The 111,951-nt window shown below is 40.5% G+C and overlaps 1 protein-coding gene, 1 long non-coding RNA gene and 1 other non-coding gene across 6 annotated transcripts; 1 reads left to right on the forward strand and 2 right to left on the reverse strand.

Annotated features, from left to right (window-relative positions):
• Nucleotides 1–4,528: 4,528 nt before the first annotated feature.
• LOC123465352 lies at nt 4,529–11,949 on the reverse strand. Its single transcript, XR_006640578.1, has 3 exons — nt 11,730–11,949; nt 6,405–6,426; nt 4,529–4,620 (listed from the first exon to the last, which is right to left on the reverse strand). It is a non-coding gene; the product is annotated as an uncharacterized LOC123465352 (long non-coding RNA).
• A 10,442-nt stretch (nt 11,950–22,391) lies between these two features.
• ACSM1 (acyl-CoA synthetase medium chain family member 1) lies at nt 22,392–101,065 on the reverse strand. Of its 4 annotated transcripts, none has more exons than XM_025275492.2 (14): nt 100,914–101,065; nt 78,329–78,532; nt 43,847–44,057; nt 40,792–40,999; nt 38,313–38,453; nt 37,401–37,560; nt 35,443–35,522; nt 33,117–33,240; nt 30,630–30,710; nt 29,987–30,088; nt 27,142–27,269; nt 26,125–26,224; nt 24,170–24,289; nt 22,392–22,731 (listed from the first exon to the last, which is right to left on the reverse strand). In XM_025275492.2, the coding sequence occupies exons 2-14, from the start codon at nt 78,518–78,520 to the stop codon at nt 22,645–22,647; spliced, it is 1,734 nt and encodes a 577-aa protein (XP_025131277.1). In that variant the 5' UTR covers nt 78,521–78,532; nt 100,914–101,065; the 3' UTR covers nt 22,392–22,644. The 4 variants fall into 4 exon arrangements, with proteins under 4 accessions (XP_025131277.1, XP_025131276.1, XP_025131278.1 ...); XM_025275491.2 differs by having other exon boundaries at nt 78,329–78,571; nt 100,914–101,064; XM_025275493.2 differs by having other exon boundaries at nt 78,329–78,567; nt 100,914–101,058.
• TRNAG-UCC lies at nt 26,654–26,726 on the forward strand. The gene has a single exon. It is a non-coding gene; the product is annotated as a tRNA-Gly (tRNA).
• Nucleotides 101,066–111,951: the final 10,886 nt, after the last annotated feature.

Consider the following 111,951-nt stretch of genomic DNA (forward strand, 5'->3'; position numbering starts at 1 on the left):
AAAAGACACTTACTCCTTGGAAGGAAAGTTATGACCAACCTAGATAGCATATTGAAAAGCAGAGACGTGTCTTTGACAACAAAGGTCTGTCTAGTCAAGGCTATGGTTTTTCCAGTGGTCATGTATGATGTGAGAGTTGGACTGTGAAGAAGGCTGAGTGCCGAAGAATTGATGCTTTTGAACAGTGGTGTTGGAGGAGACTCTTGAGTCCCTTGGACTGCAAGGACATCCAACCAGTCCATTCTAAAGGAGATCAGTCCTGGGTGTTCTTTGGAAGAACTGATGCTAAAACTGAAACTCCAGTACTTTGGCCACCTCATGCGAAGAGTTGACTCATTGGAAAAGAGTCTGATGCTGGGAGGGATTGGGGGCAGGATGAGAAGGGGACGACAGAGGATGAGATGGCTGGATGGCATCACCGACTTGATGGACATGAGTTTGGGTGAATTCTGGGAGTTGGTGATGGACAGGGAGGCCTGGCGTGCTGCAATTCATGGGGTTGCAAAGAGTTGGACATGACTGAGCGACTGAATTGACTGAACTGATGGAGACAAAACAATCGCATTCCAAAAACTGTAAGATGCTGATGAAAGAAATCAAAGCTGACAGAAACAAATGGAAAGTTATACCATGTTTTCATATTGGAAGAATCAATATTGTCAAAATGACCATACCACTCAAGAATCAATGCAATCCTTGTTCAAATTATTAATGGTATTTTTTTTTGAAGACCTGAGGAGAGAGCAGAGAGGAACTAAACAGCCTTTTGATGAAAGTGAAAGAAGAAAATGAAAAAGCTGGCTTAAAACTCAGCATTCAAAAATCAAAGATCATGCATCCAGTGCCATCACTTTTTGGCAACTATATGGGGAAATAATGGAAACAGTGACAGAATTTATTTTCTTGGTCTCCAGAATCACTGCAGATGGTGACTGCAGTCATGAAATTAAAAGACGATTGCTTCTTGGAAGAAAAGCTACAATAAACCTAGAAAGCATATTAAAAAGCAGAGACATTATTTTGCCAACAAAGGTCCGTCTAGTCAAAGTTATGGTCTTTCCAGTAGTTATGTATGGATGTGAGAGTTGGATGATAAAGAAAGCTTAGTGCCGAAGAATTGATGCTTTTGAACTGTGGTGTTGGAGAAGACTCTTGAGAGTTTCTTGGACTGCAAGGAAATCAAACCAGTCAATCCTAAAGGAAATCAGTCCTGAAAATTCACTGGAAGGACTGATGTTGAAGCTGATGCTCCAATACTCTGGCCACCTGTTGTGAAGAACTGACTTATTAGAAAAGATGCTGATGCTGGGAAAGATTGAAGGAAGGAGAAGGGGACAACAGAGGATGAGATGGTTGGATGGCATCACCGACTCAATGGATATGAGTTTGAGCAAGCTCCGGGAGTTGGTGATGGACAGGGAGGCCTGGCATGCTGCAGTCCATGGGGTCACAAAGAATCTGACACGACTGAGTGACTGAACTGAATTGAACTGACAGGGTCTAGTGAAATCCTACAACTCACAAGGAGAAACAAACAGCATTGTAAAAGTTAAACCAGAGCTGTCTTTTTGTATACAAACTGATGATGTTATTGTTTTGCTGCCTGGGATTATAAGCTGGAGCCCCCCAGACTGCAATTTGAAGTCTCACTCTTGGGGTGGAGCACCTCCCAGGATCATTTCCCAGTGGGGACTTCAGATTGTGGGGCTTCCCAGATGGTGCTAGTGGTAAAGAACCCACCTGCCAACAGTAAATGAGTGAAAGTCGCTCAGTCGTGTCTGACTCTTTGTGACCCCATGGACTATCCAGTCCATGGAATTCTCCAGGCCAGAATGCTGGAGTGGGTAGCCTTTCCCTTCTCCGGGGATCTTCCCAATCCAGGGATCAAACCTTTACAGCCAGGTCTCCCACACTGCAGGCAGATTCTTTACCAGCTGAATCACAAGGGGAGATGAAGACATGTGGGTTCTATCCCCGGGTTGAGAATCCCCTGGACAGAGGAGCCTGGAATCTCAAAGAGTCGGACATGACTGAAGCAGCTTAACATGCACACTCATACTTCAAATTGATATTAACAAAGGACTTTCCAATGTCGTTCAAGTCTGGATATAGGTCAGTCCAATTTGGTGATGTATCTGCTATTACTTTTCTCTGTTGTTTCTATTTACTATCTTTTAATGACTATATTGAAATTAGGTGAACTAATCTTCTATACAGAATCGAAACTTTATTTGTGTGTAATGAGTGGTTTATTTTGTTTGAATCCATTGAATTTAAAATGAAAGTAAAAACTTTTGGCAAAACATGCCATTTGCAGCAACATGGATGGACCTAGAGATTATCATACTAAATGTGGTAAGTCAGACAGAGAAAGACAAATATATGATATCACTTATATGTAGAATGTAAAAGAATGATACATATAAACTTATTTATAAGCCAGAAACAGATTCACAGACATAGAAAACAAACTTATGGTTACCAAAGAAGAATGGTAGGGGGATTAATTAGGAATTTAAGATTAAATATATACACACCAGTATATTTCAAATAGATAATGAGCAAGGATCTACTGCATAGCACCGGGAAATCTACTCAATATTCTCTAATAACCTATATGGGAAAAATCTGAAAAAAGGATACATGTATATGTATAACCAAATCATTTTGCTGTATATCTGGAACTAACACAACATTTTAAGTCAACTATATTCCAATATAGAATTTAAAATAATTGAAAAGGAAGTATCGATTTTTCAGTTTTCTGAATTAAACAGTCTATGGGAGTAAAACTTGTTACTTGATTCTTCTCAGTGTTGAGCTGAACATTCTGTTCATGCAGTTCTTCAGGTTTCACTTCCACTTCATTGACACAAGCTTCATTAAAGGCACTTTCACACTGAAGCAAAACATTCTCATCAATGACTTAATTCCCAAGAAAAACAATTCCAAGCAGATATCATTTTAATCTTCTAAGAAGTGAAAATCTGTTCTTTGTAAAAGCTAACTTATACAATGGAAATCCTGCAGCAAATATAGGTAGTTTACCTCTGAAATTCCAGAGGTGTTTGCTAAAATAGCATCTTTCATGTCCTCTGCAGAATTTTCTTTTTCCAGTATCTGCACATAGGATAGAAACAAGAAATATCCTGAGATGGACTGCATATCACTGAATGGACACACTCAGTGATATGCTGAAAAGTGGTAATATCAAACATAGAAACAAGAAATGTACTGAGATGGACTGTATATCACTGAATGGACACACTCATTGATATGCTGAAAAGTGGTAATATCAAACAAGCATATCCCAGGGTGATCCCTAAGTTTCATGTGATAGTAGATCCAGGGTGGGCCCAGGAAAAATGTCAAGCCCATAAAGAAATGCAGAACAAAGAAAGCCATGAAGGCACAAGTATTTCATAGCTTCATAAAATATCTTGCTCACTGAATAACAACAGAGATGACTGGATGACAAGGGTGGAAAATTGTCCATGTCAAACAGCTCATCAGTGGATGTTCTTGATGGAAAAGAAAGAAAACTTTCCCAAATTCACATTGAAAATTCTTTGTTCAGCAGAAAGAAGGGTAGGGCCCATACAACTTGGCTAGATATTTTCCTTCACCTCTCATATATTTCCTGGGATTGTCTATGCGAAGGCAGTGCCAAATAGTGAGAACACTCAGAAAATAAAAAGAAAAACAAAACTTCCTAGTCTCTGAAACTGGAAAAGTCACGGGGATATGAGTATGTGATATTCCAGATCATTGTTCAGAAGGAGGTTCAGCTCCCAAACACACACAATCTACGGTGGTGAATAGTAAGAGGAGATGGAGCCCTCAACTCACCCAATGCACAGAAAGCCTCAAAAGTTTAACTGTGATAAACTTAGCAGCCAAATTCTTACCAAGTTTGGTGTCTTGACATTCTGACCCCTCACAGATTGCAACCTAGCACAAGAACTTTGGAGGAGGTCATTCAGAGATTCAATCGTTTTGAATGTTATTCAAAACAATTGTTTTGATGTTATCTCAATTGTTTTGATGTTATCCTTTAACAAAACAAATTGAATCAGTAATAATTACTCATTACTTTTACTTCTGTTTTCAGAATGTAATCCCAGGTAGAGACGGGATTTTTAACTTAAATTTTAGTGCTTCATGAGAGAGCATCTTATTTTGTCTCCTAGTTTCTTGAAGATGTTTATTTGAGTCATTGATCTATGCAAATATGTGCAAAAGGAAATAAGCATCACAAATATTGATTACTGTGCCAGCCAAACCTATCTTTTGATTGTGAGTCCTTCTACAAATACAGAAAACAGTGCTTTACATCTATGGAGCTTGCTATGAACCTGGACTGTTTATGGAACATGAGAAATAGGATGGTAGGATGAAAGAAAACAAAGAAAAATAACTGAACTCTCAGAGGGGGAAGAAGCTGAAGGTAAAATCATGAAAAATAACAAAATAACAAAAAAAATAACAAAATAAACAAAATAACAAAAATAAAAAAATAACAAAATGATACCTTCTGTTCCATATTGGCTATATTTTCTGCAAGTTGTCTGTTGTCCTTCACAAAATTACTGATTTTCTCTGCTATCTGCTTCAAATTAACTAAAGAGAGATAAAACAATTTCTAAGATTTAGTAGAAAAACTCAGTTAAAATTGAATTATCTCAGTGTAAGCAGCAGACATATATTATCTTTTTCTTTTCTCTTTATATAACTTTTCTCTTTACTATCATGTCTAAAACAAGCAAATTTTAGCTAGCAGAATTTGAAACCTAAGAAACATTATTTCAATGAGATTCCTATGTAAAACACTTTCAAAGATGAATAAAAACATTAAATCGACTTCTAAATTCTCCTCCATCTATAAGTACCATTCTCAGAAAATTCAGTCACTTCAGCTAGCTGTGTCGTCACCAAAGATGAGTAGGAAAAAGAAAACATCCTGTCAACTTAAAATTCTTGCCTCCAATTACTAAGGTGAATATATATGTTGCTATAAGTAAAAGAAACTCCTTATTTCATCCAGCTTCAACCCACATCCAGGCCCTATTTGCAGTTCCACAGAAGGCAAGTTCGAAATGTTGACTGATAGGCTCTTGAAAGGCTTCCGATGTCTTCCTGATGCCCTGTAGATTGCCTTTCTCTTTGGAATTGAACACACTTGCATACAATGTGGGCTTCACTAAGTTGGTGCTAGAGGACCAGGATAACTCATAGTCCCTAAAAAATAGCATTTTCCTCCCAAGATGGAGATAATGTTAACATCAATTTTCAGGAAGACAGAATGCATAAAGCACCCAATCACAGGTGTATACACATGTATGAAGCCCCTGGTGGCTCAGACGGTAAAGAATCTGCCTGCAATGCAGGAGAGCCAGGTTCCATCCCTGGGTTGGGAAGATTCCCTGGAGAAGGGAATGGCAAGCCACTCCAGTATTCTTGCCTGGAAAATCCTATGGACAGAGAAGCCTGGGGGGTTAGAGTCCATGGGGTTGCTAAGAGTTGGACATAACTGAGTGACTAACACTTTCACTTTCACATGTATCAAGCTCAAGAACACAGCCTGCAGTTCCAGACTCCTCCAACAGACATTTAATTCCCTCATCGGATCACACAGTGCAAACTTATCTTCTGTTTGCCCATGGTGAAAGCTCAGATGCCGAGATCACTTTTATTACTGCCACCATTGCTGCATTCATTGTGATGAACACCAACATTTGAGGGCCTACCAAGTGCCAGCAGCCACCCTGCTCTCAACAGAAAGCCCACATAATCATCACTATCTATAAAGCACATACAGAATTCATTATCCCTATTTTGCATCATGTTCATTTCCACTCATTCTCCAGTGGCATGAATGTTTTCCTCCACTTCAGACTCATAACCCATGGCTTCATCCTTTGTTGTGACACACAATGCCTGGCAATATCTGCATTCTTCCTTAAACCTGAAGCTTCTTCACTATGGTTTTATCATCTTTACCTTTCACCAAAAACTGGGTCATGACAGGTACTCATTCCAAACTTCAGTCTCATCATCCCTTGCTTCCTAAACATTTATATGCAAAATTAAATTCATCCTATTCTCCCCACTCCCCACTCTTGTGATCTTTTCCTCATTCTTTTTTTTTTTTTTAATCTCAATGAATGGCAATTCACTCTACAATAGCATTAGACTTCAACTCAGGAGGAGGAAATTTTTCAAGAGTAGCCATCAAAATATAAAGTAATATCCTCTAATTAAAAACTAAAAATAAAAATTATACTTAAAAAGTCAATTAGACAAATACAAAAAGTCACTGTGTTTATTTCTAGCTGAATTAAAACTAACATCAAACACCAGTACTGAGAAAATATCACAAAGGAGTCTAAAGCTTAAACTCTTACCTTGAAATACTGGGGGCTTGACCTAGGGAAGGAAGAAACAAAATTAAATTTGATATCAAAACATATTATTTTAACAATCTATAGCTCCAGTAATTTGGCCACTTGATGCAAAGAGTCAACTCATTAGAAAAGACCCTGATGTTAGGAAAGATTGAAGGCTGGAGGAGAAGGGGGTGACAGAGTACAAGATGGTTGGATGGCATCACTCACTCAATGGACGTGAGTTTGAGCAAGAACCGGGAGATGGTGAACTACAGGGAAGCCTGGTGTGCTGCAGTCCATGGGGTTGCAAAGAGTTGGACAGGACTGAGTGACTGAACAGCAACAACAAATAGTTCCTGATAAAATATCAAAATAATAATCCCCAAAATTATAATAATTATTTTGATAGTGATAATGATTCATATGATTAAAAATAACAACAAAAAAGAATTTACTATTCAAGTCGGGCTACTTCCTACACAATTTCTGATAAGGAACACAATGGTAAATAACTTATTTTTGACCAAAAGGTCTTTTTCAGTGAGTAAGTGAGTGAAGTCACTCAGTCGTGTCCAACTCTTTGTGACCCCGTGGACTGTATCCCACCAGGCTTCTCCGTCCATGGGATTCTCCAGGCAAGAATACTGGAGTGGGTTACCATTTCCTTCTCCAGGGGATCTTCCCGACCCAGGGATTGAACCCACGTCTCCGACATTGGAGGCAGATGCTTTAACCTCTGAGCCACCAGGGAAGATAGGAATGGATAAAAGATCTTTTATATTCTACTAAATGAACACCTATCTATTTAATTTTGATAATGCCATGTATTTTGTTTTGATAATCTTTTATTTTTCATAACACAATGTTATAAATATACTAAAGCATTGTTATTTTCTTAAATGCAATATGTACATTGCAGTTCAGAACCTGGGATTATTTTAAAAGCTTCCAAAAGGAAAAGGCAAAATCTTTCTGCTGAGATATGCCTCTTATTTTTCTGAAATCTTTCAGGGAGTTGGCTGTTTGATGAATTGATATACACTGAAACATATCATGGTTTGAATTTTCCAGACCAATGAAAATAGAGGGTAATCTATGGGAAAGAAAGTGGGAGATGGCTAGAGGAAGAGCACAAGCAACAAAAGAAAGGACAATAACATTTCAAGAAAGGAGAAATGTGCTTCCCAGATATGAATTATAACCTAAGGAATTTTAGCTCAAGAAAATCCAGGCAGAGCTTCATTTTAATATTATGCAAAGATACATTTTCTTCACCTTAAAACATATTTCCTCATTCAAAATCATAAGCAATATTCAGATTGAGACTGAAAGCTTTCTGAGGCTAGCCCCAAGACTTGCCAAGATATTAGAATATCATTAACTTTACACACTGCACAGGAAAACAGTGAGCTTTACTGTCCTTTGTCACCTAATCCCCAGGCAGGGGCATGTGAAAAGAAGGATGGGGTCACCAAATACTTGATATTTATGTTTTCATCATGAAGAGAACGTTTTACAGATTGTCATTTTTCCACTGAGAATATAGTTCTTTGGCTCACTGAGTTCTTTAATAAAAAGATTAGAGTATTTTGCAAAGCATTTTCATTTCAAAGCTAATTTCTGTTAAAGTTTATACTCTAAAAGGAAATAAAGAGGAGAGTTGGACTCCTGGATTCTGGTCCAACTTGTAAGGAACTTGGAAATTGTCACTCATCCACAAACAAGACAAAAGCCAAAAGACTGGAAAAACACCAAAACTCCTTGTAGATCACTCAGAGAACTGAAGCCACAAGACAAATTCTTGCTAGAAAATTAGAGAAACTGACCTGCAGATACAGGTAATCATCACTGGAGCAGAGGCCCAAGGTCAGAATTCTCTACAGAACAGAACATCATGGGAGAGAAATCTATACTCTAATGGATGAAGTCCTGGGGGCTCTGTGTGGCCAAGTGCATGAAATTTAATAATGCCAGATTGCCCAGTGTTAGGGGATACCCTATGTTTCATCAGTTTTATCTTCGGGAATCCTAAAAGATATGTAAATATTGGGGGAAAATCTCCACATGCTGTTGACATGAGAGAGGGAAAAATAGTCATTTAAAAATAAACACTGTATTCTTTTCTATTTTTAAATGGACAAAATATCAAACAAAAAAGGAAATTATAGGCCAGTATTACTGAAGACAAACATGCAAAAATCCTCGACAACATATTCACAAACCAAATCCAACAGTATATTAAAAGGATCATACTCTGAGATATGGGACTGATTTCAGGGATGCAAGGATGGTTCAATATCCACAAATCAATCAATGTAATACAACATATTCACAAATTGAAGAATGAAATCCCTATGATCACATCAATAGATGGAGAAAAATTCAGCACATATTTTATATATATATATATATACAAAAATATACATAACTACCTCAGCATAATAAAGTCCATCCATGACAAACCCACAGCTAACATCATATTCAATAGTGAAACATTGAAAGAATTTCTTCTAAGATCAGGAACAAGACAAGGTCATCTACTCTTCACTTTTATTCAACATAGTTTTGGAAATCAGCAACAGCAATGAGAGAAGAAAAAGTAAAAAGCAATCCAAATTGGAAAGGAAGAAGTAAAACTGTCACTATTTGCAGATAACATGATACAGTATATAGAAAATCCTAAAGATGCCACACAAAAACAACTTGAGTTCATTAATAAATTTTGTAAATTTGAAGCGTGAAAAATTAATATACAAAAATCTGTTGGTTTTCTATATAATAACAATCAACTATCAAAAAAAGAAATTAAGGAAAAAATCTCATTTACACTTGCATTAAAAAAAAAAAATCTGTGTTCAGAAACCTATGAGTTTAAAAAAACCCCGTTCTCAGAAACCTATGAGACTGATGAAAGAAATCAAAGACATAGAAAGGTACACTGTGTCCATGGATTGGAAGAATTGATATTGTTAAAATGATCATACTACCCAAGGCAATCTATATAATCAATGCAATCCCTTATCAAAATAACAATGGCATTTCTCACGGAACACAGGAACCACCTGAAAGTGATCCCAATGTCCAAAGATGGAACTATTTGAGCAACAAAATGAAAGAGGATTGCATTATTCTAGAAAAATCAAAATACATTTCAAGAAATCCATATGGAAATATTTTCCTTAGAGGATGAATTCTGCATGATTAGGTAGATGCTCAGTTCTCCAAGATGTGAAATAGAACTCCCCACTCCTTGTGGTGTGCACACAGTAATTTCATCAGGGAGGATGTACACTGTGGCCAGGGGAGAAACATAAAAGGCACTGACTAAAGATCTTTTCTAATAATTTTAATAATACTTATAAATGGAGGAGTATACCATTTAAAAATTGTGAATCACTATGCTGTACACTTGCTGCTGCTGCTGCTGCTGCTGCTAAGTCGCTCAGTCGTGTCCGACTCTCAGTGACCCCATGGACTGCAGCCTACCAGGCTCCTCCACCCATGGGATTTTCCAGGCAAGAGTACTGGAGTGGGTTGCCATTGCCTTCTCCGAAACTTATATAATATTGTACATCAACTATACTTCAGTAAAGGAAGCCAAGCCCTCAAGAGAAACAATTTTACTAGAGTCTAAATAGGGTTTGGCCCAAAGACGAGGTGACATCGGCAAAGGGAAATGCCCAATTCCAACGCTCTCTCTCTCTCTCCTTCCTGTCTCATCTATGTTAAACTCAGCCTACCCTCTAGCCTGGTAATATAAAATCTTACATTAAAGGCCTATATATAATACCTCAGTTCCACCACAACAGGGCAAAATATGGAGCTAACAACAAATCCTTACAAGGCATACTAAAAGAAGAAATCACACAGTTTGAACTCAAAGTGCAAATATTTGAATCACACTTAATATGGAAGAGACAATCAGATCATTATCTCTGGGGATTTAAAACCTTAGAGAATGAAATCTGCATGATTATGTGATTAACATGGTAATGGATCCAATGGTAAAAAGTGGACAATATGCAAGAATAGATGAGGAAAAAGGATCCAAAGGAAAACGGAGGAATCAAGAACACTGTAACAGAAATGAGGAACATGTTTGATGGGTTTATTAACAAACTCAACATAGCTGAGAAAGAATCAATGAACTTAAAGAAACGTCAGTAGAAACTTAAACAGATGCAAAGAAAATAATAATAAAGCACAAATTACTCAAGACAGTGGGACAATTACAAAGGATCTAACCTAAACATAATAGCAATACCAGTAGAAAAAGCAAAAAAACTTTTGAAGCAATAATGACCAAGAAATTCTAAAATAATGATGATAATGATAATCACTGAGCCACAGATACAGGATGCTCACAGATTTCCAAGTGGGAATGAATACATACATATATATTTAGATGTTGTTTATATATTTATGTAACATATAAGAGAAAGAAAAACTTACGTAGAAGCCAGGTGTGGAGGGCATTGGAGTAATAATAACACCTTACCCAGGGAGCACAAAGATAGAAATACATCAGACTTCTATTCAGGAACCATGTAATCAAGAAGAAAGTGGAACGAAATATATTAAAAGTGTTAAAAGGAAAGAATCATCAACCCAGACTTCTGTAAACACTGAAATTAGCCTTCAAAGCACACTATGGAATAAAGAAAATTGTGAGAGATAATGAAGGGCATTACTTTAATGGTAAAGAGGTCAATTCTGCAAGAAGACATAACAATTCTTCATATGTATGTATTAGTAATAGTGTCAAGAATTGACAGAATTTCTAGGATAAATAGATGAACTCATTATTACAGTCAGAAATCAAAACATTTTATCAGTCATTGACAGATCCAAAATATAAAAATCTAATAAGAATATACTTGAACTGAACAACCAGCTGGGTCTAACGACATCTATAGAAGACTTCAACCAGTGACAGCAGAATACACATTCTTCTCAAACTCATACAGAGCATTCACTAGGACCATAATTCAGAGCCATAAAACACTTGACAAATTGAAAGTAATGGCATAGAAAGGATATTCTAAGACCACAATGGATCTGTAAGAAATCAGTAATAGAAAGATAACTGGAAAATCACATGAAAAATGGAAATTAAACAACATACTTCTAAAGAAAACATGGGTCAAGGAGGACATCTCAACAGAAATTTGAAAATATGTCAATCCAACTGAAAATAAATACATTAAAATTTGTGGGATGCAGTGAAAGCACTGCTTGGAGGGAAATTTGTAGAACTGAATGCAAATAAAATGTCTGTGACTATAAACTTTCCCATCATGGATAATTAAAAGTACATTTATAAGGTACTTTAGTAATACTCACAGCAAGGATAGTCCTCCAGAAGAAAATGACAAACTCAGAAATTCCCAAGGAGGCAGTAACCGTTGTAAGCCTGCAAAGAACTTCATAAGCCTCAGGCCCAAGATGGAAATGGTCAAGCAGAATATGGGCCAGCTGAAATAATATTTGAGATGATAAGGAAACTTGAAGACAATTGCAGTGTATCTATCACAAAGAATCAACTTTAGAAAACATAAACCAATCTCCAGGAGGCACCTACATCCCTCTTATATATCCTCATGGAGGAGAGAGGGGACAGAAGGATTCTAAAGGAGCAGGAGGAAACTTTTAGGAGTGTTGTGTTTACAATCTTAATGTAGTAATGGTTTCATTGCTGCACACACATGTCAAATATCAACAGACTGTACTCATTAAAGAGGTGCTTGCTATCATAGATAAATTATACCACACTTTAGCTGTAGAAAAAAAGTCTGATACACAAACTGTTAGAGATTTTATTTTGCTAACAAACACATTGCAAGTATTTTAAAAACAGTCAGCAGACATTAGCCTATGAATGTAGAAGACATCTTAAAATTGAAAAATAAGTGAATGCAAACAGAGTGGATGGGAAACCTATGCCTTCTGCTGTATCTTCATGAAGTACCTGGAAAAACTCCTACTGAACGTTTCCTAAAATAACTCCAAAATGTATAGAAGGATGGGGAAAATAACAAGAAAAAAGTATGTTAAAGATATAAATGAGAATAATAGAGAAATATTTATAGATATTGAAATAAGTGAGAAAGATTGGCAGCTTGTTATAATAAAACTGATTATTTTTTCAACCAAAATTAATTAAAAATTTCCATTTAGCCCAAGTTTCTAAAGACATTGAGGTTTTTTTTATGTGCACTTTGATTCTGAACCAGAGCACATAATGTCAGACTTCTGAAGTACATAATGATTTATACAATAGTATCATTTCATATATTATGATTAAAATTATAAGAATTCAATTTAGCTAAAAATACAATTCCAGTCAATAAAAAGAAGTCACTTTCAGTTTTCATAGCATTGCACCTAAACAATTAAGAGCAACCATGAAAATTAAATTATAAAAAAACCAAAGTTTCTGAATAATAAAAACAAGAAGAAAGCATATTTTCTTACAAAATCTAGCGATGTAAGTATTTTAGGAGGAAATAAACTCAATGTGATTCATACTAATCTACATACCAAGTTTCAGTTTTGTAAAAATAAAATCCCTCTACTCTAGAAAGTAGCTTCTGAAATGAACAGCATTTTCATCATCAACCCTCACAACTGAGGTCAGTAAAATGTGTGCTGTTAGGAATCATACACTGTCTTTGAGTAGACACTGTGAGAGATAAAAGGGGCTCTTAGCACAAAGGTTAAACACACAGATCGAATGCACAAAAAAAGACCAACCCCATCTGGTCAGTAACTGGTAAAACATCCTCAGGCGTGGGCACTCTTGTTCTGTATGGCAACTGCCTAAATGCTGACATCAGTAGCTGACTCCTACCTAGAATTGATCCAGTGGGGTCAATAAACTGAGGTTCTCAGAGTCAGTGGCCATGAGCAAGAGTGGAGGTGGCAAATGCAAGACAAGTTGCTTTATCTGAGTGCCCAAAGATGAGATAGGGGAAAGAGAACTTCACTAATCTATGAGAATACAGTCTCAATCCCTTTGAGGGAAAAAAAAAATTCCAACAAAGATTATCTAGACATTTCTTCCTTTGTAGGCTCAAAAGAAACAGGTGGAGGTATTCATGTCGCATGACTCTATCTCAATGCAAAGGTTGTCCCAGGTACTGGGCCTTTGCAGATCCTTCAACATCTGGTGCATGCCAAAGAGAACAAATCCATTTATCTCTTTGGGGTGTTCTCAGTTTTTATCTTTCTTTCCTGTGTGTGGAAGAACATTTTTATGGGGATGAAAACTTTCATAGTATGGTGAACCTGGCATTTCTTTATATTTGAACAATTCTAAGGACTTAAAGGACCTTTCTGTTTTGGGTAAATCAGCACTCTGTACATAGACACTTCATTAAAGAAAGGGCAATGACTCCTTCACCTTCAGGTTATGTCACTCCTAAGGAGTTCCCTGTTATAAGCATCCCAGCAGGGTGTAGCCACACTGACTGGGCTCTCAGGGCTCCCATCAATCTGGCTGGACAGAGTCCCTGAAGGCAATATTCAAAAACACAATGAAAGGGATGCCTCATAAGTTGATAAAAGTCAACAAACCAGAAAGCCCAGAGCACAAATGGCATGTCACTCTTTAGCAGACCAGTACCAACCCAGAGCTTAAATACCACAGTTTGCAGGACTGCCAAACTTCACAAATATGAAGGGTGTGCTTACAGGAAAACACACTCCACAGGGGAGGACCCTGAACTTGTGTAGCTTAAAGAGGGATCTTGACAAGCTTTCCAGGGGCCAGTCTAATTTTGAGCCCAGGACTCCTAATAAATAAGAGTTCCTTACTTAAAAAAAAAAAAAATAACACTATTGAGACATAATTCATATATCATACAATTCATTCATTTTTGACATACGACTCAACAGCTTTTAGTACATTTCCACTTCCTTCTTTGACCAAATAAGGTTACTATTTCAGGTTTCATCCTGTCAAGCCTGCTATGTTTTGATTCCCGCGGCAGCGACAGGGCCAGGACAATGATGAGAACAGCTGCGGCAAGAGCTGGTTCAGGCTGGTCAAGAAACATGCCCTGAGGACCTTGGTCTTCACGAAGGACTGAGTTCCCATTGAGGACACCAAGAAACATGCAGTTATTTAAGTTCAGTATGACAGAGCCCAATAAAAAGGAAGAAACCACTGGTGTTTGGTGTTTTCTTACATGCATGTTTGGGAAAAGTGGAGACCTGAGTAGGAAGAGACAGAAAAGCAGTATCTCCATCCCCATACGCTGCTCCTCCCAGGGGCTCCGAGGTTGCCAGCTAAGATGTAGGGTGGGGAGGGGAGGAGAGTGGTTGGATTTGGAGCTGGGGAAGGGATGGGGGGGTGCTGGTGTGGCAGGAAGTGGGTGTGGTTTCCTGGGAGGATTAGAAGGGGCTCCGGAAAAAGTACCAGGGGGTCAACCAAGTCCTAGAAAGGAGGAAGGAGTGTTCCGACACCTCAGTAGGCCAGCAGGTCAGCAGGTCAGGAGGCAACAAAAAACAGCTAAAGTGGAATCGCAGGAGCAGTTGGAGGGGACGACGGGGCTCCGTCTTCCTCCTAGTCTTCTCCTGTTTGGACGATGCCATAGCAACACGGATGCTTTCTACTTTCTCTCAGCCAATCACTTGCCTTAGCCTCTGATTCGTCATAGTGACATCCCTCGCGACCCCAGTTTTAGAATGCCCCTCCCCTTTCTGCTGATTCCTCAAGCGCCATTTCATCCTGGTCCTCTGGAACCTTTTCCGACCTTATGATTTCTCGTCCTCTTGAATCCAGGTTCCCTGTCCCCCACTTCTGGGTTTCCTTTGAGAACCCCCATGGGCAGTGCTAAAAACTGTATAAATCAGTTAATGACGGAAATATAAGAATGATCAAATATACAAGCAGACTGGGAGGTTTTCACACCCCTCCTCCAAAAAGTCATACAATGTGCACACAGGACATCTGTAAGGTGTAGAAGATCTATTAAGATCTTCTATTAAGTCAATCATTTTAATCATGATGGTTTCCCTGGTGGCTCAGTGGTAAAGAATCTGCCTGTCAATGCAGGAGACATAGGTTCCATCCCTGAGTTGGGAGGATCTCCTAGAGGAGGAAATGGCAACCCACTCCAATATTCCCACTCCAGTATTCTTGCTTGGGAAATCCCATGCACAGAGGAGCCTGGTGGGCTACAGTCCATGGGGTTGCATAAGAGTTGGATACGACTTAGCAACCAAACATTTTAATCATACAACTGTATCCATATATCCATCAGTATCATATAACAACTATAAAGGAAGCATTAGTTTTAGGCACATATAGCATATTTACAAAAACTAACACTTTATTTTGGCCACAAAGCAAATTTCAATGTATTTCAGAGGAGCAAATTCACACAGAGCATGTTTTTGGTAATGTAATTGTTCTAGAAGAGTCGAGAATGAAAGCTAACTAGTATTTCTCATGTTTGGGAATTCAGAAATACCCTTACAAATAAAATATGGGTAAAAAGCAATTTCAAAGGGAAAGATGCTACAGTTGAACTGAACTACACGGTCATGATAATATAGTAATAAAATCTTGTTTCCTTCTGGCCTGTGTATTCCACTTTGTGTGACAAGAGGGTATGGTCTGAAAATCATCCCTAAATAATTTAGACATTTTAATACCTGAAACAGGGGTAGATACATCCCCTGTTAGCATGGGCTTTAGGTTATGAACCTAAACAAGGGAAAAAAAGCCACTCTAAGTTCATCAATGTCTCTTCTGGGGGGATCTGAGGGCAACACCCAAACAGCTTGGCAATACCAGGAGTGCTGGGTGGGGAGAGCCAAGTAGGTGGGCAGGGGCCAAAGGACCCAGGTGGTTAGACAAACCCTACTGGTGATCATCTATTCTGGGCCATGCCCTGAGGTAAACTTCCTAAAGATACTTTTCTGCAGTGTTTTCCCAGTTCCTTCAGGCCCATGGCAGCTTTAAAATCGTTGTTTTAAATCTATAGCTTTTTATTATTATGGAAATTTATTGTAAACAGGAAGCATTCTATTAATGTTATAATGGAAAATCAATGCATTTTACTATAAATACAAAGAAATGATAAAGAAAAGCAAAACAAAAAACAGATCACAAAACAATAATGTTTAATCTTCTTTAGATGCATTAGCCTGCCTTCTAGGCTCCACAGTTGGGCTATCTAGTTATGAAAAGGCAGACTAGGCACAGAAGGGGGTGGGACTCAGACTAGACCAGAAGTGAATGGGAGGCCTATAAAGGACTGAGGATTCACCCTAGTTATAGCTCAAGCAAGGACGATAGAAAGAAGTGAACAGAGTTAAGGGGCCTGGAAACTGTGAGACCATTTGTGCAGCTGAGGAAGCATCTCCAAAGCCTGTTCAGCCTCTCATCCAGGAGAGCCCTCCATGGCCCCTGGAGACAGGGCCAGGAGCCTAGGGCTTGAGACCCAGCTGTGCTGCTTCCCTGTAGTGGGACCCTGGGTGGGTTTCCTTTCCTAAAATGGGAGTGTCCCCTCCTGCATCCAAAAACTGTCATGAAGATAAAGGGGGGCGATGTGCTGAGCACCTGTGCATGTTAGCATCATCGTCTCCCCAAGGGCAACTTGACAGCTTAGGAGGTGTGAAGCCTCTATAGGTCTCCCCTGTTACCAGCCTGTGCTAAGCACTGCACTTTGCAGGCATCTTTTTATGGTCCATACCATCTGTATCCTCATTGCACAGATACAAAATCAGAGTCAGAATGGTCAGGGAGATGCACTTTACCCAGGCTGAGAAAAGGGTCAGAGGGGACTTAAGTCTAGGAGGGAATGTTGGGAGAGGAGGAAGCTGAGGCTGGAGTCTCCAGAGAAAGAAGGGGCCAGAAAAAAGCTTTACCTGTAGTCCAACTTTGCTCAGGGTCAGCCTTGCTCTGAAGATGAAGCAAACCAGGTAGCCATGGTCATACCTGACTCTTCCACCTCGGGCTGATGGTCAGCCATTGCTGTGGTGATCATAATATTATTATACAATAGTCTTGATGATGTCTTTACTATTATTGTGTTTTTGTAGAAGAGCACAGCTCACTCTGACACATAGCAGAGGTTCTGGGGAAACTCCCTTCTTTCCCTCTCTTGACCTTGGGATCTGTTAAACCCCATGCAACACTCCCACTTCAAATGCACATTGTCCCCAGAGTATGTCCTGTTCCCAGAGCCACCCTATGCTGGCCACTCTTTGGCATCTCAGGACGTAGGCACAGTCCTCTGAAAGACCTTGCCATGGGACAGAAGCCTAGCACAGCATTTGAAGCTAGGAAAACACCTACTTCTGAGAGGGTAACAGGCAGGAAGGCTAGGGGTCCCCAAGTGCCAGACTTTTTTTTTAATCTCTCTCTTAAGTGGCAGGAGGAAACAAACTACAAGCGCCAGACTTTTTTTTCCCTTCTCTATACAAAATTAGAAAGTTTCTTTTAAAATTCTCTGCTGCCATGATGACATCTGGTTCTACCTGAACTTAACATTTCTCAAACCTTGAGCTAACCAATGTGTTTTTCTTATGGAAATATTTTTCTTAAGCTATATTAATGAACTATGTATTTGCTTGGAAATCTGCCTTTATTCAAGATTCATGTCAATTGCTTTATGGCCCAGGATGACTCACATTGTGCCAATGCTATCTGAAAAGACATGTTGTGGGTGAGGGGCCTGGTGACACTTTCTCAGTTTTGAGGCAATTCCTTTCCCAAATTAGCATCAATAAACTGTGGAAAATTCTGAAAGAGATGGGAATACCAGACTACCTGACCTGCCTCTTGAGAAACCTGTATAAAGGTCAGGAAGCAACAGTTAGAACTGGACATGGAACAACAGACTGGTTCCAAATAGGAAAAGGAGTATGTCAAGGCTGTATATTGTCAACCTACTTATTTAACTTCTATGCAGAGTACATCATGAGAAACGCCGGGCTGGTAGAAGCACAAGCAGGAATCAAGATTGCCAGGAGAAATATCAATAACCTCAGATATGCAGATGACATCACCCTTATGGCAGAAAGTGAAGAGGATCTAAAGAGCCTCTTGATGAAAGTGAAAGAGGAGAGTGAAAAAGCTGGCTTAAAGCTCAACATTCAGAAAACGAGGATCATGGCATCTGGTCCCATTACTTCATGGCAAATAGATGGGGGAACGGTGGAAACAGTGGCTGACTTTATTTTTCTGGGCTCCAAAATCACTGCAGATGGTGATTGCAGCCATGAAATTAAAAGATGCTTACTCCTTGGAAGGAAAATTATGACCAACCTAGACAGCATATTAAAAAGCAGAGATATTACTTTGTCCACAAAAGTCCATCTAGTCAAGGCTATTATTTTTCCAGTAGTCATGTACAGATATGAGAGTTGGACGATAAAGAAAGCTGAGCACAGCAGAATTGATGTTTTTGGACTGTGGTGTTGGAGAAGACTCTTGAGAGTCCCTTGGACAGCAAGGAGATCCAACCAGTCCATCCTAAAGGATATCAGTCCTGGGTGTTCATTGGAAGGACTGATGTTGAAGCTGAAACTCCAAAACTTTGGCCCCCTGATGCGAAGAATTGACTCAGTTGAAAAGACCCTGATGCTGGAAAAGATTGAGGACAGGTGGAAAAGGGGATAACAGAGGATTATATGGTTGGATGGTATCACTGTCTCAATGGACATGGGTTTGTGTAGACTGGCAGTTGGTGATGGACAGGGAGGCCTGGCGTGCTGTGGTTCATGGGGGTCACAAAGAGTTGGACACAACTGAGCCACTGAACTGAACTGAACTGATAGATAAATAACTTCTTGCTACAAACTAGCAAGGGGGCACTCTTTCTGCCCCCTTCGGAGGTCTATGTCAGAAGCTTTCTCTATCTCTTTCATGCTTTAATAAAACTTTATTACACAAAAGCTCTGCGCGATCAAGCCTCATCACTGACCCCGGATCGAATTCCTCACCTCTGGAGGCCAAGAATCCTAGCATTGTTCATGGCTTGTAGCCGCAACCTTTCCTTCCATGACAGTTTGGATGGGGCAGATCATGCTGATCTCCAGAGTGCAGTGGCTTGAAGTGGGATCTTAGTTTCTTGACCGGGAATCAAACCCAGGCTGTGGCTGTGAAAGCACTGAATCTTAACCACTAGACTATGAGGGCTATTGGGCTTGAAAAAGGAGTTCGGCCCTTGTCTTCTTTGTAGAAAAAATTAAGCAACTACAGAAGATAGTGAAGCAGCTACAGCTTATTAGGAGAAAAGTACATGTGGAAAGCTAGAGTCACGTTTTAAAAGTGGCTTAAATTGCTACATGGGGGCAGTTCTCCAAGTTCCCTCTAGCCAGTCATCTTGCTTTGTTGTGCTTTTTGCCCATATTTGGCCTGACTCAGGGTTCTCCTCAATGTGCCCACACATCTTTTAACAAAGATGGATTCCAGCATGAGTGTGACTGTTATATACGTCTGCATGGATGGACCTGTATGTCTGAGTTTCTGCATCTGTGAGTATATCGATTGTGACTGTGAATTTTCCATTGCACAACTATTATTGAGTGTCTCTCTGTTTTTCTCTCTATGTACTTGTGTGTTTGCATTTTTGTCACGAATTGAGTGTACATTGGTTGTGTAAATCTGTGTGTGTCTGTGACTCAGGCCTTACATATTAGATATGTGTGTATGTGTCTCAGGGCATATGTATCCTTGGAGTTGTGTTTGTATTTTATATGTATGGGAGTGTGTTGTATGTGAAGTTGCTGTTCCTTTGGATGCTCCTTTTTGTATCTGTCTGTCTTCTTCTTTGTATCTATTTGCATGTGTCTATGTTCTGTATTTGCATCTGTCTCTGCCTGCATGTCGGAGAAGGCAATGGCACCCCACTCCAGTACTCTTGTTTGGAAAATCCCATGGATGGAGGAATCTGGTAGGCTGCGGTCCATGGGGTCCCTAAGAGTCGGACACGACTGAGCGACTTCACTTTCACTTTTCACTTTCATGTATTGGAGAAGGAAATGGCAACCCACTCCAGTGTTCTTGCCTGGAGAATCCCAGGGACCGGGGAGCCTGGTGGGCTGCCGTCTATGGGGTCGCACAGAGTCGGACACGACTGATGGGACTTAGCAGCAGCAGCAGCTGCCGGCATGTTTGTTTTGTGCCTCCATAAAATATGTGTGGGTCTGTCCTATGAGATTATTTCCCATGGCCCTGAGTATGTGCACTTGTGTGTGTGTGCGTGTGTGTGTTCCCCTCAGAGTGTTGTTGCCTTTGTTGGTCTGCATGTAAGCCATACATGAGCCCACCACCTGAGTCCCCAGGGGAGGCTGGGGGGATTCTGTGCCTAGTGTCTCCATGTCTGTGGTGTCTGTGTATTTCCTTATGAGTCTGTATATCTGTGCACCTCAAAAGAGGGCAGCTGCAGAGGGGATCTGCCTATCGGTGACCCCCAGGAATGGGTGAGAAGGGTGACAGTGTGTGCTTTCCTCACTCCCAGATTCAACCTCTTCTTCCTCCATTCCTTCTGCCTCCCACTTGCTCCTTGAAAGAAAAGCTATGGCCAACCTACACAGCGTATTAAAAAGCAGAGACATCACTTTGCTGACAAAGGTCTCTCTTGTCAAAGCTATGGTTTTTCCAGGAGTCATGTATGGATATGAGAGTTGGACTATAAAGAAAGCTGTGTGTGAAGAATTGATGCTTTTGAACTGTGGTGTTAGAGAACTCTTGAGAGTCCTTTGGACTGAAAGGAGACCAAACCAGTCAACCCTAAAGGAAATCAGTCCTGAAGCTGATACTCCAGTACTTTGGCCATCTGATGTGAAGAGCTGACTCATTAGAAAAGACCCTGACTGGGAAAGATTGAAGGCAGGAGGAGAAGGGAATGACAGAGAATAAGATGGTCCACCAACTTGATGGACATGAGTATGAGCAAGCTCTGGGAGTTGGTGATGGACAGGGAAGCCTAGCGTGCTGTAGTCCATGGGGTTGCAAAGAGTTGGACATGACTGAGCGACTGAATTGAACTGCCTCAACTCCTTCCAGCCTCTTGGTGGTTCCGTCTCAGTCTGCATGGATGAATGGAGTGAAGGATTAGTTCACAGAATCACAGGCCAAGGGGATCAGAGGGCCCTGGATGGCATAATAAGGAGGGATGTCTGGGGAGGATTTTGGGCCCCTGGGAAGAGGCTGGGGAACAAAGCTCCTGGGTCCCTTGGAAGAGCTGGTGGAGTCCTGCAGGACTCCTGGGTCCCCAGAGGGTAGGACTCTCACTCACCTGTGCTGACCCCAGCTCAATCTGCAAGCACCAACATCAGCATTATCAGTCGGGGGAGAGGCAGCGGATCCACTGGATGGTGGCAGATGAGAAGTGTAGCCACCAAGCTGGGCTGCCCTCCCCTCTACTCCATTCCTTAGACACCACAAATGCCCTGCCTCCTGCCTCACTCTCTAGTTGGGCAGAGGCAAGCCAGACCCCTGGGGCCCCACAGATTGTCCTCCTAGACCTCCAGCTCCTGGTCATTGAATGAGTGTGAGGGGTCACCCAGAGTCTCTGGAACTAGGAGGGAGAATCAGGCCCTGGGGGCAATCTTTGATGGGGATTCTGGGAATTACAGAGGGCCAGCACTTAGCTATGGTGTTAGAGAAGACTCTTGTGAGTCCCTTGGACTGCAAGGAGATCAAACCTGTCAATCCTAAAGGAAATCAGTCCTGAATATTCATTGGAAGGACTGATGCTGAGGCTGAAGCCACCTGATGCAAAGAACTGACTCATTGAAAAAGACCCTGATGCTGGGAAAGATTGAAGGCAGGAGAAGAAGGGGATGACAGAGGATGAAATGGTTGGATGGCATCACTGACTTGATGGACATGAGTTTGAGCAAGCTCAGGGAGTTGGTGTTGGACAGGGGAGCCTGGCATGCTGCAGTCCATGGGTTGCATAGAGTGGGACATGAGTGAGTGACTGAACTGAACTGAGCATTTAGCACAAGATTTCTCAAAATAAACACACAACAGAGTCACTGTTGATGTTAACTCAAATATTTTATTTCCTTTCTGAGTGCTCACCTGGGAAATCTGAGAGGAACAGGGAACTTGAAGAAAGGATAGTGATTGATATTAATTTAAAAGTGCCAAAATGCTGGAATGTTGGCCTTCCTGGTTCTCTTTCAAGTCACCGCTCTCAACATTCCTCTCCTCATCCTCACCATCATGAGGAAACTGAGGCAGTTAGGAATTTGGCCAAGATCACAGGATGACTTCAGAGCTTATTGCCAACTACTTCTGACCAAACTCCTTCTTCCGAAGCTCACTTCTCTTTATCTTGCCAGTGATGGTTTTGGGCAGCTCTGAGACAAACTCCACCTGGATGAAGATAAAGCAAACCCATTCCAATTGAGTTCCCCTGACCCCCATCATTTTCTATCAGTTCCCAGCAGCTCTCCTCCTTTGCCCCTTCACAGACCCCCAGACAGGTGGACACCATGGGACAGTCTGGTTCCACCATTTTTGGGGTCCACCATTTTTGTCAAATTCTTCTCCTACCCTCTGAAGTTGGATGCAGCCCTTTGATGTACTTTGGCCAATGAAATATGAGTAGGAGTGAAGTATGCCACCTCTAATAAAAAAGTTGGGAATCATTGAGACAGGCCACCTTCTCTGTGCATCTCTTCTAGTACTCTGGCAGGTACCTACAAGGCAGTTGCTCCTTTATCCTGGTCCCAAGATGAGAAGATGTGGAACAAAGGCCCCAGGAAAGCCATGGTGGACAAGTGGCATGAGCAAGAAAGACATCCTCCTTGTTACAATCCACTACAAATTTGCGGCTGTTTGTTACCCACAGTAACATCTAACCCTTCTTAACTGCTGCTGCTGCTAAGTCGCTTCAGTCGTGTCCAACTCTGTGCGAACCCATAGACGGCAGCCCACCAGGTTCCCCCTTCCCTGGCATTCTCTGGGCAAGAACACTGGAGTGGGTTGCCGTTTCCTTCTCCAATGCATGAAAGTGAAAAGTGAAAATGAAGTTGTTCAGTCGTGTCCGACTCTTCATGACCCCATGGACTGCAGCCTACCAGGCTCCTCCGTCCATGGGATTTTCCAGGCAAGAGTACTGGAGTGGGTTGCCATTGCCTTCTCCAACAAATAGTATAGTATTATATATATTCTTTCATAGCCTGCATTTTTATCTCAATAATATATTGTCATGATATTTTTATGTTAAAAATAAAAATCACATTTTAAGTTGCAGAATAATATTAAATTTCTTGAATAATTTAATCCTTTCTCTATTGTTGAACATTTTTTGTATGTTGTTCATGGCATTTAAAACAAATGAAGTTGAATAAAAAGTATCAGAATGTATTACATGTTGTTAGGATAAATATCGTTTTGCTAATTTTTCTTTGTTATGTATGTATATGTATACTGGATTGCAATATAAAATGTATATTTCACTACAAATAATGTTTTTCAAAAGTTTGGAAGTTGCTGATTTGGATGTCTTTTTCAAATTTTGAAAGATTATAAATAATTTACGTGGATATCTTTGGACAATTGTCTAATATTTTTTCTTTAGGTTGACATGCCAGCAATGGATGAGTTTCTGACACAGGATAGAGGTTCTATCCAATTAAGTGGGCTCCCCCACACGCATAAACTGAAAAGCTTCTTCTGTAGGCAAAACTTTTAATTCTCTTGGGTGCTTATGCTTCACCCCAGCTACACTACATCCTATGAGACTGAGGCAGTGGAATCCCCAGAAGCGCTCAAAGGGACCAGACCCCATCCAGCTGCTCTCACTCACCTTCCTCGGGTACTTGTATGGGGCTGTCACTGACTTCACATGCTGCTGCAGCTCCTTGGTGAGCTCGTCTGGGTCACGGCACGAGAATTCCGAGTTCAGGACAATAAATGCCTTCACTACCTGTAGTAAAGAACCAGCGTGGAGACTCAGTTCAAAAAGTAAATGCTTGGCACTTCCAGGGGTTAAGACTCTCCTCTGCAGCAGAGGGCAGTGCTCCATCCCTGGTCAGGGAACTAAAATCCCACATACTATACCGCACTGCGTGGCCAAAAATAAAACAAAGGGTAAATGCTCATTGCATTAATGGAAAAACAAATGGACAGTTGAGCTTTTAGAAATCTGAATACTTCTGATTTCCACTTTTTGCCCTGGAAAAGTCACTTAACTTCTCTTAATCTCAATTTCCTTTCCTGTGAAATGGGGAGAGAAGAGGTTCATTCTTCATCAGGTTTATGTAAAGATCCCATGAGATAATGCATATAAAACATGAAGGTAGTTTAAATTTATCTGCATTCCTCTCATTGTTATCACCATTTTCACTAGGTAGGTAGAGTTCTATGGACATTTAATAATTGTTAAAACTTGGCACTTAATAAATGTTGGTAATCTACTAGTTTCATATTATTACTTATGTCTTCATTTAATTTCACAGGGATTGTACACAGAAGGTGTTCAATGAACACTTGCTGAATCAATGAATGTATCCTCTAGACCCAGAGTCCTCAATTTCCCTTTTGACTCTACCACTCATTAGCTGCGTAATCCAGACAAGTTATTTAACCTCTTCATGCCTCTGTTTCCTTCTCTGTAAAAAGGTATGACGAGTCCTTAATTCATTGTGCTCTGTGAGGGATAAATAAACTGGTGCATAGAAAGGGTACCATTTCATACCAGTCAGAATGACTGCGATCCAAAAGTCTACAAGTAATAAATGCTGGAGAGGGTGTGGAGAAAAGGGAACCCTCTTACACTGTTGGTGGGAATGCAAACTAGTACAGCCACTATGGAGAACAGTGTGGAGATTCCTTAAAAAACTGGAAATAGACCTGCATTATGATCCAGCAATCCCACTGCTGGGCATACACACTGAGGAAACCAGAAGGGAAAGAGACACGAGTACCCCAATGTTCATCGCAGCACTGTTTATAATAGCCAGGACATGGAAGCGACCTAGATGTCCATCAGCAGATGAATGGATAAGAAAGCTGTGGTACATATACACAATGGAGTATTATTCAGCCATTAAAAAGAATACATTTGAATCAGTTCTAATGAGGTGGATGAAACTGGAGCCTATTATACAGAGTGAAGTAAGCCAGAAAGAAAAACACCAATACAGTATACTAACGCATATATATGGAATTTATAAAGATGGTAACAATAATCCTGTGTACGAGACAGCAAAAGAGACACTGATGTATAGAACAGTCTTATGGACTCTGTGGGAGAGGGAGAGGGTGGGAAGATTTGGGAGAATGGCATTGAAACATATAAAATATCATGTATGAAATGAGTTGCCAGTCCAGGTTCGATGCACGATACTGGATGCTTGGGGCTGGTGCACTGGGACGACCTAGAGGGATGGAATGGGGAGGGAGGAGGGAGGAGGGTTCAGGATGGGGAACACATGTATACCTGTGGCGGATTCATTTTGATATTTGGCAAAACTAATACAGTTATGTAAAGTTTAAAAATAAAATTAAAAATATAAAAAAAAAAAAAAAAAAATGAAAGGGTTCATTAACTCCTAGATGGCATCAGCAGCTGCATTCCCTATCAGCATCATTTCAGTCACACATGAGGCCACAGTGCCCCCTGATGTCCACATAGTGTAAGTGCACATGTACACTGCCCTCCCTCCACCCAAGGCTGGGTAGGTATGGGCCTGGACCATGCATGGACATGTCTTCCCAGTCCCACACCCAGCCACGATGACCCCATGTCTTCCTCCTCACCTCCCCTCGAAACGGGTCCGGGCTGCTCACCACAGCAGACTCAGCCACCGCTGGGTGCTCTGCCAGGGCATTCTCTACTTCTGCGGGCCCAATGCGGTATCTGCAGGACCAATGGTTCCTTCTGAGCAAATTCCAGGGCTAGGGTGACCCAGGCCCTCAGGTCTCACCTTTTGGAGAGATACATCTTCCCCTGGCACAGAGGGGAACTATCACAGGGAGCCAGAGGCCTGTGCAAAGGCTGTGTCAGAGGACTGAAATGTGGATTCCTGAAGTCAAGCAGCTTCCTCTGGCATGAAAACTCTTTATCTTCAACATTTGTTGAAATTTTACATCCTGTTCCTAAACTATTAATGTGTCATTTTATTTCCTTTATAAATTATTTAAGACTTAGGAACAACAGAATTGGAGTCAGACCGTTTTAGTTTAAATCTGGGCTGCACCCTCTACTGTCTTGGAAACTTCAGGCAAGTTTTTTTCCACTGGTCACTGATTCAGTTTCCTCAAGTAAAATGAGCATAATCAAGGGAATTCCCTGGTGGTTCAGTGGTTAGGACTCTGTGCTTCCACTGCCAAGGGCATGGGTTCAATTCCCACTCAGGGAAATAAGATCCCTCATGCTGCACAGTGTGGGCCTCCTCCCCTAAAATTAAAAAAAAAAAAAAAAATAGAATGGGCATAGTCACATCTGCCTTCTGGCATTGAGAAGTGGATTGTATAAAACATTGCACAGAGCGCTGTCACATAATACATATTCCATAAAGGTGAATTTTATTATTGGTGTTGTTATGTTTTTTTTGTGGTGTGTGCTTCATCAGAGGAGCACACAGAATAAGCTCCCTCAGCAAAGAGGGACCAAAGTAAAGTTTTCCTTCCCAGTCCCTTTAAATTGCATGATGACTTACTGTGGTTCAGAACTAGTCTGAGAGTCCACCACCAATGCATGAAGGATCTGGGCAAGCTAGATCCCACGAGGCATATGAGAGTGATACCTTCTGGCTCAGGGTCAGCTACACCTACCCAGATGCATTGATGACATCGTCACTCCTCCCAAGGAACCAGAAGTAGCCCTCTTCGTCAATAGTTGCTCTGTCCCCAGTGTTATAAAAGTCCCCACATTCCACTTCAGCTGTTTTCTTTGGGTCATTCTGCAAAGAGAACAGCACTCCTTTGTTGAAAGCAATGAGTTTAGAGATGATGAGCCTCAACACAGGGTTCAGATACTGTCTTCAAATCCTGCTCTACCTGACTTGGGCAGTTTTTATATCTCTCTATTTTCATTGCATGCAAGCACTCAATGCATGCTACTGGTAAAATAGTGAACAATACTAAGCAAATTTTAAGAGCATTAAAAAAAATAACAACTCAGTTTTGTGTGGTACTCCAGTAGAATAAAATTTCTACTAGAGTATAATTCCATTTATTTTATTCACTCTTATAAGTTCAGCATTCACAGTGCCTGGACAGATGGGAGGTGTCAATAAATGTTTGCTGAATGAATTTTCTTCTCAAAATATTACCTATTTGAGCCTCACACAAAGACTATGAAAATGGTGTCTTAATTAAACTTTGAAGATAATTGTATATTTGCATGCAGTTATGAGAAATAATTGGGTTTCTCTGGTGGCTCAGATGGTAAAGAATCCACTTGTGAAGTGAGAGACCTGGGTTCGATCCCTGGGTTAGGAATATCCCCTGGAGGAGGAAATGGCAACCTACTCCAGTATTCTTGCCTGGAGAATCCCCATGGGCAGAGGAGCCTGGCAGCGTACAGTCCATGGGGTTGCAAAGAGTTGGACACAACTAAACGACTAAGCACAGCATAAGAAATAATATGGGCTTCCCTAGTGGCTCAGATGGTAAAGAATCTGCCTGCAATGTAGGAGACCCAGGTTCAATCCCTGGGTTGGGAAGATTCTCTGGAGAAGGAAATGGCAACCAGCTCCAGTATTCCTGCCTGAAGAATTCCATGGACAGAGGAGCCTGGCGGGCTACAGTCCATAGGGTCCCAAAGAGTTGGACATGACTAAGCAACTAACACTTTCACTTTCATATGAAATAATAAGAGCGATCTTACCTACCTTTACATGGTTTCTCCCCATAGTAACATCTTGCAAAAATAATGTTCACTATCACAACTAGGACATTGATATTGATCCCATCCACAGATCTTACTCAGATTTTTTATCTGCACTCATATGTGTGGAAAAAGATATTCCTTTCAATTAGGAGCCAAAAGAGAGCTGAGGTAGCTATCTAATAGTAAACAAAGTAAACTTGAAGTTAAATGTGTTACAGGTGATAAGAAAAGGATATTATATATTGAAAAAAGGGTTAACTCACCAAGACTATATAATGTTTAGAAGCAAATACGCATTTAACAGCCTAGTACCAAATATTTGATGCAAACACTGACAGGGAGAAATCAGAATTATATAAAGGGAGAAATCAGAATAATATAAAGTAAACATTGACAGAATTCAAGGGAGAAATACACAGTTCTATAATAAAAATTGAAGAGTTCAATATATTACCTTCAATAATGGATAGAACAACCACATGGAAGGGGAGTAGGGAGCTACAGTTCAGTGGGAACAGAATTTCTTCTGGGGATGGTGAAATTTTTCTGCAGATGCATAGGGGTGATGGTTGTGCAATATTCTAAATTTTACTCAGTGCTACTGAATTGTATGCTCAAGAATAGTGAAAAGAGTAAACTTTATGTTACATGTATGTATATATTTTACTTCAAGAAAAAGGAAATGAAAGAACAGAATATAAACCAACAAATCTTAATGGAACAGTGATGTCTCTTTGCCATGAGAACATGTGAAATGGGAGAGATCGATGTGGCCATATGTGAAGACATTTTTGCAAAATAAAATACGTCATGTACAATTTTTTTAAAGTAATTTCTCTTGACCACCCCAGTTCAATTTCACAAGAATCTCTGTGGTTGGATCCTACCGTTTAAAAAATATTTCCTCAAATCATTCTAACTTGTAAACAGGATTAAGAACTGATGATCTGTATGCCTGTTACTCTGTGGTTCTCTTTTATCCAACCTTTAAATTGTGCTACTGAGAATAAGGCTAAGACGTGCATATTTGCTTCTCAGCATAGGCCCATGAGAGAACCAGGATTCCCTTCCCACTTCAGGCCATAAGACGCCAGTGGCTGTGACTTTACAGAAAGGAGATGGAGGCTGAGATCAGTTTCAGGGCTTGTCTACACTTCCACAGTCAATCTTGGAAGCTAAGAATTTCCTTTCGGTGGCCACTGCTAGCCAGAATTTGTCTGATGAAGAGTTATAGCAGGTTTCCTTATATTTATTATAGATTCCTTTATTGTAGATTTCTCTAATCTCTGAATTTCTCATTTAGAGTTTGGGGCCTAAAACACAACACCTTGAACTCTAATCCTGCCATTTATTTTGTCTTGGGGAAAACATGTCAAGTTTTCAATATGCAGTTTCTTCCTCTGAAATAGGGGATAAAGACACCCCTGGAGGCTCAGCAAGATTTAATAGATTTGTGTCCATCCTGTTGGTAGTAGGCTGGTATGATTTGAACCCATTCAAAGGCAACATTCTTAACTGTAAGAGTTGGACTTCAAGTCTGTTGGTTCTGAAGTTAAGCTGTTTTCTACTCCATTAGTCATCCTGTAAGTGTCAGATGGGTTATGATAGAAAGGGATGTGAGATTAAGAGCTTTGAGATTAATTAGAACAGATTTCATTGACCTGGCGTGAATAAAGGAAGATGGAAGACGTTTCAGAATGCAGAGTTGAGTTTAGTCTGTTATCACCTACACAACTCCCTGTGAGGATTCTTGGAGCTATTTGGAAGCAGATGGTGTGTTCTTACCTCATAGTACATGAAGAGGCCTATGGGCCTGGTGGGCTTGATCCTGATGCCAATGTTTCCTTCCGTGTTGGGAGGCTGGATATTGCCCTTGTCATCAATGATCTAGAGCAAGAGATCTGTGAATCCCACCCTGCAAGGATCCCCAACATTCCTGCCCCACTCAAATATTGCCTGGCCTATTCATGTGACACAGTAGGGGTAACTGGGGAAAGGGGTTGTGATACAGGAGCCCTCTCAGAAAATAATAAAACTGTCAGAAGTCTTTGAAGCCAGCAAATGGAGAAATCCAAGTCATGGGTGAATCTATTTGTTTCATAGATATATACACATCCCAAATGTGTCTTCAAGCTAGAAAATATGGATCAGGAAAGACTAAAAGCACCAGTAGTGGAGAGAGCCTCCAGCGCTACAATAAGTACTCTTTCTCCAGGCTGGGTGAGCGAGGCCTCTGGCCATCCTGGAAAGCTGCACTCATGCCCAGGACATTTCTCAACAGAAACCTCCCCAGGAAATTAGAGGAAATGTAGGCAGAGAGTAGAAAGGACAACTGGGAGGCATGGCTGGTTCTGTCATCTCCTGCCACACAATGGTCTAATCTTAGCCAAACACTAACTGCTCTCTGCCAATATCTTTCCCATCAAACCTGAATGTCAAAGGGTGGGATGGCCTTCCCCATGGAACCTGGCTTGATCTTCATCCCCCGGAGAGTGCCACAGCTTATTCCCTGTTTACAAAAGAAGAGAACTGGAGTTGGCCAAGAGTCTAGGCTGATCACAAAGCTTCAAGAATCAAACACAGCATCCATGCTCACAAATGTCATTTAATGCTGTGCAAAGAGCCCTTGTTGGGAAGCTGGAAGGCATTGACCCAACTCTAGTCAGCAGGCATTCACTGCATCTGACATGAACTGGGACTGAGCCTGATGCTGGGTCTGATTCCAGTGGGAGAGGCCAAGAAGAAGCAGAGGAGTCAGCTCCAGGCTGGGGGCATGTAATGTAGGGTGTGGAGTTCACACTTTATAATGGACATGTATCAGTGTCCCAGAGGAAGGCCATGAACCCATTTACTTGGAGCTGCCTCAACTACTCTTCAGAGTTGTGTTGAAATTATTCACATTGTTCACATTGTCCCCTTTGCACTGCCCTACTCCTTCGGTCTTCCTGATGAAGCTTTTTCCTTCTTAACGGTTCTCTAAAATATTATTTGGGCTTCCCTGGTGGCTTGGAGGTTAAAGCATCTGCCTGCAATGCGGGAAATCTGGGTTCGACCCCTGGGTCAGGAAGATCTCCTGGAGAAGGAAATGGCAACCCACTCCAGTATTCTTGCCTGGAGAATCCCACGGACGGAGGAGCCTGGTGGGCTACAGTCCACGGGGTCGCAAAGAGGTGGACACGACTGAGCGACTTCACTTTCGCTTTCAAAATATCATTCTTCCTAGAGTTAAGAGCTTTATATCCAGATAGACCACAGGTTGAATCTTGACTCCACCCTTCACTAGCCACATACCAATTAATCCCCCTTGATGTCCTCTCTGTCAAAAGAGGATAATTATAACATTTATCACTTTGAGTGCTTTTGAGTGTGAGCCAGGCACACATCAAGTATTCAGTAAACAACTACTTCTAACTATCATTCAGGTCCCAAGAAAAGTAAGTTGGAAGATTTTCTTTCTGTAGTATTTTCCCCCACACTTCCATTGTTGCCAATAGGGCATTAAGTTTGTTTTTGTTAGTCTGTTTCCCTCAGTAGATAATGAGCATTCACAGAATAGAGATGTCCCACCCATCTTTGCACCTCCAGCATCTAAACACAATATCTACCTAAAAACCAACAATGAAAACCATAAATGCAGTAGGAGTTCAGCACTGTGCCCAGAAATGTGTATAGTTTCTTCCATTTACCTTATCACAACCTGGCAAGATTGGCATTGCATTTCCATTTCAGAGATGGGAAAGCTCAACTCTGCAAGACTCGGTAATTTGCCTACAGTCTTGAAACCTGTAACTGGAAGGCTGAGATCTGGACTGGGGTCTGAGCTCCTGGAAGAGGAAGCATTTTCTCCTCTGCTGTCACTACTCACACTATAGGCATGTAGAAAATGTTGCACAGATGCGTGGACAGGTGTGAAAATGTTTGGTGAAATAAAGCACCATCTAGGTATTGGAGAGTTTTCTGTTATGAGTCATTGAGAAAAAGGGTCAAGTGTCATGAGTGTGGTGTGTAGTTCTAATCTCATTCTCCTTGTCCGAATATAAACTGTAAACCAGCAAGGACATACCTAGAGTCTTAACATTTCTTGGACCTGGAAGCAGACCCCAAAACTGATTCTTTAATTTTTGTTTTGGAGAATAATGTCAGACAAGTGAATTGGGTCTAGAGCATCTATTTTGCTACAGGTCCTGAGATGACAGTCATCCCTCTGTCACCTAAAGGGATGATAGGGAGGTAGGGGAAAATTGCTTGGTCCAGCATGGAAAATGGATTGAGAAAGTGTTGGAAGAAAGCTACCTGCTCACACTATCATGGATAAAGTCCTTGAGGTTAAGACACGCATGATACTATGAAGACCCTGCCTACCTGACTGCTAAGTGATCCTTTTGGGGATTACATTGTGTGTATATGGGGGTGTATATAGAAGTCTCTCCCCGTGCTAGTGTCTCCCAATCCAAGCTGTATGTTCTCTAAACAGGCAGAAATGAACTAGTGAACTTCTAGTACCAGTTCCTGCCTGCTCCTCTAGTTGCTGCCTAGGAAGGGATGGTGAAGTGGACAGGCTCTGTGGTGATGGCCTGCATGTTTCTGGAAAATGCCATCTGTCCCACTGCCCCTCCTGGGCTCCCTTAAACCAATTATCACAGGTACAGTGGCACCATGCCCTTAGACCCTTTTATAAGTCTTTGTCCAGTAGTTTTCAGCACGTTGGTCTTTTGACAAATGGATGAGCTGTGAATTGTCTTTTCTGTCAATTTGTTTGGGATAAATTAGCTAAGAGCTCTGAAGCCTCCCACTGGCTTTGAGCAATGCTGTGCACACATTGGTGCCTTTGCACATCCTCAGCATGATGCAACTTATCTTCTGAGGTCAGTGGATAAGCACATCTTGACTGGTCCAGAAGGGACATTTCACCTACCGTTTCTGACTGTCCATAGGCCTGGTAGAGCAGAACACCTGTCTGTCTTTTCCACTGTTCTTGCTCCTCGGGCAGCAGGGCTTCCCCACCAGTACAGCAGTGTTCCAGAGTGGGGAACCTAAGACTGAGCGGAAGGCAAAGTGTCAACAGAGTCTCAGATTAGGCTTGGGTGCTCTACTTTAGGCCCAGGATGTTAAGAGCACTGTCATCTGGATCATTCATCCTTCTACTTCTTCACTTTCTTACTTGCCTTCTGGGTATTTACTAATGGTCAAATCCAAGTGGAAGGCACTCATTTCCTTTTGGTCCCTGTTAACTCCTCTAGAAGAAAGTAAGTGGTGGTTGTGGTGAGTCTAATGGGTTAAATCACAGAGATCAGGATTGAATTTTGAGGTTGATCTAATGGGGGTGGGAACTGTGCTTAGAACTCATTCTAAACATTCTGTGTAGCTAAAGGGATATTTTATAAACCATAAGGACTGAGGGATAAGACCCCAAGGGTATGCTAGGATGATAATAAAACTATACTGCCTTCAGTGGACTTATATGAATTGAAGAGCTTTTGTTTATTCTCTGGCTGGAGAACACAAATTAGGGGTTGGAAAAGAATTGCTCAGGACATCAGGAAGATTGAGCTTTCTGTAAGAAAAGAAAAGGATCACAGGTAGCAGTACTGAAGGAATTCTGGACTGAACAGAAATGTCTGCTGTGAACGTTTGTGGTACTTTGCCAGGTACATTGTGTGTGTAAATCCTCTCCTCCATTTCTCCATGAAAATGTCCATAAATGACACAGAAACTATCACAAAATGATGGAGTCCCTGAAGGAAGTGGGTAAATGTGATTGAGGTCTTAGTACCAGTTGGCATGGTGCTGAGCTAGGACAGCTTCTAGGGATGAGGGAGGTGGCAGACTCCCTTATCACTCTCTCTTGGTACAAACAGAGCCAGTAGTAAAGGACAGGATGACTGGTTTCATTGAGTACATGTTTCTCATTCTTATTGAGCTTTATCTGAAATACATAAAATGGGCAGAGTGTCCAGTGGAGTCAATAGTTAAGCCCTGGTTGAACTTTAACTAGGTTTGGTCACCTTCTCAGGGTTGTCGCAAGAAGAGACTGTAATATAAGATTTGAAGTAAAGTTGGAAACATATTTCAACCAGATTGAGGGTTCATGAGTAAAATCAAGCTGTATTTCAGTTCTCTTAATAAATTGAACTCCTTAATATTTTAACTCTTAAGTCTAAAACATATTAGCTCTGATTTTGAAGTAGCCATTTCACTTTCAGAGTTATGTAAGTTATATAAGAGTTATATAAGTGACCATAAGGTTCAAAGAACAGATTTCAAGTTAGTTAAAAAATAATCCACAAACATGTGGAAATGAAAAACAAAACCAGAGAATACAAACACATTAGGTTGGCAAAACTGAAAACTTTGACAATAACTAATACTACCAAAGATATGGAACAATAGGACTTCTCCTACCTTCCCAGTGGGAGCATACATTGGTTCAATACTTTGGAAAACAAAGTAGTAGCGTGCGATGTCAGTGTGACCTAACAATTCCTTTCCCAGAGAAGTTCTACAGAAATGTGTGTTTATGCATCACTATACATGTGCAAGAATTCGATGTAGCATTAATCAATAGCCCCCAAATGAAACATATCCAAATGTCCATTAATAGAATTCATTAAAAATGTGGTACTTTTATAAAATGTGATATTTTACAGTAATGAAAATTGACTCCACTATCAGGTAACAATGCAGACACATCTTAGAAACATAACAGTGAAAAACTAGGCCAGATACTATAGAATAATGCATAATTACAGGAAGTTCAAAAGCGGGTAGAATAGAACAATTTTTCTGGGGTTATTTCCTTAGGAGGTAAACTAAGGGAAAAATAAGGAAATGAACACCATAAAAGCCAAGATAGTAGATTCCTTTTGGGGAGATGGGGAGGCATGAGAAGGGCTTTGGGGTGCTGGCAATGTTCTCTTTTTGTGACTTCAGTGAGTAGTTACATAGATGTTTTGTTTTCAACAACTCAATAATCTGTAAATGTGTATCTTATGTATTTTTCTGTATGTTTATTTCACAACAAAAGTGCTTAAAAAAGAAAAAGAAACAAAATGATGAAGGTTCACTGAATGTTTCATTTGGGTAGACTGGCTGCTAATTATCACCACCAACACTTACCACACACACACACACACACAGAGTATCCGCAAAGAACCATAGTTAAAAACAGACTTCAGTGTATCAGATTACTTAAAATGGTACCCAGATATTCTTGTTACCAGCCACAGCCACTTCTACCTTACCTGGTGTAATTCTGCTGCAAAATCATTCGATATACAGAAGGTGCAGCAAGGCATTGGGTAATTGGATATTTGAAAAATGTCTAGAAAGTGAGGAGAGAAGAAACTTTATTTTCACAATTAAGGTTTAAAATACAGATCTGTTATTAGCATTTTAATTCTGATCTTTCCTCTAGGGGAGCCAATTTATTCATTTGTTAATTCTTTCAATATATAAATTGAGCATGAATTTCATACATGGCACGTGTCAGGTACTATTGGGGGAACACAAGAAAGCCTAAGTTGAGGTGTTGGTCAGAGAATTGATGGAGGGAAAGTTTTGTTTTGTGAATATGAATAGTAATATTTTAATTTCATATCTTTCGTTTTAGTCACGATCTCCCATCTTCAGTAAGAGAGATTGAAACTATTAATAAATAAATTCAAAAGCTTATTATTAAACATTTGTGAAAGTAACAAGTATAAAATATAGTAAACAAACTTTCAAATGCAGTTTGGAGTAAATTTGTAGAATTAATACTTTGGAATAATTCAAGTCTAAAATACACTGAGACTTTAGGGACACCCCTTGTAGGGAAAGGAGAATAGGACCTGGTGGGGGATTCAGGTCATTTGTGCGGCTTTATGCCTCAGAGACTGGTAGAATGAAGGCAGAAAATAATGAAGGAGAGGCAGATATTGATATAGGATCAGGGAAGGAGAAATGGAAGGTACAGTTTCAGCTGCTGAAGGGATGATCAGATAGACCTAACCAACCAGCAGAAAGATGTGGTGAAATTACCTGGGAGAGAAAAGACGAGGTAATTTCGAGAGCCACCTGAGTAGAAGCGTCTGCTGGAGAAATTGAAGTGAAGGAAATTACTTGGAAGGGAGGGAAAGCTGAGGGCAGAGTCTTGGAAGAGTGCAATGTTCAGGAGTAAGCTGGGTAAAGAGGCTGTGGCTGTCGCAAGTAGAGAATGTTCCATGGAACAATTTGACATTAAGGAAGGAAAGACAGGGTTGGTCCAATGTGTACCAAGGTGAAGGGAAGATATTTTTAGGATGAGGAACTTTGAATACATTTATTGACTGAGGAGTAGCGTCAATGAAAAGCGAAAGATTGAAAATACATGAGAAAAGGTTTAGTGAGTTTAAGATTAATAGAGAGGGGCTCCAAACAGAAGGCAGGGAAAAGAACAAGACTGGCAGCAGGTGTCAAGTGGGAGCTGGACTTTGAGAGGTGAAGAGGCATGTCTGCCTCTGACATATAAAGCAGGGGAGTGAGTGGAGACACAATTTTCAGGTGAGGAGAAATACAGTGAAGGTGTTCATGCAGGTGACCTTGATTACTGTCATAAGGTATACTTAACAGCAACTGCTACCATTTATTGAGTATTTTCTATGTGCTACTTTCAGGGCTAAGCACACATAATCTCATTAATATTCCCAACAATTTTGGAGGTAGCAACCACTAAAACTCCCACTTTACAGATAAGGAAACTGAAGCTCAGAGTGCCACTAATAAACGTCAAACATGGGATAAGTAACTAGATCTGCCACATTCCAAGGCCTCTGTTTCTAAACACATCATTAAATTGAGTATATACACACACACACACTCACACACCCACAGGCATGCACACACATTCACATGCCAGCTACCTGGCCCTGGTAGAGCCAGGATCCATGAGACCTGAGCTTGCTTTCATTTCTCAGAAATTATATTCTGGTTCCCAAGTCCACAAAGTCTGATCCATAGGTATAGGGAAAGGTTTGGAATGTGTGTTTTCTTCAAGGTTACATCTTGATGTAATTCTGATACAATGATTGATTTAGTGCTTCACACTTTAGGAAACCCAGAGCCAGGGTTGTGTTAAGAGACTTCTTTGCTAAATAAAATATTTCTCAATTGGGTCCAACTTTTGAGCTTGAAATGACTTTCTTCTGGGAGTTTGTTGATGTTGAAAGGTTAATATTCTTACCTCTACAATGACTTTAGGGTCAAACTGAGGCAGCTGATGAGCAAAGACTGTAGACCCCGCTGTCCATGGTTCAAGCAGGGACCCCAAGGCAGCCAGAATCCAGCCTGTGTCTGACAGGCACCATAAGACATCAGACATCTTCAGCTGCAACAATTTCCTGCTATCTCCAAAATACAGTTGGCCTCAGATACTATTGTGACTACTATCCTCCCCTTCTTTACACCCTCATTCCTCAGGGTTTTGCTACTCAGTATTTATCATTAGTACAGATATCAACTGTCTCCAAAAAACCCCTGGTTTGGTTGAAAAGTTAGAAAATATATAGGACATGGTTTGGTTTGAATATTATTAGTTGGAGGAAGGGAAAAAGAGGGAGAAGAGTTTGGTTTAACATTGACTAAATAGTTATCCCAGCTTCAGCTCTGTGTTTGTTCCCCGATAGGGAAGTGGCTTAGTGTGGCTTAGTTTCAGATATTATTTTCCCTAAGAGCTCATGATTGGGCTCCATGCCCAGTTTGTCCACAGTTGAGGAGGGAGAGGATCTGCCACGTAAGGTCACACTGCTGGTGCATTTTATCTTTCCCACCAAACCCTGGAGCCACTGACAGGGACACAGAGGCTTGTCATTTGTGTGGTTTTCAGAATGCCTTCTGTTTCCACTCACTCCTTTACATGTCCTCTGAAGGTGCTTAGGTAGGACCCAAAGGTTCCTCTTTTGATATTCAGAGGTCTCTGTCAGCAAACACTCATACCTAGCCTATACTCACACCTTCAGGGGTGTGAACCAAAGACAGCAAAAAGAATAAACAGGACGGGGTCAATTCCACCTAGAGTTCCTTTCCCAGCACATACAGATGCACACTCCACCCCATATCTGTGGCCCAGCTTCTAAGTTGGTGCCCTCTTTCCTACCATGCAGGGAAATAGGATCGTAAAGCGAATCCGTGGCTGTGCTTTGCCATCTTGGGGAGGCCCGTGGTCCCACTGGTGAAGAAGATGACCATTGGGTCCAGGGTCTTTGACTTAATACAGATGTGATTTGGGGAGGCTGATCTGCAAAGGAATTCAATACAAAAGGACAGAAGTCATGTTTCTTACTATTTCATTCTCTGGGGAAGCAAAAGAAACAATATGAGGCTTTGAGTTAGAAAAACGGGGTTTGTAACTCCCAGTATTAGGCATCAAAGAAAGTTTATGGGAGGCTCAGATAGGTGACCTGACATTTCTGCATTTTAAAAAATGGGGAAAATATTATGGATTATTTCTTAATTTAACAAACACTGAAATAGTATTTCCTATGATTCTGGACAGGGCTCTATATGATTTACAAGTAAGAATTCATTCACTATTCAGAGCAACCCTAAGAGGTAAGTAATGCTTTTATGCACCTTTTGCAGATGAGGAAACGAAGGCTCAGAATGATTAGGTAACTTACCTAAAGACGTATAGCCAGCAAGTTGCAGAGCCAGGGTTCCAACTCAGTCTGATGCATACACTGTGCTTTTAGTCACATTGCTAACCTTGTTTTTCACACAGACTAGCTTTGTTGTTGTTTAGTTGCTGAGTCTTATGCGTGCTCATTCGTGTCTAACTCTTTGTGACCCCATGGACTACAGTCCTCCAGGCTCCTCTGTCCATGGGATTTCCCAGGCAAGAATATTGAAGTCAGTTGCCATTTCTTTCTCCAAGCGATCTTCCTGACCTAGGAATCTAACCCACGTCTCCTGCATCTCCTACTTCGCAGGTGATTTCTTTACCACTGAGCCACCTGAAAAGCCCCACAGACTACCTTTATAGGAATTTAACCTCATAAACTTGGTGTTGAGGGGTGGGGAAGAAAAAGCTAGGGAGAATGGAAGTGATATATATATATACACACACATATATATATGGGAGAAGGCAATGGCACCCCACTCCAGTACTCTTGCCTGGAAAAGCCCATGGATGGAGGAGCCTGGTGGGCTGCAGCCCATGGGGTAGCTAAGAGTCGGACACGACTGAGTGACTTCACTTTCACTCTTCACTTTCATGCATTGGAGAAGGAAATGGCAACCCACTCCAGTATTCTTGCCTGGAGAATCCCAGGGACGGGGGAACCTGGTGGGCTGCCGTCTATGGGGTCACACAGAGTCGGACACGACTGAAACGACTTAGCAGCAGCAGCAGCAGCATATATATATGACCTGGCATGAGTTTGAGGTGGTTGGGGTTAGGGCTAGGTTTAGGGTAGGCAGAATCTGTGCTGTGCGCTTAGTTGCCCAGTAATGTCCGACTCTTTACAACCCTATGGACTGTAGCCAGCCAGGCTCCTCTGTCCATGGGGATTCTCCAGGCAAGAATACTGGAGTGGGTTGCCATGTCCTCCTCCAGGGGATCTTTCTGACCCAGGAATCAAACTGGGGTCTCCTGCATTGCAGGTGAATTCTTTACCAGCTGAGCTACCAGGTTCCTTCATATCCCACATATCACTGCTTTGGTATGTGGGAGCTTCTCTGAGACTGAGAGTCTCTTTCTTGAGCCTATTATGATGGTAAATGAAAGTTTCCTTGCAAGTATTCAATCAGAGAGACTGCAAGTAATCCCAGTGCTGGGGGAAGCACTGGCTCTCGTGGAGAAATGATACCATACTGACTTTGGGCAATTTAAGGGAGTTCAAATGAATATTCTTTGTTTAAGCTATTTTCATTTAATTTTCTTTATAATCTAGCATAAGATGTGTAGTATATTTCACTAGTATATTTGCCTTTTGTGGTTTAAGTAAAGAGCTTTAAAAACTGTGGAGTTACTTTAAGAAAACAAATCCAGCATGATTTGTGTGTGATATGAAAAATGCCTGAAGGCTTGCAGAATCAGTTTTGAGGGAGTCTTTGTTACCTCCAACACTTTCCTAACTTTTTCCTCAAGCTGTCCCTATTGCCACCTACCCTAAGAGATGGAAAGTGTTTGCTCCCAAAGCTGCCTGTCAGCCACAGCCTCATTCTTCACTGTCTCAAGTTTCACCTTAAAAATTCATCTTAACTTTTCATTCAACTCCTGTAAATGTTAATTTTTATATAAAAATATTTCAGATTCTCCACCTATAAGGAAAATGAAACACAATAACCCTCTGACTCTATGTATCTCTTTTGCACAAGAGTATATATTATTAGTATATATATATTAGTGAGAGAAGCATAGAAGTTAAATTTCCCCATTTTATAGATAAAAACACTTGCAGCTAAGAGAGGTAAATGAACTAACTGAGGGCTACTTAGCAAATCAGTGACATAGCTGGGGAGAGAAGCTCAGACCTGGTGAGTTTCCTCCCACTGGCTAATTTTCTACCAGCACTTGGGAGTGAAGGGCCTTTTGCCATTCCTCAGAAAGTACATTCGTCAGAACAGAAACTTACTTAACCAGTGATCGGAAGTCCAGCCACCCTTCACGGCTGTGGTCAGACACCAGGAGCTTGGTTTTCAGAGAAGGACACTCAGGTGCCACAGACTCCACCTCTGGGGCAAGGGTATCTGTGGTCACGATGGCTTTGGCTCCAGACACTTGTAGTCGGTAGAGAATGTCCTTGGCCTTCATCTGGGTGGTCCCTGGCATGAAGATGATCCCTAGGTATGAAAAGGAAACTGCTTGTTTTTGTTTTGCTTTCACAGCTAGACAGCCATGGGCTTCAGGCCTGGTTTATCTGCATAGAAACCCGCTGGCCTCTGTTATGCAAAGTATGATCCAGAGCATCAGTACCACCTAGGACACAGAATCTGACACCCCACCCCAAACTTACGGACTCAGAATCTGCATTTTAACAAGATCTCCAAGTGGTTTCTATGCACATTAAAAATTTGAAAAGCCTATCCTAAACTTTTCTACTGTAGATGGATCTAGTCATCTACTGAGTCCTTCTTTACACAACTATCCATGGGATCTGGGAAAGATACAAGTAGGACAGTGTCCCTGATGCTGCATCTCTGCCCCCATTTTTTCTCCTCTCCTTTCCTTCTCTGTCCATCTCTTGTGTCACCTTGAATTTCTTCTGTTTCCTTCATTCCTCATACTCTAAGTTAACCACACTGTCCTTTCAACTTTCCTACCTTCCTTCTCCCATCACCAACAATTAATTCAACTTTTGTGTGCTTCTATTGGACTCTAATTTTTCCATCAAGCACCCTTTTCTGAGTCTTCCTATTACTCACCTTCCATATTACTAGCCTGTTTATGTTCCACAGAACACTGACTTTTTCTCCTTCATAATTCTTCTCTTTGCTAACACCTGTGCCCTCTCTCCAGGAAGACCCTCTGCGTCATCCTGACATTGGAGTGAGCACTGCTCACGCTTCACCTTTCTCTCACACAACTCTATTCTCTATTTCAAAATGACCATTCTTCATCTAGGCTACTCCTGACTCAAGTATTTTCATGTACTATGCCTCTTAGAATTTTCATCCTTTACTTCTATTCTTCTTTAATTCTTTTTATACCAGAGGTCTCAACTCATGTCTTGGATTTCTCATGTGTCTTGGATTTCTCATGGGTGGGGAGAGACCAAATTAGCCAAGACGGTGTGTTCAGGCTCTCTTGCCCCACGTTTTGTAAATAATGACTGTGTAGCAGCTGAGATCATTCATAGCATGGCACATGTGCATCACGAGGTACCCATTTGGTCGGGGATTCAGTGCTATATGCAGATAGGAGCTCCACCTAAAAAGCAGCAGCATTACTGCTGGATCACAGCTGTGTCCAGCTGGGTCAGCCATGAGAGGAGAGAAAATAAGCGTGTCTGCTGCTACAGCTGCTGTGCCAGGCAGGAGAGAGGTTGTGCTGTGTTAGGTTATGCTATGGCTGCTGCGTCAGCCAGGAGAGAATAAACGTGGCTGCAGTTCCTATGGCTCCTCCAGCCTCCTTCCAGCCTCAGCTCGTGCCTTGCCTACCCCAGGTTCAAGGAACAGTGTGGACAGTGTGAACAGGATCAGATATAAATCATGGAACATCTTTTAATGATACAGATGGCATGGCATCTCCATACTCACTCAGCCATTGCTGTTAATTCTTGATCTTGATGGATTAAACAACTATTTGTGAGGAAATATGAGAGAGACTATATGAACAAGAACATGACATACTATATGAATATGCATGACAGAACTGAAGTTGATTCAAAAAAGAACCCATGAGTCTCATACTAATTATATAGGTCAATGCATAGACAAGCATTAAAGGGAAAGGAAAATCTCTACAGAAGAGTGCTGGCTAATAAGTGTAAAGGGTATGATATAAATAGAAATACCTAATATAAAACCACCATTAAAATATTTAATTCAGTCAAGACTCTTCAATGAATTTTCAAATCATAAACTGAAAGACAGTTGGGGAAAGGATATTCACAAAGTCCCATAATATTACATGACAGATTACTTACTAACTATAAAGGGAAAATGCACCTTTACAAACGTGGATGCTACCTTTCTAAAGTGATAAAACAATGTCATTGATGTTAGGACAAACCAACTGTATATATCCCCAATGTGGTGCACCAAGAAAGACACAAGTCCTTCTAGTACTTGTGCAAAGAATGTTCATCCTGAATATAATCATAAAGAAGGAAACAGAAATAAAAATTTTGAGGGATATTCTGCAACACATCTGGCTCGGGCACGTCACACTGTCATTGCATTGTCACATAGACAATATAGTATGTAGAGAAACATTCTATATTAAAGAAGGCTGTGGCGAGACAACAACTAAATGCAACACATGATCCTCATTTGGATTTTGTACAGTTGTTTAAAAAAAAAACAACAGTTAGCTGTGCGGTATGGCACATGGGATCTTGGTTCCTTGAAGACATGACCCCTGCATTGGAAGCATGGGATCTTAACCATTGGACTGCCAGGGGAAATCCTGGGTTTTTGATTTAAGCACAAAAATAATCCTATAAAGGACATTATCGGGATAATTGAGGAATTTTGACTCTGGATGTACATCAGGTAACTATATGGAATCAGAGTGAGACTTCTTGTGTGGTTATGTGAAAGAAATGTCTCGAATCTTAGCAGATACATATTTCAGTGTTTATCTGGTGTTTATGGATGTCACAGTATCTGCAACTGATTCTTTAATGACTCCCTTGGAGAGAGGGGATCCAATATGGCAAAATGTTAATAACTGATGAATCTTATAAGGAAGTAAGAATGTCTGAGACTGTGTAAGATGAAGTATGTGTGTGTGTGTGTGTGTGTGTGTGTGTGTGAGAGAGAGAGGGAGGAAGGGAGAATTATGACATTGTGCTTGATAAGGTGTGAGTATAAGGGAAAGAGTGAATGAGGAGTAAACTAGTATTTAAAGGAATTTGACAGAAGGAAAGACTATTAAGAAGGAAAAAGTTAGGGGAAGAGGAAGCACCTAATATTTCAGGACCAATTAGCTCTAGGCCTATCCTAAGGTCTCTTTGGGTCACTAACCTGTTCGGATGCAGCCCACAGATACAAGCCACCACTCAGGCACTCGAGGCAAAATCAAGGCTAGACGGTCTCCAGTCTGAAGGCCACACGTCTGTGTGAAAACGTTGGCTGTGCGACAGGTTAAGTCTGTCATCTCTCTGAAGCTCCACTTCACTTCATCCCCTTGATCGTTCACCCACCACAGGGCTGGGTTTGGACTTCTCTTGCCCTCCTGGTTAAGATCATATACCACATGTTAATTCCTGCTTCAAAGGAAAGGGACACCAATTTGGTCAATCCACTACCATAGTTATATTCCTGTGTGAGTGTAGCTCAAGGTCTGAGATCCCATGTTAAGACATTTGTAGAGCCAGGAGAAGTTGGGGGGATGTGTGATCCAGCCAACTCCTGGTTTACTGTAACCCTCTCCTCTTAAATCACATAAAACCATGAATAACCTTCATGTCACTTATTGAAGACTTAAAATTTTATTCTCCCATGTGTCTGCCTTTGTTCCACATGGACAGTAGGTTACTCTCTGTGCCTCAGTTTTCTCTTCTGTGGAAAGGGTAGAATAATACTACCCAGAATATAGTAAAGTTTAAATTAATTATTTTAGAAGGAAAAGTGCCTGGCACATAGTATGTGCTCAATAAAATTTGTTGTTGTTGTTTAGTCGCGAAGTTATGTCCAACTCTTTGTGACCCCATGGACTGCAGGGTGCCAGGCCTCCCTGTCCTTCACTATCTCCTAGAGTTTGCCCAAGTTCATGTCCATTGAATTGGTGAGGCCATTCAACCAACCCTAAACTTCATTACCCCTAGACTTTCCCTGTAAGAAACGCTAAGAGGATCCCGGCGGAGGAGGTAGCAGCACGCTGAGCTTCCGCAGCGGTGCGTGGAGCCGAGCACCCTGGGTTGCGCCTCCCGCTGGTGGAGCCCGGCACTTCGGGTTCCCCAACGCTCTCGCTGCCGCCGCGGGGCTCCCCACCTCCTCCGGCCATGCGCCCCGGGCGGCGTGCCTGGGGCGCGGAGCCCACCTGGCGGCTTCTGCCGCCTGCCCTTGCCGCTGGCATGCAATTAAAAAAAAAAAAAAGAAATGCTAAGAGGAGTTTAAGTTGAGATGAAAGAACTTTAGAGAGTAACTTAAATACAAAAATATAAAATTATTTAATAGAGATAGATATACAGACAAATATAAAAGAAGTATTGTTATAATTTTGGTTCATAGCTTCACTTTTTATTCTTTCACCATATGTAAAACACAAAAGCATAAAAAATAATTATAAACTATGTTAATGGGTGCACAATATGTAAAGACGTCTTTTGTGAAATCAGTAACATAATATGGGAAGGTGTAGGGGAACTGGAAAAGAGTAGGGTTTTGGATGTGAATGAAGTTAAGTTGCTATTAGTTTAGAATAAATTGTTATAATTTAGAATGTTATATACAATCTCTATGGTAATCATAAATAAATTATCTATAGAATATACACAAAAGGAAATGAAAATCAAAACATATCACTACAAAAAATCAACTAAGTCATCTTTACCTATAATTACTTTAAATGTAATGAATGAAATGCCCTAGTCAAAAGATCTAGGTTGGTAAACTGGATAAAAAAACAGAATTCAACTGAATACTGTTGACAAACTTGTTATTTTGAATACTGTTGATAAAATTGTTATTTCTATGTAATGGGATATGATAAAAACCAAACAAAAATGCTTTCAGAATGTTTCTGCAGTAAAAATCATACAATACAATATCAATGTAGAAAAGTAAAATCATATTTACGTTGAGTCTAAAGTTCTATAATAGTATCCATCCATCCATTCATTCATTTACTATATATCTGCTAAGTTCTCACTGTTTCTTTGGCACTGTTTTTAAGCCAACATGATACAATGGTGTACAAGACATCCATCTGCACATGTAAGTGAATGGTTTTAAGTGTTTATGGATAATTTTCATTTTCTTAAGTCAAATCTTTAACTGTACCTAAGTAAAATGATTTAAAAAATTTTTTAAAATTCCCCAAAGAAAACATGTTTGGAGTAAAAGTTCAGGCAACACACAATTTTACTAACAGAAAAATTTCTTTAAATTCCTTATCACAATTTCAGTCCCTGAATGTCAACACTGAAAATTGCTTGATGTATAGTCTTCCAGCAATTCTTGGCACAAAAGTGCAAACCTGATCATATAAGTTTGGCCTCATATACTTGGAACAATAGAGTGTGGCTCACCTGATATAAGATTTATATACATACATGCACACACACATACCTATATAAATTTATATGTGTGTGTATATATATATCTATACACACACACACACACACACACACACATATATGGAAAAATCGGTGCTAAAAAAAAACTGCTCTTGACCATTGGGTTAAGGAATGTTAGCAAATATAGTTGTGCATTCTCTGTATAATGGGAACAGAGTATGTAACATTTCTGTAAGATTTTATAAAATAATAGAAGTTCTGGGTTATCAAAGTGAAAACAATAGTTGTTTTAATTCAGACAGAAATTCAGACTGAATTCTAGTAACTTGAAGATCTTGATTAAACAGTTGTGGGGTTTTGTGCTCAGAATTAATCTGATAATATGATATTAAGATTAACATGTTATCAAGAAGATAAAACACAGCCTTTAAACTTTATATGAGATTTAAATCTTTATGCAGTGAGATTTGAAGCCAAGGGAAATTGAGAAATAGATTTTTTAAAAACCTACTAACTCAGGAATAAAAATTAATGAAGAAGAAATACACAAAGTGATATAGATGAATCTGAAAAACACATGGAGTAAAAGAAACCAGACACAAAAGAGTACATCCAATTTATTCCATTTCTATGACATCCTAAGAAAGAGAAATATAATGCTAGTGACTGCAAATCAGTGGCTACCTGGGGCTCCAGATAGGGGTGGGTGGATATTGATTAGAAAAGGACAAAAGGAAATGGTAGTGATAGAAATGTTCTAAAACTTATTAAAATCTCATTTTAAATGTTTGAATTATATTATAGGTAAATAATAGATTTAAAAGAGTTGATTTAAATAAATAAATAAATAAAAACTTACTCCTTGTTAATCTCTAACTAGAATATAATTTGAATAGGAAAATTGGAAAGGTAGACCAATTACTCATGTGCTTGATGAATGATATGATTCTTTCTGAATGTTAAAACACATGAGTTTACTGAAAATAAAAAGACTTGTCTCAGTTTTAATTAGAATAAAATAAAAGTAGAATTTCTATAAATTAATTATAGAATATGGTAGATTTCATAGAATTTGAATCCTAATTCATATAGATATACATTTCCCCAACAATGATATACTTTACATTTTCTTCCATTGCCTTTGGAATGTTTACTAACAACCAGAAATTTCAAAAGTTTGAGTATGTGGTTTGACTACAATGGAATTAAGCTAGAAATCATTACCAAGAGGAGTAGCTCATCTCAACTATCAGGAAACTAGCCAATAAAAAGGCTAATAAAAATATTTTGACCTAATGGTAATGAAATATGCCATATCAAATTTGTATAATGTACCCCAAAAGAGTGTGCTTAGTGGGAAATTTATATTTTTAATGTATATATTAGAAAAGAGGAAGACTGAAAGTTAAGGACATAATCTTCCAACTCAATAAGCTAAAAAATAAAAAAAAGGATTATAAAATTAAATCAAAGGAATGCACATGAAAAGAAATAATAAAGACAAGTGTAAGTATCAATGAAATGGAAAGGAAATACAGAATACCAGTAAAACAAAAACTGGTTTTGAAAAGATTAATAAAATTGGTAGATTCTTAGGAAGACTCGTCAAGGAAAAAAAGACCATAAAAATATTAAAAATAACTAGGAATAAAAAGTGTACATTATTACAATACTTATGACAATATTAATATTTATAACCTCACATCTATTTTAAAAGTTAAATACATTACCAAAAGCTTTCTTACAATGAAAACACCAGATTTTACATCAAAATATTTTGCTATGCATATTAGTGTGTTAATATTTTGACTTGAAAAACTGCTGTTTTTTCTTTTTTTTAAGAAAACAGTGATTATTATATTTCAATCCTATCTCAATAAAACAACAAAAATTAGTGATAGCTTAAATTCTTTAACAAAGCACTTAGAAGAGCATCTGGTGTAAAGCAAATGTATTGAGTGAATAAATTAAAAAAATTTCTGGAATATAAATAAAGCATAATGAGGAATTTCAGGGTTAAATTAAATCTAAAGATGACCGCAGTCAACAGTAGGCCAACACCATCTCCAGGTACTCCCTGTTGAGCACCTGAAGCTATCCCAGGATCCAGGTTGACCCACCAGTGTGCTAAGATCAGCCCCGGAACATGCTAGGTCACATGGCTAACAACACCAGGAACCTGCTCTGCCTACCAGTTGGCAACCACTACATGTTACAGGCAATGTCAGCCAACAAGTCTAGGGGCCAACTTTGCCTACCAGCATACCCACAGTAGTTTGCCATGCCTTAACAGAAGAGCCCACATGGCCCGCAGAGGGGATAACCATAGAACATATAACTCTAGTGACCAGAGGGGAGTGTGCTGCTGAGCCCATAGGAGGTTTCCTACATTAGGTCACTTCACCAAGAGCAGAAACCATTTGTAAAGCTAGGCAGAAGGTTAAAAGGCAAAACAATAAAATCATCTATATCCACAATAAGTAGTTAAGAGATATGTAAAAGAAAAATATGTAAAATATGTCATAAAAAACAACAAACATTGAGGGAACAGTAAAAATGCAGGGTGATTAGAAAGCATCTCACTTTAAGGGATCATCAACTTTATATATATTGATAACCACAAGCCAAAAACATGCAATAGGTACACAGAAAAGAGAAAGAAATTCAAACATAACACATCAAATCATAAGGGAAGAGAGCAAAAACAGAAGGAACAAAAAAGGCATTACAAACACAACCAGAAAACAACAGAATGTCAATAAGTACATACCTAGCAAAACTTACTTTAAATATAAATGGATTAATATTCCAATCAACTGGCATAGAGTAGCTAAATGGATTAAAAAAAAAGCAAAAACAAAAACACAAGACTGATTATATCCTGCCTACAAGAAGACTCATATCAGATTTAAAGTCACACACAGACTGAAAGTGAGGGGATGGAAAAATGCTTTCTATATAAATGCAAGTGAAAAAAAAATCTGAGATAACCATACACTTATCAGGCAAAATAGACTTTAAAACAAAGTGTGTAGCAAGAGACAAAGAAGAGACATCATTTCATAATGATGAAGGAATTGCTCCGACAAGAAGATAAACATATATGCACCCAACATGCTGCTAAGTCACTTCAGTCGTGTTCGACTCTGTGCGACCCCACAGACGCACACCAGGCTCCACCAGGCTCCCCCGTCCCTGGGATTCTCCAGGCAAGAACACTGGAGTGGGTTGCCATTTCCTTCTCCAATGCAGGAAAGTGAAAAGTGAAAGTGAAGTCGCTCAGTCATGTCTGACCCTCAGCGACCCCATGGACTGCAGCCTTCCAGGCTCCTCTGTCCATGGGATTTTCCAGGCAAGAGTACTGGAGTGGGGTGCCATTGCCTTCTCCAATGCACCCAACATAAAAGTGTATAATTCATGAAGCAAATACAGTAGACCCTTCAGCAACACAACTTTGAACTCTATGGGTCCTGTTGCATTTCTATACACTAATAACATACTCTCAGAAAGACAAATTAAGAAAACAATCCTATTTACAACTGCATCAAAAAGAAGAAGACCTCTAGAATGACTCTAACCAAAGAGGTAAAAGACTTGTATCTTGAAAACTGTGGCATATTGATGAAAGAAATTGATGACAACAAAAACAAATAGAAAGATACTGTGAACATGGATTGGAAGAATTAACATTGTTAAAATGACCAGAACCCCCCAAAATCCATAGATTTAATGCAATTCTTATGAAAACATCAGAGCTTAAAAAAGAATTATAAAATTTTCTAGATAGCCAAAACACTCTTGAAAAAAAAAGAACAAAGCTATATCATACTCCTATGATTTAAAAGCATACTACAAAGCCATCGTAGTCAAAACAATATGACATTGGCTCAAAAGCAGGCACATAGATCAAAGGAATAGGATAGAGTCCAGAAACAAAACCACACTTACATGGTCAATTAATCCACAGCAAAAGAGACAAAACTATGGAATGCAGAAAAGACAATCTGTTCAATACATGGTTTGAAAAAACAGGACTGTTATGTGCAACAGAATCAAACTAGAGCAATTTCTCATGTGATATACAAAAATAAATAGCATGGAACTAAGACTTGAAAGTGAAAGCGGAGAGTGAAAAAGTTGGCTTAAAGCTCAACATTCAGAAAATGAAGATCATGGCATCAGGTCCCATCACTTCATGGCAAATAGATGGGGAAACAGGGGAAACAGTGTCAGACTTTATTTTTGGGGGCTCCAAAATCACTGCAGATGGTGACTGCAGCCATGAAATTAAAAGACGCTTACTCCTTGCAAGGAAAGTTATGACCAATCTAGATAGCATATTGAAAAGCTGAGACATTACTTGGCCAACAAAGGTCCATCTAGTCAAGGCTATAGTTTTTCCTGTGGTCATGGATGGATGTGAGAGTTGGACTGTGAAGAAAGCTGAGCGCCAAAGAATTGATGCTTTTGAATTGTGGTGTTGGAGAAGACTCTTGAGAGTCCCTTGGACTGCAAGGAGATCCAACCAGTCCATTCTGAAGAAGATCAGCCCTGGGATTTCTTTGGAAGGAATGATGCTAAAGCTGAAACTCCAGTACTTTGGCCACCTCATGAGAAGAGTTGACTCATTGGAAAAGACTCTGATGCTGGGAGGGATTGGGGGCTGGAGGAAAAGGGGATGACAGAGGATGAGATGGCTGGATGGCATCACTGACTCGATGGATGTGAGTCTGGGTGAACTCCGGGAGTTGGTGATGGACAGGGAGGCCTGGCGTGCTGCGATTCATGGGGTCGCAGAGAGTCGGACACAACTGAGTGACTGAACTGAACTGAACTGAAGATTTAAATATAAGTCCTGAAACCAGAAAAGTCCTAGAATAAAACACAGAAAAGTATGCTATGACACTGATCTGAGTAATATTTATTTGAATATCCTTATGCCCAGGGCAACAAAACAAAAAGTAAATAAATGGGATTATATAAAAATAAAAACCTGTTGCACATTGAAAGAAATCTTTAACAAAACAGATGGACAGCCTATTGAATGGTAAAATATATTTGCCAAAGATAAATCTGAAAAGATTGATATTTAAAATATACAAAGGGCTTATACAGCTCAATAACAAAAATAAAATAATTAAAAATGGGCAAATGACTTGAATAGACATTTTTAAAGAAAACATACAGATGATCAATAGATACATAAAAAGATGCTCCACATCAGTAATCATCTAGGAAATGAACAAACATCAAAAGCACAATGAAATATCAACTCACACCTGTCAGAATGGATATTATCAGAAAACAACGAATAACAAGTGTTGGCAAGGATGTGGAGAAAAAGGGACCCTCATGCACTATTGATGGGAATGTAAATTTGTGCAATCACTATGGAAAACAGTATGGAAGTTTCTCAAAAAGTTAAATATAACTACTGTACTATCTAGCAGTTATAGTTCTCAGTGTTATCTGAAGAAAAAAACACTAATTTGAAAAGATATGTACATTACAACACTATTAACAATAGTCAAAATAAAGGCATCACCCAGAAGTCCATCTATAGATGAATGGAGAAATACATATATATATATATATATATATATATATTGTCCTGGGTTCAATTCCTGGCTCAGGAAGATTCCCTGGAGAAGGGAACAGCTACCCATTTCAGTATTCTGGCCTGGAGATGCCCATGGACAGAGAAACTTGGTGGGCTATGGTCCATAGGGTCACAAAGAGTCAGACATGACTCAAATGACTTAGTTCATGTGCATATGTAGATATGGATATGTAGATGATATAGAAATAGATAGATAGATATAGTTGTTATCTAGTGACTAAGTCATGTCCAATTCTTTGAGACCCTATGGACATGCCAGGCTTTTCTGTCCTCCCCTATCTCCCAGAGTTTGCTCAAATTTATGTCCACTGAGTTGGTGATGCTATCACATCATCTCATCCTCTGACACTCCCTTCTCCTTTTGCTTTCAATCTTTCCCAGAATCAAGGTCTTTTTCCATGAGTGCATCAGGTAGCCAAAGTATTGGAACTTCAGCTTCAGCATCAGTCCTTTCAATGAATATTCAGGGTTGATTTCCTTTAAAACTGACTGGCTTGATCTCCTTGCAGTCCAAGAGACTCTCAAGAGTCTTCACCAGCACCACAATTCAAAAGCACCAGTTATTTGGTACTCAGCCTTCTTTACAATTCAACCCTCACATCCATACATGACTCCTGGAAATATCATAGATTTGACTATGCGTAATTTGTTGGCACAGTCATGTCTCTGCTTTTTAATATGCTGTCTAGGTTTGCCATAACTGTTCTTCCAAGGAGCAAGCATCTTTTCATTTCATGGCTTCAGTCACTGTCCACAGTGATATTGTAGTCCAAGAAAGTAAAATCTGTTACCATTTCCAACTTTTCCCCTTCTATTTGGCATGAAGTGATGGGACCAGATGCCATAATCTTAGTTGTTTAATGTTGAGTTTCAAGCTAGCTTTCTCACTCTTCTCTTTGACCCTCATCAAGAGGTTCTTTAGTTCCTCTTCACTTCTGTCATTAGAATGGTATCATCTTCATATCTGAGGTTATTAATATTTCTCCCAGCAATCTTAATTCCAGCTTGTAATACATCCAGCCCAGCATTTCACATGATGTATTCTGCAAAGAAGTTAGATAAGCAGGGTGCCAATATAAGCAGGGTGTCTTACTACTTTCCCAAATTTGAACCAGTCAGTTATTCCATGCCCAGTTCTAACTGCTGCTTCTTGTACTGCATACAGGTTTCTCAGGAGACAGGTCAGGTAGTCTAGTACTCCAATCTCTTTAAGAATTTTCCACAGTTTGTTGTGATCTACATAGTGAAAGGCTTTAGCATAGTCAATAAAACAGAAGTAGATATTTTTCTGGAATTTCCTTGATTTTTTCCATGATCCAGTTAGTGAAGTGAAAGTCACTCAGTCATGTCCGACACTTTGCAACCCCACAAACTGTAGCTAGCCAAGCTTCTCTGTCATGGAATTCTCCAGGCAAGAATATTGGAGTAGGTAGCTGTTCCCTTCTCCAGGATATCTTTCCAACTCAAGGATTGAACCCAGGTCTCCCACATTGCAGGGGAATTCTTTACCATCTAAGCCACCAGGGAAGCCCGTCATTGAACTCCATGATCCAATGAATGTTGGCAACTTGATCTCTGGTTCCTCTGCCTTTTCTAAACCTAGCTATATGTCTGGAAGTTCTCAGTTCACGTACTGCTGAAGCCTAGCTTGAAGGCTTTTGAGCATAAACTTGCTAGCATGTGAAATGAGCACAAGTGTATGGTAGTCTAAACATTTATTGGCATTGCCTTTCTTTGGGCTTGGAGTGAAAACTGATCTTTTCCAGTCCTGTGGCCACTGCTGAGTTTTCAAATGTGCTGATATATTTAGTGCAGCTCTTTAACAGCATCATCATTTAGGATTTGAAATAGTGCAGTTGAAATTCCATCACCTCCACTAGCTTTGTTCAAAGTAATGCTTTCTAAAGCATAGTTGACTTTACACTCCAGGATATCTGGCTCTAGTTGAGTGACAACACCATCATGGTTATCCAGGTCATTAAGATCTTTTTTATATAGTTCTTCTGTGTATTTTTGCCACCTCTTCTTAATATTTTATGCTTCTGTTAGGTCCATACTGTTTCTCTCCTTTATCATGTCTATCTTTGCATGAAGTGTTTCCTTCATATCTCCAATTTTCTTGAAGACATAGATCTCTAGTCTTTCCCATTCTATTATTTTCCTTTAATTCTTGGCATTGTTCATCTAAGAAGACCTTCTTATCTCTCCATGTTATTCTCTGGAACTCTACTTTTAGTTGGGTATATCTTTCCCTTTCTCCTTTGCCTGTCATTTCTCTTCTCAGCTACTTGTAAGGCTTCCTTCAGTTCAGTTCAGTTCAGTTCAGTCGCTCAGTTGTGTTCGACTCTTTGTGACCCATGAATTGCAGCATGCCAGGCCTCCCTGTCCATCACCAACTCCCGGAGTTCACTCAAACTCATGTCCATCAAGTTGGTGATGCCATCCAGTCATCTCATCCTCTGTTGTCCCCTTCTCCTCCTGCCCCCAATCCCTCCCAGCATCAGAGTCTTTTCCAATGAGTCAACTCTTTGCATGAGGTGGCCAGAGTACTGGAGTTTCAGCTTTAGCATCATTCCTTCCAAAGAAATCCCAGGGCTGATCTCCTTTAGAATGGACTGGTTGGATCTCCTTGAAGTCCAAGGGACTCTCAAGAGTCTTCTCCAACACCACAGTGCAAAAGCATCAATTCTTTGGCACTCAGCTTTCTTCACAGTCCAACTCTCACATCCATACATGACCACAGGAAAAACCATAGCCTTGACTAGATGGACCTTCGTTGGCAAAGTAATGTCTCAGCTTTTCAATATGCTATCTAGGTTGGTCATAACTTTCCTTCCAAGGAGTAAGCATCTTTTAATTTCATGGCTGCAGTCACCATCTGCTGTGATTTTGGAGCTCAAAAAAATAAAGTCTGACACTGTTTCCCCTGTTTCCCCATCTATTTGCCATGAAGTGATGGGACCAGATGCCATGATCTTCGTTTTCTGAATGTTGAGCTTTAAGCCAACTTTTTCACTCTCCTCTTTCACTTTCATCAAGAGGCTTTTGAGTTCCTCTTCACTTTCTGCCATAAGAGTGGTGTCATCTGCATACCTGAGGTTATTGATATTTCTCCTGGCAATCTTGATTCCAGCTTGTGCTTCTTCCAGCCCAGCATTTCTCATGATGTACTCTGCATAGAAGTTAAATAAGCAGGGTGACAATATACAGCCTTGATGTACTCCTTTTCCTATTTGGAACCAGTCTGTTGTTCCATGCCCAGTTCTAACTGTTGCTTCCTGACCTGCATATAGATTACCATTTTGCTTTCTTGCATTTCTTTTTCTTTGGGATGGTTTTGTCAGTGCCTCTATACAATGTTGCAAACCTCCATCCATAGCTCTTCAAGCCCTCTGTCTACCATATCTAATCCCTTGATTTTATTCATCACCACCACTGTGTAATCCTAAGGGATTTGACTTAGGTCATTCCTGAATGGCCTAATGGTTTTCAATACTCTCTTCAATTTAAGCCTGGATTTTGAAATAAAGAGCCATGGTCTGTGCCACAATCAGCTCCAGGTCTTGTTTTTACTGACTGTATAGAGTTTCTCCATCTTTGGATGCAAAGAACATAATCATTCTGATTTTTGTATTGGCCATCTGGTGATGTCCACGTGTAGAATAGTCTCCTGGGTTGTTTTGAAAACGGTGCTTGCTAGATTGTAGCATGTTTTCTTGACAAAATTCTCTTAAACTTTGCCTAGCTTCATTTTGTACTACAAGGCCAAACTTGCCTGTTATTCTGGGATACACACACACACACACTCTCACACATGGAATATTACTCACCTATAAAAAATAATGAAATCTTGACATTTTGACAAATAGATATCTAGGGTATCTTACAGTAGTCAGAGAAAGTAAATACCATATGGTTTCTCTTACTTGTGAAATCTTAAAAAAACAAGTAAATGGCCCCAAAATAACAAACATAAAAAAAAAACTCAGTGATGAAGAAAACAAACTGATAGTTGCCAATAGGGGGGGACGAATGAAATACTTGAAGGGGATTAAGAGGCACAAACTTCTAGCTATAAGATAAATGAGTCACAGAGATGAAATGTGCAGCATAGAGAATATAGTCAATAACATTGTAATAGCTATGTATTGTGACAGGTTGTAAGTAGTCTTATCATGGAGATCATTTTTAATATATGAAAATGTTAAATCAGCTATGTTGTACAGCTGAAACTAATATAGTATTGTAAGTCATCTATACTTCAATATAATATCTAAATATAAGATTAGACTTTATTTCTTTATATAAAACATAATTTATTTTTTAAAATTTCACAGCAATTAAATTTTCTGTAGGTAGATTATGGCAAACTATTTATTTTAAATATTGTTACATATCAGATTGATTGTAATTTAATAAACAAAGAAGGTGGTTTAAGTATAATTTAAAATCATAAGTGCCATGTTATGCTTTTGTAAATTGTTGTTGACAATAAGTATGCAATGAGTATGCCCCTTACAGACTCATCAAATGATCAATATGTGATGTGATATGTCAAACTAGGAGACACAGTCATGGAGTATCAATTTCACATGCATTAACTAATTGATTGATATACAGACTTTAAACAAATTTATAAAAGAAGATTAAAGTTCTGGAAGTTAAACTTTTTGCATTGTTTAATTTGGAAATAATATGTATTACACCAGTAGTATTTAGATAAACTGAGACAATCATGTTTTTATCCCAGAAGTTGTAAACACAGAGCCTATAGAAACTAAACAAATTACAAATGAGATAAGTCTGCCAGATTCCTCTGGGGGCAAACTGGAGAGCCATGTGTCTCCCAAGGAGGCAGTAACCATTAGTTCTATGATTGCTGCCATATAGGCTTTGTATTGTTAAAAAAAAAAAAATGAACAGAACTTCAATTAAATAGAGTTAAGAAACCAGCTTTTGGGCTTCCCAGGTGGCACTAGTGGTAAAGAACCCACCTACCAATGCAGGAGACATGAGATGCAGTTTCCATCCCGGGGCCAAGAAGATACCCCTGCAGGAGGGCATGGCAACCCACTCCAGTATTCTTGCCTGGAGAATCTCTGGACAGAGGAGCCTGGTGAGCTACAGTCCACAGGGTCACAAAGAGTAGGGCATGACTGAAGTGATTTAGCATACACGCAGGTAGGAGAAGAGACAGGGGAGCTCTCACATGCTGCAATGATAAGAGAGTCCAAAAGGGAAAAGAAAACCTCTTCTTTCTACACAAGGACTCAGCTGAAGCCATGGACTCTTTTGCTATAACCCTATAAATCCTTTTCCTTTCTAAAAAAGAGTTTTCTTCCCTTGCTGTATGGGGGCTTGCACACAGAATTAAATTCAAGAGCCAGAAAACACGGACCTATTGGCTCAAAAACAAAACAAAACAAAACTAGGCAAACATGACCATGGTATATTAAGAAATTTAGAAATTTCTTCAACAATTTATTTGGGGAGATATTATAGGACAAAGAGCCAGATATTATGTGGCAATGACATTCGGCTGTTGCTTTCTTAAGCTTTGTGGTTAATAGATATTTGAATATATTTATTGAGCAATGTGTTTAGTTGCTCAGTCATGTTTTTGCATCAGGAGTTAGTAGGAAGAATTTGCTCATGTCATGATTTTGCCCAAACAAACAAAAGTCAATGTTGTAGATGTTGTATTCATCTCTCCTGAGACATGATGTGGAGAGTCATACTATCAAAATAGGAATGATGGAGAGGTGTATGTTGTTTACTTTTCTATCTGAATACATGATTTTGGACATGAATGTGACCTCTCATGAATAGACTTGGGAGGCTGCTCCAGCAATCAATTGGAATGTAATATTCTAGGCCCCTAGGGAAAGATAGTAATATAAGGTTTAATTTCCAAGGATAGTTAGGAGTTATAAATGGTCTGAATGTGACTATATTCCATTACTGGACCTATGTTGCCTGACTTAGGCTAAAAAAATTACATTAAAATGTTAGATTTCTAACAACATTTTTATAAATAAAATGTGTTGAAAATTGAGTCAAGTTTTGCCAAAGAATTGGTGCTTTTGAACTATGGTTTTGGAGAAGACTCTTGAGAGTCTTCTCAAAGGAAGTCAGTCAAAGGAAGTAAGTCCTGAATATTCATTGGAAGGACTGATGCTGAAGCTGAAGCTCCAATACTTTGGCTACCTGATGCAAAGAACTGACTCCTTAGAAAAGACCCTGATTCTGGGAAAGACTGAAGGCAGGAGGAGAAGGGAATGACAGAGGATGAGATGGTTGGATGGCCTCACCCACTCGATGGACATGAGTTTGAGCAAGTTCCGGATGTTGGTAATGGACATGGAAGCCTATCATGCTGCAGCCCATGGAGTCACAAAGAATTGGGCACGACTGAGCGACTGAACTGAACTGAAGAATATCAACAAAAATCTTGAAAAAATCTAATTATTATTTAAATGAGGTAAAAAAATTTTTAAGCAGTTACTTCAAATGAATAAAAAAATTCTTTGGATGGTTGTTTAAAATGGGATAAATAAAATAGACATTAATGTGATTAAACAAGATTTGATATTACTACATTACCTAATTGAGCCAAGAGGGACCTCTTATTGATCCCCAACGTTAACAGCCAAACAAGTCTGTTATGTTTAAAGTTTGAAGTTATATATTTAAGGGTTAGAAAAATTTAACCTGGGATATCTGACCAACAGTTACATTTGGACAGTTAGGTCAAAGGGCCTGACTTCCTCAATTCTGTTCAGATATGGGGATCTCAGAGCCTTTTATATAAAAGTAGGTAAAACAAACAGGGAACAAAAATAAAAAGCTTTCTAAACTCTTGAAAGAGTCTTTGGGCCTAGAAAAGAAAACAACAGTCTCAAAGGCCCTTGCGATCTAACTTCCGAGAAAACAAAACCGAACTTTCGGTCCCGCCCTGATGCTTCAGGCGGTTGTATCTATCTGGGACTTATCACCCCCTGTCCAGAAGGCTTATCACCCCCTGCCCAACTACAAATGCCATCTCAACTAAAGAATACCTCAAACATCCCACCTGACTTATCCCTTATCGCTTCCACAAACCTCCCTTTAAATATGAAGCCTCCCTGATCCTCTTGCACTCAGCCTGGTCATTAGGCTGACTGTCGCCCCTCCTTGCCTAAATAAAGGTAACCTACTTCCGTTGAGGTAGTCTCTCCTTCTTTTCTGCCTCGGCCCGAACTGTACCTTACCACTCTTCCAAAGATCAAAGCTTGTTGATTGGATCTTTAGGAAAACTAAAGTTCAAGGTATAGACACTGGTGGAATTTAGATAAAGGTAGATGCTGGGAGGGATTGGGGGCAGGAGAAGGGGATGACAGAGGATGAGATGGCTGGATCACTAACTTGATGGACATGAGTCTGAGGGAACTCTGGGAGTTGGTGATGGACAGGTGCGGGGAGCCAGCACGGGAGTTCCTACCAATGACAAAGGTCATGCAGAGAGGCCTGATATGCAAAGGCGAGTCAGGGCTCGAGGGGCCCCCCTGGTTCTGCCTGAGCATCTACCCCAAAACCAGAATCTGTTTGTTTTACTATTTTACGACTTTCACCAACTCCTCTGACATTAACGGGGGGCTATGCTCGATCGCCTTTCTCTGAAGGAAATCAACTTAAAGCTCTAGTTAATAAGCCTCCTGGGCATAATAGGAGTGTTTCAATCCAAACCCCTCAGATGGCTCTCTAACTTGCCAGACAGGTTTACCTGGACTCCTACAGCTACGCATACAATTGTTTACAGAGGCATGGGAAGCTTAAGATATTCAAATAGTATAGAGCCTCTTGGAGAGTTAGAAATTGTCAGAATAGAACTAGTAGAAGATTTCATTGTTGAGCCAATGCTTGCTGCCAAGTTTCCACATCCCCTGTATTGTGTCCTTGGAAGTGTATTAATTAATATAGTTGGTATATAAAAAAATAAGTAGTGGCCTTGGTGTTAACAACTTTAGACCCTTAAGGTAATAAATTCTTTCCTTTGTTGTAAGCCCACTGCACCTTTGCCCTATAGGAATGCAACTTTATCTAACACCTTTGGAGGATGGCGCCAAAATTTAAAATAATTACTCTTAGAGAAAATAAGTCTTATGGTTGACAAACCTTTATCAGAGTCATAAAATGTTAATAGGCCTTCTGGCCAGAAGATGATGTAAATCACCTAAACCGTTTGTATATGAAAAGTTTGCAGAAAAGAAAGCCTGGTCTCGATAAGGATCAAAGACTGCTGACTTTGCATGATTTCACACCCCGTATTATCCTCTATGCACAACTTAAGGTACATAAGCTCCCTTTGAAAATAAAGCTATGGGCCTTGCTCAAAGCTTGGTCTCCCTGTGTCGTTCTTTCTTGTTTTCCTTTCTCTCCTTTTCTTCTCTACTCTTATTTCAGGCCAAAATAATTGGAGCACGGGGGTCCTCTGGGACCACTTACTTGCCTGGGCTTCTAAGACCCACTCTAGAAGGTGCCTAAGGTGGGGCACCCTCAGCGATTTGAGAGGGCGCCTGTGACCTCCGTGGTCAGAGCAAACCTGGTGTCACAGGTTATATTGATTTCTCATGTAAACCAGTTATTAAGGAGCCTCTAAAATCTCTCAGCCTTTGCTATGATAATCGCCAACGCCGTCATCCTTAGGGAATCCCTGGATCCAACTGGGGCAGGACCCCGGTAGACAGGCAGGCCTGGCGTGCTGTGATTCATGGGGTCGCAAAGAGTCGGACACGACTGAGTGACTGAACTGAACTGAACTGACTGATATCAATTGATTTTTTAAAATGGGTTTTCTTTAAGGTGGTTACAATTCTTATTTAATTATACTGTGGGATAAATAAGGCATATATATTGCCACTAAGTAAATATTAACTAAATGTACTGAGGAAACCGATAGTTAGTTACCTGAGTCATACAAAATAAGTAAATGGGGAACTAACATACAAAGATTAATTTAAAAAATAGTGATTTTGTTTTGGTTTAATTTATAGACTCAGAAAGGTCTTTGCTAAATGCATTGTACAAATCTTTGAAGACATGATAGATTAAAACTTTAAAGTTACAAAACATAGAACTTTGTAAATTAAATTTCAGTTTGATTAAAAATCTTGCACTGATTTTAGTAACTTTAGGTGACAAAACTGTTTTTTGAAAAACTGAGCAATTGCCTTTGTCTCACAAATGTCTAAACCAGAATATGAATACAGGCCTTTAGGAGCTGAGACTAAGCCCAATTAAACAGGCAAGACCTGGGAAACCTAAAAAAGAGCTGGGAGGGGGGAGGGGGGAGGAATGGCAGTTTTAAATCAAAACTGCAGAGAATGTTCCCTCAGCCAAAATTTATGGACAGTAAGCCATAATCATCTGAACAAGCAACTTTATAGTATTCCAACTGTTTGTTAACTAGAGACTTTACATCAATATTGTACTTCCTGATTCATAGCTAGTGAATGAAAGTTGCTCAGTCGTGTCCAACTCTTTGTGACTCCATGGACTACGTAGTCCATGGAATTCTCCAGGCCTGAATAATGGAGTGGGTAGCCCTTCCTTTCTCCAGGGGATCTTCCCAACCCAGGGATAGAACCCAGGACTCCTGCATTGCAGGTGGACTCTTTACCAGCTGAGCCATGAGGGAAGCCCAAGAATACTGCAGTGGGTAGCCTATCCCTTCTCCAGCAGATCTTGCAGACCCAGGAATCAAAATGGGTTCTCAGGTTCATATTTCAGCTTTTAGTAAAGCTGTTAGGGGAAGCACACTGATTGAAACCACGCACCCTAGCCAGGCACTATAGTAACCATTTGCACGAGGTGTTTTATGACAGGAGGTCCTAGCAAGGAACACGGAACTAATAACCCTCCACCAACCGGAAGAGTTTGGAAAAGGTCAAAAGGAGACACCACTTGTCTGACCACCTCCCAGAATCCTTCTCTCTGGCATCCATCTTGGCTGAACAAGGCATGCACCACCGGGAAGGACTCTGAGTCAGAATGATTGGCTAAATATTACCCAGAAACTAATTCCATCACCATAAAACCTGAGACCGCAAGCCATGTGACAGAGCTGTTCTCCTGGGTTCCCTTACCCTACTGCTGTCCACTCGGGTGCCCTTTCCCAATAAAATCTCTTGCTTCAGCACATGTGTCTCCTTGGACAATTCATTTCTGAGTGTTAGACAAGAGCCCAGTTTTGGGCCCTAGAAGGTATACCCCTTCTTGCAACAAAGCAATGAGATCTCCAATTTGCTTATGTTTGTATACACATTATACATATGAGATATCTCTACTTCTAAAGGTATCATTAGAATTGAATTTATAAAGAACTCTACTTAATTTTAATAAAAATCACTACATTTAAAGAAAACTGGCCAAGATGACTTTCAGGTTCAGGTAAACTGGAAAATATTCACTGTTAACCTGATACCTGATATTAATGTTAAAGTTTATGGATCTAAATTAATATAGATGTCATGGGCTTCCCTTGTAGCTCAGTCAGTAAAGAATCTGCAACCCATTCCAGTATTCTTGCCTGGAGAATTCCATGGACATAGGAGCCTGACAGGCTACAGTCCATGGGGTCACAAGAGTCGGACACAACTTAGCTACTAAATCACCAGGAGTCATCAAAATTAAGTATCATACTCTATGTTACCTAGGTTTAATAAAGACATTACTAATCTCTTGCAAGAAAATAACTGGACATGATGAAGATTCAAGGTAAATGTAAATGAGATTAAAAACTTTGGGATAAAAGTTTTAAAGTAATCATATTTTAGAAATGTTTGCTTAAAATGAAGTTGTTTGGTAACAAGATTCTAAAGCTGTGCCGATTTAAGCCATGTGATGAAAGTTTATTTAAAAAATACTGAGACATTAATTACTAGGTAGAAAAATTAAAGGTGTTTGAAAATATTAATGAAAATGGTATTACCTAAGATGTTTTCTATAAAAAAGAAATGTTTTAAAAATTATTACTGATGTTTAAGCTCACTAATTTATAAAATGCCAATGTAAAGACAGTGCATAATTGCTTACTTCTTAGTTTTACTAAAATTAAGGTTTTAAGAGTTCAGCATTCTAATTTATATTTGAAATTAAGGCTATTAGAAATAATACTGTAACTTTTCAGAATACAGTAGGAAAGATAAGTTTTCAATAAAGAAGATATGAAAAATGGAATTACAATTTAGTGAGGAAAAAGAAAAATTGAGCTGGTTAATTTTACTTGGATGAAAAAGGAAAGACAAGCTGGATATAAAAAGGGATGAGAGATTATGAAGAGAGCCCTGAGAAAAAAGCTTTACACATAGTCAAGAATTAATGAAATTTAGATTGATGTTAACTAAGCGTTAGGTAGGTAGAATAGGAAAAAGGAGTCCAGAATGGTGGTGGCTAAAATACAAGGAACGGAAAAGCCCGCAAAAATAGAACAAAGGAAGGTCCAAGGACCAGAGTGAGGACGTCAGGTAGAACAAAAAGCAGTCCTGGCTAGCCTAATTTACATAGGGCAGACCTGGGAGGGGAGGAAAAAACATATAAAAAGAGGAATCAAAAGGCAGGGGGTCTCTCTCCCATGCTTGCACGCCCTCTCTGTCTCTCTTTCTCCCTCCCTCTCTCTCTCTCTCTCTCTTCTCTTTGCGTCTTTTGGTTCGGCATGCCCTCACACCTTGAAGATGTATTTTCCTTATATTTTCTAAATAAAACTGAACTGTTACACAGAGCTGTAACATTAATCTGTCCAAGAGCTATAATACGGTCTGTCCAAGAGCTGAGAGCTGTAACATGAACTGTCCAAGAGCTGTGACGTGCTGAGGACTTTAACATCCGTCGCTTCAAATTTTTGTTGTGATGAGACAGAACTGAGGAAATTACATGCTCCCCACACATTTACGTTGCCTTGACTCCGATTTAACCTGGCTGAAACAACCTTGGCATGGCCCCCTCAAGGAGGAGGCCAAGCACAGCAGGAGTCCGACTCAGCAAAAGCTCCCACGGTGGAAGCAGAACACGAAGAAAACCCAGCACAGGGGAAGTGACAAGAAGCCCATTGTGCTGGAAACTGGGACAGTGAAGAACTAACTCAGCAGAAAGCTCACGTGGCTCAGTCTCAGGTTCGAGAAGACCTCCGGTTTAGTTAGGAGGGCCTCTCTCTTATGGCTGGAGGGACATATGCCTGATGAAATTTTAATTCCTTTACAATCTCTCGTTTCTTGTTTCCTCAAACACCCAACAAACAGGCGAGTGGCAGTGGGCACAACTGAGGGACTCTGGAGAGGTTACTCCTCGGTATGTCCCAAAGGCACTATCTGCTGAACCCCAGTTGAGTTCAGTTCAGTTCAGTTGCTCAGTCATGTCCGACTCTTTGCGACCCCATGAATCGCAGCACACAAGGCCTCCCTGTCCATCACCATGTCCCGGAGTTCACTCAAACTCACATCCATCGAGTCAGTAATGCCATCCAGCCATCTCATCCTCTGTCGTCCCCTTCTCCTCCTGCCCCCAATCCCTCCCAGCATCAGAGTCTTTTCCAATGAGTCAACTCTTCTCATGAGGTGGCCAAAGTACTGGAGTTTCAGCTTTAGCATCATTCCTTCCAAAGAACACCCAGGGCTGATCTCCTCTAGAATGGACCGGTTGGATCTCCTTGCAGTCCAAGGGACTCTCAAGAGTCTTCTCCAACACCACAGTTCAAAAGCATCAATTCTTCGGTGCTCAGCCTTCTTCACAGTCCAACTCTCACTGTTGCCCAAATTGGTGGGGGTTCTTCTGTCCTTAATCTTTGTGCCAAGGACCAGGCCAATGAAAACTCTGAGCACAGGTCAGGTATTTAGCAGATTTTCTGGCAGGCTATGAAGGGGATTCCTTGGCACGTTTTGCCCACTGCTTTTTCCTCCTGTCCTTCAGCTCCCCTCTCCTGGGACTTGAGCCCAGCCAAAACCAATGATGCCTGGCTTCAGGACCTAGTGAAGTTCAGGCTCTGATGTCTCATTGCAAAAATTCAGTGTGAGACACAGTGAAAGGTAAGATGTGGATTTGCTAGGATTCAGAGAGAAGCACACTCTGCAGGGTGTGGGCCATTGCAGAGGGCAAGGGCTTAGGCCATGGGCTTAGGCCATGGAATGTGGTCTGGGTAGGTTTTGCAAGTAGGGTGGTGAATTCATATGCTAAGGAGTGGGAGGATCATTTCAACCACTGGGGAACCACCTACTCCTCTGTCTTTTTGACAGCGCCTTGGAGCAGTCCTGTCACATCTGGGTGTGTCACTTAGCTTACAGATCAGAGATTAATGTTTCCATGAAGCTGACTTGTCATCTTGTCAACTGATTTTAATCGGTTTATGTTAAGGCTTTGTGCTGTGTCATTCTTTCAAAAGTTGTGCCCTGCCCCCTTCGCTCCTGTTCCACACTCTTTTCCTGAGCCCCGTCCAGGCCCCCAATGTTGCCTCTACAATCTTCTGGAGGGACAATCAGAAAATAGCTGGCCCTTGGGAGGGAAATAATGTGTAATATCCAATCCCTTTAGATATTCAGGCCTTCATCTTCCATGTTTCCTACAACATGTGCAGCATCAGCATCTCTCAGTGAACCCACTAGGGCAGGCAACAGGCACACAGTGTCTGCTAGAAGTCCATCAGTTGGCATCCCTTCAAAGGCAATTGGTTTCTGGGGATAATATTTGCCCCTTTAGGAGTTGGCCCTGCAGGCCGCTTGGGCCAAAACCCTTAGCACCCTTCTCTGAAGGTTACAAACATACCCCAGGGTCAAATCTCCTCTTCACTTTTATAGAACATCTGATCTGTTGTCTCTTACTAATTTGTTCTTGAGACACTTACTAACTCCTACAACCAGGACCCTGCCCTCTTGTAGGCAACATTGCTCCATCCAGCCTATTATTAAAACATTTTAATGCCCCTAACAGGGCCAGATAACCCACTCCTTTGTCATTGCTTCTGTTATTATCTAAAGTGGGCCTAGGACAATGAAATGTTTACCATTGGAGTCACCCTAACCTGCTCTTATGGAGAACTAGGGGAGGAAATCAGTGACTTACAATCCCTTAGAGCAGTAAGAGGATAAGGCTATGTCCACTTCACCAGGTTCCCAGTCTCAGGGCACAGGCTTGGATTGCTTTACATCATGATATCTGTTCCCATCTGCAGTGAACAAACTGGCAATGAGTTAAAATTACAACCCATTAGTGCTATCCAGCACTGATCATGCTGGAGACCTTGGGGACGTCCAACTCCATTCATGGACTGCCTAGGGATCTGGTCCTCGAAAGTTTGTCATGCCTCAACCTGCTCAGGGATCTGCCAGTCCAGGGGTCCCAGAAGGTTGTCACGCCTCGACTTGCCCAGGGACCCAGTTCTCGGGAATTGGGCTGACCTACCTCAACCTGCCCAGAGATTCGATCTCCAGGAGGCTGTCACGCCTCAGCCTGCCTGGGGATCTGCACCCTGACCCGGGGACGCCTGACTCTTAGGTTGCAACAGTACTGGATAGGATAAGCTTCAGAAAGACTCACCCCTAAGGAAGTCCACCCATGGAAATAGAAGGAAGCTTATTACTTGTGGGACTGTGCCCAGTCTCAGCAGTAACTCAGGAGCCCAGTGAGAACCCCATTGCCTTTCTGGAAAGTCCAAAATAGGCCCTCCAAAATTTTACCAATCTGGACTTAGACTCTTAGGAGGGACAGGTGGTTTTAAAGGACAAATTCCTGTCCCAATGTGCATCAGATATCAGAATAAGGTTACAACAACTACAGCAGCAGGACCCTGCTTCATCTTTTGATGAGATGGTCCAGACAGCCCCCAATACCTTTTGTAACAGAGAACAGGAGAAGGAGGCCAAGGCCCAGGAAAGGGAGAAAAGGAAAGAGACAAGGCATGCCCAGATGCTGGCCGCCTTCCAGGGAAGCCGTATGGCAAACCCCGAGTCCTTGAAGGACAAGGCACGAACAAATGCCTACTCTGTAGACAGGCGGGACATTGAGCCAAAGAGTGTCCAAACCGTGACAGGTCTCCTAAAATGGCTTGCTATAAATGCCATCAGCTGGGACATTGGGCAGCACTCTGCCCTGGGGACCCAAGAGCCTCAAGGTCAAGCGCCAAGCCTTCCCTCATGATGGTTCAACAGGACTGAAGCAGCCCTCTCCAGCCAGCCCGCCTGTCGCACATAACCGTCATGGGGCTGGAGCCAAGGGTGCAACTGGATGTGGCACGTAGGTCCGAGAATTTCTTGGTTGACATGGGGGCTACCTACTCTGTCTTGATCACCTGCTCTGGAGCCTTCTTCTCCCAAACCTGTACCATTTTTGGGTGCTACAGGTAAAACAACTACTAAAAGATTCACCCAAGTGCTTCTTTGTTGCTGGGATCGACAACTATTTTCTCACCAGTTTCTGGTGGTCCCCAAGAGTCCTACTCCCTTACTGGGAAGAGATATACTCACTAAACTGGGGACCACCTTTGTGATGGGAAGCTTTTCAGCCCCTAGAGCCCTACAGCTTCTGGTTACTACTGAAGAACCCATTATACCCTCTCCAATAGAGAGGGACTAAAAACTCTGGGAGGTCAAAATTAAACCCCAGGTGTGGGACCAGGGGACTCCTGGAAGAGTCCACTAAGCTGAACTGGTCATCATTGTCCTCTGAGATGCCACTCGGTTTCCTAACCGGAAACAATATCCCCTCAGAAGAGAGGCTTGGGAGGGACTACTTTAATAAATAAATTCCTTGCTTGTGGGCTATTGGTTCCCACCAATTCACCGTGTAATGCCCCAATCCTCTCAGTAAGGAAAAAGGATGGAATCTGGTGAATGGTTCATGATCTCTGGATCATAAGTGAAGCTGTAGTTCCTACATCCCACAGTACCCAATCCCTATGTAATCTTGGGGGGAAAATCCCACCCAGTGCCAAGTGGTTTACAGTCTTGGATCTCAAAGATGCATTCTTTTGCACCACTGGCTAAAGAATCCCAATATCTTTTTGTCTTTGAGTGGGAGGCCCCAGAAGAAAGACACCAACAGATGACTTGGTCAGTATTACCTCAGGGGTTCAGAGATAGCCCCCACCTGTTTGGACAGGCCCTTAGCTGGGATCTCCTAGATCTGGACCTGGGATCTAATAGGAAAATAATACAATACGTAGTTCAGTTCAGTCACTCAGTCGTGTCCGACTCTTTGAGACTCTATGAATTGCAGCACGCCAGGCCTCCCTGTCCATCACCTACTGCCGGAGTCTACCCAAACCCATGTCCATTGAGTCGGTGATGCCATCTAACCAGCTCATCCTCTGTCATTCCCTTCTCAATATGTAGATGACCTACTAATCTGCTCTCCAGATGAAAAAAAATGCCCAACAACGTGCAGTTCAGGTTCTAAGCTTTTTGGCAGAGAGGGGATATGATGGCACAGATGATCGAGACAAAGATCACTTACCTGGGAGTTCAGATTACACACGGGTCCAGGAGGCTGTCCTCTGATCTGGTACAAGGAATCCTCCAGTTGCCCTCCCCCACGACTCGAAAACAATTGGGGGCTTTCCTGGGGCTAACTGGGTATTGTAGAATCTGGACACCCAACATATGGTCTAATTGCCCAGCCCTTATATGAAAGCTTAAAGGGATGGGATGATTCAATCCCACTGATGTGGGGAACTCCTCAAAAGAAGGCAGAGGCTACACTGAAACAAGCCTTAACTCAAGCACCCACCTTGATGTTGCCAGACCCAGAAAGAGCATTCCAACTTTATGCCCACGAAAAAGAGAGAATAGCCTTGGGATTGTTAACTCAAAGGTTGGGATCTGAGCCCCAGCCTGTAGCTCACTTATCCAAGACGCTAAACCCAACCACCTGAGGCTGGCCTCCCTGCCTTCGAAATCTTGCAGCTATTGCAATCCTGATAGAAGATGCTTTAAAACTCTCTTTTGGGTGCAAACTAATTTTTTACCAGCCCCCAAGTGAAACAACTCCTAAATGGGCGAGGCCATTTATGGATGTCTGATCAAAGAATCCTCAGGTATCAAGTAGTGCTGATGGAAAATCCAGGCCTCACTTATATCCCCTTATGAGATTCTTAACCCAGCCACCCTCCTGCCTACCCCTGAGGGCTCTCTCCCCTTTCATTCTTGCCTAGAAACCTTGGACCACTGGACAAAACCCCGAGAAGGATTGTTTGAAGATCCTCTGACCAATCTTGAGGAAATCCAGTACACTGATGGGAGCAGCTTTGTCTTGGATGGAAAAAGAAGAGCCAAATATGCAGTAGTCTCCAATTTTGAGACCATAGAGGCTAAGCCTCTGCCACCAGGTACTTCAGCCCAATTAGCTGAGCTCATAGCCCTGACTCAAGCTTTAGAGCTGGGAAAAGGAAAGAGGGTAGCCATTTACACTGACTCCAAGTCTGCCTTTCTGGTGCTACATGCACATGCTGCTATTTGGAAAGAAAGAGGCCACTTGACCACCCGAGGGTCCCCAGTGAAATATGGTGATCAAATCCTTAGATTCTTGGAAGCAGTCCATCTGCGTGCTGAGGTTTCTGTCTCCCACTGTTAAGGACACCAAAAAGGGAGCACAGAAATGGCACGAGGGAACCAAGCAGCTGATCAGACAGCTAAGAGAGCAGCATTACAGAAAAATGACCTAACAGGGGTTGCCACCTTAGTTCCACAGACTAATTTGCCAGAAACTCCTTCATATGCTGAAGGTGAGACTCTTAAAGCTAAGAATGAGGGCTTTCAAGATCATATGGGGTAGTTCCAAAAGGAGGGACTCCTTTTTCTGCCTGGGAAACTCCAGTGGAAGTTGGTTAATGCCTTACATGCCACCACTCATTTAGGGGAAAAGGCCCTCCAAAGATTACTAGAAAGGGCTTTCAGAGGAACAGACCTCCAAATGACTATAAGGCAAGTGGTCTCCTCTTGTCCCACTTGCCATTTAAACAACCCCCAAGGAGCTCCTGGTGGCTCAGACGATAAAGCGCCTGCCTGCAATGCAGGAAACCCGAGTTCGATCCCTGGGTTGGGAAGATCCCCTGGAGAAGGAAATGGCAACCCACTCCAGTATTCTTGCCTGGAGAATCCTGTGGACAGAGGACCCTGATAGACTACAGTCCATGGGGTCACAAAGAGTTGGACACGACTGAGCGACTTCACTTCACAAGGAGCTCAAAGACCCCAGCTGGCCCAGCCTGTCCAACGATGTGGGACTTACCCAGGAGAGGACTGGCAGATGGACTTCACCCAGCTGCCAGTTTCTCAAGGGTATAAATACCTATTAGTCACGATAGATACATTCACAGGATGGATTGAAGGCTTTCCCGCCTGGACCAAGAAGGCTGAGGAGGTGGTAAAAAAACAAAACAAAACAAAACAAAAAACAAAACTGCTCCATGAAATCATTCCGAGGTTTGGTCTGCTCAGGTCATTACAAAGTTATGATGGGACATCATTTACTTCTAAGGTCACTCAGTTCAGTTCAGTTCAGTCACTCAGTTATGTCCGACTCTTTGTGACACCATGAATCACAGCATGCCAGGCCTCCCTGTCCATCACCAACTCCCGGAGTTCACTCAAACTCATGTCCATCGAGTCAGTGATGCCATCCAGCCATCTCATTCTCCATCATCTCCTTTTCCTCCTGCCCCCAATCGCTCCCAGCATCAGGGTCTTTTCCAATGAGTCAACTCTTCGCATGAGGTGGCCAAAGTACTGGAGTTTCAGCTTCAGCATCAGTCCTTCCAAAGAACACCCAGGACTGATCACCTTTAGGATGGACTGGTTGGATCTTCTTGCAGTCCAAGGGACTCTCAAGAGTCTTCTCCAACACCACAGTTCAAAAGCACTTTAGGGGTCTCTAAAACATTGGGCATTACTTATTATCTCCATTCTGCCTGGAGGCCTCAGTCTTCAGGAAAAGTATAAAGAGCCACCCAATTCTTAAAATCAGGGATAAAACAGATAACCCAGGAGAACTCTCTGGGATGGAAGGAGGCTTTACCAATAGCTCTCCTCTGCACCTGTATTGCCCCTAAGGAACAGGTTGGTCTTAGCCCTTATGAGATGCTATATGATGTGAGAGTTGGACTGTGAAGAAAGCTGAGCACCGAAGAATTGATGCTTTTGAAGTGTGGTGTTGGAGAAGACTCCTGAGAGTCCCTTGGACTGCAAGGAGATCCAACCAGTCCAATTCTAAAGGAGATCAGTCCTGGGTGTTCTTTGGAAGGAATGATGCTAAAGCTGAAACTCCAGTACTTTGGCCACCTCATGAGAAGAGTTGACTCATTGGAAAAGACTCTGATGCTGGGAGCGATTGGGGGCAGGAGGAGAAGGGGACGACAGAGGATGAGATGGCTGGATGGCATCACTGACTCGATGGACATGAGTTTGAGTGAACTCCGGGAGTTGGTGATGGACAGGGAGGCCTGGCATGCTGTGATTCATGGGGTCGCAAAGAGTCGGACACGACTGAGTGACTGAACTGAACTGATGGGAGACCTTTTGTTTATGTCAATGATCTCTTCCTAGATCCAGAGTCTCAGACCCTCCAGTTTCCTACCATGGCCATTGGGCAATTCCAACAGGATATACGCTTGTGGGGTGTGAACCAGTACCCAAAAGTTTCTAAGGGGTCACCACTATATGCTCCAGGGACTCAAGCCCTAATTAAAATCTGCAAAGATGGGTCCCGAAAGGCTCAACTCCAGCCCATGTGGGAGGGCCCCTATCCTGCTAATACTTTCTACCCTCACACCGGTCAAGGTACCAGGACATGACTCCTGGATTCAGTACTCATGAGTCAAGCTGTGGAAGAAAACAGAGGAAGACACTCAGTACACCCGTGGGCCCCTAGGAGATCTCAGATACCTATTCAGAACAACAAATGAGTGCCATTCCAATGAACACCCCCCAAATCTAGTTTCTGTGGATATTTCTCAGGACAGCTCTAAAGAGCCAACACAGCTTGGCAGGGGCTGTACTCCAAAATAGACAGGAGATAGATCTTCTGATCCCTGAAAAAGGAGGGACTTGAGCCATCCTGGCGAAGGGAATTTGGAGTTGGCTAATGCCCCTACTAGTCCTTGTTATGCCATATTGATGCTGCTTATGATTGCTCCATATATTATCAATTGTCTAACCCATTTTGTCTCTGCCCAGGTCAACAAACTACAACATGCAGTGCCAGTTCAAGCAAGGATATATAAAACTACAGGTGACTACAGAAAATAACACTCACCCTTAGATGGACACCACTATAAGGACTCTGAGGCCTGAGACTAGCAAGAGGGGGAGGCCCAATGCCCCTCGCCATCCCAGTTCAGTAAGAAGTAGCCAGAAAGACCTCAAAGCCCCTATTCCCAAAGAATTGGACCTGCCATATCTTGAGGGGGTAACGTTAGGTAGTTAGAATAGAAAAAAGGAGTTCAGAATGGCGGTGGCTAAAAGACAAGGAAGGGAAAAGCCTGCGAAAATAGAACAAGGAAGGTCCAAGTACCAGAGTGAGGACCTCAGGTAGAACAAACAGCAGTCCTGCTAGCTCAGTTTACATAGGTCAGGCCCAGGGGGAGGAAAAAACATATAAAAAGAGGAGCCAAAGGGCCGGAGGTCTTTCTCCCTCACTCATGCGCACTCTCTATCTCTCTTTCTCCCTCCCTCCTTCCCCCCGCCACCCCCACCCCTCTCTCTCTCTTCTCTTCCCGTCTTTTGGTCTTTTGCATCAGCATGCCCTCACGCCTCAAGGATGTATTTTCCTTTTATTTTCTAAATAAAACTGAGCTGTTACACGGAGATATAACACTGATCTGTCCAAGAGCTATAATACTGTCTGTCTGAGAACCAAGAGGTATAACATGGTCTGTCTGAGAGCAGAGAGCGGTCACACAGACTGTCCGAGAGCTGTGATATGCCGAGGGATTTAACGTCTGTCATTTCAAATTTTTGTTGTGACAAGACAGAACTGAGGAAATTACCCATTCCCCTGACAAAAGTAAATTGTTTTGTTAAGTGAGCTAATGAAAGACTGGAAATTTTATCCCTGTTATAAATGTTCCATTTGATAACAGGTTGTGTGAGTTTCTGTGCCCTTAAATGTTCTATATTTATTTTCTTTGTGACCTTCATTAAATGAATAGGTATTGTTTCAGTGATCTGTGATCCTGTGTTTTAAAATATTTTTTATATTTCTAACAAATTTCCCCAAATCAAAACATAACTACGCTTTTTAGCCTCTAGCTGACTCTGCGATGGATTCTTCAAAGAAACTTCTCTGAGGAACCTCAGAGATGAACGTTAAGCTAGCTTATGTGGTATTTTTGATTGAAAAACATTGTCAAGTGATTAAAAATGAACTTTAGGCTACAATGTATAGATAAATATCACTAATACAGATATTCCAAAAATTTTATGGAATCCCTTACATCTGATATGTCTTGATATAATGTTATCAGTCATAATTCTAGTGATTATACTAAAATTTTATAGGTTGCAGAAATACCCAAGTTTCCTAATTATGTTGTACTCAAATCTTTAACCATGCAGAAGGGCCATGGCACAATCAGTAGGGAAATTTAGAAACAGTGATTTTAGAACGAGTGATTCCTTTCTGGATAATCCCTTTTAAACTGCATAGTGACAGAAGGACCAATTTTACTGGACAAATTGTTAAGGAAATTTGGCTGATTATGCAGAATTCCATTGTGCCTATCACCCCTAGTCTTCTGGGTTAGTGGAAAAAACAAATGGAACAATTAAAACTCAATTGGCTAAAATAACAGATGCTGTTCTTTGGCCTAAGTTTCTCCCATTGGTTCTCCTCAGCATCAGATCCACTTCTTTTGGCAAACATCATTGTCTCCCTTACACGGAGACCAATGAGACTGGATAAAGGACTATATGATCCTGTATTACTTAAAGGAGACATATTATTGCAAGTGTTTAACCAAAGTATCGACAAGGCATTCTAAACTTGTTTCTGAAACTTAACACTCTGGTTAGTATGCAACAGATTGCATCAGAGACCAGAAATATACTGGCTGGCACCTAATGGGACTCAATGGCTTTGTGGGTCCAGTCTATGGCCTTGGCTTCTGCTGAGATGGCTAGGAAGGTGAACTTTAGGATTCCCTTGGGCTCAAGGCTACTTTTGTACAAACAAACTTATATGTGACTCCAGCAAATTTACCATCAATACGAGCCTGATGGACCAAGAGATATGTACTTCACTGATATGATAACTTAGCAGCTATTTTTGGGCCTTCAACAAGATTGGAAAATATTATTTCTCACTTTAAAGCCTTGGCAAAATTCACTCATAAGGCCTTAAATGATAGCAACCAGGCTAATTCTGAGGTCTCTATGATATGAAAAGCGGAATTGCAAAATCATATGGCCCTTGATATCCTTACAGCATCTCAAGGGGGCAACTGTGCTATAATTCAAACTAAATGTTGTGTTTATATACCACAATCCTCTGTTACACATTTAATGACTCATATGAAAAATCAGATTGCTGCCTTAGATGATCCACTTCCTAGATTTGGTGATCTTTTAGAAAATAATTTGGTTCTGAGAGGGTAATAGGCAGGAAGTCTAGAGGCCCCAAATGGCAGAAATAGGCTGCAAGTGTCAGATATTTTTTAATCTCTCTCTTAAGCGGCAGGAGGAAACAAACTACCAGTGTCAGATTTTTTTCCCTTCTCTATACAAATTTAAAGGAGGTTTCTTTTAAAATTCTGTGTTGCCATGATGACACCTGGTTCCACCTGAACTTAACTTTTCTCAAAGTTAACCTAAGGTTTCTCAAACCTTTAGCTAACCAATGCATTTTTCTTATGGATACGTTTTTCTTAAGCTATGTTAATGAACTATGTGTTTACCCTAGACTCTGTCTTCAAGTTGGTTCCACCTAAAGACTCAAACAAATGTGTATGTTTTACTCATGCGAATAATCTCTTAAGCTATGTTAATGAGACTATGTCTTTGCTTAGAAACCTGCTTTTCTTCAAGATTCATGTCAATCGTTTTATGGCCCGGGACAACTCACCTTGTGCCAATGTTATCTCAAAAAGCATGTTGTGGGTGAGGGGCCTGGTGCCAGTCTTTGAGTTTTGAGACATTTCCTTTCTCTAATTAGCAGACTGCTAGTAGCCGACATGACTGAAGCGACTTAGCAGCAGTAGCAGCAGCAGTAGCTATATAACATCCGGTTAAAGACTAGCAGGGGGGCACCCTTTCTGCCCCTTTCTGATGTCTATGTCAGAAGCTTTCTCTATCTCTTTTATACATTAATAAAACTTTATTACACAAAAGCTCTGAGTGATCAAGCCTCGTCACTGGCCCTGGATTGAATTCCTCTGCTTTGGAGGCCAAGAATCCCGGTGTCTTTTATGGCTCAGCAGCAACCTTTCAGTTCTGGAAGCTTATGGCTTAAGTCTCTACTGGTAACTAACATTGTTAGCTGTATTGCTTGTAATTTATTTATTTTACAAGATTGTTGTCTCTTGTGTTACACGATGTATAACCAGGCCCCTGCCCAAATTAAAGACAGATAAATATCTTGAAGAAATAGACTACATTTATAACTTAGAATAATTGTAGTAGTATGATTCTAGGTATAAGAAGAAGCAACAAAGGAAATATCTCCTGGATCCTATTAGGTTAGAAGATAGACAATCCAGATCCATTTATTATCTATCAATGGGCCTAGTCTGGAAATTAACACCTGGAGTAACATATCGATAAAGAACTTTCACCTGATCTGAGATGAGCCTCCAAGCACCATGGGACAAAAGGAAACAATGGTCATGAAATGTCTCCCAATAAGGTTTAACTTCTGACCACAGGGAGGGACTGTAAAATGAAATATTGTCTTCTCTGTGGCCTTCTAGTAAACAAGCCTTTTCCAAATGCAAATTTATGAGCCCCAGTGAAACAAAGCCATCTATTTGGAAGCCATCAGATACTTCATTCCTGGTAAGCCCCGAGGAGCTGGGGGATGTGAGAGGCAACCATCTGCCACATTCACCATCTCTTGTGGTAAACAAGAAATTTGTATGTTAACAATAAAGAAAACAGGATTGGTCCCAGAGAGCAAGCCTGGACACATAGAAGATTGCTAAATCTCTTCATGTGAGAGATTTAGTTTTTTCTTAATTAACAGTAAGTTTTTCATATTCAAACTAATGCAAATTTATTCAGACATATTCCAACTTTTATATAGCCTGGCTTCTCCCCTGCCTCCATAAAGTCAGCTCTTTCAGGGTCACCTGAGATACTGTCTCCTGGGCTCGAGTCCTAACATTCCCACCAAATAAAACCTAACTCCCAACGTTTAGGTTGTGTGTATTTTTTTAGTTGACAATATAAAACCCAACAAAGGTGGGGCATTCCCTGGGCAAATATTTGCTGCTGCTGCTAAGTCACTTCAGTCGTGTCCGACTCTGTGTGACCCCATAGACGGCAGCCCACCAGGTTCCTCCGTCCCTGGGATTCTCCAGGCAAGAACACTGGAGTGGGTTGCCATTTCCTTCTCCAATGCAGGAAAGTGAAAATTGAAAGGGAAGTCGCTTAGTCGTGCCCGACTCTTAGCGACCCCATGGACTGCAGCCTACCAGGCTCCTCCGTCCATGGGATTTTCCAGGCAAGAGTACTGGAGTGGGGTGCCATTGCCTTCTTTGGGCAAATGTTTACATGGTGATAATCTCCATGGGTTGATGTGTGAACTAACAAAGAATTTATGAAGATAAATGCAGAATAAAAACTACGACATTTTCAGCCCATCTTGTGATTCAAAAGATCTTAACCAGATTTTTGATCTGGGCAGTGATGAAAGTCAGTTTGTAGTCTGAAAGCAGAGATGTTTTGACATCATCATCTCATGAGACCAGGTTAAAGAGTGGCTTATAGAATCAGACAGTCTGAACACAAATCCTGCTCCTCCACTTATTAGATAAGCAAATTCTGTAGGTTTTTGAACAATTGTAACCTCAGTTTCCTCATCTCAAAAATGGGGATGATTAAAGTGTCCATTTTATCAGAATAATATGCACAAAGTGCTTGGCATAGCACATAAACAAAAAGGGCTCTCCAAAAGTGAGGGCTGTATTTTCCTTGGAGTTTTTTGGAAATTCAGAAAAAGGAAAAAGATGGAGATAGGATAAAAGTCCTCATAAAAGGCATATAAGTTCTGAATACTAACATATTGAGAGGGTTAATAGTCACGTAGGAAGGCCAGAGCTCCCCAAGCAACAGGAGGAAATAAACTGCAAGTGGCAGACTTTTTTTCTCTTCTAATCCTGTGTTGTCATGAGGACACTTGGCTCTGTCTGAAGGTAACCTTGAGCTGCTAATGGCTCAGCAAACCAATGCATTTTTCTTATGGAAATGGTTTTCTTAAGCTATGTTAATGAAACTATGTATTTGCTTGGAAATCTGCCTTTCTTCAAGATTCATGTCTATTGTTTTATGGCTGGAGATGACTCCCTTTTTGCCATTCTATCTCAAAATGCATGTTATGGGAGAGGGGCCTTAACTCTCTCAGCAACTCTCTCAGTAACCATAACTCTCAGTCTTGAGGCATTTCTTTTATCAGATTAGCAGCTTGCTAACAGGTATATAATGTCTAGCAAGGGGGTATCTTTTCTGCCCCCTTCTGATGTCGATGCCAGAAGTTTTCTCTACCTCTTTTATACTTTAATAAAACTTTGCTACACAGAAAGTTCTGAGTGATCAAGCCTCATCTCCAGCCCTGGATCGAAATACTCTCCTCTGGAGATCACGAATCTTGGCATCACTCACAGTAGCCTTAACCTTTGCAGCCTTAACCTTTCAGTATGAATGTATGCTCATGGTAAATTAAAAATACATCAACTCTTTGACTCCATATCAGGTAAGTTCTTTCTTCTGAACAAATACAGTGTTGAGTGGGCTTTCACAATGTGGAAAATTCGAGCAGGAACTTTGTAGCTGAAACACCCCCCATTGTCTACCCAACTCCTAGTGTCACCACTGTTCCTCTCTTAGGAAAAGAGAAACCAATCATGTGCATTTTTTTTTGCAGATACCACTGGGATGGATTTCTCTGGATATACCCCAAAGCCACGTTCAAGTAGGTAGTTGATAGGGAGGACTCCAGCTATACCTGCCATCCTCATAGGAAGACAGATGGCATGATTTAGTTACCTGTGTCAGATGTTCATGTGCACTATCCAGGTTACACCCTCCCTCTGGGTGTAACCTAAAGTCAAGCCCATGCTTTATGGATGAATTCTAGTTAGACTCACAGTCTCATTAGTTGAAGATGAGAATTCAGACCAACATCAACTTGCTGACCTGTGATTAGAACTTGACACTTGGTCATGATTACCTGACTGAGTACCAGCTACTTGCACCTGCTATCTTGTTTCTTAAATGAGATTATCCCCGTTTCATAGATAAAGCCACTGGGGCTTAGAGAATAGAGGAAGTGTCCAGGCTGAGAACTGAACCCCCAAACATATGCTTTTCCCATGAAAATTGTAGACTTAGTCAGAAGCCCTTTTAGTTCTGTGTCCCTCTTCCTATTAGGAGAAGGAGGTGAATCCTGTTCTCGCACACAACACAGAGGCCTCCTTACCTTCTCCATTTGAGTCCAGTGGTCCAGTACATCACTTGCAAAGTTAAATTCCTCAGGTCTGTCATAGTCATTCCAACTTAGGGTTCCAGCTCCTGATAAAGATTGGCAGCGCAGGTGCTGAGGGGCATGGTGGAAGCCAGGGCAGGACATGTGGATGCCCCAGAGGACCCGAAACTTCATCAGCCTTTGCATAGTGGAGCAGTCCTCAGGAAACAGACACAGAATTCTCAGGTCACTACCTGTCTTAAGAAGAGATGGCTAATATGTTGGTCATTGGAGCAGAAATTCATTCCACAAAATGAAGGCACATTGCTGGCTAATTACTAGAGTAATAGCTTTGTTTCAGTTCACTGGAATTTGGAAGGCACAACTAATAGCTCACTGAAATTTGAAGGCATAGCTAAACTGACTTAGCTGAGAATTTCTCTTTCCAAATGAAGAATCACAAGGCAAAAATTATGAGGAGGGGCTATAGCTACTAGATGAGGTAGGCACATATTCCTGAGGGTCTTCTCCTTCTCTTTTAAACCCCAGGGATGGAAGCCAGCCATGTGGCCACGTTTTTTTTTTTTTTTTTGGTAGAAACAGTATTTTCAAAGTCCTGTATGTCATGCTATCCTTGCTCTGGAAACATCTCTTCCTACTGAGCCCAAATATGTGGTTCTCATGAAAACTGTCATAGTTTAAGATGATCCCATCGCATCCAAATTTGATTGGTCGATCATTTCCCATGATATATATATATATTTAAATACAAACTGGGCTAATCATAATCCCTCTCCAAAATTGTGTATGTGTGTGTGTGTTACCAAAGCCTTAGTGGAAGCCATGAAAATATACACTTTGGAAATTGTCAGTGGCTATAATTCCTGTAATGTGGCAATAACTGCTCTGCATAAGAGAAGAAAATTTGGAAATTTTCAGGGGCATGGAAATAAGGGGTAGAGAGAATCTTGGAGGCATGCAAGTCTCTGGTTCATAACTATTGCTCCTGAGGCATGTCTGCATCTCTATCCCTCTCTTGTTAATATCCTGTCCTGAATTCTATGGACCAACAATTTTTCCTGTCTGATATTGCGTTTCTGTTACTTGATATTATAAGAATACTGACAAATATGCACCACCACACTCAGACAGAAGAGGCTAATATCAGAGCACTCTCCCTACTAAACAGGGATCTGGCCTCAAGGTCTTCCCCAGGACAGCATTCAGGTACCTATTACCAATCCATCATTTGACCTATGAAATAAAAATTTTTTGCCACTCCAGATCCAACAAATGCTTCTGACATGGGGCTAGAATGCTCATTTACTAGGATACTTTTCGAAGTGTGATGGTGGCAATTGGCTTAAGCAAGAACTTCTGTTATATGAGCAGAAAGCCACTTCACAAATAGCTTTGAGGTTTAAGCAGTTTATCCCTGCAAATAATTAAGCCCTCTCCCCCTCAGTTACAGCAACAAGATAATACTGTTTGATGATAGACTCATGAGAGAAATCAATAAAACATGACTCCATTTTCAATCTGTTTAGACTTGAGTGGGTTGCCATTTCCTTCTCCAATGCATGAAAGTGAAAAGTGAAAGTGAAGTCGCTCAGTCGTGTCCGACTCTTAGCGACCCCATGGACTGTAGCCCACCAGGCTCCACCGTCCATGGGAGTTTCCAGGCAAGAGTACTGGAGTGGGTCGCCAGTGCCTTCTCCGTGGAATAACCTAGCCCCAATTAATTTTGGTGCTGCCCTCAGAACCCTGCTACTGCCTACAGAGAAGAGTATTGACTTAAAAAATAGTCACAAACTAAAAGTTGATAGTTATGTTTTATTCAGTGGGAATTTTTAGGACTTCAATCCCAGGAGACAGCGTCTCAATGACTCTGAGAGAATTGCTCCAAGGAAGTGAGAGGAGGAACCAGGTTAAAGTTTTGCAACAAAGGATAGATAGACTGAACATCAGAAGATTATTGTTAATTAAAGGAAGCAAGGTAAAATTAACCTTCAATCACTTGCCAAATCTTCTGAATGCCAAATAAACTTAGTTTAACATTCTTCTCTGAGATGTCCCAGAGGTTTTTATTCAAAGCATCCCAGAGTCAGCAGGAAGCTAAAGAGCTTTAGTTAGATTTTGATATTTGAGATGTTTGTTAGAAATGTCAACAAAGATTTAAAACACAACAGGATCATAGGTCACTGAAACAATGCTTATTTACTTAACCCAAGTAAAAGAGAAATCAAATTCCAATTTCTTATTAGCTTATTTAGCCAAATCCATTTAGTTAATGTCAATCTAAATTTAGTGAACCTTGACTATGCATAAAATTTTTCCTCCTCAGGGTTGCTTTTCACAGTTTCTCATCACTTTCTGTATTTAGTCTCATTTCTTATACAAATAAAATCAACAAGCTCATTCTTTCTTTTTTCTCAATAAAGTGCAATTTTATTCCTCATAACTTCTTTACTGAAAACACATTTTATGTCCTACTGTATACTAAAACGTTACTGTATTATTTCTAATAGCTTTAACTACATATTTAAATTAGAAATTTCAACTCTTAAAACCTTAATTTTTAGTAAAAGATAAGAAGTAAGTAATTATGAACTGTTTTTTACATTGGCATTCTATAGACTGTTGAGCATAAACAACAGTGATAATTTCTAAAAGCACTTGTTTTCTTATAGAAAACATCTTGGGGTGACATTGAGCATTTTCATTAATATTCCTAAATACTTTTAGTTTTTTTCTTTAGTAATTTATATCTCAGTATCTCATTAATGAAATTATCTAGTTATTCAATAAACTTTTATCATTTAACTTAAATTAGCCCAACTTTAGAATTTTAAGTTACCAAATATCTGGAAAGATTATTTTAAATAATTTTTCTAAAATAGAAAAGAGTTTACCTCAAAGCTCTTATCTTATTTACGTTTATTTTAAAGTTTCATTGTATCAATAAAATATAAATCAATGGTGGTGGTTTAGTCTCTCAGTCATGTCCAACTCTTGTGACCCCATGGGCTGTAGCCTAGCAGGCTCTTCTGTCCATGTGATTCTCCAGGCCAGAAACTGGAGTGGGTTGCCAATTCATTCTCCAGGGGATCTTCCTGACCCAGGAATCTAACCAAACTCTCCTGCATTGCAGGCAGATTCCTTACAAACTGAGATAGTGGGAAAGCCCAAATCTGCCTGTGAATCTGCCTGCAATGCAGACCTGGGTTTGATACCTGGATTGGGACAATCCCCTGGAGAAGGGAAAGGCTACCCACTCCAGTATTCTGGCCTGGAGAAATCCATGGGTCCTTGGGGTCACAAAGAGTCAGACATGACTCAGTGACTTTCAATTTCACTTGTTGTCTAGTTCCCCTACTTCTTTCCTTATTTGGGGCTCTCTTGTGGCTCAGCTGGTAAATTAATAGTGATTAAAACCATAGATATGCAAGAGCCTTCCCCATAAGAGAGTGGGGAGGATGTAACCTAAATTTGGAGAAAGTGAAAGTTGTTCAGTTGACTCTTTGAAACCCCATGGATTATACAGTCCATGGAATTCTAGAGGCCATAACACTGGAGTGGGTAGCCTTTCACTTCTCCAGGGGATCTTCCCAACCTAGGGATTGAACCCAGGTCTCCTGCACTGCAGGCAGATTCTTTACCAGCTGAGCCACAAGGGAAGCCCAAGAATACTGGAGTGGATAGCCTATCCCTTTTCCAGGGGATCTTCCCAACCAAGGAATTGAATGGAGTCTTCTGCATTGCAGGTGGATTCTTTACCAAGTGAGGTATCAGGGAAGCCCAAATTTGGAGAATTTACTCTCAAAAACAGTACTGTATTGTGTTACTCGATCAGTCATGTCCAATTCTTTGCAATTCCATGGACTGTAGCCCACCAGGCTTCTCCGTCCATGGAATTCCCCAGGCAAGAATACTGGAGAGGGTAGCCATTTCCTTCTCCAGGGGATCTTTCTCACCCAAAGACTGAACCTGGTCTCCTGCATTTCAGGCAGATTCTTTACTGTCTGAGCCACCAGAGAAACCAGAAAAATAGCAAAGGCCATGTCAGGGAGTGTAATTTCTTCAGTTCCATCTCACCACAGCAAAGATTTGAAACTGTGGACCAGTGTCACAGCTCAGTTAAAGCTCAGTTTTATTTGGCAAGCAAAGGAAAATACATCCTTGAGGCATGAGGGTAGGCAGACCCAAAAGAAGAGAGGCTCAATTTTGGCTCCTCTTTTTATATGTTTTTTTCTCCTCCCCCTGAACGTGCCCTGTGTAAGTTGGGCTAGCCAGGAGGGCTGTTGGTTTCACCTGAGGTTCTCACTCCAGTCCTCAGATTTTCTTTTGTTCCATTTTTGTGGATTTTTTTTCCTTTCTTTGTCTTTTAGCCACCACCATCTTGGACTCCTTTTGCCTATTCTAACTACCTAACAGACCAAGTTTTTAAAAACATGAACAAACAAAACATACCAACACAGAATGTCCTAGGAAGAACAGGTAGAACATTTACATCTCAAAACCCAAGTTTCCTCCTGAAGGCCTTTGTTTAAAGTCTGAAAAGATATTTTTACTAAGCTAGCTTTTAACCTTAATGTAACTTAACTGTGTAAGCAATGAAAGAGCCTCCTCAATTTTTAGGGTGAGATTTCCCTTCAATTTCCACTTAAGTAAATACTTATAATTTTTGTATGTACATTTACCCAGCTGGGATGTTAGCTGGAGGCTGGCAATCTGTTGTTCCTTTTCTTTTATTTTGAAACTTTTATTTTCCATATTGAAGTCAGTTTGTTGAGATAAAATTGTGATGATGATTGTGTGCTGGGCCAGCATGTGCTTCTTGGGAGTGCCACTTCTCTGATTTTGCCCCAGAGTTGTTTCAGCCCCATCTTACATGTCTCCGGTCTCCCATTGGAGTGTAAGACTTGCACAGGTGCTCAGGTCACAGAATGGCCAATTCTTATGTGCATCCTTGGTTGGGCAGTTTGTTAATTACATGACTGGGTTTCCCTATAGGGATAAGGTGGGCTGTATGAGGTCTCTCCTCTACCACTTCTGCAGGTTTCTCAGTCCCCTGAGAAAGCCATTGCCAGCCAGGAGGAGAGAGTCCCTTCTTCGGAGCTCAGAAGCTCTCATAAGATTTTAGTTTTATTTCAAGAAACTTTATTAAGGTAGCCAATAAAAGGAAAAATGACAGGTCCATCTTCCCCCTAATAACTCCGTCCCACCTTACTCAGTGTTTAAGCTAAGTCTTCCTCTCAGTCTCTAACTGAGGATAGCCAACCACTCAGTATCCAAATTGAGTCTTCCCAGTACCTTTTACACTGAGGATAACCTTCTCAAACAAAATCTTCCCAGTGCATTTTATACTGAAGACAACCCACTAAGCACCTAAACTGAGTAAAATCTTCCCAGTCTTTTGACTGAGGATAACCCACTCAATATCTAGACTGAGCAACCCAGGTACCTTTTCTTAAAACCAAGTTTCAAGGATAACCTCTTCTCCCACCGAATAAAACTTAGGATCATCAACTAATAAACAGGAGATCCTAGAACCAGGAGACACTCATTCAAATTTGTCTGGACTCCTCAAGAAAGTGGATGGGCACAAAGGGCCTCTGCTGCTACCAAGGCTCTGGATACTCACAGGGTTCAGGTGGACAAGAATTTGGCCAGGGTCCCTTCTTTGCAGTCACCATAACTATCACTATAAAAAATATTCACAACCTAGAAGTCAACAGTTGTTTTATTTGGTGGGAAAATTTAAGACTTTGATTACAGGAGCAGTTTTCTCAGAGTCACTTGAGATGCTGTCTCCTGGGCTGAAGTGCTAAAATTTTCCACCATATAAAATGTAATACTCAACTTTTAGGTTGTGACTATTTTTTAAGTCAACAAAAATAGATACGTGAAAGCTTCATCTTGTAGTTTGTCAGTGTGGATCCTTGGGCCATGTGAACTAAAGTATGTCCCCTTCCTTTTTGGTGTCTGTCAGTCAATAATTCTTGCTGAGTCCTGTCCCCAGGCCACAGGTGCAAGAAGCAACAGGTACCACAGAAGAAGAGCCCAGAATTAAGGTCACCTCAGAAGCAAACTGAGCCCCTTTGTAATGTTTCCAAAAGCTCCCCTGATTATCACCATCAGGTTTCCTGACCCATATTAGCCAAAAATGTGTACCCTAGTGCTCACCCTATACTGTCCCACCTAATTACCTAATGCCAACCACCCTTATGGCAGAAAGTGAAGAGGAACTAAAAAGCCTCTTGATGAAAGTGAAAGTGGAGAGTGAAAAAGTTGGCTTAAAGCTCAACATTCAGAAAACGAAGATCATGGCATCCGGTCCCATCACTTCATGGGAAAGAAATGGGGAAACAGTGGAAACAGTGTCAGACTTTATTTTTTTGAGCTCCAAAATCACAGCAGATGGTGACTGCAGCTATGAAATTAAAAGACGCTTACTCCTTGGAAGGAAAGTTATGACCAACCTAGATAGCATATTGAAAAGCAGAGACATTACTTTGCCAACAAAGGTCCGTCTAGTCAAGGCTATGGTTTTTCCTGTGGTCATGTATGGATTTGAGAGTTGGACTGTGAAGAAGGCTGAGCGCCGAAGAATTGATGCTTTTGAACTGTGGTGTTGGAGAAGACTCTTGAGAGTCCTTTGGACTGCAAGGAGATCCAACCAGTCCATTCTGAAGGAGATCAGCCCTGGGATTTCTTTGGAAGGAATGATGCTAAAGCTGAAACTCCAGTACTTTGGCCACCTCATGCGAAGAGTTGACTCACTGGAAAAGACTCTGATGCTGGGAGGGATTGGGGGCAGGAGGAGAAGGGGACGACAGAGGATGAGATGGCTGGATGGCATCACTGACTCAATGGAAGTGAGTCTGAGTGAACTCCAGGAATTGGTGATGGGCAGGGAGGCCTGGTGTGCTGTGATTCATGGGGTCACAAAGAGTCGGAGACAACTGAGCGACTGAACTGAACTGAACCTACATATTGGGGAACCAAGAAAAATGGCCTGTTAATGGCACAGTAAATTACATGATCTCTTTTGTTGTTCCCTATGGCATTCAGTCCCAGTCCTCTTGCCTGGAAAATCCCATGGATGGAGGAGCCTGGTAGGCTGCAGTCCATGGGGTGGCGAAGAGTCCGACACGACTGAGTGACTTCACTTTCACTTTTCACTTTCATGCATTGGAGAAGGAAATGGCAACCCACTCCAGTGTTCTTGCCTGGAGAATCCCAGGGACAGGGGAGCCTGGTGGGCTGCTATCTATGGTGTCACACAGAGTCGGACATGACTGAAGCGACTTAGCAGCAGCAGCAGCACGGCACTCAGTCAGAATTTGGATCTAAGGGACTCATGCTACATATAACTTTCTGTTGTCGCCTTATCCCCTGTCCTCCTATGTCTCTCCCTCCATCAGATGTCCTAGCCCATGACTTTCTCCCATGATCATAAACATGAAAAGGAAAAAAACTCCAAAAATTGTAAAGAATCCCCTTCTAACTCCTCCTGTCTCTTGCAGGGGGTGGCAGGGGGAGGGAAGAAATTTCTCCCATTCCTTCAAATTCCCTTACTCCTTCATATTCTTCTGACCAAAGACCCCATCTCCCCAAAGGAACAATCCCTACTAGGATGATATTTTATCAGTCAGTTTGCTTCTGTCATCAGAACCAATTTGAGCACTATTTGATCTATATTTTAGCTCTGAAATTATGACTACAAAAAGGAGTATGACATTTTTGACACAAGATGGCCATGATATTCTTTAGAGTCTGGATAAAACTGGTTAAAATGAAATCTTGTTGAAATTTCAAGATTTGTTCTTTTTGCACATGCAGTTAGACAAAACTGGCTTGTTGAAACACGTTTCTTTTTGGAGTGCTAATCCTGAGAGAAGCAAAAATATGTCTAGGAAAAATTCTGAAGTTAACTCTTACTATGTCCTTGAGATACAAAGCCTGCTCTGCCTGAGACGTCAGCCTTATGTTAACTAGTAGAACTTCAAGCCAAGGAAAAAAGAGGCAAAGAGACATTTTAAATCTTAAGCAGAAAACTGTGAGATCTGTGTCTGTTTGGATATATATGTATGTCTCAGTGTGTGTCTCTGTCTTTGGGTAATATTGCTAAGGTTAATTTGTAAATGAGCTCTAATTAAATTGGACTGAAGAAAAGTAAGTACTTACAAATCAAACAGCTCTAAATAAAAGAGAAATGGTTCACGTGAACTAGGAAAAAGTTCACTATTAACTGGTATTAATATTTGTTAACCTAATTAACATAGGCATATCTTAAGAACAGCATCACTGATTCAATGAACATGAACTTGGGCAAACTCCAGGAGATGGTGAAGGACGGGGAGGCCTGGTGTGCTGCAGTCAATGGGGTTGCAAAGAGTCGGACATGACTGAGCAACTGAACAACAACAACATCTTAAGAACACACTGTAAAGGAACTTTAAAGAAAATGCAAATAATATAAGAGCTTTGGGTGATTTATGTTTTCTAATCTACAGAATGATGTTATAAAGGACAGTTTATGGTTGCTGAAGGAAAGCAGGATGTGTGTTTTTAATAAAAAAAAGTATAAGGAATGGAATTACATTTTATTAAGGGAAAAGGAAATAAGTTTGATTTATAGGTGGCAAACTTATACATTTTGACTTATAGGTTCTCTGAATGGGCAAATAAAATGATGGAAATGAAAGTGAAAAAAAGATTTTTTGGGACATGGACCCCAAGAAGAGAGTTTTGTGCATGGTACAAGTTTCTTAAGACATTAAATTGCCTTTGAAATCTTTTATTATTACTTTAGCTAAATGAATAAATTTTGTTTCACAGTGAATATAAGCTGGTACCAAACTGGAATTTGGCTTTCTCTCCTTGTTAAAAGAACAAACTTTTCTTGGAATGCTGCTTTTGATAGTGGACTGTGTGAATGTCTTTGCCTTTAAGTGATTCATTTTTAAAAACATTGTTACTGTGATAAAATAAATATTACTTCACAATGATCTATGAAGGTTATGGCACACATAGACAAAGCTCATTCTGCTTCTACAAAAATTAACCCCTCATCTACTCCTAAATCAGGGAATTTAAAATGGATAAACAATGGCTGTAAGTCAAATAGTCAGAGTCATGGGGAGTCCAAAATGGCTGCTTGACTTTTCCTGGCTCTTGATAAACCTTATTTTTTTTTTCATTTAATGGGGTAAAGCCTTTCCTGGCTGCAAGGTTGATGTTCTCACAATGGAGGAAAAAAAAAAATGTTTAAAATGTGTCTTCCACTAAGGTCTATGTTTTACAATCTCCAGTGATGAAGGCATCCACTTCACTGAACAAATCATGCAAGTCTGAATAAAAGCTTCACAGACTTCTTAAAACCATCACTGTCACTATCATCCTCAATCATCAGGAAAGGACAGAAGAACAGAAATTCATTACATAGGTTTAAATAAATAAATATAAGTATAAGTTTCATGACTTTTTGTCTGACATATTACTTGGCTTCTAATCTTTGTTTTCAGATATAAAGAAGCTCTTCTCCTCAAGAAACTTATGGTTCAAAATAATTTGGTAATTTATACTTGTGGGTAAAATTAAAACATTTTTCTTTTCTCTCTGCCTTGTCCCTCCAGAAATTGGAGACACTTGGGTTCTGAAAAGCCTTACTAGGTAGGCTATAAATAAAAACTAGGTAAATAAAAAGACGGTCTCTTGAATGTACAGAAATCTCAAAGTATTTTGGGGACCTCCAAAAGAGAAAACAATCCACTGTAGCAAAATGAGAGGCCTATGGCATCTATAGTCAATGGACCAAATTTATTTTAAAAATAAATTAGTCTTGGCTGTGTTTAATAAAAATGGGGGTAACTTCAAAAAATTATGTTTCAGTAAATGGTAAGTACTAGTTTTGTTAATTAAGGTCTGTATTTACTAAGACTCACTTCCCAGTTAGTCCCTTGCTACAAGATGTTATTCTGCTACAAGATTTAATTGAATTAATAGAAAGATGTTCTAAGTTTGCTTCTGAAGCCTAAATTTATAATCAGTCTTTGGGTAAAGATCAGATGCTGCATGATCTACAACCAGGAGATTAACACCAGGCCATAGTCATTTAACACACTAAATCAGACAACCTGGGATATACTGGACTGCATCTGATAAAAGTGCTTAAATTTTTACTTGTAAACTTACTATTACTGCTACCTATATTGTTTGCTATACTGCCTGTTTCAGAAAACTGCTGTCTCTTACACAAAATTGTCATCTCTTAAATTATCAAATGTGTGACTGAGTCTCTAAAAAAATGATATATAGTTTCCTATGAGATCAATGATTATAATAATGTAGCTGTAGATATGGGAAGAATCAACAAGAGGGAATGTTTTCCTGGACTATAAGAGACTACTAGTAAGGCAGGTATTGGCCAGATCTTTTACTATTTTCATGGTCAAGTCCAACAATAGCATATTAAATAACCTATTAGAAAAATCTTCACCAGACCTGGGAATGAGCATTCCTATCAATGTGGGATGAAATGATCTTAAAAAGCCCCCAAACCAAGGATCAAATTTATAGCCATGAAGGGCCCTGCTGACTGGAAACTGGCACTTGCCATCTGCCTCTACAAAGATTAAATCAGGAGCGACTGGAGCTGCTGAGCTTCACCACCCTCTGAAAGGAGTTCAGGGTAGAAATTAAAAATAAGGCGTTCTACACTCTGGGGAAAACTGGCAGGACAGGCTTTCAGATAGACATTTTCAAGAAAATATGTTCATGAACCCCAATTCTTGCATCTCCTCATCCTAGAGAAACACTAACATCCCAGGCCGATGTCTTGTCCTGGTGTTCCTGACTATCCCCTCTTTTAGGCCCCTTGGCAGCCTTTCTATTTCTATTAATCTTTGGGACATGTATCTCTAATTTTCTTATAAAGTTTGTTTCTTCTAGAAAACAAATAAAACTCCAGTTGATGCCACAAGGATATCAGCTGGTTGGCACATGGACTACACTGGAACAAGCTGCTTTGTCATTCCATGGACTCTTATCTCCCTGGGACCCCATGAAGACCCTGTCCAGCAGGAAGAAGCCAGAGATGGTCTCCATCTCTTTCCCAATGACCTGTGTCCTCATAACCTGAGAGTTAGATGGGTAGCTAGTTAGACATGAGCAGAGTGTTACGGGGCTGAAGACTTGTCTTACTGATAAGAAGAGCAGGGGATGTTGAGTCCTGTTCCTAGGCCACAAGTGTGAGGCTGTGTACCAAGGCCACGGAAGTGGAGCCCAGAACCAAGGTCATCTCCAAAGCTGACTGAGCCCCTTTGTACCATTGCCAAAGCCCCCCTGATCATCACCAACGGGCTTCTTGACTTCTATTAGGCAAAAATACCCACCCCAGTGTTCACTTTATAGTGCCCTAACCAATCATCTATACCAACCTTCCAGCAGGAATTTTTTGGTTTTGTTTTGAGGCATAAAAATTGGCTACTAACCCACGGAAACTGTTGACTCTCCCTAGTCTGTTAGGAGTTGTTGGCCCACTGTGCTTGTAGTGCCCACTTTATCTTTGTTCTTAATAAACTCACTCCTGTGTGCAATACTCTGTGTCTAGAAATTTTTTTCTACTCCGCACTTGTACTGCCTCAATAGCACTCTTTTTTTTTTTCTTCTTTTTTAAACAACACTGTCTTTTGTTTTATCAGAACACTTAAGCGAAGAAAGACCCAAAGATGTCAACTGACCCAGATATTTGACTCTCACCCTTTGGAGAAAAATAATTTGAATTGCCAATATGTAAACACAGAGAGATTTCCCTTAAAACATGAATTGAAGATTTCTCTTGAAAACTTAGAAGGCCTGGAAAACTTTTATTTCAACCTGGCATCAACTGGCAGGAGCTGAAAATTGTCTGTGTGCATGCTAAGTCATTTCAGTCATATCCAACTCTTTGAGACCCTATGCACTGTAGCCTGCCAGGCTCCACTGTCCGTGGGATTCTTCAGGCAAGAATACTGGAGTGCATTGTCATACCCTCCTCCAGGGGATCTTCTGTGCTGCCTGCATTGTAGGTGGATTCTACCCACTGAGCCACCTGGGAAGCCTGAAGATTGCCTGCTTCATTTAAACGAAACGTTCTTCAATTCAACATAGTTTCCATCACTCTTTATTTTGCCACAGCTATCTGCTTCTCCACTGATTCTACCTATCTAGTATTTGTTGACACTCTAGACTTTATTTTTGGGGGCTCCAAAATCACTGCAGATGGTGATTGCAGCCATGAAATTAAAAGACACTCCTTGGAGGACGGGGAGAACACTTTCTCCCCCACAAATTCATCAAAAGAACATTTAAACGCAGAGTAAATTCCACAAAACAACTTCTGAAGGCCGGCAGAGGACATCAGGCACCCAGAAAAGCAACCCAAGTCTTCGAAAGGAGGTAGGAAAAAATATAAAAGACAAAAAAAGAGACAAAAGAGGGACGGACGGAGTTCCGTCCCGGGAAGGGAGTCCCGTCCCAGGAAAGGAGTCTTAAAAAGAGAGAAGTTTCCAAACACCAGGAAACCTTCTCACTGCCAAATATGTGCCGAGCTTTGGAAGCACAGAGGGCAACATAACAGGGAGGAAAAATAAATAAACAATTAAAACCCGCAGATTGCGAGCCCTACGGTAACTCCCCCAGCGGAAAAGCAGCACAGACGCCTGCATCCGCCATTAGCAAGTGGGGGCTGGGCAGGGAGGCGCGCGCAGGCTGTATCGCTTAGAGTAAGGACCTGGCCTGAATACCCTGAGCGCTATCTGAGCGAAATAATTTGGGCTAGTAAACCAGACTGTGGGATATCTACCACGCGAAAAGCCAGCCCTAACTTAAGACAACGCCAGGCCCGCGCACGGAACAAAGGACTGAACAGAGATAGCCGGCTGCAGACCTTACCCCTCTGGTGACAGGCAGCCAGAACCGGAAGGGGGCAATCGCAGCCCCAGAGAGACATTATCTATAAAACTGTAAGCAGGCTTCTTTGCTAACTAAAACTTCTTGGCGGTCTGGATGGTCAACATCTGCCTGAGAAGGTGTGCCGGTTGTACACCTAGATAAACGAGTGGCGGGGAGGCGATAAGTCGCAGCAATTGCGCTCGCCAAACACCTCATCACCTGAGCTGCTCGGACCTGGGAAGGGCACAAAATGCAGGCCCAACCAAGTCTGCGCCTCTGAGGACTACCGGAGTGCCTGAACCTGAGTGGCTTGGACCTGGGAGGTACAGGCAGCCCAGGGCCGGCCACGGATGGTTCCCGGCAGAGCAACCTAGAGCCTGAGAAGTGTGGGCAGGGAGGCTACATGCGCTGTGAGCGGGGGCAGACCCAGTTTGGCTGAGGCACTGCGAGCACACGCCAGTGTTATTTGCAGCATCCCTCCCTCCCTCCCAACAGCGCGACTGAACAAGTGAGCCTAAAAAACAACAAAAAAAAGTATCCTCCACCATCCCCTTTGTGTCAGGGTGGAAACCAGACACTGAAGAGATCAGCAAACAGTAGAAGCTATAACAGAGGGAACCGCCTTGGAAGCTACAGGCAATAGATTAAAACCCTGTGGTTACTACCGACTACATAGGAAGGGGCCTATAGATCTTGAGAAATATAAGTCAGACCAAGGAACTAGCCAAAAATGAACTGAACCCACAATATACACAACAAAACCAGAGAAAGTCCTAGATATATTTTTACTATTTTTACGATCATTTTTTCTTTTTTTTAATTAAAAAAAAAATTTAAGTCCTTTATTATTCCTTTAATTTTCACTTTTATAACCTATTACTTTGCAAAAAAAAAAAAAGGCCCTGTTTTTTTTTTTTACAGCAAACTTCATATATATATATATATATATATATATATATAACCTTTTGACCCTGTTTTTTTTTTCTTCTTCTTCTTCTTTTCTTTAATATTGTATTTTTGAAATTCCAAACTCTACTCTAGATTTTTAATTTTAGCTTTTTGGTATTTGTTATCAATTTTGTACCTATAGTTTTTTTTTTTTTTATAGTTTCTGTGACTTTTTTTTTTTCTTTTTCTGTTTCTCTTCTTCTTTTATATAACATTGTATATCTGAAATTCCAAACTCTACTCTAGATTTTTAACTTTTGCTTTTTGGTATTAGTCATCAATTTGTACCTATATTCTCTTTATAATTTTCACGACCTTGTTTGTTTTTGTTTGTTCGTTTTTTCTCTCTTTCTTTTACTTCTTCTTTTCTTTAACATCGTATTTTTGAAATTCCAAACTCTACTCTAGATTTTTAATTTTTGCTTTTATGTATTTGTTACCAATTTTGTACCTTTAAGAACCCAATCTTCAGTACCCATTTTTCACTAGGGAGCGAGATTACTGGCTTGACTGCTCTCTCTCCCTTTGGACTCTCCTTTTTCTCCACCAGGTCACCGGTGTTTCCTCCCTAACCCCCTCTACTCTACCCAACTCTGCGAATTTCTGTGTGTTCCAGACGGGGAGAACACTTAGGGAACAGATTACTGGCTGGATCTGTCTCCCTCCCTTTCATTCCCCCCTTTTATCCTCCTGGCCACCTCTGTCTCCTTCCTCCTTCTTCTCTCCTCTGTATAACTCCATGAACATTTCTGAGTGGTCCAGTTGTGGAATGCACATAAGGAAGTGATTACTGGCTAGCCCACTCTTTCCTCTATTGATTCCACCTCATCTCATTCAGGTCACCTCTAAATCCCTCCTCCCTCTTCTCTTCTCCATGTAACGCTGTGAACCTCTCTGGGTGACCCTCAAGGTAGAGAAACTGTTCATCTTTAACGTAGATGTTTTATCAGTAGTGCTGTGTAGAAGGAGAAGTTTTGAAACTACTGTAAAAATAAGACCAATAACTGGAAGCAGGAGGCTTAAGTCCAAACCCTGACTCCAGGGAACTCCTGACTCTAAGGAACATTAATTGACAGGAGCTCATCAAACGCCTCCATACCGACACTGAAACCAAGCACCACACAAGGGCCAACAAGTTCCAGGGCAAGACATACCAAGCAAATTCTCCAGCAACAAAGGAACACAGCCCTGAGCTTCAAGATACAGGCTGCCCAAAGTCACCCCAAAGCCATGGACATCTCATAACTCATTACTGGACACTTCATTGCACTCCAGAGAGAAGAAATCCAGCTCCACCCACCAGAACACTGACACAAGCTTCCCTAACCAGGAAAACTTGACAAACCACCTGTACAAACCCACACAGAGCGAGGAAACGCCACAATAAAGAGAACTCCACAAACTGCCAGAATACAGAAAGGACACCCCCAAATCAGCAATTTAAACAAGATGAAGAGACAGAGGACTAGCCAGCAGATAAGGGAACAGGATAAATGCCCACAAAACCAAACAAAAGAGGAAGAGATAGGGAATCTACCTGATAAAGAATTTTGAATAATGATAGTGAAATTGATCCAAAATCTTGAAATCAAAATGGAATCACAGATAAATTGCCTGGAGACAAGGATTGAGAAGATGCAAGAAAGGTTTAACAAGGACCTAGAAGAAATAAAAAAGAGTCAATATATAATGAATAATGCAATAAATGAAATTAAAAACACTCTGGAGGCAACAAATAGTAGAATAATAGAGGCAGAAGATAGGATTAGTGAAGTAGAAGATAGAATGGTAGAAATAAATGAATCAGAGAGGATAAAAGAAAAACGAATTAAAAGAAATGAGGACAATCTCAGAGACCTCCAGGACAATATTAAACGCTACAACATTCGAATTATAGGGGTCCCAGAAGAAGAAGACAAAAAGAAAGACCATGAGAAAATACTTGAGGAGATAATAGTTGAAAACTTCCCTAAAATGGGGAAGGAAATAATCACCCAAGTCCAAGAAACCCAGAGAGTCCCAAACAGGATAAACCCAAGGCGAAACACCCCAAGACACATAGTAATCAAATTAACAAAGATCAAACACAAAGAACAAATATTAAAAGCAGCAAGGGAAAAACAACAAATAACACACAAGGGAATTCCCATAAGGATAACAGCTGATCTTTCAATAGAAACTCTTCAAGCCAGGAGGGAATGGCAAGACATACTTAAAATGATGAAAGAAAATAACCTACAGCCCAGATTATTGTACCCAGCAAGGATCTCATTCAAATATGAAGGAGAAATCAAAAGCTTTTCAGACAAGCAAAAGCTGAGAGAACTCTGCACCACCAAACCAGCTCTCCAACAAATACTAAAGGATATTCTCTAGACAGGAAACACAAAAACGGTGTATAAATTTGAACCCAAAACAATAAAGTAAATGGCAACGGGATCATACTTATCAGTAATTACCTTAAACGTAAATGGGTTGAATGCCCCAACCAAAAGACAAAGACTGGCTGAATGGATACAAAAACAAGACCCCTACATATGTTGTCTACAAGAGACCCACCTCAAAACAGGGGACACATACAGACTGAAAGTGAAGGGCTAGAAAAAGATTTTCCATGCAAATAGGGACCAAAAGAAAGCAGGAGTAGCAATACTCATATCAGATAAAATAGACTTTAAAACAAAGGCTGTGAAAAGAGACAAAGATGGTTACTACATAATGATCAAAGGATCAATCCAAGAAGAAGATAAAACAATTATAAATATATATGCACCCAACATGGGAGCACCACAATATGTAAGACAAACGCTAACAACTATGAAAGGAGAAATTAACAATAACACAATAATAGTGGGAGACTTTAATACCCCACTCACACCTATGGATAGATCAACTAAACAGAAAATTAACAAGGAAACACAAACTTTAAATGATACAATAGACCAGTTAGACCTAATTGATATCTATAGGACATTTCATCCCAAAACAATGAATTTCACCTTTTTCTCAAGCACACATGGAACCTTCTCCAGGATAGAACACATCCTGGGCCATAAAGCTAGCCTTGGTAAATTCAAAAAAATAGAAATCATTCCAAGCATCTTTTCTGACCACAATGCAGTAAGATTAGATCTCAATTACAGGAGAAAAACTATTAAAAATTCCAACATATGGAGGCTGAACAACACGCTGTTGAATAACCAACAAATCACAGAAGAAATCAAAAAAGAAATCAAAATTTGCATAGAAACGAATGAAAATGAAAACACAACAACCCAAAACCTGTGGGACACTGTAAAAGCAGTCCTAAGGGGAAAAATTCATAGCAATACAGGCACACCTCAAGAAACAAGAAAAAAGTCAAATAAATAACCTAACTCTACACCTAAAGCAACTAGAAAAGGAAGAAATGAAGAACCCCAGGGTTAGTAGAAGGAAAGAAATCTTAAAAATTAGAGCAGAAATAAATGCAAAAGAAACAAAAGAGACCATAGCAAAAATCAACAAAGCCAAAAGCTGGTTCTTTGAAAGGAAAAATAAAATTGACAAACCATTAGCCAGACTCATCAAGAAACAAAGGGAGAAAAATCAAATCAATAAAATTAGAAATGAAAATGGAGAGATCACAACAGACAACACAGAAATACAAAGGATCATAAGAGACTACTATCAACAATTATATGCCAATAAAATGGACAACGTGGAAGAAATGGACAAATTCTTAGAAAAGTACAACTTTCCAAAACTGGACCAGGAAGAAATAGAAAATCTTAACAGACCCATCACAAGCATGGAAATTGAAACTGTAATCAAAAATCTTCCAGCAAACAAAAGCCCAGGTCCAGACGGCTTCACAGCTGAATTCTACCAAAAATTTAGAGAAGAGCTAACACCTATCCTGCTCAAACTCTTCCAGAAAATTTCAGAGGAAGGTAAACTTCCAAACTCATTCTATGAGGCCACCATCACCCTAATACCAAAACCTGACAAAGATCCCACAAAAAAAGAAAACTACAGGCCAATATCACTGATGAACATAGATGCAAAACTCCTTAACAAAATTCTAGCAATCAGAATCCAACAACACATTAAAAAGATCATACACCATGACCAAGTGGGCTTTATCCCAGGGATGCAAGGATTCTTCAATATCCGCAAATCAATCAATGTAATACATCACATTAACAGATTGAAAAATAAAAACCATATGATTATCTCAATAGATCCAGAGAAAGCCTTTGACAAAAATTCAACATCCATTTATGATAAAAACTCTCCAGAAAGCAGGAATAGAAGGAACATACCTCAACATAATAAAAGCTATATATGATAAACCCACAGCAAACATTATCCTCAATGGTGAAAAATTGAAAGCATTTCCTCTAAAGTCAGAAACAAGACAAGGGTGCCCACTTTCACCATTACTATTCAACATAGTTTTGGAAGTTTTGGCCACAGCAGTCAGAGCAGAAAAAGAAATAAAGGGAATCCAAATTGGAAAAGAAGAAGTAAAACTCTCACTATTTGCAGATGACATGATTCTCTACATAGAAACCCCTAAAGACTCCACCAGAAAGTTACTAGAACTAATCAATGATTATAGTAAAGTTGCAGGATATAAAATCAACACACAGAAATCACTTGCATTCCTATACACTAATAATGAGAAAACAGAAAGAGAGATTAAGGAAACAATTCCATTCACCATTGCAATGGAAAGAATAAAATACTTAGGAATATATCTACCTAAAGAAACTAAAGACCTATATATAGAAAACTATAAAACACTGGTGAAAGAAATCAAAGAGGACACTAATAGATGGAGAAATATACCGTGTTCATGGATTGGAAGAATCAATATAGTGAAAATGAGTATACTACCCAAAGCAATTTATAGATTCAATGCAATCCCTATCAAGCTACCAATGGTATTCTTCACAGAGCTAGAGCAAATAATTTCCCAGTTTTTATAGAAATACAAAAAACCTCGAATAGCCAAAGCTATCTTGAGAAAGAAGAATGGAACTGGAGGAATCAACCTACCTGACTTCAGGCTCTACTACAAAGCCACAGTTATCAAGACAGTATGGTACTGGCACAAAGACAGAAATATAGATCAATGGAACAAAATAGAAAGCCCAGAGATAAATCCACGCACATATGGACACCTTATCTTCGACAAAGGAGGCAAGAATATACAATGGATTAAAGACAATCTCTTTAACAAGTGGTGCTGGGAACTCTGGTCAACCACTTGTAAAAGAATGAAACTAGAACACTTTCTAACACCATACACAAAAATAAACTCAAAATGGATTAAAGACCTAAACGTAAGACCAGAAACTATAAAACTCCTAGAGGAGAACATAGGCAAAACACTCTCCGACATACATCACAGCAGGATCCTCTATGACCCACCTCCCAGGATATTGGAAATAAAAGCAAAAATAAACAAATGGGACCTAATTAACCTTAAAAGCTTCTGCACATCAAAGGAAACTATTAGCAAGGTGAAAAGGCAGCCTTCAGAATGGGAGAAAATAATAGCAAATGAAGCAACTGACAAACAACTAATCTCAAAAATATACAAGCAACTCCTACAGCTCAACTCCAGAAAAATAAATGACCCAATCAAAAAATGGGCCAAAGAACTAAATAGACATTTCTCCAAAGAAGACATACAGATGGCTAACAAAGACATGAAAAGATGCTCAACATCACTCATTATCAGAGAAATGCAAATCAAAACCACTATGAGGTACCATTTCACGCCAGTCAGAATGGCTGTGATCCAAAAGTCTACAAGCAATAAATGCTGGAGAGGGTGTGGAGAAAAGGGAACCCTCTTACACTGTTGGTGGGAATGTAAACTAGTACAGCCACTATGGAGAACAGTGTGGAGATTCCTTAAAAAACTGAAAATAGAACTGCCTTATGATCCAGCAATCCCACTGCTGGGCATACACACTGAGGAAACCAGAAGGGAAAGAGACACTTGTACCCCAATGTTCATCGCAGCACTGTTTATAATAGCCAGGACATGGAAGCAACCTAGATGTCCATCAGCAGATGAATGGATAAGAAAGCTGTGGTACATATACACAATGGAGTATTACTCAGCCATTAAAAAGAATACATTTGAATCAGTTCTAATGAGGTGGATGAAACTGGAGCCTATTATACAGAGTGAAGTAAGCCAGAAAGAAAAACACCAATACAGTATACCAACGCATATATATGGAATTTAGAAAGATGGTAACAATAACCCTGTGTACGAGACAGCAAAAGAGACACTGATGTATAGAACAGTCTTATGGACTCTGTGGGAGAGGGAGAGGGTGGGAAGATTTGGGAGAATGGCATTGAAACATGTGTAATATCATGTATGAAACGAGTTGCCAGTCCAGGTTTGATGCACGATACTGGATGCTTGGGGCTGGTGCACTGGGACGACCTAGAGGGATGGTGTGGGGAGGGAGGAGGGAGGAGGGTTCAGGATGGGGAGCACATGTATACCTGTGGCGGATTTGTTTTGATGTTTGGCAAAACTAATACAGTGTTTGAGGTTTAAAAATAAAATAAAATAAATAAAATAAAATAAATAAAATAAAATAAAAGACACTTACTCCTTGGAAGGACAGTTATGACCAACCTAGATAGCATATTAAAAAGCAGAGACATTACTTTGCAACAAAGGTCCATCTAGTCAAGGCTATGGTTTTTTCAGTGGTCATGTACGGATGTGAAAGTTGGACTGTGAAGAAGGCTGAGCACCGAAGAATTGATGCTTTTGAAGTGTGGTGTTGGAGAAGACACTTGAGAGTCCCTTGGACTGCAAGGAGATCCAACCAGTCCATTCTAAAGGAGATCAGTCCTGGGTGTTCTTTGGAAGGACTGATGCTAAAGCTGAAACTTCAATACTTTGGCCACCTCATGCGAAGAGTTGACTCATTGGAAAAGACTCTGATGCTGGGAGGAATTGGGGGCAGGAGGAAAAGGGGACAACAGAGGATGAGATGGCTGGATGGCATCACTGACTCAATGGACATGAGTTTGAGTGAACTCCGGGAGTTGGTGATGGACAGGGAGGCCTGGTGTGCTGTGATTCATGGGGTCGCAAGGAGTCGGACACGACTGAGTGACTGAACTGAACTGAGCTTAAAATCTTTGCCATAGGGCCAGATTCCAAGACAGATATGGATTTCCTCGAAGTTGCAAGGCAAATTTAGTAGCAGAGATAGTTCTAAAATCCTGCTCTTCTTTCCATTTTTTCCAACACATACCTCTCTTCACACGCATGAACCCACTGGAGCAAGAACACCAGACTCAGTTGCTAATTTTATACACAGGTGTTTACATGACCACAGGATTGTCCTTAAAATACTCAAGGACAATCCATAAAACCCCTTAATAAGTGGCTAAAACCAAGACAACAGAAAGAGAAATCATGAGGAAATTAACTCTTTAGTATGGGCTGAATTGTGCCCCCTCAAAATTTATGTGTTCAAGTCCTAACACTCAGTTTCTCAGCGTGTGACTATATATAAGACAGAATCTTAAAACAGGTAATTCAGTTAAAATGAGGTCTTTAAAGAAGTAATTCAGTTAAAATGAAACTTAACCTCATATGACTTGTTCAGAGTGCCTTGATGAGTTCTTACAACAGAACTTTGATTTCACAAGCATTTGGACTGAAAAAGCTATTTGTTTTATGAGGCAACATTTTTAGTGCATTATAGAGGATCGCAGCATTACAGAGCCAGGTTTGGCTCCACTTGGTACCAGGTGAATGATCTCGGCCATCGTTTATGTCTCCAGACTTGGAGGGCATAGTAGTAATACTCACTGTGTACAGTGAGTAAAAATACTCACTATGCTTTCGTACCGAGAAGGCAATGGCACCCCACTCCAGTACTCTTGCCTGGAAAATCCCATGGACGGAGGAGCCTGGTAGGCTGCAGTCCATGGGGTCGTTAAGAGTCGGGCACGACTAAGCGACTTCACTTTCACTTTTCACTTTCATGCATTGGAGAAGGAAATGGCAACCCACTCCAGTGTTCTTGCCTGGAGAATCCCAGGGACGGCGGAGCCTGGTGGGTTGCTGTCTATGGGGTCGCACAGAGTCGGACACGACTAAAGTGACTTAGCAGCAGCAGCATGCTTTCGTAAGGATTAGTGAGATAGTCAATATAATCAATTTCTCAGTGCTGTGTCTGATACAGAATAAGGACTTAATAAGTGTTGAGGTGTCTTCTAACTCCCAGAAAATACTGAAGCCAATCCCTACCAAGTTAGATATTTAAAAAATATGTTGTTAATAAAAGGCATTCACCTTAAGTGATTTGAACAAACTTTCACATAATGGAGCTTTTTTCTCAATGTTTTAACTTCTAGGTCTTTTTTACTCCCGTTGGCACCCTCCTCCCACAGCCTACCACATTCAAATATCTGACATTAAATCAATCACCAGTATACCAGTCATGGTGCTGGGCATACCACGTATTCCCTCTGATCCCTTTCTCTCAGTTTCACCATCCTCACTTGGCAACAAAGGAAATGAAGTGTCAGAGAAGAGACTCGCCCCAGGTCTGTAAGTGACATTGCTAGAATTGAAATTGCAGCTTTAGATTCACGTTCAGGGCTCTATATACTTTACTGCCCCGTGGCAGACAAACACACACAGACACATACACCCAAAGAAGCAGTCCCTTACCTGGTACTGTCTAGAAAACCCTTGGGTTATGTCTCGGATGGGGACGTTGCAAGTTCAGTTCTCTTCCGATTAGAAGTTCAGTTCTCTCTGTGTTTATACAACAGAACTTGATTCCTGACTACAGCAGGGGTGGAGAACTTGGCAGGAATGAAATGATTCAAAAGGGGGAGGAAATTCTCACGTGTAACAGGGCAGGAAGCAATCATAAGCCCTCATGGAGAGAAAGCCAGTTAGAAAAACAAACTATATAATGTAATTTCCAATTATTGTGGGCCTGCCTTGTGGTTTGAATGAACGAATAAAGCCAAATAGAGCACTTTCACAAGTTCTCTGTGGATAACCTGCTCCCCTTTCCCAGTCTTATGTCCCCAGTGTTCTCATTTAAGTGAGAGCCAGGTGGCAGCATCAACTAGTAGTTAAACCTGTGCTTGGTTAGGGGCAGGAAGAATAAGGCTCAAGATGGAAGGGAGATATATATATATATATATGATAAAATTGTGACTGATTTGCATTGATGTATGGCAGAAACCACCACAACATTGTATAACAATTATCCTCCAATAAAAGATAAATACATTTTAAGAAAGCCTGTGCTTGGAGGCGGAGAGATTTGGGCTTAAGGGTCAGGTCTGCCTCTTACCCTTTCTTTTACCTTTTTGGACATCCTTTTCCTACACTTCAGTTTCCTTATCTATGAAATGGGAGTGCTAATGGTGACACCTCTCTCCTATGGCTTCTCTTTGTGGTTGTCATTATTAGTATTACATGAAATAATTCATGAAATATACATAGCACAGTGCTTGGCATAATCAATGTTGGCTGCTCTTATGAACTTAGGATTCTGACAGAAATAGCTTAGTGTGCTAGCAAGATGTAAGGTCTTTGGAACCCCAAAGTCTTGAGCTTAAATCCTGGCACAGCCACTTATAAGATGGTCCGTGGCAGCACTTTGTCTCTAACATCTCAAATGTAGAGGAGTCAGTGGTTGTTAGTAAGATTTATCCCATGAAATCTTTGAAAGTTTTGCACAATGTAAAGTGTGTAGAGTGCCTGGTCCAGGGATGTAGACCGTGGGTTGATACTGATGTTGCACTAGATAAGCACGGATTGTCATAGGTAGTCTCTTGTTCTGTTAGTTTTCCTCTAGAGCCATTTTGCAGTGTCATTAGGGAACAAGCGATGTCTAGTATCCTGGCCCAAATTTCCCAGCACTTTTCCCCTCCCAACCTGCATTGAACCAGGGGGGAAAAAAACCTCTGCTCAAAGCCACCGCCAAAGACTGCCAGAGACAGCTAGAACACCCTGATAGGCCTGAGGGGAAAGCCTGGCTTCTGTGAGGTGGGTCTTGCTCTTCCTGGCTGATGCATTGATGATGAATCCTTGCTCAGGATTAACTCTTATTTTATGGAGAGGAGGAAATAACTCTGGCCATAGTAAGCTAAATATTATGAAGTAAAAAATACCCTATTACTCAAGCAGAAGAGGCAGTCACTTTTGAGGATAGAATGGGGACAGGAGGATCAGTGCACAGGCAATCTCTGGATCTCAGTACATCTCCCTTGTGGAACTATAACACTAGTGTTGTGGTCAAAAAGACAGGTTCTGGGGCCAGGCAGTCTCAGTTTGCATCTAGCTTTTACCAGTTACCAGCTCTGGTACACTGAGTGGGTTTATTAATCCCTTTGTACCTCAGTTTTCTCATCCTAACAATGGGTGAGTGACAGAGACAGTAGAATTCTCAAAAGATTCCATGTGCACATTTCTCCTTCTCAAGTTTCTTCTGTAGTTAGGGTGAGGTGATTGAATTCCACTTTAGGACAATGAACTCCAAGTGGAAGTGACAAAAGTCACTTCGGGTCTAGGGCATTTAAGAACTGGTTTGAGTTCTCTTCTCTGTAAGCTTCTCCTGACTCAGTAGTCCTGGGAACCATGTGGGGAGATAGTATCAACAGCATCAAAATATGGCAGAAATTCTATCAGCCTAGTTCTCTGTAAGGTTCTTTCTGCATTACAGGTTTCAGATATTACATTCTCTCAGAGCTTCTGCGGGGCTTTTTCTGGGATATCTGGACCTCCCAATCAACTGTGGGACAGGCTCTAGATCCAGCTTACAGCCTCAGGGTCTGCCACTTACCCTCTTACTTACTTGCCTATTTCTCTTCTCTCAGGACCCTCTTGCTTTCAGAGTACCTGGGCCCTGAAGGGACACGGACAATAGACGAGTACTCATGAGTGGGTAGAGAAGAATGACTGAACAAAATCATGACTTCATCAAAAAGCTAGATGTTAGATTCAGAAAATAGTTTTGCTCTTCTGAGCAAATGCCCTTTCTCTGCTCTCTTCTTCCCTCTATCTCTTCTTCTGTAGGCAGACTGGTTCTTTTGGTGGACTGAAGATTTAGTTGCTGTTTAGTTGTGAAATCGTGTCTGAATCTGTGTCCCCATGGGGTCACTAGGCTCCTCTGTCCACAGGATTGTCCTGGCAAGAATACTGCAATGCATTGACGTTTTCTCTAGGGCATCTTTCTGACCCAGAGATCAAACTCATGTCTCCTGCATTGCAGGCTGATTCTTTACCACTGAACCACCTGGGAAGCCCAAAGATTTAGTTAAAGATAGTTAAAATTAAACACTAATGCTAATCAGCTCTTGCATTACTCTCTTCTAACTTTCTGTTATCATATCCTACCTTTTCTGAGTCTTCTTTCTCAATATTAATCATAGGATTCTCTCCCTTTTCTTCTCTTTATATATTATTGTTCTCCAAGGACTCATCCACAGCTAATAGCTCTTCTCATTCCATTTATTCTCTCTCTGTCTTGCTGTCTCTCAATAATTTCCTAAACACATTAAAAATGTTTACTTCCCTCTAGTTCAAATTTACATATCCAGCTGATCACTAAAATATGTCGTAACCCCTGTATTTCATAGATAGCATGAATAAATTAATATGACCACAACTGAATTCTGTGTCCCCACCTTCAAACCATTCCTCTCAGAAAACCTTACAATCACCTATCCCAGTTTACTTAATCAAAAGCTTAGACATCATCCTTCTGTGCTCCCTTACCCTTAACCTGATCTGCCTTATTTAGTCACTAAGTTACCAAGTTCCGTGAAGAAGGAACTTTTTTCCTAAGCATTTCTCAAATTCTCCTTTGATACACATACCATTCAGCTACCAAGGTAATCATTTAGAAATAAATTGCTGACTGAGTTCATTACTGGCAAGATAAAGTACAAACTTTTTATCATGTGATATAATGACCATCCCTTCTGATATTTTGCAACCTGAACCTGATGTTGAAATAATATTGAATTTAAGTGATGTGACCCTGTCCTTTTTCAGGTAAGTTCTTTCTTCTATCCACAGAACAGATAATTGCCACAGTCTGGGGGCAACTTATGCCATCAACACATACACAGGAATACTCTGTGTATTCTCTAAAGCTAATGATTGTCCAGGAAAGTTATGCACAATCTGTACTGGGTCACAGGGACTTGATAGTCATTACTTCTTGGTTCTGAGGGTTACTAGGGCATCTAAGGACTTTGACTAGACAAAGACATGAAGGATGAGGTAGTGTATTTTTATCTCACCTTGAACAAAACAAGAGACAGTGATGTCCTTGTGCAGGCATATCTTGAAGATATTGCAAGTTCAGTTCCAGACTGCTGCAATAAAGTAAATATTGTGATAAAGTGAGTCACACAAATTTTTCTTGGTTTCCAAGTCCATATAAAAGTTACATTTATAATACACTGTAAGCTATTGTGTGCAGTATCAATATGTCTAAAAAAAGTACATAATTTATAAAAATATGTGTGTGCTCAGTTGTGTCCACTGTTTGCACCCCCATGGACTGTTGCCCACTAGGCTCTTCTGCTCATGGAATTTTCCAGGCAAGAGTACTAGAGTGGATTACTATTTCCTCCTCCAGGGGATCATCCCAACTCAGGGATCAAATCCGCATCTTTTGTGTCTCCTGCACTGACAGGTGGATTCTTTACCACTATGCCACCAGGGAAGATCCAGTTTAAAAATACTTTATTGCTAAAACAGCTAACCATCATTTGACAATTCAGAGTTGCCCAATCCCCTCAATTTTAAAAACCAGAATATCTGTGAAGCACAGTGAAGTGAAACAATAAAATGAGATATGCTTGTAGTTACAGTGAGCCAATCTGAAAGTACTGGCTTAATACGTGATTTCTATATACAAGCCAAATGGAGAAGGAGATGATGTGGAAGGGAGAGAGGCAGATTCTGTACTTTGGGTAAGTTGTAGATTTTCCCTAAAAGTATGAGATCTCAACATCACTTATTCCAGAGCCTGGAGAAGCATGGGACATGCACTGAGTAAGGAGATATGATCAAAATCATTCTCACAATAGGATAAAGAACAGCAAAAGTGTCAGAATGATCAATCTACTGGATTTAAAATTTTTGGAAGCTAAATGATATTCCCTTTTGCTCTTTGATGAGCAGGTTGTGTTTCTCTACTAGGGCAAACATAAAACTGGTGAATTTGGGGGCACTCTAGGAAAGGAGTAAGTCACAGTATATTCACATTCTGGTGAATGTTTTATTATTGAGTTGTAAGTAAAATATAATATTATATTAGTTTCAGGTGTACAACAGTGAATTGATATTTTTATACATTATAAAATGATCAATGGAATAAGACCAGTTAACATCATCAACATACCACACTGTTACAATATATTGACTCTGTTTCCTATATGTACATTACATCCTTGTGACTTATTTATTTTATACCTGGAAGTTTGTACCTATAATTCTCTTCACCTGTTTTGTTCATCCCCCACCAATCCCCATCCCCTCTGGCAGCCATCAGTTTCTTCTCTGTATGTATGAGTCTGTTTCTACTTTGCTTTGTTTGTTCATTTGTTTTGTTTTCTAGATTCCACATATAAGTGAGATCATGTGGAGTCTATTCTTTCTCTGATTTATTTCACTTAGCATAATACCCTCTAGATCCATCCGTGTTGCCACAAATGGCATGCTTTTGTGCTTTTTATGGTGAGTAATATTCCATTGTGTGTGCATATATATATATATACACCACATCCACTTTATCTATTCATCTATCAGTGGATATTTAGGTTGCTTCCATATCTTGGCTATTTTAAATAATGCTGCAAAGAACATAGGGAGTACATATATCTTTTTTGAAATTAATTAATGTACTTTAATTGGAAGATAGAGACTTCCCTGGTGGCTCAGACCTTAAAGTGTCTGACTACAATGCAGAAGACCAGGGTATATTTAACAATATTGTGATGGTTTTTGCCATACGTCAACATGAGTTAGTCACAGGTATATATGTGTCCCTCGCATCCTGAACCCCCTTTCCACCCTCCAGACCCTATTTCTCTGGGTTGTCCCCAAGCATGGGCTTTGGGTGCCCTACTTCATGCATTGAACTTGCACTGGTCATCTATTTTATATGTGGTATGCACATGTTTCAATGCTATTCTCTCAAATCATCCCACCCTTGCATTCTCCTGATGAGTCCAAAAGTCTGTTCTTTACAACTGTGTCTCCTTTGTTGCTCTGTATGTAGTATCATCGGTACCATCTTTCTAAATTCCATATACATGGAGTTAATATACAGTATTTGTCTTTCTCTTTCTGACTTACTTCAGTCTGTATAAGAGGCTCCAGATTCATCCACCTCATTCAGATCAGATCAGATCAGATCAGTTGCTCAGTCGGTTCCAACTCTTTGTGACCCCATGAATCGCAGCACGCCAGGCCTCCCTGTCCATCACCAACTCCCAGAGTTCATAGTGCTGTAATGAACTTTGGGGTACATGTGTCTTTCAATTCTGGTTTCTTCTGGGTGTATGCCCAACATTGGAGTTGCTGGTTCATATGGCAGTTCTATTCCCAGTTTCTTAAGGAATCACCACACTGTTCTCTATAGTGGCTGTACAAGTTTGCATTCCAACCAGCAGTGTAAAACAGGGTTCCCTTTTCTCCACAACCTCTCCAGCATTTATTGTTTGTAGACTTTTTGATGCTGGCCACTCTGACTGGTGTGAGATGATACCTCATCATGATTTTGATTTGCATTTCCCTAGTAATGAGTGATGTTAAGAATCTTTTTATGAGTTTATTAGCCATCTGTATGTCTTCTTTGGAGAAATGTCTGTTTAGGTCTTTTACCTACTTTTTGATTGGGTTTGTTTTCTGATATTGAGTTGCATGAGCTGCTTGTATATTTTGGAGATTAAGTCTTTGTCAGTTGTTTTGTTTGCTATTATTTTTTTTTCATTCTGAAAGCTGTCTTTTCACCTTGCTTCTAGTTTCCTTCATTGTGCAAAAGCTTTTATGTTTAATTAGGTCCCATTTGTTTATTTTTATTTCCAGTCCTCTGGTAGTTGAGTCATAGAGGATCTTGCTGTGATTTATGTCAGAGATTGTTCTGCCTGTGTTTTCCTCTAAGAGTTTTATAGTTTCTGGTCTTACATGTAGGTCTTTAATCCATTTTGAGCTTATTTTTGTGTACGGTGTTAGAAAGTGTTCTGATTTCATTCTTTTACATCTAGTTAACCAGTTTTCCCAGAACCACTTGTTGAAGACACTATCTTTTCTCCATTGTATATTTTTACTTCCTTTATCAAAGATAAGGTGTCCATAGGTGCATGGATTTATCTGTGAACATTCTGTTTTGTTCCATTGATCTATATTTCTGTCTTTGTAGCAGCACTATACTCTTGATGACTGTGGCTTTGAAGTATAGTCAGAAATCAGGAAGGTTGATTCCTCCAATTCCATTCTTCTTTCTCAAGATTGCTTTGGCTATTTGGGGTCTTTTGTGTTTCCATACAAATTGTGAAATTATTTGTTCTAGTTGTGTGAAAAATACCGTTTGTTGTTTGGAAGGGATTGCATTGACTCTATAGATTGCTTTGGCTAGTATACTCATTTTTCCAATCCAAGAACATAATATTTGTGTTCTCCATCATTTCTCTATTTGTGTCATCTTTGATTTCTTTCATCAGTGTTTTATAGTTTTCTGTATACAGTTCTTTTGTTTCTTTAGGCAAATTTATTCCTAAGTATTTTATTCTTTTCATTGCCATGGTGAATGGGATTGTTTCTTTAATCTTGCTTTCTGATTTTTTATTGTTAATGTATAAGAATGCAAGGAATTTATGTGTATTAATTTTTATATCCTGCAACTTTACTATATTTATTGATTTATGAATGTTCATTGATTAGTTCCAGCAATTTTCTGGTGGCATCTTTAGGGTTTTCTATATAAAGGATCATGGCATCTGCAGTGAGAGTGTTACTTCTTCTTTTCCAATCTGGATTCCTTTTATTTCTTTTTTTTCTCTGATTGCTGTGGCTAGCACTTCCAAAACTATGTTGAATAGTAGTGATGGGAGTGGGCATCCTTGTCTTGTTCTTGATTTTAGAGGAAATGCTTTCAATTTTTCACCATTGAGGATAATGTTTGTGTGGGTTTGTTGTATATGATTTTTATTATGTTGAGGCATGTTACTTCTATGCCCACTTTCTGTAATTTTTATCATAAATGGGTATTGAAATTTGTCAATGGCTTTCTCTGCATCTATTGAAATAATCATATGGTTTTTATCTTTCAATTTGTTACTATGGTGTATCACATGGACTGATTTGCAAATATTGAGGAATCCTTGCATCCCTTGAATAAAGCTTACTTGATCATGCTGTATAATCTTTTTAATATGTTGTTGGATTATGTTTGCTAGAATTTTGTTGAGGATTTTTGTATCTGTCTTCTTGAATCAGTGTTGTTTTCTTCAGATAAATACCCAGAAGTGGAATTGTTAGGTTGCATGGTCATTCTCCTGGCAATCTTGATTCCAGCTTGTGATTCACCAAGCCCAGCATTTTGCATGATGTACTCTGCATATAAGTTAAATAAGTAGGGTGACAATATACAGCCTTGATGTACTCCTTTCCCAATTTTGAAAAAGTCATTTGTTTTACAGCCAGTTCTAGCTGTTGCTTCTTGACCTGCATACAGGTTTCTCAAAAAGCAGGTAAGGTGGTCTGGTATTCCTATCTCTTTAAGAATTTTCTACTGTTTGTTGTGATTCACACAGTCAAAGGCCTCAGCATAGTCAATGAAGCAGAAGTAGATGTTTTTCTGAATTCCCCTGATTTTTCTATGATCCAACGAATGTTGGATGCCAGGCTGGATGAATCACAAGCTAGAATCAAGATTGCCAGGAGAAATATCAATAACCTCAGATATGTAGATGATACCACCCTTATGGCAGAAAGTGAACAGGAACTAAAGAGCTTCTTCATGGGGGTGAAAGAGAAGAGTTAAAAAGCTGGCTTAAAATTTAACATTCAAAAAATGAAGGTCATGGCCTCTTGTCTCATCACTTCCTGGCAAATAGATGGGAAAACAAACAATGGAACCAGTGATAAACTTTATTTTCTTGGGCTCCAAAATCACTGAATGGTGGATGCTGCCATGAAATTAAAGGTCCTTGCTCCTTGGGGAAAAAGCTATGACCAACCTAGACAGCATCTTAAAAAGCAGAGACATTGCTTTGTTGACAAAGGTCCGTCTAGTCAAAGCTATGGTTTTTCCAGTAGTCATGTATGGATGTGAGAGTCGGACCATAAGATGTCTGAGTGCTAAAGAATTGATGCTTTCAAACTGCGGTGTTGGAGGAGACCTTTAAGAGTCCCTTGGACTGCAAGGAGATCCTATCAGTCCACCCTAAAGGAAATCAGTCCTGAATATGCATTGGAAGGACTGATGCTGAAGCTGAAGCTCCAGTACTTTGGCCACCTGATTCAAAGAGCTGACTCATTAGAAAAAACCCTGAAGCTGGAAAAGATTGAAGCAGGAGAAAAAGGGGATGGCAGCAGATGAGGTGGTTGGATGGCATCACCAACTCAATGGACATGAGTTTGAGCAAGCTCTGGGAGACAGTGAAGCACAGGGAAACCTAGCGGGCTTCAGTCCACGGGGTCCCAAAGAGTCAGACATAACTGAGAGACTGAACAATATCAACAACAATGGTCTTTCTATTTTTAGCTCGTTGGGGAACCACCATGTTGCTTTTCCGTAGTGGCTCTACCAATTTACATTCCCACCAGCAGTTCCTGAACGTACACTTTTCTCCACATTTTTGCCTGTTTCTTGTTTATTTGAAAATAGCCATTCTGACAGGTGTTAGGTGATATTTCATTGGAGAATTGATTTTCATTTCCCTGATGATTAGTGATACTGAGTACCTATTCATGAGACTTTTGAACATCTTTAAATCTTCTTGGAAAAGATGTATATTAAAGTCTTCATCCCATTTTAAAATCAGGTTTAAATTTCTTTTTATATTGAGTTTTATGAATTCTTTATATATTTTGTTTGTTAACCCTTTACTGCATATATCATTTGCAAATATTTTCTCCCATTCAGTAAATTGCCTTTCTAATTTTGCTGGTGGTTTCCTTTCCTGTGCAGAAGTTTTATAGTTTGATGTAGTCCCAATTGTTTGTTTTTGCTTCTATTTTACTCACCTGAGGAGAGAGGTGCTAAAAATATTGCTAAGGCCAAAGTCAAAGAGGCTATTTCCTATCTTTTCTTCTAAGAGTTTTATGGTTTCTGATCTTACACTTGAGACTTCAATATATTTTGAGTATATTTTTCTATTATGGTGTAGGAAAGCTATTGAGTTTATTCTTTTGTTCAGTCCAGCTTTCCCAATGTAATTTATTGAAGATTGTCTTTTCCTATATTGTATATTCTTGCCTCCTTTGTCATACATTAATTGATCACATGAGGGTGGCTTTATTTCTTGACTCTATGTCTCTTCCATTGACCTCTCTTTTTGTGCCAGTATCATACTGTCTTGATTACTGTAGCTCTGCAATAAAATTTCAAGTCTTGGAGTATAATGTCGGTAGCAACTTTTTTTCCTCAAGATTGCTCTGGCTAGTTGGGGTCTTTTGTGTTTCCATAAACATTTTAAGTTATTTATTCTAGTTCTGTGAAAAATGCCATTGGTATTTTGATAAGGATTGTATTGAATCTGTTGATTGCTCTGGATAGCACAGACTTTTTAACAACAATGATACTTTCAATCAATGAGCACAGCATATCTTTCTATTTTTTCAGACATCTTTAATTTCTTTGTAAAATATCATAGTTTTCAAAAAACAGGTCTTTCACCTCCTTTATTAAATAAATTTAATATAATTTAATGAATTTATACATACATAATAAATATTATATTATAATATAAATTCATGAAATTATAAGCAAGATTCCTTTTTTTTGCTGAGACTTTGTTATTAGTGTATAGAAAATCAAGAGATTTTGGTGTATTGTTTGTATGTTGCAACTTTACTGAATTCATTTATTAGTTCTAATAGTTTTTTGATGGCATCTTTGAAGTTTTCTACATTCAGTTTCATCGTCCACAAGTGGTTAAGTTTTATTTCTCCCTTTCCAGTTTGGATATTTTTATTCCTTTTATTTTCCTAATTGTTGCAGCTAGGACTTCCAATACTATGTTGAATACAAGTGGTGGGTATATGTATGTTTGTCTTGTTCCTGACCTTAAGCTTTTCCTTTAAAGGAAATTTTCACCATTGCATCCTATATAGCTGTGAACCACATATGGCCTTTATTATGTTAAGGTATGCTCCTTCTGTTAGTTAGGAAGTTAGGCATGAGCAATGAGGGGTACCCTAGCTGAAAAGAATGCAAACTGATCGCTAAAACCCATTCCAGACACACCTGGGAGAGATCACAGATATGCTACAAAATAACCACAGAGACTTTTCCAAATCCTGCACATGTGCCCTGGGCACACAGTGGATACAAAATAACCACAGGACCTTCTTCAAGTAACTTTAGGCATCTAGGAGCCCATTTCAGTTCAGTTCAGTCACTCAGCTGTGTCCGACTCTGCGACCCCATGGACTGCAGCACGCCAGGCCTCCTTATCCATCACCAGCTCCCGGGATTTACTCAAACTCATGTCCGTTGAGTCGG

The sequence above is a fragment of the Bubalus bubalis genome, chromosome 24, assembly GCF_019923935.1.
Source record: "Bubalus bubalis isolate 160015118507 breed Murrah chromosome 24, NDDB_SH_1, whole genome shotgun sequence".
In the NCBI taxonomy this organism is placed as follows: domain Eukaryota; kingdom Metazoa; phylum Chordata; class Mammalia; order Artiodactyla; family Bovidae; genus Bubalus; species Bubalus bubalis.

Excerpts from the sequence above, each read along its gene's own strand:
- ACSM1 (XM_025275492.2), bottom strand. The coding sequence starts at position 78,520 with ATGCAAAGGCTGATGAAGTTTCGGGTCCTCTGGGGCATCCACATGTCC. Across the intron at positions 30,089-30,629 it reads TCCCACCCTTTGACATTCAG|ATCATTGATGACAAGGGCAA; the intron begins GTTTGATGGGAA and ends CTCTTGCTCTAG. Across the intron at positions 27,270-29,986 it reads GCCTCTTCATGTACTATGAG|AATGACCCAAAGAAAACAGC; the intron begins GTAAGAACACAC and ends TTCTCTTTGCAG.